Here is a 144,179-nt window from a genome sequence, read left to right as displayed (position 1 = left end):
ATTGATGCCCCTGGGATTGGCCGTAACCAGTCGTCACCCCGAGGGCCACATCTGTCCAGTGTTTACTTTTGCTAGTACAGCACACAGACAAGTACATTTAGAGGTAAATAATATCTGTCTAAAACATTGTTTGTTTCTATGTAGAAAATCGATTTTTTCCTTTTTAAGTGATCTTTTACCTGATTGCTGTTAGTCTTTTAAGCTATATATTTGAAGAATTTTGACTTTTGACTTTTGAATCAGCTGTATGAAAAGTTATATATTGCTTAATTATTCAAAATCCTTACAGTACTCCAAAATATGAATTTGATTTGAGCATTTCATTTGACTCCTACTAGTAATGCCTTTATTTAAACTCTGGTTGCATTAATTTCCGTTATGAACATAAATACATTAATTCCACGTTAAGTTTAGCATAACATTTAAAGCCGTATGAAATTTTAAAAGGACAGTGGCAGATTTTGTTAACATGCACAATGTTTTCTCATTTTCCAGTTAGGCTGAAAGGCGACATCATTGTGAAGAATGACGATGATGATGATGATGATGATGATGATGTCGACGACGATCTATGGCGTGTATTGCCTTCAATCAGTGTACACAGATCTATGATGTTTGCCTTTGTTTGAAGAGAAGAAAATGAAACAACAACAACGTCTGTTTGAATGGTAAACTATGTTTATTTATAAAATCAGATATGATTTAGAAAGCGCAGATTTTCCCGTTTAAGTAACATATTACGTGACTGCTACCAATTCGTCTGCTAAGCTTTACATTCGTTGATGCTGAGAACATTTCCAGTATCCTTACAAGTATCTCACACTTAAAAAAGTACCAATAGAAAAACATGCATAACCCGGTGATTACGATACATTCTGACTTTTACTGAATGTTGACATTTGGGCCTTCTTGATATAAAGTTATATGATGATAGACTTGTAGCAAACTTCTTCAGTCAAATTATGAATTGGCGTTGTGAATTTCATTCTATCAAAATGAAGTGAACGAAATGTGAAGAAGCAGTAACAACAATATAAACGGACAACAGCAGATATTGTAGAACCTGCACAACGTTTTCTCGTTTTCAGTCATACTAGAATGCAAGATCATTGTGAAGAATGATGATGATGATGGTGATGGTGATAATGATGGTGATGATGATGATAGCGATGATGATGCTGATGAATATGATGATGGTGACGGTTGTACTGATAATGGTGATGGTGGTAATGATGATGGTGACGACGACAAATTGCTTGTCTTGGCGCACGTTTGACCGGTGAACACTGATCTACGATGAGTATCTTTGTTTTCAGCGTAGAAAAGGAAACAAGACACGTGATAAGGTAATCATTTTTTTTTATAAAAGAGCAAGAATTGGTTACATCATCAAAAATACATTTATGTTTCGCTTTTTAGCTCGACTATACCAAGTACATGGAGAGCTATCCTACTCGCCCCTGTATCGGCGTCGGCGTCCTTCCGCGTCCACACATTGGGTGAAGTTTTGACACACTTCCCATTTTTATGCCCCCGAAGGGAGGCATATTAGCTTTCAAATGTCCGTCCGTTCGTTCGTTCGTTCGTTCGTTAGTTCGTTAGTCACAACGTTAACTTTTTGCATGAAGGCACTTTACTCGCGAACCACTGCACCCAGGACCTTCAAACTTCACATGCTGATAGTACTTATTGAGTATACCACTTCTACTGACTTTGGGGTCACCAGGTCAAAGGTCAAGGTCACAGAGGCCAGCGTTAACTTTTTGCATGAAGGCACTTCACTCGCGAACCACTGCACCCAGAACCTTCAAACTTCACGTGCTGATAGTACTTATTGAGTATACTATCCCTACTGACTTTGGGGTCACCAAGTCAAAGGTCAAGGTCACAGGGACCAACGTTAACCTTTTTTATGAAGGCACTTTACTCGCGAACCACTTTATCCAGGACATTCAAACTTCACGTGCTGATAGTACTTATTAAGTACACCAACCGTATTGACTTTGGGGTCATCAGGTCAAAGGTCAAGGTCACAGGGGCCAACGTTATTTTTTTGCATGAAGGCACTTTACTCGCGAACCACTTCACCCAGGACCTTCAAACTTTACATGCTGATAGTACTTTATAAGTACACCACCCCTACTGACTTTGGGGTCAACAGGTCAAAGGTCAAGGTGCTGCGGGGGCATTTGTCACCATTAGTGACAGCTCTTGTTTTCTCTTTATCTCTGTAATTACTTGATGTATTTGCTTCAAACTTACAATAGTTATCCCTCATCATCACCCGCATCATATGGCACAGAACCATAACTCGCACCAATATTTTATGAATTATCCTCCTTTTTACTTAGAATTCCAGGTTAAAGGTTAGGTACACTTTAAATCTATTTCAATTATTTCTCGATAGATTTGATGCAAACTTGAAATAGTTGTTCCACATCATCACCCACATCTTATGACATAAAGTCCATAACTCTGGCTCCAATTTTTAATGAATTATGTCCAATTTTTACTAAGAATTTTAGCTTATTTTTGACGCATTTTCACTATATCTCTGTTATTACAGAAAGGGATTTGATTCAAACTTAAACCAGTTGTTCGACATCATCACCCACTTCATATCATTATGACACAAGGGACATAAATCTGCCACCAATTTGTCATGAATTATGCTCCCTTTTTGCATTAAATTTCAGGCACTTTCACTCTGTATCTGTTATTACCAAACAGATTTGATTCAAACTTAAATAGTTGTAGCTCATCATCACCCACATCATATGGCACATAGTGTTCCACACCGTCGTCCTCATCGTATGACAAAAGGCCCATAACTCTAGCACCATTATTTCATAAATGAAGCCCCCTTTTACTTAGAATTCCAGGTCAATGTTTATAAACTTACACTTTATCTTTGTTATTACTTAATGAATTTGATTCAAACTTAAAATAATTCTTCCACATCATCAGCCTCATCATATGACAAAAGGTCCATAACTTTGGCACACATATCTAGTGACTTATTAACCCTTTTACTTAGAATTTCTGTTCTATTTTGATGTTGTTCAACATTATTAGCCACATGATGTGACACAATGTCATGATGCATTACCATTGCAGAAATTTTCCATAAGTTATGTCCCTTTTATGCTTACATAATGTTTTGATACACTTCTATATCTCTATATAACTAAACACAGTGACACGTACACAAGCTATTGTCCGCTATCTTCAGCCATATTGGAGTAATTAAGCTCCAGCTTCCCTAGATGTGCCCAGTTTCACCAACCAATATTGAAGTAATCGAGCGCATTGTCTTCTGTGACAGTTCTTGTTAGCTCAACTTTTCGAAGAAAAAGTAGGGCTATTGCACTCGCCCGAAATATCTCTGTTTCTATCGAAACTTTTGACTTGAAACTTAAAATAGTCATTAACTATTAACGTCTACACATTGAGACACTAACCACATAGTTCTGATGTTAATTTGGACAAAGTTATGGCCTTTTTACTTTAGATTTTTTAGGCTATTTTTTTTTTGGAAATAGTAAAATATCTCTGTTTACTATCAAAGCTTTGACTAGAAACATAGTTATTAACTATTAAAGTCTGCACCAGAAAAAAAATCCCTAATTACTTTGATTTGAATTTTGTCAGAGTTATGCCCCTTAATAACATAGAATTTTTCTGCCGCCCCCATGAGTGGTGGGGGCATATAGATTTGGTCTTATCCATGCATCCGTCCGTGCGTCTGACCGTCTTTCCGTGCGTGCGTCTGCCCGTCCATAACACTTTTGTGTCCGCTCCATATCTCCCAAACCCATTAAAGGATTTTCATGAAACTTAAGTCACATGATCACCTCATCAAGACAATGTGCGGAACTCAAGAGTCAGCCTTGTCGGCTCAAGGTCAAGGTCACAACTCGAGGTCATAACTTAATTATAGCGTTCAAATTATCACCTCATTAAAAGGGTGTGCAGAACTCATGAGTCAGCCTTGCCGGCTCAAGGTCAAGGTCACAGCTTAGGGTTAAAGGTTTGAACCTTCCATACTGTGTCCGCTCTATATCTCCTAAACCCCTTGAAGGATTTTCATGAAACTTGGGTCAAATGCTCACCTCAATACAATGTGCAGAGTAAGCTATGTCGGCTCAAGTTCAAGGTCACAACTCAGGGTCAAAAGTTCGAGCCTTCCACTTTGTGTCTGCTCTGTATCCTCTAAATTAAATCCTGTCGAAGGATTTTCATAAAACTTGGGTCAAATGATCACCTCATAAAGACAATGTGTAGAATTCATGAGTAAGCCATGTCGACTCAAAGTCAAGGTCACAACGCAGGGACAGAGGTTCGAGCCTTTCATTTTGTGTCCACTCTGTATCTCCTAAACCCCTTGAAGGATTTTCATGAACTTGGGTCAAATAATTACCACATCAAAAACTCATGAGTCAGCCATGTCAACTCAAGGTTAAGGTCACAACTCAAGGTCAAAGGTTTAAGCTCTGTATCTCCTAAACCCCTTGAAGAATTTTCATGAAACTTGGGTCAAATGATCACCTCATCAAGACAATGTGCAGAAGTTATGAGTCAGTCATGTCAGTTCAAGGTCAAGGTCACAGCTCAAGGTCAAATGATTACCATTCACTATGCATAAAAGTAGCGGGGGATTTAGCTGTCTTTCAGACTGCCTTGGATATTTGATTTTAACCACACTAACACACAACTTAAGTCACAATAAGATCTCGGTTCCTTTCAAAAACCAGCTAGATTCCGTCTTGGAAAAGTTTTAAATACTTTTGAGGCCACATTTTACCCTATCATGAAACTTGGTTAGAATGTTTATCTTGAGGATTCCTAGGTTAAGTTCAAAACTGGGTTATATGTGGTCAAAAACTTGGTCACCCGGTCAAGTCAATGGAAAAGCTTGATAACACTCTTGTTCATTTGATGTACATGAAACTTGGTCAGAATTAGTGTTCTTGAAATATCGAATGTATTTTTATCTCGGTCATGTAGGGTCAAAAACAAGGTCACCAGGTTAAATAAAAAAGTAAGCTTGTTTACACTCAAAATGCCATATTTTTTTGTCCAATCTTAATGAAAATTGGTCAGAATATTTGTCTCCATGAAATCATTTGGTAAAACATGTTTAATATGTTATTGTGTGTTTCTCAGGTTAGCGATTTAAGGCCATCTTGGCCCTCTCGCCAGCATCTTTGAGTTAGTTAAAAGTGTCATGTGAGAATTGTTCTAGCGTGAATTTGTGCAATTTGTCTCAGAATATTTATAAAAAGGGGGATAACTCGTCCAAATACACTTTTGGAATGATGAATACAATGAACATCTTCATATGGCTTAAAGGTTTTTCGGCGACGCCGTCTAAATTCGTTTTCGTTACCTATGCCACGTGACTTCAGTTTGCAAATCAAACTACTTGATAACGCATTATAGATAATTTATCAAAATGGAAGATTTATGCAACACTCTTCCTGATTGGACGAGAGTGTCAATTTCTTTCACTCTGTTGATTGTGCTACGCTGAGTGAAATGTAGACAAAGCGTTTATCCTAAACGACGCTGTTCCCAGTTTTAAAGCTAACTTTGGCTATGTATATTTAGCAAGAATATTGATATATCTCAAAATGATAAGTAAGTTTAATAAATATGATAAAAACCTGTTCAAATACCAACATATATCAAATTAAAGAAAGAGCTGAATACGGTCTGCGTATCACATGAATAAGGGTGTGATAAGAGTCTTTTATGTAGAGAAGTGTTTTTTATACGCCCGAAGGGACGTATTATGTTATGACGCTGGTGTCCGTCTGTCCGTCTGTCCGTCCGTCTGTCCGTCCGTCTGTCCGTCTGTCCGTTAGCAATTTCGTGTCCGCTCTGTAACTCTTGAACCCCTTGAAGGATTTCAGGGAAACTTGACACAAATGTTCACCACACCCAGACGACGTGCAGAGCGCATGTTCCGGATGTCTCGCTTCAAGGTCAAGGTCACACTTAGGAGTCAAAGGTCATATCAGTTTGTTTCGTGTCCGCTCTGTAACTCTTGAACCCCTTGAAGGATTTCAAAGAAACTTGACACAAATATTCACCACACCAAGACGACGTGCAGAGCGCATGTTCCGGATGACTTGCTTCAAGGTCAAGGTCACACTTAGGGGTCAAAAGTCATATCAGTTTGTTTCGTGTCCGCTCTGTAACTATTGAACTGCTGGAAGGATTTCAAAGAAACTTGGCAGAAATGTTCACCACATTGCAACGATGTGCAGAGCGCATGTTCCGGATGACTCGCTTCAAGGTCAAGGTCACACTTAAGGGTCAAAGGTCATATATGACTTTGCTTTGTGTATATTGCTCTGCATTGCAGTGCTCTTGTTTTTATTTGGCAGATCTCTTTTTTTGTACCTACAGTATTTTTTTTGAATTACTTCCCTTTTATGTTACTATAAATAGCTTATTTTGAAACTTTTTTATTATTGGCCGTAGGGAAAAACCGAGACCACTTTTCTGTGGTACAACATGGATGGTACCTCCAATTTTAAGGTGTATTTTTACATACCTGTACCTGATAAGGATTTTTTTGTAGACTTTGAATTTTTTTTTGTGGACTTAGATTTGTTTTTTGAAGTTTTCCTTTTGTTGTTCCAGTCCTTTGGGGCTTCAACAGTCAAGTTCTTAAAATTTTGCTCCCATCCTATGATGTAAGCCTTCGGGCGTATATTGCCCCGCTTGGCGGCGCTCTTGTTAAAAGATTTTCCTTGTTACAATTGTCGTCTGTATATGAAAAGGTTTCTTGCTTTTGTGACTTATTCAGATTGCATATTAAAATGAGTACTTGTTTGCTTTGATATATTTGTTATAAATTATTTAACTGATTTATTATATATGAATATTTTTCTTTAGTATTCTATGCAAATATTGAACTCAGTTGAAATCTGTTTCATTATATATATGCTATATAATGACTGAATCTCGTTACACTGAAATGAAGATACGCTGTATACAGTTTATTTGTGTGATATGACTACGGTCAAACTTTGTTTATGAAACAGAAATATTGAAATAATTACAATTGTATGTTTTGCTTGACCTTCACTTTTTTATAGGTATGACGTCATTGTCCAAAGATTCATGAATAGCGAATATGCATTTGTTAAAGCGGGATCTGTTGGCCTCTTTTAGAAATAAATAATAATAATAAATAAAAAATCCTTTAATTGATTTTTTCTCATGTATTCTAATCAAACTTGATTTGTAGCATCTTTATTAGGCCCGCAACCAACTTTGTTCAGCTGGGACATTTGACCCCTTTTAGGGGCTGCTAGAGCTAAGACTAGAAATGCCTTTATACAGCGTCTCATGAACAGCTTGGTGGATCTTTGTCATACTTGGTCTGGAGCATCATTATAAGGTCCTCTTCCAAATTTTATATAGGAACTTGGGCCCTATTAGGGACCACTATAGCTAAAAGTAGATATGCTTTCTTCGCATTAATCACTAAAATGTAATGGATTTTTATCAAACTCGATGTGTAACAATATCGTAAGGTCTCCTGCTATTTTGTTACAAATGGGGATAGGGACCAATTTAGCTAAAAATATAAACACGTTTATTGACCTCTTCTCATGAACCGCTTCATGAATCTTCATCAAACTACTGCTGTAATTATTCGTCTAAGGATAAACGAAACAAAATTGCAACCCTACGAAACCTTTGCGAAAAATTAAAAAAGAACCATTTAAATTGTTAAAGTGCGGTGTTTAGTTTTGCAATTTGAAAAGTGTTAGATGAAAGATGAATGTTAAATGAAAAATTCATAAACTTCTTTCCTTATTACAATTCGCCGACCATTATTTTTAAAGATATTTCTTGTTTTTACGGTGTTTCACTTTTTTTTCTCTTTTTTTTCCCACTGTCAGATATATACTAAACTAAAGTTCTAAACTTACCTGTTCAATCATAATTTCCTCAAATATGCATAAAAGAAATTGAAAATTGCAACACACGATCTTAGTTCACCAAGAATAATGCATCTTATTATTCAGTTTAATTTATTAAGTTTAAGTACGGTTATGTAGCTTTGCACACATTATTGTCGGATTCAAAGTTCACAATGAGTCAGCTTTTAAGAAACGCCACTTTTAAAGATTAAAACACGTAATTCAACAATTGGAACGGTTTAAAATTGAAAAGATATTTTTATGTTTAGATAATATCTAAAACCGTTACGTATGAAAATGAATACATTAAAACATCACTAAAGAAATAATATGTCGATTTAAGTTAAGATAATTGCAGTAAAATATCCTTTACTGGTTTTGTGCCTTGTTTTTTAAAAAAATACAAAAAAAAAAACTGGTATATTTTATAAAACGTGTTGTTAACTCTTTGCCAGAATTCTATAATTTATATCTATTAGTTATTCAGAAATCTCAAAGCTTCAATCAAATCCTTAAAAAATATAATATAAAGAAATATACACCTCGTTCCTATCGTTCCTATGAACTACCGAAAACTTGACTGTTTGCGAATTTTCAGTTTGACATTGATAAGAATCAAAGCAGAAAATTCATATTTTAACTCATTTGATTAAAATGAAACTACATGAATGATTCTATATAAATTAAGATTTAACGGAGAGGGGGGCGGGGCGGGATTTTTAGCTCGACTATTCATAGAATAGAAGAGCTATTGGACTCGCCCATGCGTCGGCGTCGGCGTCCGCGACCCGATTGGTTAAGTTTTTGTATGTAAGCGGTATCTCAGAAACCCAAACTTGTGGGAATGGATTAAAACTTAAACACCTTATTCACTGTGATAAACGACTTACACTGCACAGGTTTCATAACTCTATTTTGCTTTTTTACAAAATTATGCCCCTTTTTTGATTTAGAAATTTTTGGTTAAGGTTTTGTATGTAAGCTGGTATCTCAGTACCCACTAATGGGAATGGATTGAAACTTCACACACTTGTTCACCGTCATGATCTGACATGCACAAAGTAGGTCCCATAACTCTATTTTGCTTTTTTACAAAATTATGCCCCTTTTTCAACATAGAAATTTTTGGTTAAACTTTTGTATGTAAGCTGGTATCTCAATATCCACTAATGGGAAAGGATTGAAACTTCACACACTTGTTCACTGTCATGATATGACATGCAGTGCAAAGGGTCAATAACTCAACTTCGCATTTTACAAAATTATGCCCCTTTTTAAACTTAGGATTTTTTGGTTAAATTCTTAATGTAAGCTGGATCTCAGTACTCACTTATGGGAATGGATTGAAACTTCACACACTTGTCCACTGTCATGAGCTGATAAGCACTATGCAGGTTCCATAACCCTATTTTGTTTTTTTATGCCCCCGAAGGGAGGCATATAGTTTTTGAACCGTCTGTCGGTCTGTCAGTCTGTCAGTCTGTCCGCAATTTTCGTGTCCGGTCCATATCTTTGTCACCGATGGATGGATTTTCAAATAACTTGGCATGAATGTGTACCACAGTAAGACGACGTGTCGCGCGCAAGACCCAGGTCCGTAGCTCAAAGGTCAAGGTCACACTTAGACATTAAAGGATAGTGCATTGATGGGCGTGTCCGGTCCATATCTTTGTCATCCATGGATGGATTTTCAAATAACTTGGCATGAATGTGTACCACAGTAAGACGACGTGTCATGCGCAAACCCAGGTCCGTAGCTCAAAAGTCAAGGTCACATTTAGACGTTAAAGGATAGTGCATTGATGGGCATGTCCCCGGGCCATAATTTGTCATCCATGATGGATTTTCAAATAACTTGGCAGAATGTGTACTACAGTAAGACGACGTGTCGCGTGCAAGACCCAGGTCCGTAGCTCAAAAGTCAAGGTCATACTTAGACGTTAAAGGATAGTGCATTGATGGGCGTGTCCGGTCCATATCTTTGTCATCCATGGATGGATTTTCAAATAACTTGGCATGATTGTGTACCACAGTAAGACGACGTGCCACGCGCAAGACCCAGGTCCGTAGCTCAAAGGTCAAGGTCACACTTAGACGTTAAAGGTCATTTTCATGATAGTGCATTGATGGTCGTGTCCGGTCCATATCCGTCATTTCCATGCATGGATTTTAAAATAATAGCAGATGTGTTGACACAGTTAGACGACGTGTCGTGCGCAAGACCCAGCTCCGTAGGTCAAAGGTCCTAAACTCTAACATCGGCCATAACTATTCATTCAAAGTGCCATCGGGGGCATGTGTCATCCTATGGAGACAGCTCTTGTTTTTTTACTAAATTATGCCCCTTTTTCGACTTTCTTATTCATTCAATCGACAAGGCTGTTGAATAGTCGAGCGTTGCTGTCCTCCGACAGCTCTTGTTAATTTATTTGATGGATATCCAGTTGATTGGATTGTCTCCCTTATCATCCCCCGCCAAAGGCGGAGGGATATAGTTTTGGCGTTGTCCGTCCGTCTGTCTGTTCGTCTTTCCGGTGCCACATCTAGGGAGTGGTTTGGAATATATAAAAAAATCATGTACATGTTCACCAATATAGGGAAAAGAGGCTCGTCAAAATTGTCCAAGTAACACCAGAGTTATGGACCTTAGTAGTTTCTTATGTTAACTATAATATGGTAGTGCAGACACAATATCATCAGGATCTCTTTAGTAACTTTAGAGTTATTGCCCTTTAATTGTTTAAAACTCTGCATATTTGTATAACTAATTAACCAATTGGTAGAATTTCATTAACGTCTTTCATTTTTTTCCATGAACATTATAAATCATTATCAACATATGAAGTTGTGAATCCACACCCGGCCACCCCACCGCGCAGGTTAATCCCTCCCTCTCCCCACCCCCAACCCTACATGTTTTCTTCATTTTTAGCTCATCTGATTTTTTGAAAAAAAAATGAGTTATTGTCATCACTTGAGCGGTTGTCGGCGTCGGCGTCGGCGTCTGCGTCGGCGTTGCCTGGTTAAGTTTTATGTTTAGGTCAACTTTTCTCCTAAACTATCAAAGCTATTGCTTTGAAACTTGGAATACATGTTCACCATCATAAGCTGACCCTGTATAGCAAAAACATAACTCAATCTTGCTTTTTGCAAGATTTATGGCCCCTTTTGTACTTAGAAAATATCAGATTTCTTGGTTAAGTTTTTTTTTAGGTCAACTTTTCTACTAAACTAAAAAGCTATTGCTTTGAAACTTAAAATACTTTTTCCCCCTCATAAGCAGACCCTGTCATCAAAAAAAACAAAAACTCCTTCTTGTTTTTTTGCAAGAATTATTGCCCCCTTTGGATTTAAAAAAATCATTTTTTTTTTTGGTTTAAAGGGTTTAAATTTTTTGGTCAGCTTTTATCCTAAATTTTCCCAAAAGCAAATTGCTTTAAAATTGCAAACTTGTTCCCTCATAAGAAAAAACCCTGTAAGCAAGAAACATAACTTACCCTCCCTTTTTTTTCAAGTTTTATGGCCCCTTTTGGACTTAAAAAAATACCCAGATTTCTTGGTTAATTTTTATGTTTAGGTAAACTTTTTTTTTTAAACTTCAAAGCTTTTGCTTTAAAACTTGCAACTCTTGTTCCCTCATCGGGTGCCCCGGTACGCAAGCAACATAACTCCATCTGCTTTTTGCAATAATTTTTTGCCCCTTTTGGCCCTTAGAAAAATCATTTTTTGGGGTTGAAAAAATTATGTTTAAATTTCAACTTTTCTCAAAAACTATCAAAGCTATTGCTTTAAAATTTAAAAAACGGGGGTTTTTCACCTTTCAAAAAGGGGGGCCTTTTGTACTTCAAGAAACATAACTCTACCCTGCTTTTTGAAAGGGAATGTTTGGCCCCTTTTTTGATTTAAAAAAATCATGGGAAAGGACACTTTTTCATTATACAAAAAAAATCGATGAGCGTCAGAAACCCCCCAGGCGGGGTTTTTTTTAAATTAAAGGAATAAAGGGTCATATTTTTTTTTTTGTTTTACCACTTGAAAAAAACCCGAAACCAAAGTAACTTTAAAACGAAAAAAGGGTTTTTTATTTTTTGTTTTTATTTTCATCAGATTTTTTGAGAAAAAAAAAAAGAGTTGTCTTTTATTGATCGACGTTGTCGTTTCCTGGAAAAGGGTTTATGTTTTGGGTTTCCGCTTTTTTCTTTAAAACTATCAAAAGCTATTGTTTGAAATTTGGCAACATTTGTTAACCTTTAAATTTGAAAAAAACTCCCAAATTTAAGTCCTCCTGCATTTCCAAGAATTATGGCCCCTTTTGGACTTAGAAATTTTTCAGATTTTTTGGGTTTAAAGTTTTATGTTTGGTCCGTTTCCCCTAAAGTATAAAAAACTATTGCTAACTATTGTTCACCATAAATACTGATCTGTACAGCAAAAAAAAAATTAAATTTCCTTTCCTGTTTTTGGGAAAAAATTTTATGGCCCCTTTGGGACTTAGAAAATATCAGTTTTTTTAGCTCGACTTTTCAAAAAAAAGGTAGGCTATTGCACTCGCCCCGGGCGTCGGCGTCGGCGTCCCCGCTGGTTAAAGTTTTTGTTTAAAGTCAAATATCTTGTTACTATCAAGGGTATTGACTTGAAACTTAAAATACTTATTTACAAATCAAGTCTACACCAGGAGAAAAAACCCCCCAAAAACTTGTTTCGAATTTTGACAAAAATATGTTTTTTTTAAATTTTGGGAATTTTTGGGTTTTAAAAGTTTTTGAAAAAGTCAAAAAATCTCGGGAAATATCAAACCCTTTGACTTGAAATTTTAAAATACTTTTTTATATCAAAGTTTCACCAGGAAAAACCAATTCCCAAAAACTTAGTTTTGGGTTTTTAAAAAGAATTATGCCCCTTTTTAACTTAAAAATTTTTTGGTTAAAGTTTTTATAAATTTCAGATATTCGTTATTATTAAAGCTTTTGATTTAAGCCCCCAAAATAGTTATTTATATCAAAAATCTACACCCGGAGTTTAAAAAAATTCTCATAACTTTAAATTTTAATTTTAACAGAAATTAGCCCCCTTTTTTAACTTGGATTTTTTAATGGGAAAAAACCAAATTCAGAGTCAAGCATGAGAAAAGTCGAGCGCGCTGTCTTACGGACAGCCCTTGTTTGGTTAAGTTGTGCGTATAGGTCAACTTTTCTCCTTAACGGTCAAAGCTATTGCTTTAAAAAATTTAAGCTGTTATTTGCCATTAAAAATTTACTTGAACGCATTTTCTCTGATTGCTTTTTGCAAAAAATTTTTGGCCCCTTTTGGGGGTTACGGGCAGGACAAAAAAAACAGATGAGCGTCTTTTAAACCCCAAGGCGGTGCTCCTGATGTTTCCACCAGTATGGCCTAGGCGGTTGCCCCCCGGCCCCGGTTGGAAAAAAAGGGGGGGTTTAATCAAAAACCAGGGGGGGATACCCCCCGTCAAACAAGAAACTCTACTTTAAACCTTTACTTTACTTTATCCTGACTAATGGAAGTATTTTCTTCTTAGTAATATCTTTAACTTTTTGTCGGACAATTTCTTTGCAGTTCCTCACCACAAACTCATCCGGCGCGGAATTCCAATTCATCGAATTCGCTTGTTAATTTTTTTCTTCATTTGCGTATGAAAAAAAAAAGAAAAAAAAAATCCCGTGCTTTTCCTCAGTCCCTGTATGCAAGACTTTTTTTCAAACGTTGTATTCCATAGAATTTGTATTGACGTCAAATTAGATCTCACAGTGAAATAAAACTTAACATCACTCCGGCGTATTAGGTACGAGAAATTTACGGCACGTTATGGGGGCAAGGGACAGTAAATTTGAAAATTCCACAAATCTGCGCTGATACCAGCGCGAAAATAAAATCGTAAAAATCCAATTTTGATCAATTCAAGGCAAATGTTAAGCGAATGTATTGCATAGACTTGGCACTTGATTATGTGACATTTTCAGCCTGCCGATTCTGTTGCTTCTGTGATAAAAACGAGTAAATCGAAGGTTTCAGGACACTAAATGTTTGGACAAAATTGGCCCAAAATGCACACCTTGCGCTACCTGTACCGTATTATCTGCAAATGACTGACCTAAAACACATGCATATTTTTAAAGCATGTGGTCAGACGAAAATAATGGTGGGAAGAAAAGTGTCTCATAACTGTTTACTTTTTCCACAATTTTGAGCTGAAGCTGGATGGATGGATGACCGTTTCCATTTCGTCTGACTTCCGTTACCTCCATTGTGTACACTACGGTAGCGCTTTCATACTGTAGACGGAATGTGTGACGTCACGCTCTATGTATAGAATGCCGTTACCTCAGGTAAGGTTTTAGACCCGGCCGTCTGCACGGAGCTAGGAAAATCGATTCAAGCACATATTTATTTTACACAATAATTGCTCGTAGGCAGGAATCCTTATTTCTATAAACATCATAAATAACCGGTTGAACATATATGCCTGTAAAGTACATCTGTCTATTTTATTTAAAAAAACGTACGGGCCAAATGCGAAACTGGCCCCTGCCACTTCACTTTGATCACATGATCAAAATAATCTCTAAACCAAAATGAATTTATGAATAATACGGAAAGATATTGAAGCAACTTTTGCTGTATATCTAAAATATAGCCTGTCATATGACAATATAGATGTATCCTAGAACTACTTAGCTACTTAGATTTCAATCACAGTCACGTTCTGAATATTAGGAACACTCGGAAGAACAGGAAACTAAGACTTCTTACTTTCTTTAGTGTTTGCAATTACAGAATATCTATCATTATTGTCAACTGCATGATAATTTAACAATTTTCATCAGTCATATGTTAGGATATGTTTAAATTCCATGTCTTATCATGGAACGAAATTCTTCAAAATATAACTTTGGTTTAGAGATTATTTTGATCATGTGATTCCCCAAAGCGGTTAATATGCAGACGACAGCACGTTTGCTGTATCAGCAGCTTCCATAAAAAGTTGACGACTTCGTCGTTTAGTGATATGTTTAAAAAAAATTATAAAGCTAAAATGTAAATATGTATATGATATTAATAATTATTTTGGTATGAAATACATGCGTGTGTTTGAAGTGTGTTTTATCAATGCTTTTAAAGAATTATCTGTCGGGCGGAATTATACATTAAACGTTTTAGCATTACATAGAGTAAACGAATTTTTTTTAGATTAATAGGTATTGCTCTTGCTAATTATTATTATATGTATCCGTGTCTTTTTGCCGAATTATGTACTCTCAGTATGGTATTCTAGCACTTGTGTTAAATAAGAAAAAGACACGAATAATAACTGTGTTGTTTTCGTGGTTACAAATCAATCATTCTGTTCAAAAACTTTTTAAAGCCAATTCTAATTGTGTAGGTAACCGTTTTAAAATACACCATACGCTATGTACAGCTCTTGACCAGTATACCAAGTTACATTGGTACCGGAAACGTCAATATTTCTCCATATACTGATGCCTGATTTTGATATCGGGTGCGTGACGTAATTCAATGTGTGTTGTTGCACTATTTTTTCTATTTAGTTCAGTATTGTCAATCCTATTCAGGCTATTGAACAAATTCGTGATATTTACGTTATTTTATACGTATTGATGTGTATGTAATAAAAAGGTTATTATCTGTGTATCGGGAAATATGCACTCGTTCTTCAGCGGAAGAATATTGCGCTCCTAAAGTGACGCAATATTTCCACTGAAGAACTCGTGCATATTTCCCGATACAAAGCTAATAACCTACAAATACACAATACGGAACAAATTAATTAAAAAGGCTGCACGATGAATGTCTTTAGAACCTGAAAGACTGTTCAAAGAAAGGTAAGTGTTTCTTCTCAGGTATCTGCACGTGTCCCGGGAGGGTCTTATTTCATCAGCTGGTAAGTCGTTATCTGAATGAATTTGGTAAGGATTCGTTAAAAATCCAACAAAGAAACAACAACATAAATAACACAATTTTGCGACTCAATGAACCGTCACTTCAGCATTTAAGCATTTCTTCGTGAAAAAAGTAAGCGGTTCACACTTCTGCACATATGAAATTGGGATTTTGCTCACCCTTTGTAAATTAATCAACGTGCCATTCATGCAGATGTTAGCTTGGGGCTGTGGTCGTTCACAATTTTGTTCATTTAGCGTGGGACTTTCTCTGGTCTACATGTATAATGTTAGTGATAGAGAACCAATGAGGACAAGTATAAAAAGGTTTGCACCGTTTTTTATCTTCTTTGTTTATTTTTCATTCAGTCTTCTTTTTATTTAATTTATTGTTTGTGCCGTCAGTTTCTTTCCTTTTATCTCTTTTTCTGTCTACAAATGTTTTATTTTTTTTATTTTGGTACATGATTTTTCCATTCTTCACAAATTTTCAGAAGTTAACAACAATAAAACAGTTTTAGAAATTGGACTAGCCAGCAACGCTGAATAAAACGGTGGATTACAGACTTATTATCCAATCTCTAATTTGCAGGTCAAAGACAAGATCGCTGTATGGTGGATGATACTGGCCAAAATATTGAGGACATCCAGTGAGATTTGTCTCAGCCAGTCGTCACTCCGGGGACCGCAGCTCTGAAATGGTTACTTCTGCTGGTACAGCTGACAGACTGTATAACATCCAAAGGTAAAAAATATTTGTGTAGAACTTGGAGATTTATTCGGGTGTAATTTAGAATATCATTGTTTTGTCCTTTTTAAGTAACATACTGCCAGATTGCTACCCGATAGTCTACTCAGGTCTGCATTTTCCGATGCTGTGAAAATTTCCAGTATCAGCATGATCTCGCACTTGAGAAAACACCAAAAGAAGTGTATCTCGACAATAATGATATTTTCTGGTATTTTTACACTATTGACGTTTGAGCCTTATTTACAAAAAGTTATGATTTTATAATTTACTACCATATTCTTACTCCAACGTATGAATTTCTTCTGAGAATGTCATTTCTATGAAAAATATTTGCACTAAATTTTAAGAAGCAGTACAATATCTTAAACGGAAAGCAGAAGATAGTATTATTTTAAACCTGCTCATTGTTTTTAGTCGAGCTATTCTACTCACCCTGGCGTCGGCGTCACACCTTGGTTAAGTTTTTGCATGCACGTACATACAGCTATCATTTAAAGGCATACTAGTATAGCTTTGAAACTTATTTATTCTTTTTCTAGGTCAATTTCCAACCTCACTGGGTCAAGTTCCATAACTCTAACATGTATTTTGAGCAAATTATGCCCCCTTTTGGACTTAGAAAATTCTGGTTAAAGTTTTACATGACAGTTTTTAGACAGTTTTATTTCATATAAATCCATTAGGCTAAGAAGCCCATGAGGCATACAAGTACAAAATTTTATGGTGAACAGTAACAGCAATACACAAATATTGACTATGAATACATATGACACAAGTAAGTCAATATCATAAATATATAGTTTATCCCAATGGAGAAGGTTCTATTAAGTTAATAGCAATCTCTAGCTTTCAATGTCATTTTCATACATGTACATATAACTATACATTTTACAACACAATCAAATGTCTATAACATTCCAGTTGTGCGTCACCTTAAAAGAAACGAAACAGAAAGGTGACTGGCTGGAATAGAACTACATGTACTTACATCATGCAAGAATATATAGAAATACAATATTAGAAAAATAAACAGTATAAAAGTGCAAATTATCAGAATCATTATTTATATTGATATTCTTATTCACAGCACTATGGTTTTGTTACCAAGGACTTTTCTAGAAAATTCATTTATATTTCAGGGTATTGTAACATTGCATAATATATCATTAATGATTACCATATAACACTTCATTACGTTTCTTAAAAGCATTGTATATGAATGTTCCAAGCTTTCTTACAATCATTTTGTTTTCATTATTTAATAAGTACACAAATTTAAACATGTTTGGTCTTCTCCAATATTTCGATGGTATATATGTGCGTCTAAGTTCATTATATATTACACATTCTATTATAAAATGATACTCGTCTTCTAAGACGTTACAAATATGACATAATCTTTCATTTAATGGTGTAGCTGCTGGTCTTGACCAACGCCCTGCTTCTATTTGTAATCTATGAGAAGAAACTCTTAATCTCACTAATGATTGACAAAATCTATCGTTTGTAAAATATTCTAAGTATGGCTGGAACCTAAAATTTGAAATGTTTCTGTAAAATAATGCTCTACTAGAGTTTTCTAATCTCTCGTGCCAATTTTGTCTGAACTGATCATATAACCTTTGTTTAACTACAGATAGAAACATACCAATATCACCAACACTTTGTTGTAACCATACAACATAAAAACCAAGAGTACATAACAAGTTTTTCACTAAAGAACACCAGTTTACCTTATTTGGTGCAGCGTCTAGGTCACTTTTGAGCATTCTATATACTAACGAGACATATTTATTTTCACTCGTTTGCAATATTTTAACCCAGTACTTTATGATATTGTAATAGTGCACAGTCTTAAAATTAACTCGACCTAATTCACCATAAACGAAATCATTTTGTGTGGTCTTTTTAACTCCAAGTAATTTCTTACAAAAATGTAAATGTACTCTTTCAATGGACAAATCTTTGGCGAAGCCACACACTTCACTTCCATAATTCAAAATAGGGGCTACTAATTTATCAAATAAATCTAATTTATGCTTAGGAGTAATGTATGTAAATTTGTATAAATACTTATTTAACTTAAATATAGCTTTCTGAGCTTGCCCAGATAGTGTACTCTGTGCTGTAGTTAAAGAACCACCACTGGTAAAAACAATCCCTAAATAAGTAAACCTATTTACAATTTCTACTTCCTGATCATCATAATAAAATTTAAGATTTCTAGGTACTGTATCACCTCTTTTAAAAATCATTACTTTTGTTTTCGTTGTATTTACTTTCATCTTCCAGGTTTTGCAATAATCTGCTAATAAATGTATATTTTGTTGCAATTCTTCGGCTGAATTACCAAAAATTATAATATCATCTGCATACAATAATAAATATACTTTGAACATGTAAACGTCTATACCTTGTGTCCCACTCTGAATATTTTATATCTTCAAGATCATTAATACAAAGAGAAAACAAAAAGGGAGATAAACACTCCCCTTGTCTAACGCCAAGCATACAAGAAAATTCTTCACTCAGTTTATTCATATACTTTACTCTTGACTTAACTGATTGATACATAGATTGCATAATCTTTAAAATATTACCTCTCAGACCTAACTTGATCAATTTATACCATAAATTTTCTCTCACTACATAGTCAAAGGCCTTTGAAAAGTCAACAAATAAAGCATATAATTGTTTTCCTTGGTTTAACATATGGTTTATTAAGCCATGTAATACAAATACATTATCTATGGTACTCATATGAGCGCGAAATCCAGCCTGAGCTTCGACATACACGTTGTATTCTTCAGCCCAATTTCTAAGTCTGTTATTAAGTATATGTGTAAAAAGCTTGCCTAAACAACTCAATAATGTAACTCCACGATAATTATCCACATTGTTAACGTTTCCCTTTTTATGTAAAGGTATAATGTAACCCTCAGACCATGACTCGGGAAAGTAGCCTATATCGAACAATCTATTAAAAAGTTTATGTAAAACAGGTATAAATACATTTCCACCAGCAATAAAGAATTCATTTAACAAATAATCTGGGCCCCCAGACTTATTAGTCTTAAGTTGTTTAATTGCCCTATATATTTCATCAAAAGAAATATGTTCATTTAATTCTGCAAACATAACTTTAAATTCATTGTGCTCATAACGCTCTATAAAGTTTAACACATCTTCATCTGGTGTAAAAAAATCTATCTTCTGGATTATTTATTGACTTAAAATACATTTCAAAAGATGACAAAGGTATATTTGTGTTTTTAACGCCAGCAGTTTCTTTCAACATATTCCAATACAATCGTGCATTCTTAAACCTAGCATTAACAAGTTTTGATGTTTTTTCTTTATCAAAATTATACCGGCATTTTCTTAAAGTATTTTTGTATATTGACCGTGCTTGCACCATATTAATTCTGTTGACATCATTTGGATCACTTCTATATCTATTCAATAAATTTGAAAATACATCTTTCTTTTCACAGCATTCGTTATTATACCACATATTATTATTTTGAAATGAGCCATTACTATCATTTTCAGTACGTTTCCGAACTGCCTTTTTAAACAATGGAGATGCAACTTTATCAACAATAGTTTGAAAACTTTGTAAACAATCATCAACATCTTGATTTGTAGAACACAAAAGTATATCATTGGACAATGCATCTAAGCATTGCGAAATATCCGTGCTCGACAACTTCTCGATAAACTGAGTTTTGTAATCATTATTCCACACGTATTTAAAATCTATATATTTCTCACTCTCAACGTATATATCATCATTTTCAACAATTTTATTATGAGTATCTAAACTAAACATACAACTAACTAGACAGTGGTCGGACAAAATATTTGGCATATCAATCTCAAACTCATTTATATTACAAAACATTTCAGGCTTGCATAAGTAATAGTTATAGTATGTGTGAGAGTGTGTTACCAGGATATATCAGAGCTAGGGGTACATCGAGGGTATTTTTCTCTGCACATATCGTCGAGGCCGGTAGGCCGAGACAGATATGTGAAGAGAAAAATAACGAGATGTACCCCTAGCTCTGATATATCCTGGTAACACACGAGCACTACATATTATAACTGTTTTATCGCATAGTTTATCATTAAAATTTATATGTTATTTTCATTTAAATTTGTTTATTATTATTTTTACTATTTTGATTCCCTTTCTGCGCCTCGCTGACTGAAACACTAAAACTTCTGTTTTAGAAAATGTGTTCCCCAGATAAAAGTACCCAACAAATTTCTGCATTGGTTTTAAATCTTTGCATTTCATTGGCCAGACATATTGAAAAACTTGTTGTTTTGTTTGTAAAAAAAATCAAAGAAAAAGAAACATTTGAGAAATCTCAGAATTTCATATATTTCATGTATTTCTGAATTTGGCAATAACTATCAAGTTTTTGAAATATTCTAGTTTATTTATTCTTTTACTTTATAAATGTAGGTGTTTGTGACAATTCTTTCTCTGTGAACTGTAAATTGGAGCTAAAATCATCTTTTCTTTGAAAGGAAAAAATTATACTCCCTTGATAGGACCTCAATAGAGAAAAAGTGTTCCGATATATATCGGAACAGTTTTACTGTGCTGATATATATCGGAACACTTTTTTTCTTATGAAACTTCATAGAGATTTCCGTGTTGATATATATCGCAACAGTTTTGTAAGATATCAGCACAGTTTTGTAGTAATAATGTGTGTTACTATGTATAACATGCTGCAAAGATCAAAGGAAAATTGCCGCACTATGCGATAATACATAATCTATAAGGCTACAACCACGACTGTTTACAAATGTATATTTACCAATATGCATGTCATTACCGATTCTGCCATTTACTATACGTAACCCTGACTGTTTACAAAATTCTAATAATTGAATGCCATTATTATTTACATGACCTGCATCTTGGGAAAATCTTTCCATTACATTATCACAGACATAGTCATCAGGTAGCATATATAACATATTCATGTGCATATCATTATCGTTTGAAACAAAATCCGGTAACAGTGACGTTCGTGCATTATAATCACCAAACAAAGCTAAGTAGCAATTACCGTTACAGCTGTTTTCTACATGTATAAGTGAATCGGTTATTCTATCAAAAATACTATTTTCTACAAAAGCTTGCCTACTACTGTCATCTGGCAAAACATAACATAAACCTAAATAAAAGTCTTTATCAAGTGATAATTTTTCTCCTGAAATTTTAACCCATAAAATATCGTCCTGACTTGTAAAAAATAAGGTTTCTTCCGTAATTAATTCATTTCTTATATAAATGACAATCCCACCCGAATTCCGTTTACTGGTACTTTTAATCAATTTTCTATGCAAAATAAAGTAACCAAAACCGTCAACATTTAAATCTGAATATTCATCACTCCAAGTCTCTGTAAACATTACAATGTCATGATTATTGAACACGCGTTTTAAATAATCGCTATTTAATTTATTTGATCTTTTTGTTGATAATCCCTGTACGTTAAGCGATGCACATCTCAGGTAAACCTTCTCCGCGCCGTCCTAGATTCAATGTGTCAACCTCGTGCTGTTGGCTATTTTTAGAAATTGGGGATTTCCGTTCCCTACTGGCCGATACACTACGATTGTATGGTTTGAATGACTGCGTACGTCTCACACTACGATTTCGCGCACGAGAAACATGCGCTACTCCTTTATTTTGACTGTTGTCTGAAACCGTTGGTGTTTTAACGGGATCGCTTGACCTGAAAATGGATTGTTTAGTGTTTTGTGTATTCATGCCATCGGATGAAACGTTATGAGACTTTGATAAATATTCGTCGGAATTTGCTGCATTTAATTCTATGTAAGTAGCAGTTTGATCGTTTTTATCACATGGTGTATTATCAGCACTATCGTCTACCGACGCATGATTGATTGTACTTATTTCCCTGTGACTTGACTCGTGTATCACAGTATTTGGGGCCACATATGTAGAATTTTCCAATGGGGACATAGTAACGATTGCTAGTTTTTGAGGGGGCAAAGTATCCATCTCTGTCGGCGGGGGCAAACAATTATTTTCAGAAGAAGTTTGAAGGGGTAAAGTGTCCATCAACTGTTGAGGCACGTTATTTTCGCGATAGCGCATACTATCAGTTGTTGGGGGAGCAAGTTGTCCTTGTTGGCACAATACGGTGTTGTCTGTTGAAAAGTTGTTTGTCTCATTCAAACATGAGTTTGGTGCTGGTTGTGACATAGCTACACTGATACCAGGAAGCCCGTATGGTATTTTTCCAGTTTGCATATTTCCAGGCGAATTTGTAAATTGCCCATTTACAGCCGGTGATTGAATGTTTACATTGTTTAAATGCTGTTGAACAGGCACACTAACGGGCATGATATTTTGTTGTGAATTCAAAACCTGCATGTAAGGGGGCAATGCGGGACCAAATACCGGCGGATTAATGAAACAATCAGTCACATTTGATGCAAAATGGTTGTTTTGCATACCTGCGGTCAATGAACTAGTTTGTTCTGTACGTGGGAAAAAAACATGGTTGTTCGCTATTTGTTCAGTGAAGTTCGTACCTGCTTGCTGTCCTGCTACTGGTGCATGGTTCTGTGTTGGCGCTTCAGCTGAATTCTGATGACGCGCGAATTGTGATACGCAAGGCTGAGGTCCGATAACATCCACATTTTGAAGCCTGTTTCCACTGACACAAGCTTTCCATTCTGGAAATTCATCATGCACTAAACGTCCATCGACTATAAGTTTAGCGGGATATACGATTTTAACCTTCGCATTTCGATTGAGCGACCTGTACTGCTTGAATTTCGGCCATAATCGCGATCTCGCGTCCTGAATTTCTTTTGGAAAATCAAAATCGATGGACATACCCGGGACATCTTTAAGTCGACTTGCCCTACTCATTATGTATTCCACATCACCATGGTCCCTAAAATTGGCAATTATTGGGCGCTTGTTAGGGTTTACGCCAGGTACATGCAAGTTAATATCTCCAAAACTTACGCAGATATTGAATTGAAACTTCACATGTGTCTTCGGGGTTATAAAACTAGTTTTATATATACTCAAGGGCAAGTTGTTATACTTGGAAATATTTTCATGTTACTTTTTTTTTGCGAAAACTTCGTTTATAGACATATTTTGTACTTTAAAAGATAATGACTTGAAAATAAATATAATACTTTTTAATCACCATCTGCATTTGTGGTTACAAACCCCATAACTCTAATTGTATTTTTGGCAGAATTATGCCTCTTTTGTTCTTAAAATTTTTATTGCAATCTTCGCTTTCTGAATATGCAATGTAAGATAAAGACTTGAAATTCAAAATGTATCTTTATCATCATCATCTGCATGTGTGGTAACAATCTCCATGACTCTGATTTGTATTTTTGACCAACTTATGCCCCTTTTATACTTATTTTTTTAACAAACTTCGTTTTCTGGACATAACTTTGGTACTCTATAAGATAATGACTTGAAACTCAAAATATATCTTTATCATCATCATCTGCATGTGTTGTAACAATCCCAATGACTTTAATTTGTGTTCTTGAAAGAATTATGTCCCTTGGTGTATCTTCCTTTTAAAGTAGAGGTCTCTTATTGAGACATATATTTATTTACTATCAGATCCCCGAATAGTGGAGCGCGCTGTCTTACGGACAGCTCTTGTTTTTTTCTTTTTTCTTTTCATCGTGAAAAAAAATGTTTCAATTGTTCAAGTCATGACCCCGGATAAAAATTGGTTCCACCTTGCGACAAATTTAGTAATACATAGGGTTGTATAGGAAAAAACTTAAAAATAGGAAAATTTTCGTAGTTTTCCACAAAATTGAGAAAAAGTACAAAATGAATTATTCATTTTGCAAGAGTTTAACTTCTTAAACCGGTCTTTATTTCATTTTAATACCACGTTCTATCACTATGGATATCAGAAATATTTAAAATTAGCTATTCAGATGACTTTTGAGCACGTTTTGCTTTTCAATAATTTTTGTACGGGCATTTCATTGGAATTTTTTTTCTTCAAATAATTGGGAAAATACACATACTTTTTTTGTAATTGGGAACTGGCAAAAAAAATCCATGAATCACAATGCACAGTGCTTAGGTATTTAATGTAACATTGTCTAGTGGACATCTACCAGCTTGTTTAAATCATGACTAGTCTATGCACAACGAACTGTTGATTCTTCAGGTGTTTCGGTTGAAATATTACTCATTAAGCACCTGCTATCATTCCTTTCAGAGCTTTGATTTATCATCGCTATCAAAATCATTATCTTTCGCGCGGAAGGATACATACAACGTCTCAACATTACAAAGAGTAAACGAGTATTTTTAGTTTTATTATGTTGCTAGTTATTATTACATGCATCCGTGTCTTTTCGCCAAATTATGTACATGTATTCTCAGAAAGGTATTCGGGCCCTCAGACGTATCATTCGTTTGTTTGTATTGAGCTATGTTTACGTCCGAAGAATGCCGAATTCTTATCGAGAACACGTGATCACACGGAAGTTGCCGAGTACACTCAGACGTACTATTCGTTTGTTTGTGTTGAGCTATATTTACGTCCGAAGAATGCCGAATTACTTATCGAGAACACGTGATCACACGGAAGTTGCTGAGTGCACTCAAACGTATCATTCGTATGTTTGTATTGAGCTATATTTATGTCCAAAAAATACCGAATTGGTTATCGAGAACACGTGATCACACGGAAGCTGCCGAGTGCACTCAGGCGTACAGTTCGATTACTACGTCATGCGTGTTTACACGGTTTCAGACCAAAATTTCTCTACTTACAGTTCGTTTACTAGGTCATCCGTGTTTATATGTTTTCAAATCAAAATTTCTCTATTTACAGAATGACCTTCCTACTTTTTGAATATGTTTTGTTTTAGCTTGAGCTCACGTCTTTCTTATACAAGACACAATAAAAGATTGAACCCTGAGTTTAGGTTACAAAACGCAATATTTAATGTTTACAAACATCATGTTTAGGAAAACGAACTGTACAAAATGACCTTTCCACTTTTTGTTTATGTTTTGTTTTAGCTTGAGTTCACGTTTTTCTTATACAAGACACGCTAAAATATAGAACCCTGAGTTAAGGTTACAAAATGCAATCCCTAATGTTTACAAACATGATGTTTACAAAAAACGAACTGTATTGACCCTGGCACTCATGAATATTCCGTTTATTTCCGTAAATTAATTCTCGGTATCCAAACATGAATAGCGATATAACTATAACATATATATATAATTGTGACAGGAAAGGCCGTACCGGCGACAGTAACCATCAGAACAAATCAACACCCTTTACAATATTTACAAATTTATTTACATAAGATGATTATTAACAATGAATAGATATGAAAAGAAATAAAAACTGATTAGAAGAAAGAAAAAAAAAAGAAAGTTCAGTATCTCTAGATACAAAAGTTCTTTTAGTCCATTCTAATCTGACGTGACACAGGTCTTTAATGTAATTGTGAACTTTAAGTAGCACAAACAAAACAGCTTCTAAATTCAAAATACAGTCCCTTTAAACCGTGAATACGTTGATTCCGTATTGGCTCCCTATGGTGGTAGGTGATTGCATCCCTGAGCTGACTTCAGAGGATAACAAAAATCATCGTCTTTGCGGTTTACGGCACAACCATGGGACGAAAGCTCTGCGCTGGGAATATCACATCCAGGCGAGTGAAGACAAGTGAACCTCGGGCATTGTACTTCCGGGTTATGACATCACCAGGAAAATCGTCTGGCGGAAGAAGCTAAAATATATAACATATGGTAAGCACCATAGCAAAACAAATAAGTCAGGGCATAAAACTGCTCCTTTGGGTATACCATACCTCCGTAGGCTCCCATAAATAATACGTGCTACTTATACAAAATATATGTGCTACTAAGTTCAAACGTCACATGATTAAAATACGTCACTTATTACTTCCATTATTACAAAGATTACTTAAAAGACTAAAGTTAAAGTATGAAATGATATGAAAAGTATATGAGGAAACATTATAGATACGGACATGATAAACTGCAGCCATTATTTACAACTACAAATTAACAAAATTCAATGTAAATCAAACGTTATATGATAGTTGGCATCCATATAATATCTAATGCCATACACTAAAACGGACATTGTATGTGTATGCAATAGACTGTCACACAATTTCATATTACAATAATATATTACAAACATGGCACTAGACTTGCCATATAGATTTATACATAACCATACAATGCAGTAATGGCGTTCCATAATTAACAAAATGTTTGACATAAGTTTTTGAAACAAAGTACTTTATAAATATCATGTTACAAATTTCAGTACAAATTTTACATCTTATATAAATGAAACATTTTAGATTCCTCTTTCGAAATAATTTACAAAAGTCTGAAAAATTTAATAAATCATCCTGACATACCGAAACTAGCAAAAATCATATGCCGAAAAGTAAATGTTACAGAATTCTGTAGAATGAACAAAAATTTATCCAAAAAAAATCGTAATGCAAAAATCATACAAAAATCTAACAAATAAATTTCTTACCTCGATCGAGCATAAATTTCTAGCAAGAAAATAATTCAGACATAGATTCGTCTATAATGTCGGAAGGTGGTGTGCGCAAGGCATATCTAGTCCAGTCTATTTAAAGGATAATGTCCCGCCAAATACTAAATTTCATGGGATTCACGGCTAAGCCGTGAGCTATGACTATTGTCATTTTCACGGGATTCACGATATAGCCGGGAAATCTAACTACTTTGGCGCGAATTTAAATTGACAATTTGGGGCCCATTATAGTGGTTTTGGGGATAAAAACATAAATTACTGAAGTTTATAAAATATCAACTTTCTTATTACTGAACATAATTTAATGAAATTTACATGGAAATTTATGTTATGAAATACAGAAAAATATAAGAGGTATTTCATGCGTGAAATCTGACATTTACCTCAATAACTCAAAAATTTACAAAAAGATGATGCAATACCTGCATTTATACTGCAGATACAATAAGGCCCGTATGTCAATTTGTGACAATAATATATATAATTTCTTGATAACGTAATGTCACATTTCCAGGCAGCTGTGCGGACAAAGCGTTTAGCTGCTAACCACAGAGTTTTGGGTTCGAGTACTATGTCTGACTTTTTGAAAGTTTTTTATATGCAAACTAACCAATTATTGGAATCAAACGTATCATGATTTTTATTGTCCATTTACTGAAAGTTATCGTATTCAACCGTTGTAGAAAAAGTGGAATAAAAATGGTTTTAGAAGGATCTTATACAAAAACACAAAGTACTTGTCACCAGCGTTTCCAGAAAATGAATACTACAAGGGGTACAATTAAAATTCATAAAAATGTGATGTTTGAAAAATGTAACAATAATTTGAATAAAACAGGCATCGATAACATTATATTACATAAAAAAATGATTTTATGCGATTTCGAACCAGTGGTAACATGCTTGGAAGTCAATACGTTACCAATGCGCCACCGTGTAATCGGTTTACTGTATCGGTTACTTTTTGACAAGTACAGTAGATTGTTCTGTTGTATGTTAAATTTTTATTGGTTAATTTGATTGCTATTACGCAAATGAATCTGAAAATGTTTTATTACAAAAGCTCATCATGATTCATATATAACATATCAATTTTGTGGTATTAGATCTACTTCCAAATTGCTTTACCGAATAATTACATTTTGTTTTCAACATCATTTTTTTTTTTGTGATAGTTGAAATATGGCATTGATAATTGGAGATAGTCAAGCTAAATAATTTTAAGAGTATCTGAAAGATGATCATATTTTATGTATTTCACAATCGGGACCTAAACTTGAAGAAATTTTGTCCATTCCGAATATTCAGACTTCAATCAAGAAGGTGTCTGTAAGTAATTTTTATTGTAATTAACGTTTGTTTAAAGATCATATTTTTTTGTAGCGTAGAAAGCTTTTGTTAAATGACTTGAAACAGTTAAAGTTAAGGTTTGAAATTCAAATTAAGTTAAAAATATGATACGTGGAATCATGAATACTAATATGGTAAATCTTTGTTTAAAATTTCCCATCTTCACTTTAACACAGTTCATCAAAAAAACAAAAGTAAATTTTGCAAAAAAATCTATATTTTCTAGAACATGAAAATTAAAAATTGAAATGTTCAAGTCTAATTGCCAAAAATTTCTCTTTGCATTTGGTAATAAAATTAAATAGCATCTATTTAAAATAAGAAATAATATATAATTTAGCATTCAAACCAAAAGATTATTAAAAAAAAAAAAAAAAAAAAAAAAAAAAAAGTAGAAGATTTTTTATACAGGCTAAAAGTGCAATATGTGAACTGAACATAAGAAATTTTGGTTTTTAGTTTGAATGTTACTCTGTAACTTTACTATAACTGAAAGAAAAGATCAACAATTTCAAGTAGAAAAATTTAATCCCAACCAGGCTGCATATTTAACTGGTATATTTTCAATGTTTAGGTCTAATCTGAATAAAAGTGATTCCTTTGCATTTTGACAGTGCAATTTGAGATGGATTTTAGTCAGTACTAATATCAGAGTTTTTGAAGAGGATAATTAACAAAAAAACTAAGTACTAAACAAATGGCGCTTGAAAAAAGAAAATGGACATCAAAACCTGAAGGGCTTGATGAGAATTTTTCATGTCAATGTTAAAACTTCTTCATGAATATCTTCATTTACATAGACTTCGACAATTTGGGCTGAAAATAACAAAACAAGTAAAACCCAGTTTAATATTTGTTAAACTGCATAGCATGGGAGAGTATTCCACATACACTTTCCGAAACACTTTTGTATTAAACGATGTCAGTTTATATACTGAAGACTTCTTCAGACAGTTTTCATGAGTTTAAGGAACATAACAACAACAAAAAAAAAGGAGAAAAAATTCAATTAAGTTTTGTTACTGATTTTGTGAGCTGCCTTGAAAGACATATAATTACTGTCATCTCCCTGCATTGACTATACAGTAGGGTACATTTTTTTAATTAAAAATTCATACATTTTACATGTTTTATGTAATTAAATGTCCTCTAAACGTTTACAGAATTTATGCCATTTCAAACAGCAAATATTTTCCCGAGATGTCAGAGTTTATTAATTTTTGATTTTACATTTTCTACCTACTTGAACATGTCATATGATGTGCATTTAAAAAAGCTATTCATTTGGTAAAGACATTAAATATTAGTACAATATACCAATATATATGAGCGAAGCTACTGAATGTGTAGGAGAAAGTGTTTAAAGAAACCAGATGTTGATCCACCCTCATGTATATAGAAAGTTAATCTTTGATTGACCATTATTTATATTTGTATATATGATTGTATGTTGTTATAGACCAGAAACTGTAAAGTTTAGAGTCCACACTAGGTAACCCGATATGTTCGGCGCAGGATGCTATGTTCGGCGCAGGATCGGTACATTGATTTGAAAACTTTAGTGGTGTTAGTATTCTCCTTATTTCGGTCTATAAAAACAAATAACCAGTAAAATCACCTTACTAGTCTTATCACTTAATAAATGAAGATTCCAAAGCCGATTTAAAATCCTGAAAAGATGCCATTTTAAGCAAAAACGGCGAAGTTAAATGTTAAACTTTACTCCAATTTCAGCAATTTTAAAGTTTATAGCCACATTTCTTTGAAAATATTACAAAACAAAGTCAAAATCTTTATGGAATATATTTACCAACCTTTTTTCCTGTCATCCTTCCAAATCATAATGTCTAAATCGGTGTTTTAGTGAAGATTTTTAAGTTTGAAATGCACCATATGCACGAAAAAAGGCGATGTTTGGCGCAGGATAAAGATTTTGCGGCGATGTTCGGGAGCAGGTTATTGTAAACTTCATCACAAATATCGCAATGACCGTTTTTGACGCTGTCAAGCAAATTTTTGATATCTTATAGATTGTGTTGTATGTATTTAACGGTTTAGTATACCATGTACTTGTTTTTATTTGGAGACGTGTTCATATACCGGTACATACATGCATACATACATACATAGCGGATAGAGTGCAATGATCAATTTGGACACTATCAAGCAATTGTGTCTATTGTTTATATCCGGTTTATTTAGGATATTATCCTTTCTCATGCATGTGCCTGTGTCCATAATTCAATACAAAAATAGCTGTGTCAGCCAGTTTGTAAGACCGTTTACTAGTATTGTTATACAAACTTCGCCTTGGCCCTGATCGTTTTCAGACTTCCGAAGCATGTAAAGATCTATCCATACATTGTTCAAATTTTTATTTATTTAAAAGAAATGTTAAGTTTTAAAAGATATACGCTGATGCAGGAAAATGTTCAGCATTGGCATATATCATTTATGGCGATAGTCACAATGTGACTGTTACGTCTAAAATAGAAGGAAATGAAATTAATTACTGTATTCAGACAAAACTATCCGATGATATAGGAATAACGTATGTTTTTTCGTGTTATAGGTAACTTTTGCAGAATCCCGAGAGATTGGTTGGTATCCGAGCCCGTTTATGCTTTACCATGGAATATATAAAAAGGTGTTATAACAGCGTGTGAGCGCGAGATTTTTTCTATTAGCACACGTTTTCTCTCCTGTTAAAACACTCCCGGAAAGGAGACAGTAACAGCAGTTTTACGCGAAAATGTGAAATCGTATCACATGCCATACAGGTTTCTAAGGACGACAAGATACGTGTTATAATAATCTAAAACGAGGGGATACGAGTGTTGTAATATTATATATGATGTGCGTTCCGTGGCAAAGCGTAAACGTATTACGGCCCCAAAACGGACAATTTAAAGGGAACTGACGTCAACGTGAAAAACAACGTAGACATTTCCGCGCATTTCATTATTAGATCAAAAGGATTTAAAATTACTATTGAAAGTTAATGACATTGATTGACAATATGTCCATTTATTTTATGCTAACTGATGAAATACTGTGTTTTATCAGTAAACTATAATCTATATCATTCACAGCATATCACTCACTGTAAATTTTTTATATAGATCTAGCTTTAAGCTTTGTCGATCTACTTGTACATTGTCTATAAATTTTTAATTATTTGCATAAAACAGGATGAAAATTGTAATCGCACTTTGTTCTTTATAGTAAATTTCTAGATTCAAATTATTTTACTTAATGAGAATTTCATAATGCTATGCAGCAAGAAATAAAATAAAATAGAATTTTATGTCGTGTACTCTTTTTAAAGTTACATCACTTCTGACTTCATGTTCATTTACGCGCGTCTGTTTCCAGAAAATTTGTTTTTTAGGTGAATATAGCATATCGTGCTACGAGCTGATGAAAATATTTCAATTTGCTCACTTCTCAGTGAGATATATTCCATATTCATTGTCACAAATTGACATACGGGCCTTATTTTATATGTATTGTAAATGCAGGTATTGCATCATCTTTTTGTAAATTTTTGAGTTATTGAGGTAAATGTCAGATTTCACGCATGAAATACCTCTCATGTTTTTCTGTATTTCATTACTTAAATTTCCATGTAAATTTCATTGAATTCTGTTCAGTAATAAGAAAGTTGATATTTTATAAACTTCAGTAATTCATGTTTTTATCCCCAAAACCACTATAATGGGCCTCAAATTGTCAATTTAAATTCGCGCCAAAGTAGTTAGATTCCCCGGCTATATCGTGAATCCCGTGAAAATGACAATAGTCGGAGTCCATGGCTTAGCCGTGAATCCCATGAAATTTAGTATTTGGCGGGACATTATCCTTTAAATAGACTGGACTAGATATGCCTTGCGCACACCACCTTCCGACTTTATAGACGAATCTATGTCTGAATTATTTTCTTGCTAGAAATTATGCTCGATCGAGGTAAGAAATTTATTTGTTAGATTTTTGTATGATTTTTGCATTACAATTTTTATTTGGTAAATTTTTGTTCATTCTACAGAATTCTGTAACATTTACTTTTCGGCATATGATTTTAGCTAGTTTCGGTATGTCAGGATGATTTATTAAATTTTTCAGACTTTTGTAAATTATTTCGAAAGAGGAATCTAAAATGTTTCATTTATATAAGATGTTAAATTTGTACTGAAATTTGTAACATGATAATTGTAAAGCACTGTTTCAAAAACTTATGTCAAACATTTTGTTAATTATGGAACGCCATTACTGCATTGTATTGTTATGTATAAATCTATATGGCAAGTCTAGTACTGTGTTTGTAATATATTATTGTAATTTGTAATTGTGTGCCAGTCTATAGCACATCTAATTAATGTCCGTTGTAGTGTACGGCATTAGATATTATATGGATGCCAACTCTCATATAACGTTTGATTTACATTGAATTTTGTTAATTTGTAGTTGTAAATAATAGCTGCAGTTTATCATGTCCGTATCTATAATGTTTCATCATATACTTTTCATATCATTTCATACTTTAACTTTAGTCTTTTAAGTAAGTAATCTTTGTAATAATGGAAGTAATAAGTGACGTATTTTAATCATGTGACGTCTGAACTTAGTAGCACATATATTTTGTATAAGTAGCACGTATTATTTATGGGAGCCTACGGAGGTATGGTGTACCCAAAGGAGCAGTTTTATGCCCTGACTTATTTGTTTTGCTATGGTGCTTACCATGTGTTATATATTTTAGCTTCTTCCGCCAGACGATTTTACCTGGTGATGTCATAACCCGGAAGTACAATGCCCGAGGTTCACTTGTCTTCACTCGCCTGGATGTGATATTCCCAGCGCAGAGCTTTCGTCCCATGGTTGTGCCGTAAACCGCAAAGACGATGATTTTTGTTATCCTCTGAAGTCAGCTCAGGGATGCAATCACCTACCACCATAGGGAGCCAACACGGAATCAACGTATTCACGGTTTAAAGGGACTGTATTTTGAATTTAGAAGCTATGTTTTGTTTGTGCTACTTAAAGTTCACAATTGAATTAAAGAACTGTGTCACGTCAGATTAGAATGGAATTATAAGAACTTTTGTATCTAGAGATACTGAACTTTCTTATTTTTTTCTTTCTTATAATCAGTTTTTTTTTTATTTCCTTCATATCTATTCATTGTTAATAATCATCTTATGTAAATAAATTTGTAAATATTGTAAAGGGTGTTGATTTGTTCTGATGGTTACTGTCGCCGGTACGGCCTTTCCTGTCACATTCATTCAAAACAAACAAGTATCCTCTATTTACTTGTTTTATACGCGTTTTATACTAGAACAGAGTTAGCGCATGTTTGTTTTTGTTTTTGTTTTTTTCGTGTTATAATATCTTTAGAATCCCTCGGGAATCTTTGGTATCCGCGTCTAAACGGGCTCGGATACCAACCAATCCCTCGGAATGTTAGCCGTACATTATCGAATAGTTTTGTCTGATACCCCAGTTGTCCAGTACAGTAATCTAATTTCATTTCCTTATATTTTAGACAGTCACATTGTGACTCTCGGCATAAATAATATAATCTATGCCAATGCTGAACATTTTCCTGCATCAGCGTATATCTTTTAAAACTCAACATTTCTTTAAAAAAAAATATATGGATAAATCTTTACATGCTTTGGAAGTTTGAAAACGATCAGGGCCAAGGCGAAGTTTGTATAACAATAAATGGTCTTACTAACTGGCTGACACAACTCTTCTTGTATTGAAATATGGACACACGCACATGCACGAGAAAGGATAATATCCTAAAGAAATTGGATATAAACAAAAGACATAATTGCTTGACAGGGTCCAAATTGATCATTGCACTCTATCCGCTATGTATGTATGTATGTATGTATGTATATGAACACGTCTCCAAATAAAAAACAAGTACATGGTATACTGAACCGTTAAATACATACAACAAAATCTATAAAACATCAAAAATTTGCTTGACAGCGTCAAAAACGGTCATTGCGATATTTGTGATGAAGTTTACAATAACCTGCTCCCGAACATCGCCGCAAAATCTTTATCCTGCGCCAAACATCGCCTTTTTTCGTGCATATGGTGTATTTGAAACTTAAAAATCTTCACTAAAACACCGATTTAGACAATATGATTTGGAAGGATGACAGGAAAAAGGTTGGTAAATAAATTCCATAAAGATTTTGACTTTGTTTTGCAATATTTTCAAAGAAATGTTGCTAAAAATTTTAAAATTGCTGAAATTGGAGTAAAGTTTAAACATTTAACTTCGCCGTTTTTGCTTGAAATGGCATCTTTTCAGGATTTTAAATCGGCTTTGGAATCTTCATTTATTAAGTGATAAGACTAGTAAGGTGAGTTTACTGGTTATTTGTTTTTATAGACTGAAATAAGGAGAACAATAACACCACTAAAGTTTTCAAATCGATGTATCGATCCTGCGCCGAACAAAGCATCCTGCGCCGAACATATCGGGTTACCTAGTGGGGAGTCTATTAAAACATTTTTCTTCTACTTCTTCTTTATAAAATCAATGCGATGGTTTTTACACAAAAGAGTTATATTTTGCTAAGAGCAGAAGCTTTTTGAAAAAAAAACGCTAAAATAAATATAATATATTATGTACCAAAGCTTGTATTTGAAAAGGAAGGTCAGTAATGAATGTAAAACATTTTACAATTTTCTGTCTGCATAAACCAAATACCCACATGCTGATTCTTAATACACTATGACTGTAATCAGATTAATCAGCATATTGATATATGGTCTATGCAGAAAATTGCTATCATACGACTTGTCATTAACCTAATTAATTGTAATTATGGCTTATTAGCATAATTAAGGCTGTGAACCAAGCAAATTTTATGATTAGATACAAAAAATTTAAAAGTCATGTATTTTCACTATCCTGTAAAACTAAACATTCTAATTTATCATAATCTCGGTCAAATTTCCTTTGATTTCAATATTATACATAATTTATGATAAAATTGACTCACAAGCAAATGAACATTTTAAGTCTCAGGCTGTACTGCAAATTACTATTCATATTAGACATTAATAAAGATAAATAAAAAGGACTAATATACTGGCACTAAACTGGAAACAAACTTACCAGACACTGACAATGCTATGGCAATACAATGGTAATAAAGACAACACTGACTAGCAAGCGATATATTGGGATTACTTTTCAATCTGCCACACTTATTGTGTAAGTGCTCATAATTTGATATTGCATAAAGGAATTTAGTTAGAACATTAATTAATGAGTCCAATTTACTAAAACATTTCTCTTGTCAATGTAAGAGAGCCTGGCATGTTGTGACTGACTATACACTAACAATACAATGACAACATACTGGCAATATGTCAGTGTGTTGTCAGAAAAATATTTCCAGTGGACTGGCTGTGCAGACTGGAAAGTCCACATAGCGGCTTGTTGTCAGTTTTGTAGCCAGTGTGTTGCCAGATTGACACTGCATACCAGTTTGTTGTCAGCCTTTTAGGTCCAGCTACCTCTTTTTATTTTCGCTCCTTCAAATAATTTTATTTGAAAAATCAACGCAAATTTTATTAAAATTTCATAACAAACATCACTGACAACAAATTGTATATACACTGTTAGCAAACTGGAAGTTAAATTTTACAGATGGTTTTCAGGTCTGGAAATTAGCTGACAAGTACATGAACACATGATGGTTATTCAGTGGCAACAGACTGGATCAGTTTATTGTCAGCTCTGGAAATAGGCTGGCAAGTAACTGGATTTTAGAGTATTATTCACTGGCAACACAATAGGCATAAACTGACCATACACTTACAATAGGGAAGGTTTTTCATAAGGGTGGGAATGGGTTGAAACTTCACATACTTGTTCACTGTCATGATCTAACATGCATGGTGCAGGTCCCATAACTCTACTTTGCATTTTTTCAAAATTATGCCCCTTTTTCGACTTAGCAGTTTTTGGTTAAGTTTTTGTATGTAAGCTGGTATGTCAGTATCCTCTAATGGGAATGGATTGAAACTTCACACTCTTGTTCACTGTCATGATCTGACATGCACTGTGCAGGTCCTATAACTCTAATTTGCAATTTTCAAAATTATGTCCCTTCTTCGACTTGGCAGTTTTTGGTTAAGTTTTTGTATGTAAGCTGGTATGTCAGTATCCACTTATGGGAGAAGATTGAAACTTCACACACTTAACTGTCATGATATGACATGCAGTGCAAAGGTTCAAAAATTCTAGTTTATATTTTTACAAAATTATGCCCCTTTTTTTTGGTAAAAGTTTTGTATGTAAGCTGGTATCTCAGTACCCACCGATGGGAATGGATTGAAACTTTACACACTTGCTCACTGTTATTAGCTGATAAGCATTGTGCAGATTTTATATCCCTGTTTTGCATTTTTACAAAATTATGCCCCTTTTTCGACTTCTGTACTTATTCAACTGACAAGGCTGTTGAATAGTCGAGCGTTGCTGTACTCCGACAGCTCTTGTTTTTTTTTCGTCCCAATGATAACATCTATAAGCGTGCCTACAAGATCCGAGTATTAATTTCAAAATGCCAATTATGTTTAAATTCTCTGTGCAATGTTGATAGGTGTTTCTCTATTTATACTTTATGTAACCTGATTTGTTGAAATAATTACAAATGTAATGGAATATTTTATAGAAAAGAAAAGTTTAAAATCAAAATAGTCTGTATGCCTGAAATTTTGATTTTCAAGAAACAATTTGCAATTGAATAAAAAAATTCTGATTAAGCAAAGAAAAGATGAATTGATATTTCTGGACTTCTAAGATTAATTAAATGTATATAAAAATTTATTTTCTTTTTATCTTCTATATATTCTTTTTCTCTTCTATATATTCCATTTCACACAACTGTTTATTATATACATAAATTAGTGAAAAATTAGAATGTGCATTATCATAATTATTTCTTCAAAATAATTAAATGTAAATAAAATAAACCAAAGGTTATTTTTTAAAAGTAGAATATATTGAATCATATATGTTAAACTATTTAGGAACAGTAAGTGAATTACCATTATTTTGTAAATTATCCTCCTAATTACTGGCTAATATATATAACTTCTAAGCTAATTAGCAAACAATCAGTAACTCATTAATTATGCATGCCATTAATCAGATATCATAAACATTCCACATCTTTCCTGGTCTGCAAACCAGTGGTCTGTAGATTGTACCCCCTGGTCTGTAACTGACTGGTCAGTAGTCTGTTGATTTTAGTGGTCCGGTCAGTGTTTTGTCTTGACCCTCTGTCAGCTGGTAAAACTTGGCTTTAATAATTGTAGACGTTGACAAACATTTAAAACATTTAAAGTTCCATTATCAAAGATATGACATGTAGGCTAAGTAGTACATGCAAGAACTTTGATAATAAAATTTCAACAAATTTTCTTAGATGTAAATTTGGTATTTAATTTTGGGGTCAAGTTATGAAGAAAATTAGCAATTGAAAAAATGTATTGGCACTGAAATGGTATCCTTAGTTTACGGGTATTTTCCCATACGACTACACCTTTTTAGCTCACCTGAGCACAATGTGCTCGGGTTAAGCTATTGTGATCACTCACCGGCCGGCGTCCGTACGTCCGTACGAAAGTCCGTCCGTCCGTACGAAAGTCCGTCCGTCCGTCCACACTTTCCTTTAAACAACATCACCTCCTAAACAATCAGGCTAATTTTGATGAAACCATACAGGGATGATCCTTTGAGGTTTTCTTTAAAAGTGTTCAAAAAATTGAATTTCGTACAGAACTCTGGTTGCCATGGCAACCGAAAGGTAAAACTTTAAAAATCTTCTTGTCCAAAACTGCAAGGCCTAGGGCTTTGATATTTGTTATGTGGCATCATGTAGCGGGTCTCTACCAAGCTTTTTCAAATTATCCCTCTAGGGTCAAATATGGCCCCGCCCCGGGGGTCGCATGGTTTATCTAGCTTACATTAACATCTACGGAGATACTCCCAACAATCAATTTCTGATCATAACTGGGTGGTCTTTGAAAATCTTCTTTTTTATAACCATAATACCTAGGGTTTTGATATTTAGTATGTAGCATCATCTTGTGGACCTCTACAATGGTCAAATATGACCCAGCCCTGGGGTCATATGGTTTATATAGACTGATACAGAGAAAAACTTTGAAAATCTTCTTGTCCAAAACCATAAGGCCTAGGACTTTGATATTTATTATGTAGCATCATATAGTGGGACTGTACCAAGATTGTTCAAATGATCCCCTTGGTATGAAATATGGCCCGCGCCGGGGGTCACATGCTTTATATAGACTTGTATAGGAAAGAAACTTTAAAAATCTTTTTGTCTGAAACCACAAGACCTAGGCTTTTGATATCTTGTATGTAGCATTGCCTTGTGATCCTCTACCAAGATTGTTCAAATTATTCCCCCGGGGTGAAAAGAGGCACTGCCACGGGGTTCCCTAATTTTACATAGACATTATATAGGAAAAATCTTTAAAAAAAAACGCAAGGCCTGTGTTTTTGATATTTGGTATGTTGCATTGCCTAGTGGACTACTACCAAAATTGTTCAAATTATGCCCCTGAGGTGAAAGAGGCCCTGCCCTTGGGTCCCAAATTTTACATAGACTTGTGTAGGAAAAAACTTTGAAAATCTTCTTGTCTGAAAGTTCAAGGCCTATGCCTTTGATATTTTGTATGAATCATTGCCTAGTTGACCTCTAACAAGTTTGTTCGAATTATGTCCCTGGAGTGAAAAGAGGCCCAGCCCCAGGGGTCACTTGATATATGAGTTAATTAGGAAAAAATTATCAGATCATATTTCCTAGACTGTTTAATTATAATTACCTGATGACCCCAAAGTGATAAGGATCACCCGACTGTGACCGTGACCTACTGACCCACTTTCTTGTTTTTTAAGATAAGTCTTGAAATTTGGTTAACATGTATAGTTTTGCACACCGATCTGAAAACTGATTTTCAGTGACCATGAATGTGACCTACTTTCTTGTTTTTTAAGATAAGCCTTGAAATTTGGTTGAGATGTATAGTTGTGCACACCGATCTGAAAACTGATTTTCAGTGACTATGAATGTGACCTACTGACCTACTTTCTTGTTGTTTTTTTTTTTAAGATACAACCTTGAAATTTGAATGACATGTACAGTTTTGCACACTAATCTTAGAACTGACTTTCAGTGACCATGAATATGGCCTACTGACCTACTTCTTGTTTTTGAAGCCTTAGCAAAGAAATTTGATCAAGCAAGCAACTTTACTCAGGTGAGCGATATAGGGCCATCATGGCCCTCTTGTTTATATAAATCTGTCATATTTCTGTGAACTCTATTTTTTTTAGAATACTATTCTTATGTGTTTATAAGTAAAATTATATCCTAAGCTTCGCAATCTTTCTTCGTTCCTGACATTGAACACTGTTAATCGGAACTGACTAGCAAATTTGTAAGAAATAAAAGCAAAAAAGGGACTGAAAACGACGTGCTTAAAAATAGATATATCATTTAAGTAATAGTTAGTTTACTGTAGGCGAAGCATTTTCATTTTCGTTACAGTTCCGTAGATGGCAGCTCGTGGTATACTTTCTACGAATAAAATCTTAATGATTCTAATTGAAAGAAGAAAAAGAGAAGAATATGTAGGCCTAATTTATGTCAATGTACAAGCGAGGTCGCGTTCGGCGATAAAAATGGGTTAACTAGTATATTTTTCCGTTCATGACCATGGATCATATAGTATACATAGGGGTAGGGTATAAAATATACGGTGGCATTTTCTCTCTTGTCTGGTGCCAATGTGCCAGATTTTGTGCAGGATCCAGACTTTTTATTTTTGGCGTTAAAGCTGCACGTTTTTTCCATGCTGATCTCGCGGGTACTAACAGAGATGTACATGCCTTCATTTTTTTTCATTGTTCTAGCTCAGATATGATCGCCCCGTGTTCACTGGTCGTCATCATCAGTTGATTTTCATTCTAGAGCTCACAATTTTGGCACATCCAAATGGGTTTTCTTTAATTAATAAAAACCCAGTAGAATTGATAATGGATGACAATTGCTTACAAATATTTAAGAAATAATATATCTCATCCAGTGATTTGTCGTTGAATAGCCTAAATCATTGTTTGGAGTTCAGATGCGAAGGAATTATATCACGAGGGCGCAGCCCGAGTGAAATAATAATACGCATCTGAACTACTGTTATTTCGATTCTAACACGTTACCAAGGATTTTTAAGTAGCTCTACTAATCAAATATTTGCCCGTTTTCAGTCGGTTTCTTTTCAAGCGCGCCGCTATGCCCTTTGACGCCATTACGTAATAATTGTGACGTCAGAACAGTGATTTGTTGAATAATAATTCACTGTTTTCTGCCTTCTTTGTTTAATAGGAAAATGAATCGGATCGTGTTAGAATGTGTATTTTTATCACAAGTTTACTTGACGTCGCGGCAGTGAAATAAAGACAGTTCATAACTTTGACATCGTCGTCGTTTAAACTTAACAGTATAGGAGGCATTTGTCAAACTGACTTGCTTATAACAGTTAAAGAAAGTAGAATTCTTTATGTTTCTTCAAGAAAAGATAACACGTGATTAAAAGAATATTGTGGCTTTCCACATTAATTTTTATAAAACTCGTTGAAAAAGTTGATTAAAATTCTCGACAGAGCCCCACATTTTATTATTTCATTTAACTCGTTTAATGAATTCAATATGAAAAAAAAAATCATGTAATATCCTTTATGCACAGAACGGGCAAATGGTAATGTGAGAGTTAATTTGGATCTATTCATGTAATGTAAACAAGTAAAATACCACAACACAATCCAGTTTTATTTCACCTTACTTCTGTATTCAATATGATAAATGAATAATAGTTATCCAATAAAGTTACATAAGGAAAATGCCTTATATCAGAACCATTCTAGAAAAAATCATAGGCTATATGTACAACTTCAGTTGAATTTTGCCGGATCATAGTAAAGCATGTTATGGTTCAATCATATAGGACATGAAATAATAGCAGTTTTGTTACAGTCTTGAAACCATTTATATGTCATTTATAGTTGATTTGATCTTTCTTATAAAACGTTTGACAGACACTAGATATAAGGTCTTAAAGATAATCAAAATATGCCACAGAAAAAAATGCCTTATCAGAATATGCAAAATGAAAGAAGAGTAAGTAAGATAAGACTCCCTAAGCACATTGACAAAAACTTTATTTGTACTTTAAACATGTTGAAATATGAAAGAAAAGTTCTCTAGCACAACTAAAATATGCAGTTACGTATAATTTGAATATTTTAAGCAAAATAAGTCTTTTCTAATTTTCAATTTCAGTTTTTTATCAATCAAAACTATCTTATACAAATAAAAGCATCTTAAATATTATTGGTATAGGAAACCTTCATTTGTAACAATTTACAATTAAAAATGTAAAACAATCTAAAAAAAATATCAACAAAAACTAAATAATAATACTAGCATTTAGGAGTGACCTGTCGCTTTTATTAATAGATTTGAAAGGTTACTGGAATAAGCCATTTCAGTAAAGGGGTACCTTTTTATAACTTATTTTTATAAAAAAATGTTTAAATATTTGCCTCTTCCACAATTAGACGCGGTGGTGCAGCGGTAAGCGTGACGGCTCTAGAATCTGACTTTTGTGACTTGGAATTTCAACGGAGATCAATACTTTTTTTTTCAATTTATACTTTTTCCTTCGTTTTATATTTTGGTAACTTACATTTAAAATGATAATAATGTAAAAGATGTATTTGAATTGCATTACTTGTATCATTTTGCTATTTTCGCATATAACATAGGTTTTTGAGATATCTTTTTGATTGTGAATTATTCAGCATGGTTGAAATAGCTCTTAACAATTTGGTCATTCAACTAGCTGATCACACTGATTCGCTGGCCAGTGAGTTTGAGGATGCTCCATTGGGCACGTGTGTTTGAAATGTATTGAATGTATTGAAATTGTATGAATGAAATTGAAATAATGAAATAAAATGAAATAAAAAACATGAAAAATATAGATAAAACAAATTCAATCATTAAACAAATCGTCCTGAGTGGGATTCGAACCCACAGCCTCCTATCACAAAAGTTAAATCACTAGCAAGATTCGAGACTTACAAAGTCTGTTGAGATCAAATAGTCTGTAATAATATTAATTTCTTCACACTGACACTAAATTATTTTCTCAGAAAAACATTTTCTCTCTAGGCTCAGAGACAGAGGCAAGAGATATTGCAATATTTTTTTTAGAAAGTGGTATCAGAGAGGATTGATTTTATGGCCAGGTGCTTTACATTCAATGACTCTAACGACTGATGCCAGCCTTCCAAGATTCCTGAATTCTACCAACTGAGCTAACAATGCAATTTCAATTTGTTTGAAATATATTTATTATAGTTTTAAATAAGACAAATACCTTTCAAACACTTATTCAATAAATGGAACAGTTTAGAAAATCCAAATCTAAAAATAGAAACGACAGGTTACTCCTAATTGCCAATAATAAGATCAGCGAACAATAATCGTAACCTAAATAACAAGACATAAAAGATAGCTGTATCAATACAAGGACTTATTTTGATTGGTTGTTCTTGTAGCGCATGACTAAGTTAAATTGCATTGATATGTAACGCCTTCGTAAGCAAACTGATTCACAGTCGTATTTATATATTATGTTCATTCAATAACCGGATACATATGCGTTTAGTTGTTTATATTTCTGTTCGATTATCGCATACAAAGTTAATGATTATTTTCATGTTATGTTTGTTCGATGATAAAAACAAAAACGAATAAATTGACTCTCGCACAGTAAATGTATGTCCAATAACCGCAGACATATTTCATATGGATACCTTACTGTACCTATGCGTTCACCAATATCTGCTAAGTCGAAAAAGGGGCATAATTCTGAAAAAGTGCAAAGTAGAGTTATGGAATCTGTGCACTGCATGTCAGATCACCACAGTAAACGTGTGTGAAGTTTAGATCCACACCAAATAGTTGGTCTGAGATACCAGCTTACATATAAAACCTAAACTAAACATTTCTAAGTCGAAAATCAAGCTTTTACTGAGATATCGGTTGACATACAAAAACTTAAAGAAATCGGGACGCCGACTCCGACTCAGACGAGGACGCCGACGCTTGGTGAGTCTCATAGCTGTACCTATTCTTTGAATAGTCGAGCCGATAAAATGTCAATGAACACATTGCAGTGTAATCATTTGATATGATAAGAGTTCAACTTAAAATATAGATAAAGTTTCAAGAAAAACACTAGCTGAATGAAGAAGCTCTTGAACGAGTAGGATAGTATACCGTTGATGAAACAATAGACGGCAGCTGTGGCGTTACATACTTAAAGTGTATAAATCAATGCGCATTGTGCAAAAAAAGACATACATAGTATAAGCTGGTGAAGAGAAATATTCGTCGCAAAATGAGTGAAATAGGTGACACGGGACTTAATGAGCGCAAGCTGTCTGGAAATGAAGGTGAGTCTTTATAATATATAATAATTTTTAAATTATGAAATTATGAAATTAATGCTCCCTGGTTAGATATGCATTTTTTGCCTTTAGAGTTGATTATAATTTTTGCGTAAAAGTTGATAGAACTTTTCAAGTGTTTTAATATAATTATATGACTTTGATTAATATTTTCGTTAATCTTTAAACTACAAGTTTTCTTTTTTATCATTCAGATATGCAATGGTATCAATTAGAAACAAAATGTTTCGCTCAAAAGAAAAACGCTTGATTAGCCTAACTTTTCTGCCATCCTAATAAAAGTTTATTTCTTTCTGCAACTTAAAGTCGCATTCAGATATGTTCACTTTTTCGCATAATCCTATTACCTTGCATGTTATTACAAATTACCTTGCATGTTATTACAAAGAGAAACGTTTATAGAAAACCGTGTTTAGTCACTTTATAATGGGTTCGGTAACTGGGAATATTCCTTAAATAGATACAAGCAACTCATGATTGTTGATATGAATACTGTGTTCTAATACTTTTTTATCAATTTCCTTTTAGCTTACCGTCATCAGATGGTGAGCTATTCAAATCACTCTGCGTCCGTTGTCCGTCGTCCTTCCGTCCGATAACAATTTGTCGTTATCGCATCTCCTCAGAAACTACTTAGGGGATTTGGACCAAACTTTGTTAGAATGATGTATTGGTACCCTAGTTAAATCAGACTGGTTTAGCAGTTTTTTTAGTGAGTTATGGTCCTTTGTTTATAGAGGCTAATTTTTCAACTGATCTTCATGAAGTTTAGTGAGAATGATTACCTTGATAAAATCTAGGCCGAGTATGAAAATATGTCATCTGCAATAAAAAACTAGGTCACTAGGTCAAATAAAAGAAAACAACTTGTGTATGCGATGGAGGCTGCATTTTTCAACTGTTCTTCATGAAATTTAGTCAGAATGATACAATTGATAAAATCTAGGCCTAGTTTGAAAATCGGTCGTCTGGGGTTAAAAACTAGGTCACTAAGTCAAATCAAAGAAAAAACCTTGTGTATGCGATAGAGGGTGTATTTTTCAATTGATCTTCATGATTGCCTTGATAAAATCTAGGCAGAGTTTGAAAACGGGTTATCTGAGGTAAAAAACTAGGTCACTAGATCAAATAAAAGAAAACATTGTGTATGCAGTAGAGGCTATGTTTTTAGCTCACCCTCAATAAAATCTTGGACGAGTTCGATATTGGACCATCTGGGGTCAAAAACTAGGTCACAAGGTCAAATCAAAGGTAAAGCTTGTTAACACTCTAGAGGTCACACTTTTGGCCTAATCTTAATGAAATTTGTTCAGAATGTTTTCCTTAATAAAATCGTGGAAGAGTTTGATATTTGGTCATCTGGGGGTGAAAAACTAGGTCACCATGTCAGATAAAAGGAAAGGCTTGTTAACACTCTAGAGGTCACATTTTCGCCCAACGTTAATGAAACTTGGTCAGAATGTTACTCTTAATACAATTTTGGATAAGTTTGATATCGGGTCGTCTGGGGTCAAAAACTAGGTCACTAGGTCAAATCAAAGGTAAAGTTTGTTAACACTAGGGGTCACATTTTTGGCCCAATCTTAATGAAACTTAGTCAGAATTTCACTCACAATTAAATCATGAACGCATTGGATTTTAGGACATCTGGGGTCAAAAACTAGGTCACCAGGTCAAATCAAAGGAAAAGCTTGTTAACATTCTAGAGGTCACAATTTTGACCCAATCTTAATGAAACTTGGTCAGAATGTTACCCTCAATAAAATCTTGGGCAAGTTTGATATTAGGTTATCCGGGGTGAACAACTAGATCACCAGGTCAAATCAAAGGAAAACATTCTCAACACCTTAGAGGCCACATTTATGACTGTATCTTCATGAATCTTGGTCGGAATGTTTATCTTGATTGTTTTAAGGTCTAGTTTGAATCTGGGCCATGTAGAATAAAAAATAGGTCACCATGTCAAGTCAAAGGAAAAACTAGTTAAAACTGTAGAGGCCACATTTATGACCATATCTTAATGGAACTTGGTCAGAATGTTAATCTTGATAATTTAAAGGTCAAGTTTTAATCTGGGTCAGCTGAGGTCAAAGGCTAGGTTACTAGGTTAAATCCAAGGAAAAGCTTGTTAACACTCTAGAGGTCACATTTATAATTTTATCTTTATGAAACTTAGTCAGAATGTTAATCTTGATGATCTTTAGGTCAAGTTCGAATCTGGGTCATGTGGGATCAATATCTAGGTCACCGGGTCAAATCAGAGGAAAAGCTTTTTAACACTTTAGAGACAACACAAATTTTATGACCATATCTTAATGAAACTTGGTCAGAATGTTTATCTTGATGATTTTAGGTCAATAGGTCAGGTGAGCGATACAGGGCCTTCACGGCCCTCTTGTTCAATTAATTTTCATGAATTTTGGTAAGAATGATAACATTGATAAAATCTAGGCCGAGCTCGAAAATAGGTCATCTTGGGTCCAAAACAAGGTCAAATCAAAGGAAAACCTTGTGTATGCAATAGAGGCTGCATTTTTCAATTGACCTTCCTGTAATTAAGTCAGAATGACAACTTAAATGAAATTTAGGCCGAGATTGAAAATGGGTCATCCGGGGTCAAAAAGTTGGTCACTAGGTCAAATCAAAGAAAAACCTTGTGTATGCGATAGAGGCTGTATTTTTCAATTGATCTTCATGAAATTTGGTCAGAATGATTGCATTGATGAAATCTAGGTCAGATTAGAATGTGGGTCATCTTGGGTCAAAAATTAGGTCACTAGGCCAAATCAAAGAAAAACTTTGTGTATGCGATAGAGGCTATACTTCCTGAAATTTGGTCAGAATGATTGCATTGATAAAATATGGTTTACATAATTTTATATGGGAGAAACCTTTTGAAAATTGAAAATCTTCTTGTCCAAAACCAAGAAGTTCAGGGCTTTGATATTGGTAATGTAGTATCATCTAGTGGTTCTCTACTGAGTTATCCCCCTAGGATCAAATATGGCCCCGCCCCTGGGGTCACATGGTTTATATAAACTTAGATAGGGAAAAAGCTTTAAAAATATTTCTGTCCATAACCTACAACATTCAAATTTGGACTACTTGTACAGTTTTGAGCGGCTAGATAAACTTTGACATGAGTTGACCTTTCTCTTGACCTAATGACCTACTTTCACATTCCTGTATCTACAACCTTCAAAATTGGACCACATGCATAGGTTTGTATATCGAAATAAACTTTGACCTTGACATTGACCTAGTGACCTACTTTCACATTTTTGAAGGTACAGGCTTCAAATTTGGACCAAATGGATAGTTTTGTGTTCCCAAATGAAATTTGACCTTGATTTAGACAAAGTGACCTACTTTCACATTTTTCAAGCTACAACCTTCAAATTTTGACTACATGGATAGTTTTATGTACCGAAATAAACTTTGACCTTGATCGTGACCGAATGACCTACTTTCATATTTCTGTATCTACAACCTTCAAATTTGGACCATATGTATGGGTTTGTGTACCTAAATAAACTTTGACCTTGACATTTACCTAATGACCTACTTTTACATTTTTGAAGGCACAGGCTTTAAATTTGAACCAAATACATAGTTTTGTTTTCAAAAATGAAGTTTGACCTTGATTTTGACTAGTGACCTACTTTTACATTTTTCAAGCTACAGCCTTCAAATTTAGACCACATGCATAGTTTTTGTGTACCGAAATGAACTTTGACCTGAGATTGATCTAATGACCTACTTCACATTTCTCAAGCTACAGCTTTCGAATTTGGACCACATGCTTGGACCACATGCACAGCTTTGTGTACCGAAATGAACTTTGACCTTGATTTTGAACTTGAGCTACTTTTGAAATTTGGGACATTCAAAAATGACTCAACCGCGGGCGCATAGACCACTGTATAATCTCTTGAATAATTCATATTTTTTTACATGTTTCATTGTTTTTAAGACATGAAGAGGAAGAGAGGATCAAAAGTGAAAACAAAGCTCTCAAGCAGAAAATCATGTGCATCATTTGTAAAGCGGAACCTAGATCGGTTCTCTTCCTGGGCTGCAAACATCTCGCCGTATGTGAAGCATGTCACAGGGATTGTACCAATTGTCCACTATGCGACCAGCGCATCAAGGCTTTCATTGATGTTGTGTGGGCATAACCACCAAAAGGGCACATGTACTGTAATTATAAACTACAAACAACACGTGTGATGTTTTATACTGACAATTTCGGAGAAAATATTCATCAGATCTTCAGATCTGTACATTCTTCAAGACTGTGATAATTAGCGCTTTCTGTGATATACGTTTTGTGATTCTACAAACCAACATACAATTAAGAAACAAAAAGTACATTTGTAATTTACTATCATAACTATGTTCTTTTTATCCTTTTTATATTTTAAGTAAGTTTTGTTTAACCTGTTTACCATCACTAAATCAGAATCGAATAATAAAAAGATCACCATAGAATAATTATTTGAAATGTTCAGAAATCACAATACACTTTTTTGAAATAATCAAACAACATGGTTCTTTTCCTTTTACCTTGGTATGTTTTACTCTTGTATGAACGTATATAACACGGAGTGTGTCTATAAATGAACCCCGAAATGACGTTGTTGAACGTGTGTACCTCGGTGTGCAGACACACGTCCGTACAGACGCACGGACACACAGATACCTCAGTACCTTGGAGGGTAAGGTACCGTATAACGGGTATTTTTACCTGCTGCCAGTTTTTATTATTTTTTACGACCAAATCAGATTCGTAATTGTTGACCTCGTAAAAATTCGCCACATGAAGTCAATTAAACAGGTAGACCTTGTGATTTTGTAAATTTTGAAATTGCATAAAATAAAATCATGTGTTTTCCCCATATCCGTTATCTTTAACAGCCGTAAAAATAACCCGTTGTATGGTATATCATTGCGTGCGTGCGTATATTTGTGCAACCTTTGAGAGGTAAAAAAAAACGAAAAAAAAAAAAAAAACACCAACACACCGGTGTGTCTCAGCGTACCGAGGTAAAGAATTCCTTTACCTCGGCAAGTTGACCTCATAGATATAGGATACAGTTCGTCACTGAGTGACTGGTGACTTTTGGTTTATACCCCGATTTTACTCTTTGTTACTTGGCAACACAATGATGTGCATGTTTATTCTACCCTTGTCTGACTGGTGTCGCTGAGCTCGACATCCGTTTCCGGTTAGAACCCGATGTCCGCAGAACAAGGTTAGCTGATGAATCCACAAGTGTACAGGCTTGACTTTTATGCTAAGTGTGTCGATGATTCGACTTTCAGAACGTATGTTTTCAGTATCGAAATGTGTCTAGCCGTTCGGATCTGTACATAAAGAATCTGATTTTGGAGGTACGGATCCATACTTTTAGATAAGTCTGAAAAGTATCGTCAGGAATACAGGCCTCCTTTTATCAGAGATTTTAAGTTGATTACACCTTTTATGTTTCGCAAATGAAATCTTGAATAAGATTAATCAATAATCACCTAAAGTTTGAACCTAAATGGTCACAAGATGCCAGCGTGCACTCAACTGTGTACTTATCATTTCAAAACATGAATTATCAAATAATCACGCAGAATTAAACGGGTACAAATTAACAAGACAAATCTATAAAGAACCTTTTTGGTGTCAAGGACACAAATGTTGAAACCCACTCATGAGAAAAGATGTGTTTCCCAAACGTTGCTAATATACCAGCCCGCTTGGAACAACGGTCACTAGGTGGTACCCGGTATCTCCAACGCTTACGGTCACGGATTCTGTTGCCTGGGGTCAAACAGACCAGCCCTACCTTGCTAGGAAAGATGGGCGTGGTGGACGACAACCTCTACAACGGCCACTCTGTACGTCCCCGGGTTCTACGGTTACTGCAGAAAACTCACGAATACACGTTTAAGGCCAAATTTGATGTCCGCTGGTGTTAAAACAAACTTTTCCGCGGATAGCTAATATGCCGGGTCCACATGCACGATTTTCTTCTACAACAGTTAATTGGTAGGATCTCGGGATCTTCTACGGTTACTGCTACGGGATCTACTACTGATGGCCTAAGAAACCATTACATCCTTTCTTCGAAACAACAACTTTCAGGAATGGTCGCCATCTTGTTACCGTAGCAGGTCACCCTCCTACAACGGCCACCGGGTCCGACTCCGGGTTCTTTTACAATTACAGCACATGACATTGCACCGAAAGCAAAGCTCGCATGTACCCGTTAAGGACAAACTTTGATGCCGTCTCACAAGAACAAAATCATAGAATGCCCATTATATCTGGTCCGCATGCACTTACCCCTCTAGTGCCCCCCCCCCCCCCCCCCCCCCCCCCTATGAATCTCTAAGTTTTCCAATTGCTACGACCACGCAATCTACTGCTTTGTGCCTAATATTGAAACATATCTGATGCCAAATACATTAATAATTTTTCAAAAACACAAGAATATGGAAAGTTTCAAGATAAATTGTTCATTCATAAATTTAAAAGTTAAAATGACTATTGATTAATAACAAGTAAGACCTATTATTTCAAAATATTAATACGTATGTCCTTCAGATTTCCCCCAATTTGTTCAGTGCTCTTGCGTCACAACATCTTCCATATAAAATTGAAATACATATACAAGTAGTTTGTCCATTCCCATTTATTAACTGGCCATATTGATTTAAATTATATAAGAAATTACGTGTATGTGTAACACATTTTCTAATAATGTATGGTTCAAAAACATGTTATTGCTAATATTGTGCGTTTCATTTGACCTGGCGGGGCGGAGTTGATCTTTGACTTTTGCAAGTAATGGTAATGGTAATCTAAAAAACCGAGCAAAATCGGTAGAAGAATAATAATTATTAAATTCCGTAATCATTCGGTAACCAACGACTAAAACTCAACGCTTCATTGGTTAAAATGTGAGTTAGATGGCCACTGAACAAGAAATCGGATTGTCGAATATACTACGTACATATTTTGCACAATAATGCAGTGGACCGTCCCGTAATCCCGCCCCACCAAAGAATATAACTATTTTTTAAATGTATAAAAAATACATTGTAATAATGAATAAGTGCTTTCACAACGAGTAGGCCATAGATACGTTCAAGTTGTGATGACTGCATTTGGTGACGTCAATACGATAGTTGTAATAAATTTCACGTTATACATTTATACAGCATTTTTTTTCGATACTGTTCACTGTTCGCAGTGGAGAAAAACTTCATTAAATTCCGGAAGTAAATAACCGTTTCATGAATGAAATAGCCGTGAGAACATTCTTTAAATAGACTTAAAACGTCAGCGTACACAGTTACAATCGCTTTAAAGATTGTATTGCGGTTTTTCAGACATCCGATCAGCGTTAAGATTACAATTTCAACAAACGGATCACAATAAGTGATACGCTCTGTTCTTTTGTTGTATGGTATCGGTTTCCTTTTTTTAAAAAGTAAGATACTGGCCTGAAAATGTTATTTAATGTTTATAGTTGTAACATGTTGACTGTCAATCAAAATGCCCGGGAGTGAAATCTTGCATTCGGCAACTGGACTTTCTACAGATACTCTTGAGACTAGGAGGCCAGTTCAGAAATGGTTTCGCGCTTATCTTTGCTACACACCGAGTACGTTAAAAATCTTACTGTTTGCAAGAACCAGGCTAAGTTAGCAATACATGTTTGTATCTAAAAAGATTTCTTTCTCTGTTCTATGGGCTTTCTCCAGCTCTGTTCCCTAGTCAGATATCTCTTTGTCTGAACTGTTGGATGGAGTTTGCGCCCGCACTGCCATTAACTGCCATTATATTTAAATCTCTTTTCAATATGTTTGCTTCAAAAAGAGCGTTATAAAAATTTAAATTTGAACCAAATACATAGTTTTGTTTTCAAAAATGAAGTTTGACCTTGATTTTGACTAGTGACCTACTTTTACATTTTTCAAGCTACAGCCTTCAAATTTAGACCACATGCATAGTTTTGTGTACCGAAATGAACTTTGACCTTGAGATTGATCTAATGACCTACTTCACATTTCTCAAGCTACAGCTTTCGAATTTGGACCACATGCTTGGACCACATGCACAGCTTTGTGTACCGAAATGAACTTTGACCTTGATTTTGAACTTGAGCTACTTTTGAAATTTGGGACATTCAAAAATGACTCAACCGCGGGCGCATAGACCACTGTATAATCTCTTGAATAATTCATATTTTTTTACATGTTTCATTGTTTTTAAGAACATGAAGAGGAAGAGAGGATCAAAAGTGAAAACAAAGCTCTCAAGCAGAAAATCATGTGCATCATTTGTAAAGCGGAACCTAGATCGGTTCTCTTCCTGGGCTGCAAACATCTCGCCGTATGTGAAGCATGTCACAGGGATTGTACCAATTGTCCACTATGCGACCAGCGCATCAAGGCTTTCATTGATGTTGTGTGGGCATAACCACCAAAAGGGCACATGTACTGTAATTATAAACTACAAACAACACGTGTGATGTTTTATACTGACAATTTCGGAGAAAATATTCATCAGATCTTCAGATCTGTACATTCTTCAAGACTGTGATAATTAGCGCTTTCTGTGATATACGTTTTGTGATTCTACAAACCAACATACAATTAAGAAACAAAAAGTACATTTGTAATTTACTATCATAACTATGTTCTTTTTATCCTTTTTATATTTTAAGTAAGTTTTGTTTAACCTGTTTACCATCACTAAATCAGAATCGAATAATAAAAAGATCACCATAGAATAATTATTTGAAATGTTCAGAAATCACAATACACTTTTTTGAAATAATCAAACAACATGGTTCTTTTCCTTTTACCTTGGTATGTTTTACTCTTGTATGAACGTATATAACACGGAGTGTGTCTATAAATGAACCCCGAAATGACGTTGTTGAACGTGTGTACCTCGGTGTGCAGACACACGTCCGTACAGACGCACGGACACACAGATACCTCAGTACCTTGGAGGGTAAGGTACCGTATAACGGGTATTTTTACCTGCTGCCAGTTTTTATTATTTTTTACGACCAAATCAGATTCGTAATTGTTGACCTCGTAAAAATTCGCCACATGAAGTCAATTAAACAGGTAGACCTTGTGATTTTGTAAATTTTGAAATTGCATAAAATAAAATCATGTGTTTTCCCCATATCCGTTATCTTTAACAGCCGTAAAAATAACCCGTTGTATGGTATATCATTGCGTGCGTGCGTATATTTGTGCAACCTTTGAGAGGTAAAAAAAAACGAAAAAAAAAAAAAACACCAACACACCGGTGTGTCTCAGCGTACCGAGGTAAAGAATTCCTTTACCTCGGCAAGTTGACCTCATAGATATAGGATACAGTTCGTCACTGAGTGACTGGTGACTTTTGGTTTATACCTCGATTTTACTCTTTGTTACTTGGCAACACAATGATGTGCATGTTTATTCTACCCTTGTCTGACTGGTGTCGCTGAGCTCGACATCCGTTTCCGGTTAGAACCCGATGTCCGCAGAACAAGGTTAGCTGATGAATCCACAAGTGTACAGGCTTGACTTTTATGCTAAGTGTGTCGATGATTCGACTTTCAGAACGTATGTTTTCAGTATCGAAATGTGTCTAGCCGTTCGGATCTGTACATAAAGAATCTGATTTTGGAGGTACGGATCCATACTTTTAGATAAGTCTGAAAAGTATCGTCAGGAATACAGGCCTCCTTTTATCAGAGATTTTAAGTTGATTACACCTTTTATGTTTCGCAAATGAAATCTTGAATAAGATTAATCAATAATCACCTAAAGTTTGAACCTAAATGGTCACAAGATGCCAGCGTGCACTCAACTGTGTACTTATCATTTCAAAACATGAATTATCAAATAATCACGCAGAATTAAACGGGTACAAATTAACAAGACAAAATCTATAAAGAACCTTTTTGGTGTCAAGGACACAAATGTTGAAACCCACTCATGAGAAAAGATGTGTTTCCCAAACGTTGCTAATATACCAGCCCGCTTGGAACAACGGTCACTAGGTGGTACCCGGTATCTCCAACGCTTACGGTCACGGATTCTGTTGCCTGGGGTCAAACAGACCAGCCCTACCTTGCTAGGAAAGATGGGCGTGGTGGACGACAACCTCTACAACGGCCACTCTGTACGTCCCCGGGTTCTACGGTTACTGCAGAAAACTCACGAATACACGTTTAAGGCCAAATTTGATGTCCGCTGGTGTTAAAACAAACTTTTCCGCGGATAGCTAATATGCCGGGTCCACATGCACGATTTTCTTCTACAACAGTTAATTGGTAGGATCTCGGGATCTTCTACGGTTACTGCTACGGGATCTACTACTGATGGCCTAAGAAACCATTACATCCTTTCTTCGAAACAACAACTTTCAGGAATGGTCGCCATCTTGTTACCGTAGCAGGTCACCCTCCTACAACGGCCACCGGGTCCGACTCCGGGTTCTTTTACAATTACAGCACATGACATTGCACCGAAAGCAAAGCTCGCATGTACCCGTTAAGGACAAACTTTGATGCCGTCTCACAAGAACAAAATCATAGAATGCCCATTATATCTGGTCCGCATGCACTTACCCCTCTAGTGCCCCCCCCCCCCCCTATGAATCTCTAAGTTTTCCAATTGCTACGACCACGCAATCTACTGCTTTGTGCCTAATATTGAAACATATCTGATGCCAAATACATTAATAATTTTTCAAAAACACAAGAATATGGAAAGTTTCAAGATAAATTGTTCATTCATAAATTTAAAAGTTAAAATGACTATTGATTAATAACAAGTAAGACCTATTATTTCAAAATATTAATACGTATGTCCTTCAGATTTCCCCCAATTTGTTCAGTGCTCTTGCGTCACAACATCTTCCATATAAAATTGAAATACATATACAAGTAGTTTGTCCATTCCCATTTATTAACTGGCCATATTGATTTAAATTATATAAGAAATTACGTGTATGTGTAACACATTTTCTAATAATGTATGGTTCAAAAACATGTTATTGCTAATATTGTGCGTTTCATTTGACCTGGCGGGGCGGAGTTGATCTTTGACTTTTGCAAGTAATGGTAATGGTAATCTAAAAAACCGAGCAAAATCGGTAGAAGAATAATAATTATTAAATTCCGTAATCATTCGGTAACCAACGACTAAAACTCAACGCTTCATTGGTTAAAATGTGAGTTAGATGGCCACTGAACAAGAAATCGGATTGTCGAATATACTACGTACATATTTTGCACAATAATGCAGTGGACCGTCCCGTAATCCCGCCCCACCAAAGAATATAACTATTTTTTAAATGTATAAAAAATACATTGTAATAATGAATAAGTGCTTTCACAACGAGTAGGCCATAGATACGTTCAAGTTGTGATGACTGCATTTGGTGACGTCAATACGATAGTTGTAATAAATTTCACGTTATACATTTATACAGCATTTTTTTTCGATACTGTTCACTGTTCGCAGTGGAGAAAAACTTCATTAAATTCCGGAAGTAAATAACCGTTTCATGAATGAAATAGCCGTGAGAACATTCTTTAAATAGACTTAAAACGTCAGCGTACACAGTTACAATCGCTTTAAAGATTGTATTGCGGTTTTTCAGACATCCGATCAGCGTTAAGATTACAATTTCAACAAACGGATCACAATAAGTGATACGCTCTGTTCTTTTGTTGTATGGTATCGGTTTCCTTTTTTTAAAAAGTAAGATACTGGCCTGAAAATGTTATTTAATGTTTATAGTTGTAACATGTTGACTGTCAATCAAAATGCCCGGGAGTGAAATCTTGCATTCGGCAACTGGACTTTCTACAGATACTCTTGAGACTAGGAGGCCAGTTCAGAAATGGTTTCGCGCTTATCTTTGCTACACACCGAGTACGTTAAAAATCTTACTGTTTGCAAGAACCAGGCTAAGTTAGCAATACATGTTTGTATCTAAAAAGATTTCTTTCTCTGTTCTATGGGCTTTCTCCAGCTCTGTTCCCTAGTCAGATATCTCTTTGTCTGAACTGTTGGATGGAGTTTGCGCCCGCACTGCCATTAACTGCCATTATATTTAAATCTCTTTTCAATATGTTTGCTTCAAAAAGAGCGTTATAAAAACCTTTTTTTACACACAGTACTCCCATAGGATTTCTTTCTTTTTTCTTCAGAATGAATACAATGAGTAACATTAACTAATATTTGTGCATTTAATATCTTCTTGAACAGTTGTGCCAAATTTACGCCAAACTTGACGCATCAGAAAAATAAACAGACCATGAAAACTCGAACGTGTTATACTAAGTCTTAGTACGTGCGCAGTATCTGTGCACATGGTCATTCGGATAGCTATTTGGTACTGTCGCCCTATTAGAGAGAGATATTTCAAAACTAGGTCAAACAAATTATCATTTAGTTGAAGACAAGCCGAATTAATTTAGATCGTGTATGACAAATTTCAAATTTTCAGTGGATTTAGAAAGAACCGATTACCTTCTGATAGCGAGCTTATTTTACGCATGAAGTGTAGTTTAGAACCCGTATATGTGAGATTCAAAATAATAGACCATAATCGATTGGCCACGGAAGCCTAGGATTTAGTCCTAGTGATAGTTTTCATGATCTGTCAAGTACTGACTTTTACAGTGTATTTTAGATAATCAACTGACCAAAATGTTTCCACAAAAATAAACCCAGAGTATCTGGTGTGAAAATTACAAATTTATACACGGTATTTTTCGTAAGATGTTCCTTTAGATATGTTTGTAGAAGGTGGTTACGGAGTGAAGTATAGTACCAGCAAAAAAAATACCTAAGACATAAAACAGGAAAATCAGGAACATTAAACAACACGCATTGTAATATGACAAAAATCGTGAAAATGCGCAGGTTTTTAAGCAAGTAAAATAGGTTAAAAATCGTACACATTTCCAAAGGAATCGTTGGTCAGTCAGAATGTATTCTCCCCAACAAGATGAGTTTATATGCATGACTGGACACGATAAAAACAATCACGAAGTACAACGCAATATATAGCCTGGCTCCCTGGATTCCGTAGCATGGTTATTTTTTTTTATATAAATACTGCAAGCAAAATAAGAAAATCTTTAGCCTCTAAAAAAGCACATTTTATCTGATGACTGAACCTATGTTCGGAGCCAGGGGCAATAAAAAAAGTCAATGTAGAAACAACCTGCTGGAGTTTCTTCCCTCTTAATGAATATACATATATAATATGTAAATAAGAACAAACATAGGGACCGGAGCCAGTCTAGATCGCAGAGTATACAGACAGGAATCAACGGACTACGGATAACTGATTCGATGACTGTAGAGGTTAGAAGGTAGTAAATGCCTCCGCTACTAATTATGCCTCCGCTACTTATTATGTCTCCGCTACTAATTATGCCTCCCATCACATTATGTCTCCCACCACACTGTGATATGGGAGATATATTGATTTAATCCTCTCTGTGTGTGTGTGTGTGTTTCTGTGCGTGCGTGCGCGTGTGCGTGTCTCACCAAGATTGTCCGCACATTGCTCATCCTATCTTCACTAAACTTGAACGGAACGTGTTTGCCAAACAGTCCTCGGCCAAGAACGATAACTAGCCAAATCGGCCTTGGTACTTTTGAATTATGGCCCTTTAATTACTGAGCGGAAGTCCACCCAAACCACCAAAAAATTACTGATCGGAACCATATTCACCGAAACCACTTTGAATCACTATAGACACTCATTCAAACCACTTTGAATCACTAAAAGATTAGGCAGTTGTGGGAGACATGCACTTTTCTCAAAAGCAGCTCTAGTTTCTTTGTAAAACAGCAGTTTATAACATGTTTATATCAACATTTTTAGCTTTTCACTTCTTGCGAAACTACTCCTGTTTTGAAGAGCTGTCTTTACGCTATCAAAGACTGTTGATCCATATGCCATGAAAACATGGTCACCCGACTGAGACACGTGATGAAAAACACTATTATTGTGTAGGTAGACATCAAGAAATACCTTTCTTCACTTTCATTTAAACAAACAGCATCTACACAACTTTGGAAGCATATTACATAGCTTAAATCATCTTAGATGTTCCTCGTTTCATTCAAGCATAAAAGAGCTTATATTCAAGACACCGTGATTTCAAAACTCTTGAAAAACGCGTACATTTGGCACCGTGAATATATCCCGCTATTCAGCATCTGGCACGAAAATGGCCATTGGTACGAACTACATTCGAGCGGACCACGGAGGCACATCCGGCGAATAACAACCTTCGTACCTAAAGAGATGTATAGTACCTACACCCATTTTGTAAAAATGAAATCTTGACATTTCTACAAACTCCCTAATATTGTTAGGGTGCCTCCATTATTCCAAACATGAAGGTTATCATCAGTAGATCAAGCAGACTGCCCAATACAAAAATCTCGTCCAAAGAAATTGAGAAGTAAACTTCTGAAAATGGAATATTGATAAAAGGTATGTAATTCAGTAAGTATAGTGAGCAACATGCCAACATGAATGGTCTCTCTTGAATGGGGTACAACAACAGCAAACAACAAGAAAACCCAAGAGCAGTTTATAACATTGATGTCACCCTAATGTTTATGTAAGATATATCTTCACAACATTCCAAAGATCCTGATGCACTACTGATCTGTTAGCTTCGAGGTTTATTTGTACAGCTGGGCCTTGGCTGATTTAGTCACACGTTTATCTTATAAAATACAGTTAAGTATGATCTATATCAAATTTAACAACGAACGAAAATTGTAACAAAAACCGTAATACATCTAAACAATATTCTATTTATAAACAACCCTCGGATAATGGATTTGTACACGGTTGAAGTTCAAGTACGATACGGAAATGACACAATAATTGCACAACCTTAATCCGTATGTGCGGAATGCTGAATAAAGTACTGAATAAACTGCTGAATAAAGTAGCGAATTAAGTACTGAATAAACTGTTGAATGATGTAGCGAATTAAGTACTGAATAAACTGTTGAATGATAGCGAATTAAGTACTGAATAAACTGTTGAATGATGTAGCGAATAAAAAACTGATGAATAAATTTGTGAATAAAGAACCATCTCTAGCCTCGTCTGAGAAACCCTTTCTCAAAAGACAGTAACCTGTTATTATGTAATAAACATAGCTCTTCTTTTTCTAAGACGAAATTGCAAACAAAAGTATATTCAGCTACGACTAACAAAACGCAGTATTTTACTGCTAGAAAATACATACAATATTTGTCAGAATTTCTAAAAATCAAATAATTGCGTGCAAATTATTTCAGAATGGCACACAAGGTAAAAAGGTAATTTTGCAACGATTTAACCCTTAAAAAAGAAGTTTCATTAGGGTATCATAAAAATCTTCTTTTTTTTTTTAATTTGTTGCACTGAAAAATGAAAACTGTATTTTTTTCTGAATGTGAAACTTTTTTCTGTAATAGATTTTACAATGTAAAATCATAAGATACATGTATGATCTAGCTACATTTTAAAAAATATTAGTAACAAAGATTTTTTTTATTAATACTTGAAATTGCATATTTGGCTGCCTTATAGGTTATAAAACACTAAAGTTAAAAAGTATAAAACATTAATATATAAACAACCTTTAAAATGAAAACAAATATTAAACATGTATTTTGTTTTGTCATAAACTGTTTACACATTCTCCATGGCGCCTGCTGTGCCTAGGTCTTGCTGGAGGAGAATATAGTTGTAGGGTTACGGCTGGTATAGATGGTGTTAGTAATGACTGACTCGGTAAAACTGAAAGAGTCTGATCCTGTGTAGGATTGCACTCTCGTGAAAACTGGGTTGATCTGGAACAATATGAGACAGAGAATGAGTTTGAAATGTAGAGGGTAAAGTTTGGTTGACGCTAGAAGATGAACTAGGTATAAGATCAATACGCAGATTTCTACGCATAGGTTTGGGGTAAATATCCGTGCTGGAGCAGGGACAAGAATCCCCATTGTACTTGACATCATGTGGTCAGAGATTGTTATTACAAGCCGGCTTTGGATTGGTTGAAAACCCCGTAAGATTCATTTAGACGTAAGCTGATTGGATAAAAAGGTTATGTTTACAATTATAAAATTTATGTCAAAATCAAGCAATATATAATGTTTACAATTCTGTATTTAGAAAAGTAGGTGTCAGTGGACATTTTGCCTCTAAATGCCATTCAAGAAAGGGGTTAGGTTTGTTTGAAGAAAAATTGTAAGAAATTTGATCGGATAAGCCTATATAGAATTGCTATTTTTATGTGTCTGAAATGCTGCCTTACTGAAAGAATCACATTTTAATAGTCATTTCTCAATTTTGGGGCATGTGACAGGGTCATTTCTTATAATGGAAGTCTATGGGAAAAGCAGTAGGAGTGTCTGACCACGTGGCAGTGTATTACGGACCAATGTAGGTGCAAGTGTATTCCGGATGAGAAATGAAAGTGAGTAAAACATTCCAGTTTAATGTTCTGAGTCTCTGACAGGTTCCTTGCAGGTTTCTGAATCTTACAGACTGTTTGATCTTCATAGGAGATGTCCGCTACAACATAGGGCTCCTTCTCCTAGTTGTCAGTCACTTTGTTCTTGCCTTGGAGATGTGAGCTTCTGACCAACCCAATGTCACCTAAGAATGAATGCCATACATAAAATGTCATTTCTAGGAGTTGTGCCAAGATATGTAGAAACAAAAAGACAGGAATGCTATCCAAACGTAAGAAAGAGTGAGGAATAGTCTGTATGACGGGATTTGGTAGCATTATATGCCTAAACAAGGGCTTGGACATACTCTGTCCAGCTTCCTTTCTTGTCATGAATTAAAGTTCCTTATATCCGAAAAAGTGTACGTTTAAACCTTTCTGTAAAAAACATTGTTCTTGCGATGTTTTTTTTTTGGTGGGGGTGTGGCTGGAGGGATAGTACAGGGTCTGCGGACGTTACCTGATTTGCAGAGTTCATTTATAACCGTGCACAAAATCTTGCGACCTTGGTTGGTGTAGAGCTGCTCTGGGAAGGAATAATGAGCAAGAAGCGCTTCAGCAGTAGAAGTAGCCTTTTGATTTCTACAATAATTACCATTGGCATATCGGTTGAAATTGTTCGTTATAACTTTGGATTTTTCAAACTTAAGAAAATCCATGCAGACGAAGTGCTTAGTCCTAAGCTAGATGGGTTTAAGCACAGCAGCTTCCTACAAATACAAGGCTTACTTAAAAAATGCATTGGTGATTTGAATTTTACTTTTGAAGGTGTCGTTGGAAAAAGCATCGGGTAAACTAAACAGAGATATCTTTGATTGTTTATAGCGAAGAACCAGGGCATAAAACCCTAACTATTTAACGGATATGGCAGCAGTTCCCATCAAAATTTAGTTCAGAGACTTAATACAGAAGCTTTATTTTCACTGCAACAGAGCAACAAACACTTCCGTTGCAGTGTAAGGTTTGTAATATCCTGTGCTGTTCTCACTTGCGTTGGGGCGTGTTTATATAAAATATCACTTGTTTCGCCAAAATATGTTACACCTGTACATCTTTAAGGAGATAAATAAACGAATTCAATTATATATTATGTTACACAGTAATTTGTTATTTGTGGAAATTCCTAGTTCTATAAACATAATAAATAACAAATTGAATAAAAACACATATCATCATATGTATACTCCAACCCCCTTCTATTCAGAAAACGTTCACGGCGATAATTTGCTATTCTTAGCATGATGTGGCCCACAAACGCACATGTGCATTTAATTTAGAATATTTCTTTTTCCTTCGAGGAGAGATCGGATAAAGGATATGTTTAACTTTTCAAGATGCTTTCTATTTAGTATAAATTTTAAAGATCTTGATATTCCTAAACCTTACCATGCTTTAGCTGTGGTTGCTGCGATATGTGACTGTCATTTCCCATTGTTGTCAAAAGTAATGCCAAGGTGTTTATGATGTTCGGCAGCTTTGTTTGGAATGTTGTTCAGTATTAAGACTGGGTGATTTACTTTGTTCTTTTTTTTTCTTGCGATTAGGAGCGTTTCAGTTTTGGAAGATTTGAAGTCCACGAGCCATTTGTTCGCCTAGTTGTGAATCTTATCTAAGTCTGTATTTAGAGTATCAGCTACAGTTAATGGATGGTCTACGACAAAAAGAAGACGTAATTGAAAAAATATTACAAACGGGTTGCTTTAAAAATCTAACAAGTGCATATAGATTTATAAATAACAAATATAGTTAGAGGGGCAGGAAGTAGTAAGGGGTATAAAAAGATGGGAATCGGGAGAGGAAGTTTAAAGGGAAAGTAGAACAAGGATGAATAAACGTTCCCAGTTACACTACAACGTAAACCACAATAGCGCAGACATTCATGTACCAAAGATAAACAAACAACCACACCCAACTAACTACCACAGAAAATGAGACAAGTAAGATGCGAGAACACAGTAGGGCACCGCTTTAGACTCGAAATCACACAAGCAGAAAAAAAAAACAATCGTGTACCGCCTTAGGATCCCGCCTTCCAAAATAAAGGGGAGCTAAGAAAACTAACTCAAACTAAAGGGGAAGGGCGTGGGGGGAGTGCAAAGGAGCGCAGATGCCAGGGGGTGGGGAAAGATGGGAAGGCGTTAGGGACAGTGAGGAGGAGAAAAAAAACACTTACAACAAACAAGACAACATACGTAACAGACAATAAAAGACAGACAGAAAAAAAGAACAGTTAAAAAAAGGGCATCGCCTTGGAACGGTCAGTAACCTATGTAAAAGAAACTGGGAAAGTTGCGTTTGGTAAAAAATAATACTTATGAATCCCCACTAAACTTATTGAAAAGATCTACGTTAACAAAGCAAAGATTCGGAGCTTTTTCTGCAAGCTTTACTTTTGACAGATTTATTTTAGCTAAATTGCTAAATATAATCACTTAACTCCCACGAATTATGAGTACAATAATGATGAATTTTCTAATGAAGTATTGCTAATGAATTTTCTAATGAAGTATTGCTCCAAAACTTGCCATAGCTATTAAGGCATTAGGCCCCTAATAGTAATGTTTAAGAAATGGCATTTGCTTGGTGTATTCATACAGTTGACCGTGCTTTACATTGTGTTGCAATTTTTTAAAAACTTTTACCGTGCCGTTTTTTTTATAAATTTTGTATAATTAGTGGTATTTCCTCAAGCTCAAGTGGGGACAAATTTCAAAGTGACGGCCTTTATCTAAAACGTTTACAGAGAATTCATTTTACCGTTATTTTTTATGAAAGAAACATCAAACTATTGGTAAACATATATAAAACTTAAGTTGCAGTAAGAATAAAAAGTATAATTAAGCCGTGCCATGAGAAAACCAACATAGTGGGTTTGCGACCAGCATGGATCCAGACAGGCTGGTCAGGATCCATGCTGTTCGCTTGCAAAGCCTGTTGCAATTAGAGAAACTGTTAGCGAACAGCATGGATCCTGACCAGACTGCGCGGATGCTGTCGCAAACCCACTATGTTGGTTTTCTCATAGCACGGCTCAATGATACTTTTTATTCTTACTGCAACTTGATAGGATAGTTATGAAACATTTAAACAGTCTTTGTCGTAACTGATCATTGATTGAACTGGGACAAAACTTAAAATCAATTTTATATTCCGGAAGTAAATAAACCGTTTTATGAATGAGATAGCCGTGGGAATGTCTATAAATAGAAATTGAACGTGAAACTTAAGCGACTTTTTTATAGTACAAATTTCACAAATAACATTTGCAGACGTCCACTCCAGGACCATGAATACAATATGAAATACGCATGATTCTTCCGTATTGTCTCTTTGTTTTGTTACCAAACCTTGAAAAACTCAAATGAACTTTTTACTTTAAATGATAGTTAGATTTAAATAGATTTAAGATTTAGAAATTGTCAAGTTAAAAAGTTGACAGATAAGTCAAGTTGATAGATAACACACACTTAACACTATTGCTCTTCGGTGTTAATACTGGCTCCAAGATCAAGTTTACACTTGGAAGTCAAGTCAAAGGTTAATAGGGTATGTTTCATGTCCGGTTCGTAACTCTGTCATTCATGAAGGAATTTCGAAATTACTTGGCAAAAATATTCCCCATAACGAGAAAACGTGTCATGCATAACCAGACCACTAGCTCTATGGTCAAGGTAACATTTAGAGGTTAACGGTTTACATGGTCTGTTTCTTGTCCGTTCCATAACTCTTGGGGAGGTTCCATCGATGAAGAGATTTTAAAATTACATGGTATAAACGTTCCTATATTGAGATGACGTGTCAGACACAAGACCCTAGCTTAAAGGGTCAATGTCACACCTAGACGTTAACATTGTATGTTTCTTGTTCGGTCAATAACTCTGCCATTCAGTGGTAAACGCGCAATCCAATTTCCACTGGGGAATACGCTTACAATGGGTTGCGCGACTTCCGGTGCTGGTGTTGCGCATTAATATATATAGAATCGATGTAGATGGGATTTTGTTTTTGTAAATAATGACACATTTACGAATGTTTTCGAAAAAAAGCCAAATGCTATTCGACACAAAAATGAATAAAGATGATATGTTTGAAATACCAAAATATTGATACCTGATATCACGAAAACTCTGCTGGCTTGATCTATCAAAAATGTATGGAATCATGAAAATGCAAGTTTTCTTATGCCTTCTTTCTAGAAATGTGACACTTCTATTGATCAGACACGTGTAAAACAGTCATGAATATTACATACACTCGAATAAACTGTTGCTCTTGGGGGAAAGATTGGCAAAAAAAAAAAATCGAGAATGGGGTTGCGCCCTGGGTTGCGAATGTACATCATATACATTATGATGTATACGAGCAACTCCATTCCCGGTACGCAACCACATTCCCGATGACTTTTTGTCAGTTATGTCCCCGTAAGCAGGATTTGAAGCAAATAATTTTGATATCCGTTACTTCGTAACAGCATCAGATGTCCTTAGATTAGGCATATGAGGTCAGAAACTGCCATTTTTGTTGATTTCATACTTTTTTCACGCTTCGTGCCGCCAAAGTTGTTGTGATAATAGAACCGAGTCATGAATTACAAACCAGATATTTTACATATATAATGTATCATCATATTTGAGTCGAATAGCATTTTACTTTTTTCGAGAAAAAATATACTTGTCTCATACAAAGCAAAATCATAACTTCACATACTTCAACTTCGACTTTTTTTTTTTACGTGCAACACCAGCACCGGACGTCACGCAACCCATTTTAAGCGCATTCCCAGCTGGAACTGGATTGCGCGTTTCCCACCCGTGATTCATTAAAAATTACTTGTCACAATTCTTTCCTTTTGATGAGTTGGTGTGTCATGCTCAAGACCAGACCCTAGCTCCAAGGTCAAGGTTACCTTCGGAAAACTTTTTTTTATCTGGTCGCAAAATGATTCATACCTAAACTTTTCTGGCATATTTTGCGCAGACAACTGTAGCATTGTTGTGCACACTTCGGGGGCTTTTATCGCTAATAGTGCCAGCCGTTGTTTGAGCTTCAATTCTAAATACTTAGTACATTTTGAAAGCTATATATACTGTATTTTCCCTTTAAAATGTCAAGGTCAGTAGTGGCTATTGTCAAGTTACCTTAAAGACACACCACAAAATAACTGTAACCTTTTGTATTTCCATGATGGTAATTATACATTTTTGTATGGAGAAATGTGAAATAACAATTTGACAGTACCAGATATAAGGATAAGGCAATGTATTTAATGTCTAAATATATTATTCAGTTATTGTAGTAGTATGCACGGTACTTCTTGTATTAAGGTGAGTTCAGACCACACTTTGTTTCTACATTTGTAAGCTAGTTATTATTCTATGTTTATAAAACTATATGAGATGAGAATGACTGAATCAGTTTGCAGGCTGAAGTTGTGAAACCAGGGCATATTACCTATACCAAGCTCTATTGCCAGAATTATTTGCCCCAATTTCAAGTTGGAGACAAAGTATACAACTAGGTCCTGGTTGGTCTTTAACACTTCTAATAACGATGGATAAAAATAAATACTATAGCTTATGATTAACGGTTAAATGAATAATACGATGATGTTACACACTGATAGCCACACGAGAACTACATGCAGATAAAGACTTGCCACAGTTCGCTACTGCAAAAGTATAAAGTGGTAATATTGGACTGGGAATTCATGGCATGCAGATAAATATGGGGTACAAGAGACTACTTGAAAGTAAACAAAACAAGTATTTACAATTACACAATTACGACATGACAATATGAAGCCACTGTGTTTGCTTCTACTTTTTTTCTTGTTAAATTAAATCCGTGCTTACATCATTATGATGCACGCACGCGGTTCCCCTGGGCCTTGTTATCGGCAGAAACATAATATAAAGACATCATACTGTAGCTTGACACATGCACTTTGAACCGATACTAAGACTTTTGAAATGGACACTTTGGGAATTGAGGAGCAGCAGTAAATATAGTGCATAAATAATTATATGCATATATGCTAGAAAATAACGTATTTTTTACATTGGGGATTAGTATCAGCAACATGTTGTGTCTAGGGTACTAGTATATGCTTTGCTTTTATCCTTGTGCAAATTATCGTTTAAAAAACTGTTCAAGCTCTAGTATATGAAAGAATTCGGTCGCTTCGATCCAGTATACAAGGAAACGCGAAAAAATCCGAGGATAGTACTATAGGCCTATGTCCTTAACATGCATTGCCTGTGAATTGATGGAAATATTTCAGCTTTTAACATCACGTTCTACTTTTACAAAAATGATCTGTTTAGTCTCATAACCAATATTGTTTCAGTTCAGGGCTTATCTGTAAAACAAATCTAATCACTTTTACACAAGAGGTCTTCAAGAATCTAGTGAATGGGCAGCTGACAATTATGGTAATGCACTTTGATAACGCTTTCGAAAAGGTTCACCATAAAATACTACTGGGATCCACTGGGAGTCCATCCATTAGCACAAGTCATTACTCTAACACAGATCTCAAAGTGTCGTTGTTTTACGGCTGTCCCACATCCACTCTACCTCTTCTCGCTGCCGTATCTCAGAGTTAAGCAATAGGCCCATGTCTTTTCCCTGATTTATCTTAACAATTTACCGACTCCATAACAAGTAACAGTATATTATTTGCATGTAACCCATTGTGTGTCTTATGCGGAAATTTTAACTTGATATACAAAGTCTTCAGAATGATCTCCATTCCCTACAGGCATAGGAAAAGGACGGGTCAGTGAAGTTCACCCCAGATAAATATGGTGAACTAGAGACTATTTGAAAGAAATCAAAACAAGTATTTACATTTACACAGTTATTTCATAGCCTAATTATCAAATTAATACATGTAGAATGAACTTCATACACCGGCGTCCCTTTAAGGTATTGGACCCCTAATTGTAATGTTTAAAAAAATGTCATTTGCTCGGTATATTCTTAAAGTTGACCATGTTTTTGCACTGTGTTGTAAATTTTAAACAAGTAAAACTTAGTAGAAAAAAGGAAAATATGGAAAAAATGTTTGGTCCCAGTGGGGCTTGAACCTACGCCCCCCTGAAAATTTCAGTCAAAGTGGGCTTATGGTAGGAACTGAATACTCTTCAAAAAGGAGGTACTCTATTACGGGTCCAATACCTTAACAGAGGAGTATAATTTCATGATAATTCGATGCAAATTAAAAGTTTATGGTAAACGTTCTTTTTAAAATATACAAAAGTCCAGAAAACTAAGAAAATAATCCTATAACTGTAACAAAAATATCATTCGTGTCATACCCTGCATGACCGAATGTGAAATTATTAAGGTTGTTATGCACAACTGAAACAAATTTGTTCTAAAATGTACAATAATATCAAAATCAATAATATCAAAATATATTTTAAAGCATCATTGTTTCTCAAATTCTGCCAGTTAAAAAGATTGAATTGTGGGCATTATTTTATTGTATGACCGATTTAAAAATATTGTTCCTCTTGTCAATTTCACAATAGGCTTTTGCTTTTAATGATATTCGCATAGTCTATAGAAAAAGTAAGTGTCAGTGAAATTTTCCTTATTTGCAGGTTATTCTTTTTTAACAACCATTTGGAAAACAAATGTAAACGTTTTATGCTTTATTTGTAACAGTTTGCCAAAATAATTTTCCGCTTACGCTATGTTATTGTTTTAAATTATCATACATGAAAACCTATAGGTTTTCAAAATCAAGAAAGACAGCGGAGCTGACTGTTTAACATATAAAAGATATACAGCAACATGTTACATGCTATCCGAATAAGGCTCTCCGACTACCCGGCACTATTCTATGTTCAGTTTCAGTTTATTTTTAATACAAAGCCCATAAGGGCATCTGCATGGCATAATCCCATAACAATTTCCACAAAACAGTCCCAAGACAGTTCAAACATATTCAAAATGATAATTCTACCTAATCGTGATTAGACATGTGTAAATATGATTGAATGTAAAGTTACATTTAATGGAAGATGGTTATATTACCTTACCTTTTTGCATAACATTTTTGACAAATATTGCACTTTTTTAATGTTTTGCGGATCAAAAAAAAATTGCACTTTTGGAATGCAAGAAGGGAACACGCCTTCGTGAAAATGAAAATGAATTGGCGTGTGAAGCTCAATCAATAAAACATATGAGCAGGTTAGATCTCGTAGTATATTGAATGGGAGGGATATGCATATATGATATGTATTGATGGAACTTCAAGTGCATGAGCTCTAACGAATGATTGAATGCAGTAGCTGTACTTATTATTCGAACTGTCGAGGTAATAGAAAAGACAAACAAGTTTTTTTCTCAGAAACTCGCGCTACTATTGCCCGGTTCACGAATCTTCGTATAGGTCAATAAACATCATGCATGGTGGATTATATCAAGAGCCGGTCAATAGTTGTGCTTTTTGAGCAGTCTATTGTCATCATATGTTTACTGGGCTAATATGTCAAAAATTAGAAGAAAAAAAAAAACAAGTACGAAAATTAAACTTTTACGTCAGGTAATAAAACACTTAACGAAGCTTGATTATCAGAAGTCAAAACTATTGATCTTCGGTCTTTCCGACCTCGTGCAATATTTTTTGACTATGGACCCGACAGGCATTTCAATAAGTGAATAATGAGATCACAGGGTTCAGTAGAAGTTTTTTGTTTTACCTATTTCATACTCTTTTATTTATGATATAGGGGGAGAAAGCTTCGTCTGCTGCCTGTGTATAAGATTTGGTAAAGCTTGATAAAAGGTTTGTCGGCTAAGATCTTTGAATTCCAAAACAGTCGGTTTATGGAAGGTCGGGTGATTATGCAATGGGAGTAGCAAGGATTCTAACCCCCGTAGGAAAGCGTCTTAGTCCTTAGTCCTCTCGACCACTGCGTCCAACAACAATATAAATTTAAGCCAGAACTTTGCGACTCAGTGAACCGTCACTCGAGCATTTTAGCAAGTCCACGTCTCAGGAAAGCGAGATTTTGCTCACCTTTGTGAATTAATCAACGTGTCATTCAGGCAGATGTAGCTTGGGGCCATGTTCATTCACAATTTGGTTCAGTTAGATCGGGGCTTTCTCTGGACTACATGTATAATGTCAGTGATAGCGTGCCAATCCTGTACAAGTAGAAAAAAGGTTTGCACAGTTTTTTTTATCCTCTTTGTTTATTTGTTTATTCATTCTTTTTGTCAATTAATTGATTTTTTATTATCTGCCTCTCTTTTTGTCTATAATGTATGTTTTTCATATAATTTTGGCGCTCATTTTTTTCCTCAAATTACTTAGAACGCTAAATAAAAAGGTAGGCAAGCAGGCTCATTCTCAACTCATTTTCAGGTCCGAGTGATACACAAGATAGCAGTATGGCGGATGTATTGGCCAAGATATTGATGCCCCTGGGATTGGCCGTAACCAGTCGTCACCCCGAGGGCCACATCTGTCCAGTGTTTACTTTTGCTAGTACAGCACACAGACAAGTACATTTAGAGGTAAATAATATCTGTCTAAAACATTGTTTGTTTCTATGTAGAAAATCGATTTTTTTCCTTTTTCAAGTAATCTATTACCTGACTGCTGTTAGTCTTATTAGCTACATATTTGAAGAATTTTGACTTTTGACTTTTGAATCAGCTGTATGAAAAGTTATATATTGCTTAATTATTCAAAATCCTTACAGTACTCCAAAATATGAATTTGATTTGAGCATTTCATTTGACTCCTACTAGTAATGCCTTTATTTAAACTCTGGTTGCATTAATTTCCGTTATGAACATAAATACATTAATTTCACGTTGAGTTTAGCATAACATTTAAACAGTTAAAGCCTTATGAAAATTTAAAAGGACAGTGGCAGATTTTGTTAACATGCACACTGTTTTCTCATTTTCCAGTTAGGCTGAAAGGCGATATCATTGTGAAGAATGACGATGATGATGATGATGATGATGATGATGATGTCGACGACGATCTATGGCGTGTATTGCCTTCAATCAGTGTACACAGATCTATGATGTTTGCCTTTGTTTGAAGAGAAGAAAATGAAACAACAACAACGTCTGTTTGAATGGTAAACTATGTTTATTTATAAAATCAGAAAATGATTTAGAAAGCGCAGATTTTCCGTTTAAGTAACATATTACGTGACTGCTACCAATTCGTCTGCTAAGCTTTACATTCGTTGATGCTGAGAAACATTTCCAGTATCCTTACAAGTATCTCACACTTAAAAAAGTACCAATAGAAAAACATGCATAACCCGGTTGATTACGAACATTCTGACTTTTACTGAATGTTGACATTTGGGCCTTCTTGATATAAAGTTATATGATGATAGACTTGTAGCAAACTTCTTCAGTCAAATTATGAATTGGCGTTGTGAATTTCATTCTATCAAAATGAAGTGAACGAAATGTGAAGAAGCAGTAACAACAATATAAACGGACAACAGCAGATATTGTAGAACCTGCACAACGTTTTCTCGTTTTCAGTCATACTAGAATGCAAGATCATTGTGAAGAATGATGATGATGATGGTGATGGTGATAATGATGGTGATGATGATGATAGCGATGATGATGCTGATGAATATGATGATGGTGACGGTTGTACTGATAATGGTGATGGTGGTAATGATGATGGTGACGACGACAAATTGCTTGTCTTGGCGCTACGGGTTTGACCGGTGAACACTGATCTACGATGAGTATCTTTGTTTTCAGCGTAGAAAAGGAAACAAGACACGTGATAGGTAATCATTTTTTTTTATAAAAGAGCAAGAATTGGTTACATCATCAAAAATACATTTATGTTTCGCTTTTTAGCTCGACTATACCAAGTACATGGAGAGCTATCCTACTCGCCCCTGTATCGGCGTCGGCGTCCTTCCGCGTCCACACATTGGGTGAAGTTTTGACACACTTCCCATTTTTATGCCCCCGAAGGGAGGCATATTAGCTTTCAAATGTCCGTCCGTTCGTTCGTTCGTTCGTTCGTTCGTTAGTTAGTTCGTTAGTCACAACGTTAACTTTTTGCATGAAGGCACTTTACTCGCGAACCACTGCACCCAGGACCTTCAAACTTCACATGCTGATAGTACTTATTGAGTATACCACTTCTACTGACTTTGGGGTCACCAGGTCAAAGGTCAAGGTCACAGAGGCCAGCATTAACTTTTTGCATGAAGGCACTTCACTCGCGAACCACTGCACCCAGAATCTTCAAACTTCACGTGCTGATAATACTTATTGAGTATACTATCTCTACTGACTTTGGGGTCACCAAGTCAAAGGTCAAGGTCACAGGGACCAACGTTAACCTTTTTTATGAAGGCACTTTACTCGCGAACCACTTTATCCAGGACATTCAAACTTCACGTGCTGATAGTACTTATTAAGTACACCAACCGTATTGACTTTGGGGTCATCAGGTCAAAGGTCAAGGTCACAGGGGCCAACGTTATTTTTTTGCATGAAGACACTTTACTCGCGAACCACTTCACCCAGGACCTTCAAACTTTACATGCTGATAGTACTTTATAAGTACACCACCCCTACTGACTTTGGGGTCAACAGATCAAAGGTCAAGGTGCTGCGGGGGCATTTGTCACCATTAGTGACAGCTCTTGTTTTCTCTTTATCTCTGTAATTACTTGATGTATTTGCTTCAAACTTACAATAGTTATCCCTCATCATCACCCGCATCATATGGCACAGAACCATAACTCGCACCAATATTTTATGAATTATCCTCCTTTTACTTAGAATTCCAGGTTAAAGGTTTTGGTTTCACTTTAACTCTATTTCAATTATTTCTCGATAGATTTGATGCAAACTTGAAATAGTTGTTCCACATCATCACCCACATCTTATGACATAAAGTCCATAACCCTGGCTCCAATTTTTAATGAATTATGTCCAATTTTTACTAAGAATTTTTAGCTTATTTTTGACGCATTTTCACTATATCTCTGTTATTACAGAAAGGGATTTGATTCAAACTTAAACCAGTTGTTCGGCATCATCACCCACTTCATATCATTATGACACAAGGGACATAAACCTGCCACCAATTTGTCATGAATTATGCTCCCTTTTTGCATTAAATTTCAGGCACTTTCACTCTGTATCTGTTATTACCAAACAGATTTGATTCAAACTTAAATAGTTGTAGCTCATCATCACCCACATCATATGGCACATAGTGTTCCACACCGTCGTCCTCATCGTATGACAAAAGGCCCATAACTCTAGCACCATTATTTCATAAATGAAGCCCCCTTTTACTTAGAATTCCAGGTCAATGTTTATAAACTTACACTTTATCTTTGTTATTACTTAATGAATTTGATTCAAACTTAAAATAGTTCTTCCACATCATCAGCCTCATTATATGACAAAAAGTCCATAACTTTGGCACACATATCTAGTGGCTTATTAACCCTTTTACTTAGAATTTCTGTTCTATTTTGATGCTTTTACTAAATTTCTGTTGTTACCAAATGGATTTTATTCAAACTGAAAAAAAAGTGTTCCACGTGGTCACGCACATCTTATGACACAACGTTCATAAATCTGGTCCAAAAAATGCTCTGAGTTATGCCCCTCTTTTTTACTTAATTTTCAGGTTCATGCTCTATCTCACTTATTTGATTAAAACTTCAAACAGTTGTTTCACATTATTAGCCACATGATGTGACACAATGTCATGATGCATTACCATTGCAGAAATTTTCCATAAATTATGTCCCTTTTATACTTAGATAATGTTTTGATACACTTCTTTATCTCTATATAACTAAACACAGTGACACGTACACAAGCTATTGTCCGCTATCTTCAGCCGTATTGGAGTAATTAAGCTCCAGCTTCCTCAGATGCGCCCAGTTTCACCAACCAATATTGAAGTAATCGAGCGCATTGTCTCCTGTGACAGTTCTTGTTAGCTCAACTTTTCGAAGAAAAAGTAGGGCTATTGCACTCGCCCGAAATATCTCTGTTTCTATCGAAACTTTTGACTTGAAACTTAAAATAGTCATTAACCATTAAAGTCTACCCATTGAGACACTATCCATATAGTTCTGATTTGAATTTGGACAAAGTTATGCTCTTCTTACCTTAGATTTTTTAGACTATTTTTTGAAATAGTTAAATATTTCTGTTTACTATCAAAGTTTTGACTAGAAACATAAAATAGTTATTAACTATTAAAGTCTGCACCAGAAAAAAAAATCCCTAATTACTTTGATTTGAATTTTGTCAGAGTTATGCCCCTTAACAACATAGAATTTTTATGCCACCCCCCCATGAGTGGTGGGGGCATATAGATTTGGTCTTGTCCATGCATCCGTCCGTGCGTCCGACCATCCTTCCGTGCGTGCGTGCGTGCGTGCGTCTGTCCGTCCATAACACTTTTGTGTCCGCTCCATTTCTCCCAAACCCATTAAAGGATTTTCATGAAACTTAAGTCACATGATCACCTCATCAAGACAATGTGCGGAACTCAAGAGTCAGTCATGTCGGCTCAAGGTCAAGGTCACAACTCAAGGTCAAAGCTTAAATATAGCCTTCAAATTATCACCTCATTAAGAGGATGTGCAGAACTCATGAGTCAGCCGTGCCGGCTCAAGGTCAATGTCACAGCTTAGGGTTAAAGGTTTGAACCTTCCATACTGTGTCCACTCTGTATTTCCTAAACCCCTTGAAGGATTTTCATGAAACTTGGGTCAAATGCTCACCTCAAGACAATGTGCAGAGTCAGCCATGTCGGCTTAAGGTCAAGGTCACAACTCAGGGTCAAAGGTTCGTGCCTTCCATTTTGTGTCTGCTCTGTATCTTCTAATCCCCTCGAAGGATTTTCATAAAACTTGGGTCAAATAATCGCCTCATAAAGGCAATGTGTAGAATTTATGAGTAAGCCATGTCGACTCAAGGTCAAGGTCAGAACTCAGGGTCAAAGGTTCGAGCCTTCCGTTTTGTGTCCACTCTGTATCTCCTAAACCCCTTGAAGGATTTTCATGAACTTGGGTCAAATGATTACCACATCAAAAACTCATGAGTCAGCCATGTCAACTCAAGGTTAAGGTCACAACTCAAGGTCAAAGGTTTAAGCTCCGTATCTCCTAAACCCCTTGAAGGATTTTCATGAAACTTAGGTCAAATGATCACCAAGATGATAAACAGAAGTCATGAGTCAGTTCAAGGTCAAGGTCACAGCTCAAGGTCAAATGATTACCATTCACTATGCATAAAAGTAGCGGGGGATTTAGCTGTCTTTCAGACTGCCTTGGATATTTGATTTTAACCACACTAACACACAACTTAAGTCACAATAAGATCTCGGTTCCTTTTAAAAACCAGCTAGATTCCGTCTTGGAAAAGTTTTAAATATTTTTGAGGCCACATTTTACCCTATCATGAAACTTGGTTAGAATGTTTATCTTGAGGATTCCTAGGTTAAGTTCAAAACTGGGTTATATGTGGTCAAAAACTTGGTCACCCGGTCAAGTCAATGGAAAAGCTTGATAACACTCTTGTTCATTTGATGTACATGAAACTTGGTCAAAATTAGTGTTCTTGAAATATCGAATGTATTTTTATCTCGGTCATGTAGGGTCAAAAACAAGGTCACCAGGTTAAATCAAAGAGTAAGCTTGTTTACACTAAAAATGCCATATTTTTTGGTCCAATCTTAATGAAAATTGGTCAGAATATTTGTCTCCATGAAATCATTTGGTAAAACATGTTTAATATGTTATTGTGTGTTTCTCAGGTTAGCGATTTAAGGCCATCTTGGCCCTCTCGCCAGCATCTTTGAGTTAGTTAAAAGTGTCATGTGAGAATTGTTCTAGCGTGAATTTGTGCAATTTGTCTCAGAATATTTGTAAAAAGGGGGATAACTCGTCCAAATACACTTTTGGAATGATGAATACAATGAACATCTTCATATGGCTTAAAGTTTTTTTTACGGTGTTTCACTTTTTTTTCTCTTTTTTTTCCCACTGTCAGATATATACTAAACTAAAGTTCTAAACTTACCTGTTCAATCATAATTTCCTCAAATATGCATAAAAGAAATTGAAAATTGCAACACACGATCTTAGTTCACCAAGAATAATGCATCTTATTATTCAGTTTAATTTATTAAGTTTAAGTACGGTAATTTAGCTTCGCACACATTATTGTCGGATTTAAAGTTCACAATGAGTCAGCTTTTAACTACCGCCACTTTTAAAGATTAAAACCGGTAATTCAAAAAATTGCAACGGTTTAAAATTGAAAAGATTTTTTATGTTTAGATAATATCTAAAACCGATGCGTATGAAAATGCATACATTAAAACTTTACTAAAGAAATAATATGTCGATTTAAGTTAAGATACGCAATGTCAAGCAGGTAATTGCAGTAAAATGTCCTTTACTGGTTCTGCGCTTTGTTTTAAAAAAACCTGGTATATTTTATAAAACGTGTTGAAAACTCTTTGCCATAATTCTATAGTTTATATCAATTGATTATTCGGAAATCACAAAGCTTCAATCAAATCGTTAAAAAATATAATATAGAAAAATTATACACCTCGTTCCTATGAACTACCGAAAACTTCACTGTTTGCGAATTTTCAGTTTGACATTGATAAGAATCAAAGCAGAAAATTCATATTTTAACTCATTTGATTGAAATGAAACTTTACATGAATGATTCCATATTAATTAAGATTTAACGGGGCGATTTTAAATCTATTATATGGATATCTTCAAAAATAGTCATGAAAACTTCAGAGGTCTTATTAGAACTTTAGTATGCACTAAAAATTACCTTTCTGCCTAGTAAAACATGGCTATGTTATGAATTGCACAGGTATGAAAATATCCAATGTCAGCTTAATAACCAGAAATAACGAATATTCTCTCCATTGATTATGGGTTAAGGCAGTTCCAGCTGATTGGATTGTCTCCCTTATCATCCCCCGCCAAAGGCGGAGAGATATAGTTTTGGCGTTGTCCGTCCGTCTGTCTGTTCGTCTTTCCGGTGCCACATCTAGGAGGTGGGTTGGAATATATATAAAAAAAATCATGTACATGTTCACCAATATAGGAAATGCGGCTCGTCAAAATTGTCCAAGTAACACCAGAGTTATGGACCTTAGTAGTTTCTAGTGTTAACTATATATGTTATAATTATAGCAATTTATGATTCGTAAGCTTTGATATATTTGACCTAAAACTATGAAGCTTGAATCAAATCTATATCACCATAATGTGGTAGTGCAGACACAATTTCGTCAGGATCTCTTTAGTAACTTTAGAGTTATTGCCCTTTAATTGTTTAAAACTCTAAATATTTGTATAACAAATTGGTAGAATTTCATTAACTTCTTTCATTTTTTTTCCATGAACATAATAAATCATTATCAACATTTGAAGTTGTGAATCCACACCCGCTCACCCCACCGCGCAGGTTAACCCCTCCCTATCCCCACCACCAACCCTACAATTTTAGCTCACCAGAGCCAAAGGCTCAGGGTGAGCTATTAGGATCACTCACCGTCCGTCGTCCGTAAGCTTTTACTTTAAACGACATCTTCTCATAAACCGCTAGGCCAATTTCATCCAAACTTCACAGGAATACTCCTTTCGTCAAGCTCTAAAAAAATTATTCAGAGAATTGAATGCCATGCAGAACTGTGGTTGCCATGGCAACCGACAGGAAAAACTTTAAAAATCTTTTTCTCAAAAACCAGACGCCCTAGAGCTTAGATATTTGGTGTGAAGCATTGCCTAGTAGACCTCTACCAAATTGTTCAAATCATGACCCCGGGGTCAAAATTGATTCCGCCCCAGGGGTCACTTGATTTTACATAGGAAAATCTTAAAAAATCTTCTTCTCAAAAACCAGAAGCCCTAGAGCTTAGATATTTGACAGGTAGCATTGCCTAGTGGACCTACTAAAGTTGTTCAAATCATGACCCCGGGGTCAAAATTGACCCCGCCCCAGGGGTCACTTGATTTTGCATAGATTTCTATAGGAAAATCTTCAATTTAAAAAAAAAATAAACCAGAAGGCATAGAGCTTAGATATTTGACATGTAGCATTGCCTTGTGGACCTCTACAAAATTTGTTCAAATCATGACCCCCGGGAACAAATTGACCCCGCCCCAGGGATCACTTGATTTTACATAGGAAAATCTTCAAAAGTTTTCTTAAAATAAACTAGAATGCATAGAGCTTAGATATTTGACATGTAGCATTGTCTAGTGGACTTCTACAAAATTTGTTCAAAACATGACCCTGGGGTCAAACTGACCCCGCCCCAGGGGTCATTTGATTTTACATAGGAAAATCTTCAAAACTTTTCTAAAAATAAACCAGAAGGCATAGAGCTTAGATATTTGACTTGTAGCATAACCTAGTAGACCTCTACAAACTTTGTTCAAATCATGACCCCCGGGGTCAAATTGATCCCGCCCCATGGGGTTACTTGATTGTACATAGAAAAATCTTCAAAAAATTCTAAAAATAAACCAGAAGGCCTAGAGCTAAGATATTTGCCATGTAGCATTGCCTAGTAGACCTCTACAAAATTTGTTTAAATCATGACCCCCGGATCAAAATTGACTCCACCCCAGGGGTCACTTGATTTTAAATAGGAAAATCTTCAAACATTTTCTAAAAATAAACCGGAAGGCCTAGATCTTAGATATTTGACATGTAGCATTGCCTAGTAGACTTCTACAAAATTTGTTCAAATCATGACCCCTGGGATCAAATTGACCCCGCCCCATGGGGTTACTTGATTGTACATAGAAAACTCTTCAACATTTTCTAAAAATAAACCAGAAGGCCTAGAGCTTAGATATTTGACATGTAGATTGCCTAGTGGACTTCTACAAACTTTGTTCAATCTTGACCCCCCCAGGGTCAAATTGATCCAGCCCCAGGGGTTACTTGATTGTACATAGGGAAAACTTCATAAATTTGCTAAAATAAACCAGAAGGCCTATATCTTAGGTATTTGATACGTAGCATTTCCCAGTAGACTTCTACAAACATTGTTCAAATCATGAACCCCGGGGTAAAGTTGGCCCCGCCCCAGGGGTTACTTGATTATACATCGGAAAATCTTCCAAAAAATTTCTAAAAATCATCAGTTTGACATTTGAAACATGTAGCTCATATTTCTCTGATGAGCGATCCAGGGTCATCATGACCCTCTTGTTTTCTTCATTTTTTCAAATAAAGGAATGAATGTCATATCTTTTTGTTTTACACACTTGTAAAACCCGGAACCGAAGTACAGATAACCGATAACGACCGGCCGTTATCGTTGATATAGTATACGACGTTTCGGGTTTTACAAGTGTGTAAAACAAAAAAAATATGACATTTATTACTTTTGTTTTTTTATAGTATTAATATCTGTTTTATTCTTACAAATTATTTCAAATCTCTGTACTGGCAGTATGAATAAAAAGTGAAAAAAGTAGTCCAACATCGGGAACAGCACAAAAGTTATCTGAATAAATTTGTTTTACTCGCTTGTAAAAAAATTCTGTTAGCCAATCAAATTGAAGGAAACGGTCCAAAAAAGAAACAAAACCTTAAATCTTCCATGAATATTCGTCAACATGCAAGGTTGTACCCTCCACTATCTCCCTCCTCCACCCAGTCATCCCACCACCCCGTTCATGCATACCCACCAAACGTTTTATTTTTAGTTCATCCGATTTTTTTTTGAGAAAACAAAGGAGTTATTATCATCACTTGATCGACGTCGTCGTTTCATGTTTTATGTTTAGGTCAGCTTTTCTCGTAAACTATCAAAGCTATTGCTTTGCAACTTGCAACACATGTTAACCATCAATAGCTACTCTGTACAGCAAAAAAATATAACTCCATCCTGCATTTTGCAAGAATTATGAACCCTTTTGGACTTATAAAATATCAGATTTCTTGGTTAAGTTTTCTGTTTAGGTCAGCTTTTCTCCTAAAGTATCAAAGCTATTGCTGCAACTATTGTTCATCATCAATAGCTGACTCTGTACAGCAAGAAACATAACTCTATCCTGCTTTTTGCAAGAATTATGGCCCCTTTTTGACTTAGAAAATATCAGATTTTTTGGTTAAGTTGTGCGTATAGGTCAACTTTTCTCCTTAACGGTCAAAGCTATTGCTTTAAAACTTGAAGCAGTTATTTGCCATTAAAAGTTGACTCTGAACAGCAAGTACTCTAGATTGCTTTTTGCAAGAATTATGGCCCCTTTTGGACTTACGGGCAGGACAACAAATCAGATGAGCGTCTTCACCCGCAAGGCGGTGCTCCTGATAGTTTCCAGCAGTATCGGCCTAGACTGCCTGCCCTCGGCTCGGCTGGAAATAGGTTGTTCAATCGATTCCAGGGGGGGGGGGGGGGGGGGGGGGGGTGCTTTCGTTGACTACCCACGTAATACAAGAAACTCTGCTTTAAACATTTACTTTACTTTATCCTGACTAATAAAAGTATTTTCTTCTTAGTAACATCTTTAACTTTTTGTCAGACAATTTCGTTGCAGTTCCTCACCACAAACTCATTCGGCGCGGGATTCCACTTCATCGAATTCGCTTGTTAATTTTTTCTTCATATGCATATGAAAAAAAGAAGAAAATTCCGCGTTTTTCCTCAGTCACTGTATGCCAGACATTTTAGCTCGACTATACGAAGTATAAGGAGTGCTATCCTACTCGACCCGGCGTCGGCGTCGGCGTCTTTCCGCGTCCCAACCTTGGTTAAAGTTTTTTTACACTTTTTTTTTCCAACTTATCTCTGTAATTACTTGATGGATTTGATTCAAACTTGAAATACTTATTCCACATCATCAACCACATCATCTGACATAAGGGCCATAACTCTGGCACCAATATTTCATGAATTATTCCCCCTTTTCACTTAGATTTTCTGGTTAAAGTTTTGATGCACTTTCACTCTATCTCTGTTATTACTGAATGGATTTGATTCAAACTTAAAATAGTTGTTCAACATCATCACCCACATCATATGACACAAAGTGCATAACTCTGGCACCATTTTTTCATGAATTATACCCCATTTTTACTTAGAATTTTAGGTTAAAGTTTTGGTGCACTTTCACTCTACCTCTGCTATTACTGAATGGATTTGATTCAAACTTAAAATAGTTGTTCAGCATCATCACCCACATCATATGACACAAGATGCATAACTCTGGCAAAATTTTTCATGAATTATTCCTCTTTTGACTTAGAATTTCAGGTTAAAGTTTTATGCACTTTCACTCTATCTTTGTTAATACTCAATGGATCTTATTCAAACTCAAACAATTGTTCAACATCATTACCCTTATCATATGACACAAGGTGCATAACTCTTGGGCCAATTTTTCATGAATTATTTCCCCTTTTTACTTAGAATTTTAGGTTAAAGTTTTAATTCACTTTCACTCTGTCTCTGTTATTACTGAATGGATTTGATTCAAACATAAAATAGTTGTTCAACATCATCACCCAAACCATATGACGCAAGGTGCATAACTCTGGCACCAATTTTTCATTAATTATTTCCCCTTTTTACTTAGAATTTTAGGTTAAAGTTTTAATTCACTTTCACTCTGTCTCTGTTATTACTGAATGGATTTGATTCAAACTTAAAATAGTTGTTCTACATTATCACCCACACCATATGACACAAGGTGCATAACTCTAGCACCAATATTTAATGAATAATGTCCTTTTTGCTTAGGATATACTTATATAGTGTTTTGATACATTTTATCGTTACCTCTCTTATTACTTTAAGTTGATATTTTTGACATAAACTCAGGCTATTGTGCAATATCTTCATCCACAATTGGAGTCATTAAACACTCCAGTGACAGCTCTAGTTTCCTCAGATGTGCCCAGTTTCACTAATTGTCGAGCGCGCTGTCTCCTGTGACAGCTCTTGTTTCAAACGTTGTATTCAATAGAATTTGTATTGAGGTCAAATTAGATCTCACAGTGAAATAAAACTTAACATCACTCCGGTGTATTAGGTACGAGAAAGGCACGTTATGGGGCCGTTTACATTTTCCACAATTTTGAGCTGAAGCTGGATGGATGGATGACCGTTTCCATTTCGTCTGACTTCCGTTACCTCAGGTAAGGTTTTAGACCCGGCCGTCTTAACGGAGCTAGGAAAATCGATTCAAGCAGATATTTATTTTACACAACAATTGCCCGTACGCAGGAATCCTTATTTATATAAACATCATAAATAACCAGTTGAATATATGTGCCTGTAAAGTACATCTGTCTATATTATTTAAAAAACGTATCCGGGCCAAATGCGAAACTGGCCCCTGCCACTTTACCGGGCCAAATGCGAAACTGGCCCCTGCCACTTTTCCGCTGTGGGGAATCACATGATCAAAATAATCTCTAAACCAAAATGAATTTATGAATAATACGGAAAGATATTGAAGCAACTTTTGCTGTATATCTAAAATATAGCCTGTCATATGAAAACATAGATGTATCCTAAAACTACTTAGCTACTTAGATTTCACTGAATATTAGGAACACTTTGAAGAACAAGAACTTGAACTAAGGCTTCTTACTTTCATTATTGTCCACTACATAATAATTTAACAACTTACATTAGTCATATGTTAAGACATGAAATCTAAACATATCCTATCATGGAATGAAATTTATTCATGTTCTTCAAAATATAACTTTGGTTTGGAGATTATTTTGATCATGTGATCCCCCAAAGTGGTTAATATGCAGACGACAGCACGTTTGCTGTACCAACAGCTGCTATAAAAAGTTGACGACTTCGTCGTTTAGTGATATGTTTTAAAAATATAAAGTTAAAATGTAAATATGTATATGATATAATAATCTGTCGAATTCAACTGCAGTGAAATACTGACAAATGAACACACACTATATCATAAAAATGGAATAAAAAATAACAGTAGTTATAATAAGACAAACATTCATTCGACTATTATAGTTTAAGAAACGTCACCCTAAAATAAAATGGCAAAATGAGTGTATCTTGCGGGGCAAGGGACAGTAAATTTGAAAACTCCATAACTCTGCGCTGGTACCAGTGCGAAAAAAATCATAAAAAATCCAATTTCGACAAATTCAAGGCAATTGTTGAGCGAATGTCTTGCATAGACATAGCACTTCAGTGTGTGACATTTTCAGTCTGCCGATTCTGTTGCTTCTGTGATAAAAACGAGTAAAACGCAGGTTTCAGGACACTAAATTTTTACACAAAAATGGCCCAAAATGCACATCTTGCGCGACCTGTACCGTATTATCTGCAAATGACTGACCTAAAACACATGCATATCTTTAAAGCATGTGGCCAGACGAAAATAATGGTGGGAAGAAAAGTGTCTCATGACCCTTTACTTTTTCCGCAAGTTTTAGCTGAAGCTGGATGGATGGTTGACCGTTTCCAATTCGTCTGACTTCCGTTACCTCAGGTAAAGTTTTAGACCCGGCCGTTTACATGGAGCTAGGAAAATCGATACATGCACATATTTATTCTACACAATAATCACTCGTACGCAGGAATCCTTAGTTCTATAAACATCTTAAATAACCAGTTGAATATATATGCCTGTAAAGTACGTATGTCTATTTTATTTAAAAAACGTACCCCCGGGCCCCTGCCACTTCTTGTTGCAGAGTACCTCTCTAGCAAGTAGTAGTTATTAAGGTAATAGACACGTGATGACATTCGGCAATTGTCGTTCGATTCCGTATTCTCTGAACCCTATTTCAGCATCATTCGGCTGCTTAGGTGGCAGGGGAGCGGTTTCGTAGTTTGGCCCCGGTCGATTTTCTGTATAAACAGGACAGGGTAGATATAAAGGCATATCTATCTTACTGGTTATTTATCATTATTAATTCTTTAATATATCTGGGGAATGTGGAACGGTTAATGATTCTACATGGCGGGTGTTTTAAAATTCCTAGCTCCGTACTTCCGGTTGAGGCTAAAACATAAACATCAGAACAAAATGTCGACCAGACGCTCGGCTGTTATCCATCCACTTTTTTTCAAGTGAAAATTAGGGAAATAAAGTGGTGGTTGGGTGACACATTCCACGCCACCTGGGTATGCATCTATATTCGCACTATACATATATGCTACGAAATTGGATTTAAAAATACAAAATAGATGAATGGCAGAGTTCAAAGTGAGGCCAGGTTAGGCTAATTTTGGTCTATAAAATTTGGGTGATTTGGCCAATTTTCACTACATCTGGCATGGAAAGCGACAGGTGCATAGGACTGGAGAGACGTCTTTATGTAGTCTATAGTATCTGCAATAGTCCATAGTAGTTTCAAAGAAAAATAAGCAAAAACGAGATTTCTATGGATATTTCAACACTGGTACCCACACGTCAATGTGGAATTCGCAAATTTGCACTCCCCTGCCACCTTACGTAGTTTATACGAGTCCATAGTTAAAAATTTGTTTGTTTGCAGTGCTCCGACCGACCCATCAAAATCGTCCCGACCCAGAACATTTTTAGGCAGTTCTGGGGAGCATTATATATATATTAGCCTTTCTCACATGACTGTATACGGTGACCTATGTATATTTGATAAACAATTTTCCAATAAACGAATGTTTCGGCGGTATATGACGTGTTTGTGTCGGTTCGCCGTAAATCCCAACTAATTCTGTTAATAAACAATGTTGTCTGACACAATGCCACGGACCTGACCAATGAGTCAGTCAACCTGACCACGGTCTAAAAATTATTCTGATTTTCTGTTGATTAATTTCAACATTTAAAAGTTTATAAATTAAACAGACATCTGAAGTTTTGATCATGCACCAGAATAATCCGCAACTTGAATTATAACTATTCACAATTTTATGTATTAATTGAGACCTTGTTCGAGCACGAAATAAAGCCACATACCTCGATTTTTTTTGTAAATCCTAATTTTCCTTTCCTTGCAAACATTATTTAACTTTTAAATTCCAGTTTTATCCGACACATTTGGTGACAAAATTGCATAAACATCTTGAAAAATACACTGGCACTTGTCGGCTAAGTTCAAAGGAAAGATGGGAATCGGCATTTGGCCTTTGATGTAAGATGAAAGGAAGCAGTTTGACAGCTAAATGTTGTGTGGGTGTGATGTAATTTGACCTAATTCTACAAGTACAATTTGTGTATTTACCTAACGACTGAGATGATTTATGGATTTGCAATTTAAGTGCTATGAACTTCGTTTCTTGTTCCTACTTAAAGAAACTAATCATAATTGATATACTTCAGCTTGTGTTTAAAAGTGAAGCCTTTCAATTCTAAAGCCTTAATTTTCCACTAAAATGGAGACTAAATATTAGCATGAGAGCTCCACAGCAGGTCACAATCACCCTCTTCTACACAGACCTGTATTCAAAGGGTTGGGGGTGGAGTGGTTGGGGGGCCTATATGCTGCCCCCTGCCCAAGTTGCCGAGAAGTTACCTTTATTTAACAAAGTTGAACATGTATCAGAACCCACCATTAAAAACAATTCTGGAATTCGATCTTCTATACTTACTGCCAATTTTGGACTGGAATGTGGATTTTATATGGAACAACATTTCCTGTATCCAGATAAATATGATATCAGTGCACGCAAAATTTAGACAAAAATGTAACAGTTGCCATCATTTCATTCCTAACAAAGATGAAACACAGGCCATCATTTCATTCCTATCAAAAGATGGTAACAGATGCCACTTTCCTACCAAAAGATGTAAACAGAGGTCACCATTTCATTTCTATAATCAAAAAAGGTAATAGAGGCCACTATTTCATTCCTGTCAAAAACTGTAACTAAGGCCGCTATTTCATTCCTGTCAAAAACTGTAACTGAGGCCGCTATTTCTTTCCTGTAAAAAACTGTAACTGAGGCCGCTGTTTCATTCCTGTAAAAAACTGTAACTGAGGCCGCTATTTCATTCCTGTCAAAAACTGTAACTGAGGCCGCTATTTCTTTCCTGTAAAAAGCTGTAACTGAGGCCGCTATTTCATTCCTGTCAAAAACTGTAACTGAGGCCGCTATTTCTTTCCTGTAAAAAACTGTAACTGAGGCCGCTATTTCATTCCTGTCAAAAACTGTAACTGAGGCCGCTATTTCTTTCCTGTAAAAAACTGTAACTGAGGCCGCTATTTCATTCCTGTAAAAAACTGTAACTGAGGCCGCTATTTCATTCCTGTAAAAAACTGTAACTGAGGCCGCTATTTCTTTCCTATAAAAAACTGTAACTGAGGCCGCTATTTCATTCCTGTCAAGAGATGTAACAGAGGCCACAATTCCATTTATATATTTTTAACATTTCCAGGGGGATGGCAGCAAACGTTCTTCTTTGTCTACCTTCCGCACCCCCATCTTGCCAAAAACTTGCATGAAGTCAGAACAACTGGCCTGTAAAAGGTTTTAAGAAATGAGGGTTCAAAGTGTTCTGATCATCCGTTGCATTCTTGATCTATATCCAAATTATCAATTTCAATTTTGATCAATTATAAAATGAAAGATCTGGTTTAATAAATGTCTAAATGTTTGTGCTCTGTGAAATTCCTTGTAGAATTTGTCTGCGATGTATGCTCTAACTCACTGAAATTCATGAATATATTTCAATGTCTGCTGAGAAAATTTGTGTACACTGACTTTACAAAAAAAATCTCTACCTTTCTACCTACCTACCTACTCCTAAAAATCTGGATCGGAGCACTGCAAACAAACATTTTTTAATTATGGCCCAAGTAACCATCAGCAGAATGCTGAAATCTCTTTCGGAAAATGCGTTACTGTACGGAAATTACCGAGTGTTAGTACGGATCTAATACCGAAATTGAATTTACCAGCAACTTTACATTTGTCACGCACAAGAAGGCCCTACTCTTGACATTGGATACTGTTCAGCAAGTTTGTATTGTCAACTTGGATTTCCGGAACAATTGAACACGATGCGGATAATTACATGACCTTGAGAGTTCCTTCAAAGAACACATTTTATAATTCAGTCTTAAACTGTTCAGTTCATTCTAGTTCATTTATATATAGAAAAGAAATCAGTACTCAAACATAATATGCCTTTCCTTGTGCTTCTTTTTGTCATGAATCCCTCTCGTTTTTTCGTTTTTCCCCGAATGTCAAAAGTGTGTTTTTTTTTGTTTTTTTTTTGTTGTACAGCAAGAGGATTCCTTGAAACAATTCGCTGTATATATCAGCTCTTTCGCAGGAAAGCTGTGTAACAGACTTAAAACTGTTTAAGCAAACTTTTCTCCGTAGAATTAAAACACGTCCGCATGTTTATATCTGATGAAAGATATTTGCAAAAAAAATGAACTGATGTAGACAATTCTTTGATGCATACAACGAACGTTTTAACAAACATTTTGATCACACCCTTCTAAAGCTACACGTTTTTAAATTCACATTTTTAATTTCTGCAAGCAATCGGTAAATATATTATTTCGTTGTTGTTGTCTTTTTTCAAAGCATTTTTGGGCTGCAGTGTTAAAATTGATGGAAATCTACTACAATGTACTACCTTTTTGTTATTACACAGGCATCCTTGTAACTTAGATTAATTTAGAATATAATCCTCTCGTTAGCTTCCAATGGGGACGTTGAGGTATATTACCTCTTTTATTGTGAAGTGATACGTAAGGGGAAGCTATAAACTACCATTCAATAACTCTGAACCAAACAGACTTATTTCCCTTACATTGGATTTGTAGTTTAGATGCTCAGACGGTATTGTCTTATAATTTAAAGGTGTCAATGCATTAAGTTTTAAATAGATCACTGTTTTATATTGCTTTTTCTGTTATTACAAATAAGCCTATTTAATTTATTTTCATGCAGGTACTGTTTTCTATTTTCTTGTTCTATTATTACAAATAGGTCTATTTAATCAATAATGTATAGCATACAAAATAATGTGTAGCATGTTAAAGTAATGTGTAGCGTGTATAGGAAAATTAATCATGGTCTACTTAAATCAAAACATTCAAAATTGGTTTTGCGTGACCAGAATAATTCACTAATAAAATATTTATTTCATGTACATGCTATACCTATATCAGAACTAGACATGTTAAGAAGTAGATGTACCCGGCATTGAATAAAGGCCGATATTTCTGTAAATTTATAGATATTAAAGGAACCTGTTTATTGGCGGTAGTGGAAGTGCAAGCTACCGTCCTCGCCCTCTAACTCCGGGCTTAGCAGAACACAACATATACACATTTTATAAGTACCAGAATGTAATTTAGAGACATCCTCAAATGTGTTTATGTGCTGGCGTACGTGGAACCTTCAACGATACACAGAATGCAATTCCACGAAAAGCGTCGTATGGTCCCCAGATAAAATAATGACTGCTCTAATCAAGAAAACAATGGGCATAACTAAACAAACAGGAATTTAGATAGGGTATCCATGGTTATTGAGCCTGCATATCACAGAAACTGCCAAAAGACAAAATTAAAAAGCAGGCGCCATATCAAAGAGGTGATGAAACAATACCCAAAGCTTTTAAATCCGGGGTATTAGCACCACAAACGATCGAGCTAAAAACTAAACAGTACACTAACCATTCTTACACAACATAAATGTCGTGTTGAACGATCTGAAGAGATCTGGATACAAAAGCTCTGGTACGAGGAGACATTTTACGGCCACCACGTGACACAAACAACGCTACTGTCATAAGAACTAAAAGTGTATATACACTTTATCAATATATATATAAACTTCTATTGTCTTGAGCCAGTAATTGATTAGGCTAAGTAAGATTGAACCGGCTTACTGAAATATCAGATTATGTATATAATGGTATATCACATGCTTCATGTTTAAGTACTGGAGGTTATAAAGAAATTACACTTACCCTTTTTTAATTTGTTGTATGTATCTTCTTTGCTTTCTGCTTTTGATTTCTCAATATGTTTTAATGCTTCTTCAGCACAATCTTTTATTTGTTCCGTTCGAGTAACAGCTTCAGTCCCTATTTCTTTCACACCTTTATCTTTGGCTTTCTCTATTTCTTTTACAGCTTTACCAGCTTCTGATGAGATCGTTATTACCTTAGCACTGGTTTCCGCAGTCGCCTCTGTTTTCAACCTTTTAACCTCTTCCTCAAACTCTTCTGTCATTTTTCTCTTAACGTTGACAGCTTCTGTTTGAACTTCTGCGGTTACAGTTTTCGAAACAGTACGTCCTTTCGCCATTATAATCTTCTTTTGTTTTCTTCCTTCAGCTTGTACTTCTTTAACCGATTTTTGTTTTTGTTTTTCTATTTCATCCATTGCAGATTTATATGCTTTATCTAGTTGAGACATTGACGCTTTTCCATGACTGTCGATAGCACTGACATATCTTTTGGTCATTTGAATAAGTTTTAGCTTTTGCCTTTCAGCATCCTTCTTGTAATCATCTTTTGCAGTCCTTATCTCATCTTGAACTGCTTTACCAACATCATCCAGCACTTTCCGGACATCGTCTTTACCAATGACTAAGGTATCATTTTGAAGCTAAAATATTTTAAAAACGATTATAGCCAGATATTGAAAGATGGTGATTTTTATCTAACTTTATTACAATTTTTGATAGATACATTTGCAGATAGATATTTATAACAATACCCCCCTGGAAAATCATATACTGAATGATAAAATGTTTGAAAATTTATTTTAAGTATTTGAAACTACATGTAAATATAAATAATGCAATACACTAGGTTGGAGATTTTCTTTAGAAAAACGTATGATTCCCAATACTACTTCATCCATATAGGATGATGAATAGATAAACAATTTCTGTCAATAGCAGAAATACAATTTGCTAGTGACAGACGCAAGTCCTGTCAAATTCAAATAAAGCAAACTCGACGGGACATAAGAAGTTTGACTCTAACAAAAGGACTATATGGCTCGTAATCGCATACTTGAGTTTCAGAGCTGAAATAGTTTTAAGGGTGTGCATTCCTGAAAGACGACTATAATATGCTTCATGTTGCAACGAAATATATCGGGAAAAAGAATAAAAAATAAATGTTTGGTGGAGAGAGTGCATGATCGGGAAGGTCGACTGGCTAGAGGAGAGAGGATGGTGTAGAGTAAAACTTAGCATGTTGATAAATATTTATTAAAGGTTTGAAAAAAAAAAAAAAAAACAGAAAAACTGGTGGTGGGGAGCTATACAGCGTGATCAAGATGGTTGGGTAAATAACTTCACATCTTGATTTTTTTGTTGTTGTTTTTGGATTTAACGTCGCTCCGACACATAATAGGTCATATAGCGACCTACCAGCTTTAATGGTGGATGAAGACCCCAGGTGCCCCTCCGTGCATTATTTCATCACGAGCGGGCACCTGGGTAAAACCACCGACCTTCCGTTAGCCAGCTGGGTTGCTTCCTCACACGAAGAATTCAACGCCCCGAGTGAGGCTCGAACCCATATCGATAAGGGACAAGTGATTTGAAGTCAGCGACCTTAACATGTTGATAATAAATTGTACCTGTATAAGTAAATGTAAAGCAAGAGGCCCCTTGACAAATATTATCTAAGCTCTGGGCCATATGGCTTGAAAGAATATATATTTTTAAAGTTTTTTTTAAAGACTACCCACACAATTCTACTTTACATAGGTCATGTGGTTTTGTACAAGATTTTCAAGGTTAACGTCATATACAAAGAGCGCATTCTTTCCGACACCATATGATCACAGGGCGGGACCATATTTGACACTAGGTGAACAATTTGAACATTCTGGGTAGAGAACATTTAGATGATGTCACATACCAAAAATCAATGTCCTAGTCTCTGTGGTTTTGGACAAGAAGATTTTCGAAGTTTTTCTTATAAATTAATATGAATTAAGGCACCGCCTAGCATTGGGGATTTATATTTTTATATATCCGCTTAGAAAGTAATTTTCAACGCTCAAGAAAGTGAAACTTCGCTCTAAACTGTAGTTTACATTTAGTGTCATCATACCTCTTACAGCGAATATCATACTATATGCAGAATTTACGGGAGCCGTGACGGTGACGTCATTCAGCGTTCTCTCACTAGCTTTAGGATTTTTTAGTTTGTTTGCACTCCACGCAGAAACTTGACGGCTTTTACACTTCCTTACTGTTTTAAAAGTGTTTTTCCAGTTGCATGTACAGTTTTCATTACGAAAAGAAGTAAAATAATCATGTTAGCGCGGTTTACGAATTTCTGTGACTGATTCGGGGCGCTCGGATGTTCATGCAGACAACCAGTCTGCGGTGTGTATATAAACCGGAACCGGAAAACATCGAAAAAAAATGCCTCAGTATATGCAGACAACAAAGACGAATAACTATATACGGACGTTACCGTCTCGGGGATATGAAATAAGGCAAAGCCTCAAAGCGAGCTCAAAGAAATCGGATTTAGCTAAAAATATTATGCATCATTTATTTGTCACAAAGAAACTATTCACTACTCAAAAGAATTCGCGAGAACCTATTCACTTGAAAAAAAGTCTACATTTAGTGTCACCATACCTGTAACAGTGAATATCATATGTTGCAAAATTTATGGGAAGCCGGTGTCGCGTTGACTTCAGTACCGCGTTCTCGTGGCTTTCTGCTTATTAATGACAATTTTTTTCCATTTCCTGGCCGATGCTTGATCATTTAAATGAAAATAATATTTTTTTTCGAACAACTGGAAATCTTTCTTGCATTATTGTTGAGTGATGAATAATTTTTAGCAATTGAATGAAGTTCTGTATTCACTGCGGAAAGAAGTATTTCCTGTGAGCACCTGTCCGCTAGGGTGCGCTTTTTAAGAACTTCCGACGAAACTTTTCAAATCCATCACCAAGTGTGAAAGTATACTTGCGTTACCGTAAAGCTCGACTGAGCTCGCTATAACACTGAATATCATACGTTGCAAAATTTATGGGAAGCCGGTGTCACGGTGACGTCATTACCGCGTTCCCGTTTCTTTCTGCTTATTAATGACATTTCTTTCTATTTTCTGGCCGATGCTTGATCTTTTAAATGCAAATAATATTTTTTTCAAACAACTGGAAATCATTCTTTCATTATTGTTGAGTGATGAATAATTTTTAGCAATTGAATGAAGTTCTGTATTCACTCCGGAAAGAGGTACTTCCTGTGAGCACCAGTCCGCTAAGGTGCGCTTTTTTAAAACTTCCGACGAAACTTTTCAAATCCTTCACCAAGTGTGAAAGTATACTTGCGTTACCGTAAAGCTCGATTCTCGGGCTCGCTATTAGTCTATATAAAGCATGTGACCTCCTGAGCGGAACCATATTTGACACTAGAGAGATAATCTGAACAGCTTGGTAGAGAACCACTAATGACACAAAGTTGCAAATACATGTATCAGCCATTTGATCCGTGATTTTGGAGGAAAAGATTTAACGACATTCCTTCCGATTGCCATGGCAACCACAGTTCTGCATCGAATTTGACACAGTTATGAAGAAGACCATCCAAGGATCATCCCAGACCTGCGAAGTTTCGCGTTATTTTTTACAGGAAACTGTGGACGGACGTACGGACCCTGAGCACTTTGTGAGCTAACATCCAAGGTTCTCTGTTGCTCTATAATAATGTTTGACAACAGTACGTACGAAACACGCTATATGATGTGTGGTGTATGAAATTGTAAATGTTTCACGATTATTCCACACCAAACTATCTTCAGTCGCTAAACATTTCTTTTTAAAAAATACATAAATAAATAAAAACAAAAGAAAACTAGAATTGTCACAGGAGTGACGAATTGTACCCCAATATTATGGCATTGTCACAGGACTAAGCTAATGTCAAGCCAAACTTGCTTGAGCTTTGACCTCCTGACCTAAATATCAATACAAGTCATTTGTTAGTCATTATCAACATTCCTATGAAGTTTCGTGATCCTTGGCCTAAACGTTCTCAAGTTAGTTTCCGGAAAAGGTTTTCATGTTCCAGGTCACTCTGACCTTTGACCTTTGAAACTCGTAATCAATAGGAGTCATCTGTTGGTCATGACCTACCTCCCTAATAAGATTGGTTATCCTATTCCGAAGTTGTCTTTAATTAGTGTCCGAAATTCGTTTTAAATATTCCGGTCACTGTGACCTTGATCTGTGACCCTTTGACGCAAAATCAAAAGAAGTCATCAGCTGGTCATAGCAAACCTCCCTATCAATTCTCATGATCGTAGGCTAAAGCATTCTCAAGTTATCAATTGGAAACTGTTTAACTATTTTGTGTCATTGTGACCTTGACCTTTGTCTACTAACCTTAAAGTCAACTTCACTGTATTTTATCATATTACACCCTAGTATAAAAATATGATCCTAGACCAAAGCGTTCTCAAGTTATCGTCCGAAAACGTTTACTGTTTCAAGTCAATGTGACCTTGACCTTCGACCTACTGATCTCAAGTCGAACTTGACCTACACTTCATGATGATATACCTGTGTACAAAAATCATGATCCTAGACCCACACGTTCTAATGTTATCACCCTGAAACCATTTAACTGTTCTGAGTCACTGTGACCTTGACCTTTGACCCAAATGTCAAACTAGACCTGCATTTTATGATGATACACCTGTGTAGCAAAATGTATGATCCTAGGTATAAGCGTTCTCAAGTTATCATCCGGAAACCGTTTAACTGTTCAGGGTCACTGTGACCTTGACCTTTGACCTACTGATCGCAAAGTCAAAGTTGACCTGCATTTCATGATGATACACCTGCGTACCAAAATGCATGGTCCTAGACCCAAAAGTTCTCAAGTTATCATCCGGAAATCATTTAACTGTTCAGTGTTACTGTGACCTTGACCTTTGATCTACTAACTTCAAAGTATGACCTGATGTTATGATAATACAACTTTGTGCAAAAAATCATGATCCTAGACCCAAACGCTTCTAAAGTTATCACTGGAAACCATTTAACTGTTCCGATTACTGTGACCTTGACCTTTGACCTACTGACCCCCAAATCGATCTTGACCTGCATTTTATGATGATACACCTGTGTACCAAAATGTATGATCCTAGGACTACGCGTTCTCAAGTTATCATCCGGAAACCGTTTAACTGTTAAGGGTCACTATGACCTTTACCCTTAACCTACTGACCCAATAGTCAAACTTGACCTGCATTTTCTGATGTTACACATGTGTACAAAAGTTATTTAATTCGGTCAAGTCTTTCAAGAGTTATCATCCGGAAACCATAAAACCATCGGACCGACCGACAGACAAGCTCACTCCTATATACCCCCGCCCCCTACCACCACCACCACCCTCCGCCCCCAAATTTCGTTTTGTTGGGGTATAAAAACATTTTGTCCTGAAATTACGCCCAAAGGCGGATTCTACATGTTTCCTATGCATATAGCCCCTCTGAAGCTAATCAACCACACAAAGCAACTCACAAAACGTTACATTTTAGTTATTCTATTAAATAATACCTGATGCACATTTTTGACATTTGCTTTACAGTTAGACAAATGTAATATGCATTTTATTGTCATATAATATACATATATTAACCCGTATAACTCGCTTAAAATTAAATGTTTAGAGAGAAACAAAGTTTCCTCTTTTAACTGGTTAAATCCATTTTATAACAAATGACAAATAAGGAGAGTACAATAGTGCTTATATTTCTTCAAAGTCAGGAAAAAAAGTAAATATTGTAGGCATATTTTTGAGAAAAGTATCATCATCTTTGCTTCCGTTCGCTAATATTTCGATAAATCAAAGCTATACTTTGGTGGAAATGTTCATATGCTCATAGTTTGATGTAGAAAATGTATCTAATATCGGAAAGATACATAAGCAAAAAGTCATTTTATTACTCTTGCCAAAACTGTTTCGTGACGAATTAACCCACTGCCTTTAAGAAATCAAATTGAAGAAAAACCTGTCAGTTTAATAAACTCACAAATCGCACTAAAAAAACAACAACAAAAAAACGCAGTTTAAAAAAAGCTTGAGGTATAAGAATAAATAAATACAAGAGCTGTCCGTAAGACAGCGCGCTCGACTTTTCTCAGTGCTTGACTCTGAATTAGAACTTTGCCAGTAAAAAAAAAATTCTAAATTAAAAAGGGACGTAACTCTGTCAAAATTCAAATCAGAGTTATGGGAATTGTGTCTCCTTGTGCAGACTTTGATAGTTAATAACTATATTGAGTTTCAAGTCAAAAGTTTTAACAGTAACAGAAATATTTGACTTTTAACAAAATTTCTAAGTTAAAACGGGGCATAATTTCTTGAGTTTCTTAATGAGTTGCTTTGTGTGGTTGATTAGCATCTTTTGGACTGGTTCAACATGTCAATGCTCCTACTCATTCTGGTGGTCATATTCTTGACCTGATTATCACAAAGCTGGAAGACAAACGTGTGAATGTCACAGAACCTTTGCCAGACTATTACATCTCTGACCACTGCTTTGTTAGTTGTAACATTGAACAGTGTCGCCCTCCCTTGATCAGGAAAGAAATCAAATCTCGCAATTGGAAATCTGTATCCAGTGACATAATACAAGCAGAATTCGGTCAATTAAATAACTTTGTAGTGAACTCGTCCAATGTCAATGATCTTGTGTCTGAGTTCACTAGAATCACGTCAGACATTGTTCAGAAACATGCCCCTCTAAAGGAAAGAACTATTCTCTGTAGACCGACAGTTCCTTGGTACTCAGGATACCTAAAACAGCTGAAACAATACAAACGATCAATAGAAAAAATCTTTATGAATGACAAATCTGACCTGTCAAAGAAAGTATATAGTGGTGTAAGAAATGTATATAGTGCTGAACTTTCTAGGGCCAAGGATGAGTACTACCAGAACAAGATTGGAGAAGCAGAAGGAAACATCAAAAAGCTATATGCTGTAACATCCGATTTACTGGGAAGGTCGAAGGACAATCCGCTCCCATTACACACAAGTGCAGTATCTTTGGCAAATGACTTTCTACGATACTTTGCTGATAAAATAATCAAGTTGAGAAATGATCTTGACAACATATCAACTGAAACACCCAATGGTAATTCTTCCTACTCAAATCCACCTGTGATTATGAATACATTTACTGCGTTCAAACCACTTTCCGAAAACGATATTTTGAAACTTGTATATGCATCAAAATCTACAACTTGTGAACTTGATGTGATACCAACTAAGAAATTAAAGGAGCATTTTTCACAACTTGCTCCCGTTGTGACAGAAATTGTAAATCGATCACTGCTATCTGGTGTGTTCCCTGAGGAATGGAAAAGTGCTGTGATAAAACCTTTGTTGAAGAAGAAAGGTCTCCCACTTGAACTGCAAAACTATCGCCCAGTGTCAAATTTAACATTCCTCTCCAAAATTCTTGAAAAAGCTGCTCTAAACCAAATCAATAAGCATATTGAAGCTAACAGCCTCCTCCCAGCTTACCAAAGTGCCTATAGAAAATATTATGGGGTTGAAACAGCGATGGTCAAAATGTATAATGATCTTTTGGAAACCATAGATGAAAATCAAATAACAATCGTGGTCATGGTCGACTTGAGTGCAGCGTTCGATACCATCGATATCCCGATACTGATTCAAATCCTTCAAGATGACTTTGGTATACATAGCACTCCCTTGAAATGGATAGAATCTTATCTCACGAACAGAACAATGAAGGTTTTAGTCGAACAGTCAGCATCTGACACGGAGCCACTGAGGTTTGGTGTCCCGCAGGGTTCTTGTGCCGGGCCGGTGATCTTTACCCTGTATATATCGGCTCTCAACCGAGTGGTGCAGAAATATCCAGCTGATCTCTATGGATACGCGGACGACCACAAGATTGCGTTAAAAATTCAAGCGGGAAATTCTCAAAATGAGACAACTGTTCTTCAACAACTCGACAGTTGTCTCAATGAAATCATAAAATGGATGACAACCTTCAAACTGAAAATGAATCAGTCTAAAACTGAAATTATTATGTACGGAACCAGACAACAGTTAGCGAAATTGAACATCACAAGTGTAAACGTTGGTGGGTGTGACGTAAAATGCGTCGATCATGTCAGAGACCTAGGTGTAACTATGACCAATACACTCAACTTTGACCATCACATTCAGAAAAAGTGTCAGATAGCTCATGTGCAGTTACGAAACCTTAGGGCTATACGGAAACATCTCACACAAAAGTCAACTGAATCATTAGTGCATGGATTGGTTCATTCTCACATTGACTTCTGCAACAGTTTATTTACAGAAATTCCAGCCTACCAAATCAATAAACTACAGCGAGTCCAAAATCATGCCGCTAGAGTAGTCAAGAATGCTTCCTATGAAAAACCAAGTGCCGAAATTCTGTAAGAATTACACTGGCTTCCAGTTAAGGCTAGAGTCATGTTCAAAGTTTTAGTAATAGTCTTCCGTGTCATCAATGGTACAGCTCCAGTATATCTGAGGGAAATGTTTGTACCTACTCGACAACGATACAGACTTCGCTCACAAAGTGACACTAACTTTAACATCCCTAGACGGCGAACAAAATTAGCAGACAGATCTATGGCAGTCGTTGGTCCCAAATGGTGGAACGATCTGCCTAGCTATCTGAAAAGCATTCAGTCTGAAGCCAGCTTTAGATCAAAACTGAAAACACATTTATTTAGGCAGTTTCATGAACAATGAGTGTAGTCTTGTTAAAATACAAAATATCAGAAGTGGTGTAAAATAGTATTTATACATGTCCAAATCTCTAAATCTAAGTTCTAGAATCATGTTCATATTTTGTATGTATATATGTTAAATGTGTGTTATGTAATTGTAAAGCGCAATAGAATATTTTATAATTTTTGCGCTATATAAATGCCATGTATTTGTATTTGTATAATTCTGTAGAAATTCAAATCAGAGTTATGGATATTGTTTCTCCTTGTGTAGACTTTGATGGTAAATAAGTATGTTAAGTTTCATGTCAAAAGCTTTGATAGTAACAGAGATATTTGACTTCATCAAAAACCTTTACCAAATAAACTCACAAGTCGCACTAAAAAAAACAACCAAAAAAACGCAGTTTAAAAAAAGCTTGAGGTATAAGAATAAATAAATACAAGAGCTGTCCGTAAGACAGCGCGCTCGACTTTTCTCAGTGCTTGACTCTGAATTAGAACTTTGCCAGTAAAACAATCTAAGTTAAAAAGGGGCATAATTCTGTCAAAATTCAAACCAGAGTTATGGGAATTGTGTCTCTCGGTGCAGACTTTGATAGTTAATAACTATTTTGAGTTTCAAGTCAAAAGCTTTAACAGTAACAGAGATATTTGACTTTTAACAAAAAATTCTAAGTTAAAAAGGGGCATAATTCTGTCAAAATTCAAACAGAGTTATGAATATTGTTTCACCTGGTGTAGACTTTGATAGTAAATATCTGTTTTAAGTTTCAAGTCAATAGCTTTGATAGTAATAGAGATATTTGACTTTATCAAAAACTTTAACCAACGGCGACGCCGACGCCGACACCGACGCCGGGGCGAGTGCAATAACTCTACTTTTACTTCGAAAAGTCGAACTAAAATTATATGATTGCACGATTCGACTTAATTGTTACTTTATTCTTTTTTACAATCAGGGTTCCCACTCTTTTCCGTGGAAATAATTCAAGGACTTTTCAAGGACTTTTCCAGGACATTTTCACAAAATTCAGGACTAATAGAGCGCCTCGTGGTTCATTCTAGCATAAAACTGCTGTTCTTGTCACTTTTCGGGGGTGTTTTAACAGGAGAGAAAACGTGTGTTAACAGAGAGATTCTCGCGCTCGCGTGCTGTTATAACACCTTTTTATATATGCGCGTTCCGTGGCAAAGCATAAACGTCATTCGGCCCCAAAACGGATAATTCAAAACGAAATGACGTCAACGTAAAAAAACAACTCAGACATTCCCGTGCATTTCGTGGAAAATTAATGACGTTGAGAGACATTGTATCCATTTATCAGTTTCTACGCGTTTTATGCTAGAATAGCGTTAGCGCATGTTCATTTCGTGTTATAACATTTGCAGAATCACTCGGGATTCTGCAGATGTTATAACACGAAAAAACATGCGTTATCCCTACAAAGGTAGAGCGCCCAAACCTGATCCAGACATTGTAGGTTCAAGTCCCGTCAGAAGTGAAATTCTTTCACTGCCTCTAAGATTTTTAATAGGTGCTAGAACTTAAAGAAAATAAGCTAGAGCTATCCCTAAAGGGGATGAATACTTCTGCCTCGCTCACTGTCACTTGGTTAAAGTCGTACTGTTTAAGAAACATAATGGAAAATATCTAGGTCCTAGTTATCTCCCCTTTGCTAGATTATCTTGTAATATGAACATCCTCATGTCATATACTACCAGTCTGTAAAGTTTCAACAAAACCTTTCAAACAGTTTAGAGTTAGGTTCACAAGAATCATGGACAGACATAAATGGACAGACTCCAATATACCCCCTTTGAACTTCATCGGTGGGGGTATAATACATGTAAATTTAATTAAACTAAAAAAACAGGACTCAATTTTCACCAAGCGTTTAAGACTTTTCAAAGTTGTCAGTAGGTTGCTTTTTAGATTGACTTCTTGTGCTGATAAGCATCTCTTCACCTTGTGATTCAATTTTAAGGGTGTTCTGCAATTTGTCAGATGTATTTCAGTCAGATTATAAGCATGGACAATGCAGTCATATGGCAATACCGATTTATTGTCAATTTTCAGACTTTTGAGGTCGTATTTTACACTAGCTTTGCCAATTTCTCTTCTTTGTAGGAAAGAAATCATTTTTTAAAGTGTGCCACGTTTTTCTTTCATCTTAATCACCAGACGCTTTACAAAGAAAGACAACTCCGTATACTATAGGTTATAACACACTAAATAGTTGTAACAGTTGTTCTTTATTCTATATAAAATTGACCTATTTCCAATGACCGCAGCACACATCAGGACCCATTTTAAATTTCTGTAACTTACATTTTCTTGAAGAATATTGTCAGTGCTAACTAAAAATCAAAAGAAAAGTGGGGGTCATGTTTGATACAAGAAAAATAATTTCAGTCAAACACACAAACTGCAAAATCAGCTAAAAAATGAGACCCCAAATTATACTGGTGGTGTATGATCTAAGTTTCCATGAAAAATTTTGTCATGGTGTTATTTCATGATCAAAATGCTATCTTCATGTCAAGCATAGATCTGTCATATGATTTTACCAAAAAAATTGCGAAGAAAATAAGGAAAATAGCTCTACACAGCGAAAAAACTGAGGACTATTTGTATCCGCCATTATGCGACTTCCATTTTTTTCGCGCCATTTTTCTATTTAGTGTCTGTATGCCTATATATAGACTAAGTAGGTGTAACACCACTAAAATCTCAACTGATGTGAAGAGCTGAAGACGCCAATTTTTCAAGAACAGGGATAGCAATGCCGGTGTTTCTCTATTTAAATATGTTTGCTTTTTATGTACACTGGCAATATTGTGAGTATACAGAAAGAACAAAATTCCCGACTTTTTCCAGGTTTTTTGCTCTTTCTTTAAAATTCAAGTACTTTCAAGGCCTTGAAAATGAAATGAAAAATTCAAGGACTTTTCCAGTTTTCCAGGAAGAGTGGGAACCCTGTACAATGCATATGTATACACATGTGTATGATAAGTTGTGTTTAAGGTATCCGGTCCACAGTGATTCGTGCATATTACTATGTCATCTTATTTACTTATTCTTGTTTAGTAGACAAAACTCTTTCATACGGTATGTTACGAAAAACCATAGGGTCGTCAGGCGTCGGAATGTTACCTATTTGCGGATCGGGTACCTAAACATTTCCAAAGTATTAATAACTGTACGTAATTTCTAAAGTATGGCAGGATGTGTTGCGTTAGAAGAGTTATCATATAACATGCATGCATATAACAATCATGTTGCATATAAGATGTATACATACATACTCTCAACACAATTACTGATCTAGCATCGTCTTTAATAATCAATGCACCAGAAAAAAATCTAAAGATAAGCAAAAGTACTCTCAGCTGGCATAATGTTTACGCTGCTGTCATCATGTCTATACGGCTTCCTGAAGATCAAACAATTAACTCTTGAAGAGTAATTAGAACAATTTTTGTTTGTTTGTTTTGGGTTTAACTCCGTTGTTCAACAGTATTTCAGCCATGTAACGGCGGGAAGTTAACCAAACCAGTGTTTCTGGATTCTGTACCAGTACAAACCTGTTCTCCGCAAGTAACTGCCAACTTATCCACTTGAATAAGAGGCGGAGGACAAATGATTTCGGACACAATGTCGTTTATAAAATAGTCACGGAGAACATTCGCCCCGCCCGAAGATTGAACTCACGATCCAACTATCCGTAGACAAAAGCTCTATACCTGCTGAGCTAAGCGGGCCCGCCCCTTTTTTGTGACGGATAGAAAAACAGGCATGTGTACCAGCTACATTACATCTCATCACATACAGAGATGCAATAATGATTGTGTCCTATTGTTCCTGTACAACTACTAGTGAAACTTATCACATACAGAGATGCAATAATGATTGTGTCCTATTGTTCCTGTACAACTACTAGTGAAACTTATCACATACAGAGATGCAATAATGATTGTGTCCTATTGTTCCTGTACAACTACTAGTGAAACTAATCACATACAGAGATGCAACATTGATTGTGTCCTATTGTTCCTGTACAACTACTAGTGAAACTTATCACATACAGAGATGCAATAATGATTGTGTCCTATTGTTCCTGTACAACTACTAGTGAAACTTATAGTTTTGAAAGATTCTTCAGAATCCAAACAACTACAATAACACCAACCTGTAATAATTTCGTTTTAGCATTCTGTGCATCGGTATTAGCAGACAGATATGCAGGATCTGACAGCAAATTCTGTAAGACACTAAAACAGCGTTGCAGATCTGTATCTTCCATCTCTAACTGTGGGCAATGCCGAACTTCTTTGCCTACCTCTCTACCCTGTAAAAAATTGAAACAAAATAATTGCTTCAGAAACAAAATAAAACGTGTATATAAATAATTCAACTCACAAATATTTATTTAAAGGGTGCACTTTTATATGTTTCTGTCGTGTTTTTGTGTTTTTATGAAGACTGCAGCAAAATGTTTTTTTTCTTAAAAATTTGATAATACGATAAGTGACAAGCCTATTGTAAATAATCGTTAACGCTCGCTTTTCCATTCCATATTTCAAGGGAATTAATATAAATCCTTAGAATATCTTTATAGTTTCTTTTGGGAATTAAGACAGAGTGCGAAATGGTAGTGGTTATGTTGCGTATTTGAAAATCAAAAGATCTTGATCGTTTTACCTTAAGTGTGACCTTGAGCTATGAGTTTCTGACCTTGGTCGTAATAAAGAACATACATTTATAGTCCTTTTATGGCGTTTTATGTAGCACGTAATTTAATTATCGATCTATGCATGGACAAATAATTGACTGGATTAAAAAAGACGACGAAATATTTGATCTTGACCTTCGCGCCAAGGACGTGTATTTAGGGACACATCATTTTGTTATGAGGAGCATTTATGCTTCATTGATGGCAGTATTACCGACCCGGTTAATACCAGAATGACCGTAGGAATTACTGACTAACGGATGGATAATGCGCGCACAAATGACTTCTGAATACAGGAACAAAAATAGTTCTGAAATTTAGTCTTATCAAACTCATAAAGTGTTACCTGTTCAAAGATGTTGTACGGTTTGGAAAGGTCGTCGTAAATTTTCGACTGAAATGCTCCATAGTTCAGGATAACACTGATGATCCCATTGAAATCTGTGTCTGCAGATTTCGCCGCATCCTTGTATCCGTCTGGTGGCATAAAACATTTTGCAACCTCCCATGGGTTGCTACACCACTGGGTTGCATCAGTGTTTTTATAGGATGGACCATAGTATCGATGTGCACGTTGGATCTCGTTTTTAAAAATATGACATATCTTGTTAGGGCAGCCAGACGGGAGATATTGCGTGGCAGAATTTCTATGGAAGTTACAATTTCCACGTCTTGCATTACAAATCCTATTCGTGGGGCAAACAACAACATTTTCTGTGCAACAACTAGAACAGGTGGTACCAGCAGGTAGTCCATTGTTGTTGCAAATGTCACTCAAACATTTCTGCTGGAACTGTTCTATTTCATCATAAACAAAAGGCTCAATACCTTCTTTAGTTAATAATACACCTAATCCAGCCTTAATCCAATTCTGGAATTTGGTTCCTGATAGTTTAGGATCATTCAACGGAGTGGCCATGATTTTTACAGAAAATTATACAACCATCGTATCCAAAACGTTAAGTCCACGTGCGGTTGCACATGTCGCATCAGTTTACTTCATTTATTCCTGTTTTACAAATCTTTAAACTTGGCAATTTTAATTCAGTTTAAGTTTAAATTGCGCGAGGGGTCATCTTACTCTGTCATTATCTTTAGGTACGACAGCCAGAAATACATTTCTCTTTTTAAATGCAATGCTTCTTTGTGTTCAGCAGTCTGAAAAAGATCAACAAAAATGTTATACCAGAAATATTGTGTCGTAAATTCAGTATGTTAGATTGTTCCGATATGAAATCAAGCAATCTAAAATAACTTATGAGACGCGAAGGGTTATAGTAGGTCATTAGATTTCTATCGAGAAATATGACATTCTGCAGCCGAAATATTGCTCGACTTAATCTTTTGATTACAATCATACGCATACATGATAAAATGATAATTATGTGTAAATAATATATAGATTCTATTCTTAATAATATTTAAATTAAATAATTATATTCTTTTACTGGAGTAAAATTGAAAATTCCGACTTTAAGGAACTTCTTAACAGTTGAAACTGACGTCATAAATGACGTTACAGATACGAAAGTTGAACCTAAATATGGAAATATAGACGCTTCAGGTTCCATTGATGGTGTGTCTATAACGCAGTTTGTAATAATTAAGCGTGGGGTAGGTGGCGGGGTAACGAACAAAAAACAAATGGCATACTGAAAACTAAATATTTTATAATGTGGAGCAGAGAGGATCAATTTGTTGGACGAAATTATTTTAGGATTAAATGCTTGTAAAACACTGAATAAATACTAGATAATAGTAGAAAAAGTCAGGATTTACATTGAAATTAACTCGTCTTTAAATCATATTTTGTTTAAGACAGATACGTACGATACTTATTTCCTGTTTAACTTCAGCTGTACCTGTTTGATATCTTGAACATTTATAAGTCTTACTTAGCATGTAATATTTAATTTTATAATGACAACTGCTATGTTAGCTGGTAATATATACAAATATATGCTGTAATATTCAACGATACAACTGACGTGTCAGGGCTAGATGCTTACATGATTCAGCCTGAATTAAAATGCTTTATGTCTTGAAACTACTATTTGTAATCAAAGATCATAGCATAGTAACGTAATATCTATTCAAACAATAATGCTGATTTAGAAAATTAAGAAATATGAAAATCTCGAACATTGGACATTTTTGAACAAAAATTAACTCGCTTAAAGAGAATTCCGATAATTTTTTTCCTTTCACAGAATTTTTTTAAATTCATGTATATGATAGGAAAATGTGTGCTGAAAACAATGAACAAATAAAAATAATAGGTCACCAGGCTTGTTTTTGTGAAAAATTGCTTTGAACACACCCACTGTTGCTGAAACTGCCAGCGATTTTTGAACATTTTCATAATTTTCTGCTTTTTTATAAATACAAACCAAAATATACATCCAGGCAGCACAATACGGTTTTTTTCTTATTACAGATTTTATCATATACTTACTTGATATCATAGTCATATCTGTATTACTCTATCCTTACAATGATGGGTACAAATGAAAAAAAAATTTACTTTTGTGAACTTTTTTCAATGAAAAATACCCATAGTGAAGAATATGTTTTTAAATTTTGAAAAAACTCTTTCATAGAATTTTTTCTTTTTTTTCTTGTGTATAGATAATTGTATTGTCAGCATAAAAATGGCTAAAAATGTATGGGTCACCAGGCTAAATTTTATGTTAAGACCGCTAGAATACAAACACCTGTTCGGACGGAAATGGCACGAACCTGCCCAAATTGATTACATGTATGTCTGCTAAAAGTTTAAAAAAAGTTTTAAAAATTCTTAATTCTTTCTATAATTGCATACTAAATAATCTGAAAGGTGATATTGTCTTATCAGTACTAAGTCAATTATCTTACATTATATGAACAACACTGTCTTTATACTAAAATGCGATGTGAAAACACAACCACAAAATTAGCAAGATACCTGTCAGGCATGATACTTGTCAGTACAACATAAACCAGTATCAACATTTGATTACTGATATAACTTATCAAAAATGTTATTTCATTCAAGATTCCTCATATTTAAGATTGTCTGTAACATGTTTCAACAAATGTTGACTTCAGTTCAGTTTTCCATAGAAAGTGTCGGCTGCGCAGAAAGATGCGCATTAAAAACTATAGGAATTCCCTTTAAACTGTAAATATATTCCAAGCAAGTCTTTAAAAGTTGTTTCAGATTTAAAGAGAAACAATCATATTTTTAGTGTTTCAAGGGGCAGTAACGTATCTATTATTTATTTTTGCATAAATGTAAACTTAAATTCAGTTAATTCAAGTGCATGTTCCTTGTTGATTTGCCAATAGGTAGTGGAGGTGCTATATTACAAATTATATTTCTGAATGTAACCCACAAGTCATCAGACGTGTTTGACTACTTCTACATCTCACCTTTTTTATAGTGACTACATCAACCAAAAGTTGAGGAAACTTTTACAAACTTTAACATCTATTTATGACTTCTGGTATAAACCATTTGTTGTTGTAGATTTCTGGCGTTTTATTGTTTCTATCTGTCATTGCCATGGTATTTCGGTTCTTTATTTCGCCATATAACTTACGACTTTTATTCTGTATTTTGTATGAAAATAATAATATGACGCAAAGAATGGTTATGATAAGATAAGTTCATTCATTCATTTTTATCGGCATATAGAGACATAAACAGACATAATATATGATGAACAGTGAAATTAGCACAACACAAATATTTGTGTCTATATTTTACATTTTACATTTGGAGACGGTTACACACTAAAAAAAGATTAGCTTAACATATTTATACATGGTTTCTACTAATTTTGAACGGAAAAAATAATACAGTCTTATGGATTAAGATATATTCCGGTCTTGAATTGATCCTTAACGATACACAACAAAACAAAAGGATCAAGAAACTGGATAATCGAATTTTTATTTTTTAAACAAATGACTTCTATGAAATATAAGTACGTTTTCAAATAACAACAGTATTTCTTCTGGTTGGAATATTTTTATGGGAATTTTTACTTTTTGGTAAATGTTGAAAAATAAATTCCAAGGTCGTAAAAACATTTTAGGTCGGGCCAAAAATTTAGGGTAGGTCGAGATACCGGAAGCAAACATTTGTACACCTTTTGAAACCAGCTAAATATAATACATTCTGAAAATGGAAGATATGTTCTTATTGATATAGAAGCAAATAATAATCTTTATTCTTTATTAAACATTTACGCACCAAACGATAAAAAGACAAGAAACCTATTTTTTGAGACTATCTTAACAGTTTTAAAAGATCATTCTTTTGGTATAAAGGTAATTGGCGGAGACTTTAATGAAGTTCTTGAGCTTCAAGATAGAATTACAAAGTCTGCGAATACAAATAATCAGATCATAGTTTCTAGTAGTAACCTTAACAAACTAATTAAGAGTAATAACCTTTCTGATATTTGGAGGGAGTTTAATAAAGATAAAAAGCAATATACTTGGCGGAGAAAAAACAGTATTGAAAAGAGTCGTATTGATTTTTGGCTAATTGATAAAAATATAATCCCTTTGGTTTACTCTACAGACATTAGACCTGCAATAATTCAAAGTACTGACCATTTAGCAATATCCATCAAATTAAAATCTCCTTTAAAACGAGGCCCAGGCTATTGGAAACTTAACAATACTTATCTTGAAGATGAAGAATATTGTAAACTTGTTCATGACATTATTGACAGATGTAATAACTTAACACTAGATAACAAAGTTAAATGGGAAATTTGTAAGTATGAAATAAAGGAATGCTCCATTAAATATTCAAAAAAGAAATCAAGAGAAAGGCATAATAGACTGTATCATTTAGAAAAGGAATTAAATTTATTGTATACAGAACAAGGGGATAATAAGCGAATTGTTGAGGTTGAAAGCGAAATAAAAAAAGTCTATGATTATAAATTATTTGGAGCCCAAATTAGATCTAGAGTACAAATTTTAAATGAAGGAGAAAAAAATACAAAATATTTCCTAAACCTTGAAAAATCTAGACAAAATAGAAAAACTATTACTTCATTGATAACAAATAATAAACGTGTTTCAAGTATTAAAGACATTCTGTCCGAAGAAGTTAATTTTTACGAAAACGTATATAAGTCGTCTATACGTGCTAGTGACCATGACGTATATCTCAATCAATTAAATCTAGAAAATAAACTAACCCTTGCTGAAGCTGATATTTGTGAAGGCGCAATATCCCTGGAGGAATGCACCCAGGCTATTAACAGTATGAAACAAAATAAAAGCCCAGGACTTGATGGCCTAACAGTGGAATTTTATCAAAAGTTTTGGACTAAATTGTCACCTCTGATACTAAAATCTTATGAAAACTTCTTTCAAGGAAAAAGAGCTTTCAAGAAGTCAGAAACAATGTATATTCTCTTTATTGTATAAAAAGGGTGACCCTGAAAACTTAGAAAATTGGAGACCGATTTCTCTTCTTAATATAGATTATAAAATTATTGCCAGAGTATTAGCGCAGAGGTTACAAAAGATACTACCAAAAATTATAAGTCTAGACCAACAAGGTTTTATTAAAAATAGATTCATTGGTTACAACATAAGACAAATACAAGACATCATCGATTACGCAGAACTGTTCGATATAGATGGGGTAATATTATTTCTTGATTTTAAAAAAGCTTTTGATACAATCGAATGGAACTTCATGATAGATACTTTGGTAAAATTTGGATTCAAACAAGACTTTATAAATTGGGTAAAAGTGCTTTACAATAATATATGTTCTTCGGTCATAAATAATGGTTGGAAATCACGTTTTTTCCCAGTACATCGTGGCATTAGACAGGGATGTCCGCTTTCTGCTCTTTTATTTATCACTGTTGCTGAAATTTTATCTACCAAAATAAGACAATCTGACAATATTAATGGAATATCTATAAAAGTAGACCCAGAAACGTAAAAAATATCAAAATAACACAGTTAGCTGACGACACTACTCTGTTCTTGAAAAATACAGATGAAATATTAGGAGCGTTAAAAATAATTGAAGAATTTGGATGTCATTCAGGACTAAAATTAAATAAATTTAAAACAGAAGGCCTTTTAATTGGAAATCAAAAAACGCTCACCAATTGCCATTGCACAGCATTAAGTTCAATAAAAATGTTAAAGCTCTTGGAACGTACTTTGGAACAAATACTATTGAATGTGAACAGTTAAACTGGAACAATAAAATTGAAACTTGTCGAAGTTTGTTTAATAGATGGAGTAATCGATATCTAACTTTCTTTGGAAAACTGACGGTTATAAAGTCTTTAATCCTACCAAAACTTGCCTACTTAATTCAATCAATACCAACACCCAAGTTTGTTATAGATAAAATTAATTGTATGATATTTAAATTTTTGTGGAGTAATAAAAAAGAAAAAATTAAAAGATCAATTTTGATTGGAAATAAAAGTGATGGTGGAATAGAAGTACCTGACTTAATCTCATATATAAAAACGTTAAAGATGAAATGGGTTAGATCTTTATGTATAGAAGACGGTGCAAATTGGAAAATTATCCCGACTTTGTTTTTAAACCAGTATGGCAGAGATCTTTTAATTTTTAAGATGAATATTGATTCCTTTAAATCCCTCCCTGCAAAAAGAACTATACCACGGTTTTATCGAGAGGTAGTTATGGATTATATAGAACTATGCAATGTAAATAAAAGTTGTAATCCAAAATCATTTTATGACATAAGAACGCAGGTAATATGGGGCAATCAGTTTATAAAATATAAAGGAAAATGTTTAATATATAATAATTGGATAGAATCCAATATACTCTTTATTAATCAAATAATTAAAGATGGTGAAATTAAAGAAGAAGTTATCTTAAATCAACTAAAAAACAAATCTAACTGGATTTCAGAATATTCTAGGATTGTTAAAGCTATTCCTTCAATTTGGAAAAATACTTTGAAACAGTCAGCGTCGAAGCAAACTAAAGTTAAAACTTGTTTAAAGACACGTATTGATTTACACAATTTAACTAATAAACAAGTAAAAAGCATGTTTTTATCAAAAGAGTAAAAAACCATATATTCATAGATATTGGGAACAGGCATTTAAAAGGTCTATACACTGGAATTCCGTATATTATATGTTGAATAGGATTATCATAGACAATAGGGTGAAACAATTTAAATTAAAACTTTTACATAGAATAATTGCAACAAAAGAAAATCTTTTTACTTGGAAAATATCTGACTCCCCTTGTTGTAATCACTGTCAGAACGTTGAAACAATTGAACACTTTCTTTTTAGATGTCCATATGTCACCCCACTTTGGGATGTAATTCATTCCATTTTCCAAAAACTTAAAATATGTAAACGTTTTGATGATCTAAAATACTTTGTCGTGGGATATAAAACAGAGCTCACAGCTTATCAAGATGTTAATATTATTCTAAGTCATATTGGTTTTAGTATCTATAAATCTTATATGATAAGTGATAGCAGGGCAAGAATTATTAATATGATGAAAGTACTGTATAATGAATTTTTAGTATTGGAAAATTATTATCAGAATAAGAAGTACAATCATCCTATTCTGAATAAATTTTTCAAGTATTTGAAAGAAGCACATACTGATTAGAAATAAAGTATATTTTAAGTACTGACACACAGTAATTGTGTACATCTTGTTACTCTATTATTTCGATTTCGACAATAGATAACTTAATCTGATGTCCTTACTGTCTGTAAGAAGGAACATAACTTTGCGTCGTGAATGTCTTTAAAGTAAAGACTTTCTGTAACAGTCGCATTAATGTTTTTTTTTTCAGTACCTCCACTTGTATTTTAAATTCTAATAGAATCTATAATAATGTTTTAGTCTAACGTCTGATTATTTTGTACTTGAAGTTCCTGTATATTCTAATCACTATATTTCATTTAAAACAAAATATTAATATCGTACACACATTTGAAAATTGTTAGATTAATTGTACCTTCGAAGATGAATATTAATTGATTATTACTTTTAAAGACTTTAATTTTCTACATTCTGTTCTGTCTGGAAATGTTATAACACTCTACAAGACATCAAATTTTCTTATTCAGAATGAAATGTCTCGGTAATCCAAGTATTGTACATTATATATAAAAACGAGTTAGAATTGAAAATTGAAAATAGAACTATATATTTTAGTTGGATTTTTTTCAGTTAATAAGTGAGATCATGTAGTACAAACTTTATGCTTTGGTTTTTTTTGTATGTATATATGTATGTGTGTGTTTTACAAAATAAACGGGCCATATCTTATGGTTCCAAAGAGAAAAAAAAATAAATATAATACATTCTTCCTACGTAACAGAAATTAAGGAGGATAGAATTTTATCATGAAAAATTCCATGTGGATTCAAACCCCAGCCGCTCGGGTGGAAGATCAATGTTCTAATCACTTAGCGAAAGAGTCGACCCCCTGACGCAGTTGTCAGAGACTGGTTTTAATCTTCTAAAATACATCATGTATGACGACGTGAATGCCATATTGACAAAGAAAGTGCCGTTTTAGGCACAAGATAAAGTCCGTACGAGTAGCGACTTAAGTGCCTGAGGCGGAATTTGAACCAAGCTTGCACGAAAGGAAGTCCAATGCTCTAACCACTGAGCCAATGAGTCGACTCTCTGACGTAGCTGTCAGACGTACTGGCTAGGCGTTAGCGACGGTAACACTGCCCCTCTTCAAAGGAATCATCATATGTGATGTGAATGCTACTTTGGCGTAGAAAGTGCAATCTAAGGCACTAGATAAAGTCTGTTTCCCAGATGAACCCCATCTTACGACTTCAAGTCATAACAGAAATTCGAGAGAACAGAATTTTATTATATAAATGTCCATGTGCCAGACTCGGGATTTGAGCCCGGATCGCACTTACCACTGAGCCAAAAGGTCGACTGAGTCAATTCCAAGAACCCATTAAAAACCTGATTTCCACGATCTTGCATGTAGGGTCAGTGATCCAGGTTCTAAATATTGCAATATAGACTTTTGAAAATAAGAAAGAGAGAGATCAAGATGAGAAAACTAAATATGAATATAGTATTTTGAAATATTTCATATTCTATGTGAACTCGACTTTTAAGATAAATAGGTGAATTTAAGGAGCCTTAAATTATCCACAAAACTGAGTCTAGTATTTGTACCAATTTTGGATAGTAAAATTTAAAAGCAAAACAAGACCACCTTCGTACAAGACAACAAGGTGTTCATATTGTTCAAGGCATCATTTTCCGTAGAAATGGAGATTATCATGTTAATGGCATTGCAAAAATAAATGTACTCTCCAGTGATTTGATTAAAATTTAGTTTCGATTTTCGTGTATTTTGTAACTTTCTCAGCCAGTGTACTTCAAACAATTTGTAAGAGTCTTATTTGTTTAACCTGACGAAGTAGTATATAATATCATCTTGATATTCATTGTATTGTTCTATTTTATAAATTCAATGTTTGAGAAAATTACGAAATCTCTCCCTATTACTGATTTATATGACGATAACTACACACGCAAAATTACATATACCGTGCGTAAAAGTAAGATACTATTTGCAAGCTCTCTCCTTAAACATCTTTAAAAGAGCAATTATTGAAGACAATATACAAAACTGTGTATAAAGAGTATTTATGATAGACTACGTCGCTTATAACAAAATTTATACCTTCCCAGGAGATAAAATCAGGTATTATTACGCCAGGGTCACTAATTTCTTACAAGTTTTATTTGGAGGTTATTCATTACTGATATAATGATCCACATAACCGACATTTGAGACAACGCGGCGCGGCGTATGTGTTTTTCTATAGTACTATACTGATAATCATTTTTGATAACTCGTAAGGAATGGTCTTCTCTGGCAATTAAATAGTTTCAAGCGGTGATATAGTATATATGATTGTCAATTTATCTCTGTTATGTTGTTTAATGCTTTTGTTCATAATTACTATAATATCTACATTTTAACAATGGATCTATTACCACGTGTCGGTTTTAACGGTACAAAGAACAATAAGCGACTAATATAATGTTTGCTATGATCAAAACATGATTCGTTATTGACAAAATTTAATGTAATATATTAAAACAGATATTTTGTGAATATCTTTAATCTTGCACACATTTTAATGACACCCCCACCCCTTCCACTTCGAAAATTAACTTTACATGTTCCAATTTTAATTGCATTTAAGACAGGGAATTATGTAAAAAAAATGATAATATTGTTTCACCTTTAGGGGTATAAAAATCTGTCGTTAACATAAGGAAATATTTTTTTCTAAGATACTTATTAAACAGGGAATATTGTTTGAAAAAATCGTTTTTTTAGAATTTGGTTTATGGTTTGCCTGAAATGAATAGACTGCTATAAATATAAGACATAAATCTAAGCGTTACAACTACAACATGAAATGAATCATTTCTACAATTGACATCTGTGAATGCTGTCTGCAAGTATCATGCTAATTATAAATAGTGCATACATGTAGACTTGATCACACAAACCCGTTTTAACATGTTTAAAATCATTTTAAACAAATACTTTTTAAAAGGTATGACAAAAATTCAAAAGACAATAAAAAACCGTTATTTGCACCTTAAAAAATCAGCTTTTAATAACAGAGTTAATATTATTCAAGAGATGTATTAATATTTCAGTCTGGAGCACCGACGAACGAACTTGGACATACATGTACACTGAAAAACATCTTTGTTTTGATGGTTAAACACCGTAAAATTGTCCTTCCGTTGCTTCCATGTCCTGATTTCATGAAAAACACTTATTAGTTATTACTTAGTTAAGCCTTTTGGTTTAAAATCATGCTGTTGCTTAAGTGCTTGTTATTTAATGTTGATTTTTTCTATAACAGTTTTTTAATAGCTAAATTATACTAAACTAAATAGTATTTCTCTGCAATATTTTTAAGGTATGGTGACTGATTTCTGCCATTTCGTGTTGGCGTGTTGGCCAGGCGAAAACACGCCAACAGGAAAACTTGACAAATATCTTATTTGTCGAGTTTTCGTATCGCCGGGGAGAAAACACGGCATATTATTTTGGGGAAAACTCGACGCTTAGAGGGCGCCGACACAACAATTTTATCTGTCAAGTTTTTGTGATGGCGGTTATAAATATGTCGTGTCGGCGCTCTTTATGTTTTCGCCCCGCTGACACGAAATAACGGCAAATACCTTACTTGTCGATCGAGTTTTTGTGTTTTCGAGTTGTCGACTCGCCGACATGAGAATATTTTTAGACATTTCTTATAAGCGTAGAGTTTATAAGCCGGTTGAAAAGAATGTTAGAGGCAATTTTCTTTCTATTCGAATGCCCCGTCCATTAAGAATTCATTCATTCCAGTAAAGCAGCGGTAGGAGATTTGAGATTATAAGACAGTACAATCATATTATATAATTATGTCAAATGTCAGTTATCGTTTAAACAATATGAAGTGTATATATAACAGACCCGGTTCCAGAAATATTTCATTTGGATGGAGTGGGTGGGACTGGGAATGCAGCATCAGTTAAGAACGAAGGCGGCATGGTGAGCCGAGTGGGGTAAAGTACGGAAGGGTGTAACCCCTCCTGATAGTTGGGTCCGCCTAAAAATGTTTGAAATATATTTATAAAATGGCAATCCCTGCTATAACTACGTATACGCGTGGGCCTCAATGGAGATTTACATCCCTCGTTAAGAAGAGCTTTGATAAATTATTATTATTATGATATTGTTCTTATTAGATCATTAAATGTATGGCAGAGCAAAACCTTACTATAGAGTACTACACATACAAATAAATTGATTGTTATTCTGTATTGTCGTCAAGGGATTAATATCAGGTATATGGAATATTTATCCCGCAATTTTATAATAATGGTGATATCTCCATACGAGTATATATTAACTAACAGCTTTTTTCGTTCAGGTACTTCTAATTACTCAGACATTCGGCCTCCATGATAAGGTTACATGCATCTGAACTCAAGACCGTGCTTTATTTGCCAACAAAGTACGCAAAACTAGACTTTCTTTCCCAAATGAGTAGGTTTGGTCAATACGCTTTGTATACACTATCATGGTTTGTTCTTCTCAGTCCCACTGCTCTTATATTATAATTCAGTGCTTTACATATTTTGCAACACGCAATAAACGTATTTGACCTGTGACAAAAATAGATTTTGCTGTGATAAAATAGATACAATTTCGCTGAATAAAACTATGATTGATTACGTTATCAAAACAATACTCCTGTCTATGGAGACTTAAAATGACACTGGTAGGAGCATTGCTATAACATCAACAGAGCAGCTCTATTGGTCAGAAATCAAACAAATGAATTCCCATGTAATTAAAGCATTTTGGTTTCTTAATAAAATAAAACATTTAATAAATCATTTAGATACCTATATGATGGTATAAAGATGATGACATGCAAAAAAAAAAAAAAAAAAAAAAAAAAAAAAAACGGCTTTCTGTAATGATGCAAGTTTCATTTATCTAGTAACAGTAGTATGTATCCATTGAAAATTCAAAGTTTCAGCTTGATAAAATCTATTTCGCGAAGGTTTCATGGCATTTTAATAAAGCAAGTCAGTGCGGAAATTTTTACTCAAAAATACAGTACAACCTCTCCAAAGCGGTTCTCTCTTAAGCGAAAATCCTCTGTCAAAGTTTCCCCTCAGGAACAATAACAATCAATATTTGTATTACAAAAAGGGTATTGCTCTACAGAGGTTGCACTGTACCTGTCACGAACAACCTTTAACCATTTCTCCTATTTGCCATTTCTTTGGTTTTGTACTTAAATTTGCAAGAAAATAACAAACACTTGTAAACTTTGTTAATATACATTATATCTACTCTGATATAAATGGAAAATATTTAAGCTCTGAACAGCATTTTCTAAAGGAAACATACACCAAATTAAATTCTTGTTTAGTTTACACAGTATTTGCAGCAAAGTGCAGACTGGCATCAGTCGTTAGAGCCGTTAAATGTAAAGCACCTTGCCATAAAATCAATCCTCTCTGATACCACTTTCTGAAAATATTTACAATATTTTTGAGATGAGCCTAGAGAGAAAATGTTTTTCTGAGAAAATATCAGTGTCAGTATGAAGAAATTAATATTATTACAGATTATTTGATCTCAACAGACTTTGTTAGTCTAAGCAAAGTGCAATGGTATTTCATTTTCTACCAAAATCTGACCAAAAAAAAACAGCCCGTTTATACCTTATGTCTGGAAAACCTCAATTTTGCTAAAATAAAAGTTGATTGTTACACATTTTAGAGATATGCGAAAAATAATCAAACAGTTGCTATGTTCATTAGCTATTTTTTCTTTTTTTTCTTTTTTTTTAGATGGAGATATATATTGAGGGCTAAGCGCGAAACTATTGTATCTTGTTCTTTATTTATAAACAGTTACAATAGTTTCGCGCTCAGCCCATGATATACCAAAACAATAGGTCCACATTCTATTTGTCAGGTAAGGTTTATCACATCATCTCATAGATACATTGTAAATACATAGTTGCTACTTAAGCTAACTACTTGTAGTTAAGCAATGTTTATCTTCGATAATTAGTCTAAATTTTATTATGAAGATTTTTAAACATTCTTTGAACAATTGGCGTTGCTTTCAAATAAAGCATAACATAAAATAAAAAAGAGTGTAACGAACCAAACCCTAGTTTTCGGCAACCGGTGTATACAGTCCCCAATAAATGAGGGAGATTGTTACATTTTAAGAGACATGAACTCTAGTCAATATTAAATATGTTTTATTATGTTTTAAATTGTTTCGATCAATCAGATGAAACTAGTTACTATATAATAGATAAATTCAATCTGCGAGCATTGTCTTTCTCATCTCTATTGTTTGGTTGTGAATACCATGAGACAAACGATCTTCAACGTCAATGGTATTTACGCTTTGTAAAGATCAATTTGTTAGATAAATCTGCAAATCATTTGTCTTATAAATTATTGGTTAGTCCTAGCATATATTTAATCATTGATCAACTTTGTATTGTTTAGTCTTTTTAAGATCTGTTTTGTTGCTTCGTACTAATTCTGCAGTTGCTAATTCGGCAGATATGTAACTGATATTTGCAGACCCTTAGGGCTATATTCATAGCCGTCACTCAAACTCACACTTGACTCAAACTTGGGTAAGTATCACTCAAGTGGACCTCGAGTAGACCTTGCGGGAGTGTGAGTGGAGTTCGAAAGTCATATTCATAAATTCCACTCAATCTTAACTTTCGGAAGGACAGCTCGAGTAATGGTTTCGTTGTGCACAATGGATTTAGAGGATTATAACGGTTTATATGACAATAACATCAAAGATATGCAAAAGTGCTGGTCATTACTTTTGTAGTTGGAACTTGTCATCTTATTGCTCGTCTGTATGTTTATCCGTCCGTTCGTTCGTCTATTTCTTTTATAATACGCCCTTCCGTCCGTTTGTCCGTCCATCAGCCAATCTACTAATCTGCATTAGTAGAATTTAATTAATATATAGCGTTTAACTTTCTCTGAAATTGACATTTATTCAAACAACTGAATTATTAACTCTGACATTAATTGTTGGTGTTTCCCGAATGCCAGTCCGCGTATTTTTTAAAGTGCAATTATTAAAAACATAATTGAGCCGCACCATGAGAAAACCAAAATAGTGCGTTTGCGACCAGCATGAATCCAGATCAACCTGAGCAGAGTGCGCGCACTCTGCTCATGATCCATACTGTTCGCTAATAGTTTCTCTAATTGCAATTGGCGTTGAAAGCGAACAGCATGGATCCTGACCAGACTACACTGACGCACTATGTTGATTTTCTCATGTCGCGGTTCATAACTTTTTGTATAAGAAAATGTTTCCGTTGTCATTTAAACAATGAGATTTAATAAGGATAGGTTCTTCATGACATTTAATTTGACGGATTGTATATATTTCAGTATAAATTAACGGATATCTAGGCTTGTGAAATGTAAATATTTATTACTACGTCGTGTGTTTCTGGGAGTGACTGATGAGCCCCGTTAGGCTAGGTTTCGTAGGTGTATATTTGAATTAAACAGTCTTTTGATTTGTTGGGCCTTTTTGCGTTTTCATCGTTCTCAACAACATGTATTAAAAAAAGAACATAGTATATTTTTCCAAAATACCTTGCACAAATATGAACTTCCGCTTTAACATGACACTGTTATCTTACGTTCAAATTAATTAGATATTGTAAATTTATCATCTAAACTAACATTATGAGACCCTGAGAAACACTCAAGGGTCCCCAGGACCTCCCTCAACAGTCACTCACTCTTGGGAGTTGACTCGACTGTCACTCACCTTTATGAATACAAATGGAATATTTCCTGAGTAAGGACGTGACCGTTAGGCAATTTATTTGAGTGTACTCAATGAGTGGTGCTGGAGTATTGTCTATGAATATAGCCCTTAGCTTCAAACAAGGTTGTGTACAAGAATGATACTGCATTTTTTAGAATGTAACTATGTCTTTTGGATTTATGTTCTTACGATTTAGTCTGTAGAAACTGAAAGGAGGAGCTTCTGTGTTACAATATTTGTCTTGCATTTAATACCGATTAATCTCAAGCATTAGGGAAAACTATGTATACCGTCTAACTTTAAATTTGTGATTAGAAGTATTGCTTTACAAAAGGCTTAAATACTTTATATATATATATATATATATATATATATATTAAGAAATTTACGCACATGTAAAATAAATAAACATTTGAAAACTTTGAGTTGAAATTTATAGAAAACAGTCTGCTGGACACAACATGCAAAACTGTTTTGTTGAGTATTCGAATAATAATCGCAAAAGCAAAAATAAGCCGATTCTGACGAAATGAATACCTTACGAGGTAATCAAGACGTGTGCTAATACGCCATTATAAGGGCAAAGTGTTTATCTGCTTAATATAAGAGGTCATCACTATTCATTATCAAATAAATCGACATTTGAAACAACGTGACGAGGAGCAAAGAACGTAATATCTATAGTTTTAAATCTCGGATCATCTACTTTATTATTTCAACATTCGAAAACAATGGCTACCGAAGACTAATTCTTCCATGTGGTAATTATACACTGGCAGGCGATTATAATGGATTCATCATTGCCAACATATCTCTGTTATATTGTTTTGTGCTTTTGTTCATAATAACAAAAATGTCAATAATTCAGCAATTCAGCAATTCATATATGACAATGTGTCGGCTTTGATTATACAAGGATCAAACGATATTAAATCTAAAGTATTCTTTGATCCACTGAATCGACATCGGCTAATATAATATATTTTAACAGTATTTTTTTTTATTTTTGCATAGCAGACGGGGATTTCCCCGTTTATCCCGGTGGTTTACGAGGCTGTTAATGACGTATCACGTACTTCTAATAAGTTGAAAGTTGTAGTAATTCTACTATTTGTATTTTCATATGTAACTACAGCAACTGGAAGAAAATCTTTAACAGTACCGAAAGTATGCCCTGAATTAACGCCACTAATTCTGGTATGCAATGTATGTGGCCTATGGTCTGCGTATTGGCGGTGAGAGCCATTATACAAGACTAGACGACTGATCGACTTGCTTAGCTATTGTGCAGTACATATATATATTGGACACCACCAATTGTTAGGCAGTGGGGATCAGTATTTAGACAATAATTTAGAGTTATGAATATGGATGACTATAGAGTTAATAAATCTATATATATATGTGGTCTAAAACATGTCATGTTAAAAATGGATTTTTTAGAATTAAGAAACTTTTATCAGATATCAATCATGTACATTTATTAGATGATACTAATATTAGAAACGCAAAACCTACTATTTCAAAGCTAGAATCTATTCTGATGGGTATTGAAATAAATAAATGGACTTTGCTGTTGGATAGAGAAAAGTTATAAGAGGACATGGTCGTAATAAACTGAGAACGTGCAGGAAGTTTAAGTCTCAATTTTGTACCGAGAAGTACCTGATAGCTAAACTGCCGTTTCATTACAAATCGGCCTTCACAAAATTCAGGTGTGGTGTAGCACCACTAAGATTAGAAACGGGTAGATATGAAAATATTGATGTTGTAAACAGAACATGTTTTAATTGTCATGGTATTGTAGAAGATGAAAAACACGTTCTTTTTTATTGCCCAGTATATAATGATATAAGGAAAGATTTAGTCACTGCAATTAATAATTTGTCAGAAAGTAATCGGAATATGTATATGTCTGATGATGAGAAAATGACTATAATTTTCAGTGATGAAAACTTTGTATATATATCTGCCAAAACCTGCTTTCATATTTTACTTGAAAGGAAACAGAAATTGTACGGTAGAACATGAATTTTAATATTGTTTTAAGCATGAATGTAAATAAGGGTCAGTAGTACCTTTTAGCTAACATATTGTTTTTCTGTGATCTAGGGAGTAATAGTAAATCAGTTCATTTACAGTAGGATTTTCTGCTTTTTACAGACAGGGAATTTCCAATTTCAAAATAAAAGAAATAGCATTCTTATTAATACACAAGTGATATTTTTTTTAAGAGTTCCTTTTTTTTTTTCTTTTTTTTGTTTTAGATGCGTCCTTTTAATCTCATTTTATGAGTGATTAGCTACTGCACCTTAGTCGTACTAGCCTTACTATGCGAATAGATAGTAGTAAAAGTAGTAAATGTGAGATTACCCATACTTCATAGTTATCAATATTCTAATTTTACCATTTGTCAAGTAAGCATTAAAACAGAACCATAATGCTTAATTCAGTTACACACGCATACAACAAATTGTCATTCACTAATGATAACTATCATATATTCCTGTGGTTAAAAAAATTGTCTTGAAGACTTTTTAGCTCAACTATTCATAGAATAGTAGAGCTATTGGACTCGCCCGTGCCCCTTTTTCAACTTAGAATGTTTGGTTAATGTTTTGTATGTAAGCTGGGATCTCAGTAACCATTTCTTGAAATGGAATGGATTGATACTTCACACACATGTTCACTCTCATAATTTGACATGCAGTGTGCAGACCTACTTTGCATATTTTCAAAATTATGCCTCTTTTTCGACTTAGCAGTTTTTGGTTAAGCTTTTGTATGTAAGCTGGTATCTCAATATCCACTAATAGGAATGGATTGAAACTTCACACACTTGATCACTGTCATGATATGACATGCAATGCAAAGGTTCAATAACTCTGTTTTGCATTTTTACAAAATATGCCCCTCTTTTAACTTAGCAGTTTTTGGTTAAATTCTTATATGTAAGTTGGTATCTCAATACCTACTAATGGGAATGGATTGAAACTTCACACACTTGTCTACTGTCATGAGCTGATAAGCACTGTGCAGGTTATATAACACTGTTTTGCATTGTACAAATTATGCCCCTTTCCGACTTTTGTATTCATTCAATTGACAAGGCTGTTGAATAATCGAGCGTTGCTGTCCTTCGGCAGCTCTTGTTTATATATATATATTTAAAAAAAAAAATTTTATCTAAGTGTTGTATCCGTATAGCATTTGTGATGTTCATGATTAGTCTCTTATAACTCATTAATGAGTGGCATCTGTGTACTATGTTATATAATGTGTATGTAAATATATACAAGTATGTTTTTGGTTTATGTAATGATGTACATGATGATGAGACTGAAATAAAATAAAATAATAATGATAAATAATAATAATAAAATAGTGTCAGAATGAAACAGTCATGACCTCCTTGTGATTTATCGTCTAATTACCCACTGGTCGTCATTCATATGCTTCGGTATTTAACCACTCAGGCTAACGCCCTCATGGTTCAATTCCTACACATCTGAACTCTGAGCCGTGATAAATTAGACGATAAATCACTCGAAGGCCTCGATTATTTGTTTATTAAAGCATGAATAAATGAAATATTTTGAATTTCAGTACACTTTAATTATTGAAACTGAAACTGAAACTATTTTAATTAATCTATCTCTAAAATGATCTATCTAGACTGCATGTTATTATTTTCACCTTTATAGCAAACAAGTCCATACCTTTATAACGAATTTAGAAAACCTGATTAAATTAGGGCTAAACAAACAAAGTGATAAGATACAACGGTATTTTTATTATTAATAAAGTATGTTTTATTACTATTATATCTCATTATTGCTGGATTTTTATAGAAAATAAAAGAAAATGCATTTAGGCACCTTTATAAAAATAATCATTTATTTATAAACCATTCATGCGTATTATGAAAAACAACGTCTGTTTATTGCTGGGTTTTATTGTAAATATACATATTTCTTTTTTGATTATCTATTAAAAATGTTACTTAGATAAAAAAAGATAATACTAATTGAAAAAGAAAAACTTACTTTTCAATTCTCTTATTGAGTTTTAAATAATTATTCTATTTTTCATTAAGTGAGAGTTTTTTCACGGGCGAGAATTGCCTTGATGCAAGAGTTATATCTCAATTCGTCAAGACATAATTACAATAAGTATATATTTTCAAGTAAGGAAGGAGAATGTTTGTAAAAGACTTGATATCGAAGCAAGTAGAACATGAGAATGTTTATAAAAGTCTAGACATCGCAACCAGTAGAACATGGAAATGTTTGTAAAAGTCTAGACATTGCTCTAAGCGGAACAGGAGAATATTTGTAAAAGACTTGATATTGCAGTAAGTAGAACAGGAGAATATTTGTAAAAGTCTAGATACCGCAACCAGTAGAACATGGAAATGTTTGTAAAAGTCTAGATATTGCTCTAAGCAGAACAGTAGAATATTTGTAAAAGACTTGATATTGCAGTAAGTGGAACAGGAGAATATTTATAAAAGTCTAGATATCGCAACCAGTAGAACATGAAAATGTTTGTAAAAGTCTAGACATCGCTCTAAGCGGAACAGGAGAATATTTGTAAAAGACTTGATATCGAAGCAAGTAGAACATGAGAATGTTTGTAAAAGTCTAGACATCGTAACCAGTAGAACATGGAAATGTTTGTAAAAGTCTCGACATCGCTGTAAGCGGAACAGCAGAAAGTTTGTAAAAGTATCGACATTGCTGTAAGCGGAACAGGAGAAAGTGTGTAAAATTCTAGGAATCGCAATCAGTAGAACGTACGGGAGAGTGTAAAAGTTCCAATATCGCTATCAGTACAAGAGAGGAATGCTTGGAAAAATTTAACTATCGCCATTTGTAGAATATGGTAGTGTTCGTAACACTTTCAATATCGCCACCAGTAGAACAGAGACATGTTGGGGGGGGGGGGGGGGGGGTTATAAGAGTTTAGGTATCAAATTCAGAAAAACATTAGACTGTTTGCAAATTTCAACATATCGCAATTAGTAGAACAGAGGAGTTTGTAGAAGTCTAGCTTTAACAATCAGTAGAAAAGGAGAGTGTTTGTTAATGTTAAATATCCCAGTCAGTAGGGCAGAAAATATTTGTAAAAGTCTACATATCGCAATCAGCAGAACAGGAAAGTGTTTGAATCATCTAAATATCGTATTCGGTAGAAAAGAGATTGTTTGTAAATGTTCAAATATCACAGTCAGTAGAACAGGGAAATGTTTGTTGAAGCCAAGATATCACAATCAGTAGAATAGAAGAGTGTTTGTTGAAGCCCAGATATCGCAATCAGCAGAACAGGAAAGTGTTTGAATCATCTAAATATCGTATTCGGTAGGAAAGAGATTGTTTGTAAATGTTCAAATATCACAGTCAGTAGAACAGGGAAATGTTTGTTGAAGCCCAGATATCGCAATCAGCAGAACAGGAAAGTGTTTGAATCATCTAAATATCGCATTCGGTAGAAAAAGAGATTGTTTGTAAATGTTCAAATATCGCAGTCAGTAGAACAGGGAAATGTTTGTTGAAGCCCAGATATCACAATCAGTAGAATAGAAGAGTGTTTGTTGAAGCCCAGATATCGCAATCAGTAGAATAGAAGAGTGTTTGTTGAAGCCCAGATATCGCAATCAGTAGAATAGAAGAGTGTTTACAAGTATGAGTGTACCTTTTACAATCATGAGAACGTTTGTGAAATTCTGGATTTCGCAGTTAGTAGAACAAGAAAATGTTTGTAAAATTCTATATATCGCCATCAGAAGGAATGAATAGTGTTTGCAAAAGTTACATTATTGTTCATAATTAAAATATGGAATGTTTGTCAATGTCCAGATATCACAATCTGTAGAATATGACAGTGTTCGTAAAAGTCTACATAACGCAAAAAGTAGAACACGAAAATGTGTGTAAGAAGTCTAGATACCGCTACCAGTAGAACAGGAGAGTGTTTGCAAATGTCAAAAAATCATAGTCAGTGAAAAGTCTGGCTATCGCAGTCGGTAGAACGGGAGACTGTTTGTCAATGTCTAGACATCGCAGTCACTAGAACAGTAAAATAGGAGAATGATGTAAAAACTCAGAGTTTGCAATCAGTATACATAACCTATGCCAGTCAACTGAAAGGAAGAGTCATTGTACATCGCAGCAAGAAAACCATTAGTATGTTTGTAAAACTCTAGGTATCGTTTAAATGTTATTTTTAGTATATTTTAGTACAAACTACTACGAAATGCATAAAAAGGTAAGAAAACGTCATTTACACAAAGGGCAGTGTTTGATGCCAGTAAAAATATTTCAACCTGAAGGACAACAATACTTTTTGCACGAATACTTGATAGACTAACGGTATCAAATATACGTTACTAATACTTCTTTGTTAACGTACTAACTCGGAAGTTGCGACGGAGCGATTTACCGTATATCTCTGATAGAGACAGCTCTGTTGTTTGCCGGGCATGGCAAAGCAGTTTTGATATTATCAAATATTGTTCAATTAACCAAAGGTACAAATGTATGTACTTATCATGCCATTACTATAACAATTGCGTGCTCAAGCCAGTCTGATAAAAAGCAGTCTTTCTGAGAATACATTACAATATAAATGATAAAAATCAAGGACATCAGATTGTAAGAGCCCTGCCTACCTTTCTGTGATATTAAACGAATAGGTTACCGTATATTCAGTAACCCGCACTGCTACTTAACAATAACTAGTAGTTGTTAATTATAGCAGGAATAAATAGAATGACAGGTTACTGTCTTTTGAAAAAAGGGTTTCTCAGACTCGTCAAGATATGGTCATTCTAGGACCTCGTCTGAGAAACCCTTTCTTAAAAGACAGTAAACTGTTATTCTGTCGACTTTGCTAAATAAATGGTGCTGATGTTGTTTGTTGGTTTTAAATGAGCAGTTTCTTTCATTTTCCATAACAAGCTGCATACCTTAGTCCTTACATATATAAGCAGACAATGCAATTAGACAGACAGAACAGAGAGAGAGGGACACGGGCACCATGTCATCCTTGCAGCTTTGAAGGCGGCCAGTGAGGCAGGCGCGGCTACAGAATGGATTGACTTGTATTCTTCTATGGAAAACAACATTTTTTGTTATTACAGAAAGCCTCCATTTCTGTATTATTTGATTATTTTTTTATATCAAAGTTCGTCTCAGCAGGATCAGGCACCTGCATTTAACACATTGATTAATATCATTTTAAAATGGAGCATTTTAATTTGAAGGATTATGAATTTTGCAAAGGATTCAATAATTGTAAGGAATATTTTAAGAGGTACAATTATTACCAACAACAAAAGAAATGTATACATACACCATAATTTTTACATGCAAGTAACATTCGATTTACAATGCTTATGTATAAAAGGCGAACATATCTGCATAAAGGCAATGATTACAATAGTTTATCTCGATCTCACTTCATCATAGTGAAACAGACAGTACATGTACAAACCTACTGAAACTAATTCATTTGATTGAATTAAACGTCTAATTTACACATTGTATATTCACTGGCGTTTTTTCTTCATATATAATTTAACAAAACTACTAATTATACGTAGGCAATTAAAACAAATTGATGTAAGTGAAACGAAAGTTACCTATACGTATGCAGTTGTTGCCAGTTCTCGTTGATTTAGCCTCCAAAAGTCCCAAGCCATTGGCGATTATTCCGTAGGTCTTTATGTATTCACATCAGTTAAAACTTTCCTCGTATAAACACAAATTGTACAAATGTATTTTAATTTAACCACTGGTATCTAAATCTTATGTGTAAAATGATTCCGATTTTTTTATGTTTTCTAAAAATATATACAAATTAATTAGTTTAAGATTTATATCCAGCAGAGATAAAAACGTTATTTTTCCTTCGATACAAGCATGCCAATGGTTGTGGCCACACACTTCAGCTATTTTTATACTAATCTATTCAAAATATACTTTGCGTAAATATGGCTTATTGATTTTATATAAAAATAAAACCACCGTGGCTTGAGTAAATTGCCTTTATCTCATTCAAAACCTGAAGTACCACGTGTTCGTGACGGTAAGCGTCGACCATGACTGGATGTCAAATCATATAATATAAAAAATAGTGCTTACCAAATGAAGTAACCGATTAAGGTTTGTAACCCATGTTCACTCACTAGTGCTGAAATTTAGAACACACATTTTAAGGCATGTCCCGTATAGGTTTTGTACATGTATTTGAGAAACAGTGAGTCAAAATTAATGATTTACGACACCATTATACTTTAAATATGCAGCATTTTACTGCTTTAAATATCGAACATTCGGAATAATGAGTTATCGGACATTAGGAATAATGAGTTATCGAACATTAGGAATAATGAGTTTATGAAAATAAAATACACAATCAGGAATCTTAACTGTTTATATTTCAAAGGCTTCCAACGGAGAAGGCAAAATAAATGAGCGCACATACAGTGTAGAAATACAGGAGTCGTAAGATAAACACAGTCAATAAAAAGAAATTTGGTAGCTTCAAAAATAAATATACACAGAATGACAACGTTGGAGTTAAAAGTTAATGTAAACTGTGAAAAATATAATAAATTGATATTATCATGGTGAAGGAATCAAAATGAAAAACTTAAACCAAAGCTTACAGGATGTCAACGGGGAAGTAAAAATAAAACTATTAAAACAAAAAGACAAAGAGTTTCAACTTAGGAGTCAGAATGTAAATACAGAAACCTTACATCAACGGATAGCAACGGATGAGCCAGAATGTGAATATTAAAATGAAAATAAACAGAATGGGAATAGAGAGGTCAAAAAGAAAATATTGAAAATAAATTTAAGAAAATGTCAACGCAAGAGTGAAACTAAAAATAGCAAAATATAAAAATAACACGGTACGACACTGTAGGATTCAGGATGTTCATTTCAAAACTTAAAGAAACCGCATAGTAAAGGAGTGGTCACAATGTAAATATTGAGAATAAAGATATAATGGATGGCAACAAAGGTGTCAGAATGTAAATTTTGATTATTGGAAAAAAAAACAACGGATGGTAACGGACGAGTCAAAATGTCAATATTAATAACGTACATAAACACGGTGGAAACGAAGGAGTAAAAATGAAATTATTGAAATTCAAGATACACAGGATGACAATGTATATAGTGAATACTAAATAAAACAGGACAGTAATCGAGCAGTCAACATAAAATAACATTAGCAAACAGTGAGGTTGTAACAGATGAGTCAAATCATTTAATTATAATGCACAACTGATAACATGTAACGTAGCCAGTTAAGTCTATTTCTGTTGTTTTAGTCATTTGATTTCTCTATTTATCAGTAGCAATATCTTCTTTGTCACCCAAATTAAATGCTAGTCATATCTAAACTGGCTTGTTTTGTTCGCTACTAACATGACTAAACCACAATTCATAACTCTCTCTCTCACAAGGTAAATGATAACAACAGGTATCCAAATTCATAGGACCCTACATTTCATACTACTGCACTACTGCTGCTATTGTCACCACTGCCTATAACGTACAGATTGGAACCTGATTTTGATAAAAAAGATGTAGACTGCTCTGTATTATCAAGTAGCTATGAAATATTTTTCAATACCGATGAGTATAATTGACGTAAGCAAAGTACTTCATATTGGCATTGGCTTATTCCTACATACGTCAGTGAGAATAAAATAGCAACATGCTAGTTCATGATAAGTTGCGATTGCTTAATCTTGTAAACATGGCAACATGCTAGCTTATGATGTGTTGCGATTGCTAGATCTTGTAAACATGGCAACATGCTAGTTTATGATAAGTTGCGATTGCTAGATCTTGTAAACATTGCAACATGCTAGTTTATGATGTGTTGCGATTGCTAGATCTTGTAAACATGGCAACATGCTAGTTTATGATGTGTTGCGATTGCTAGATCTTGAAAACATGGCAACATGCTAGTTTATGATGTGTTGCGATTGCTACATCTTGTAAACATGGCAACATGCTAGTTTATGATGTGTTGCCATTGCTACATCTTGTAAACATGGCAACATGCTAGCTTATGATGTGTTGCCATTGCTAGATCTTGTAAACATGGCAACATGCTAGCTTATGAGGTGTTGCGATTGCTTAATCTTGTAAACATGGCAACATGCTAGCTTATGAGGTGTTGCGATTGCTAAATCTTGTAAACATGGCAACATGCTAGCTTATGAGGTGTTGCGATTGCTAAATCTTGTAAACATGGCAACATGCTAGCTTATGATGTGTTGCGATTGCTAAATCTTGTAAACATGGCAACATGCTAGTTTATGAGGTGTTGCGATTGCTTTATCTTGTAAACATGGCAACATGCTAGTTTATGAGGTGTTGCGATTGCTTAATCTTGTAAACATGGCAACATGCTAGTTTATGATGTGTTGCCATTGCTAGATCTTGTAAACATGGCAACATGCTAGCTTATGATGTGCTGCGATTGCTTAATCTTGAAAACATGGCAACATGCTAGTTTATGATGTGTTGCGATGGCTTACTCTTAAAAACATGGCAACATGCTAGTTTATGATGACTTGTGTTGCATTGCTCAATCTTGTAAACATGGCAACATGCTACTTTATGATGTGTTCCGATTGCTAGATCTTGTAAACATGGCAACATGCTAGTTTATGATGTGTTGCGATTGCTTCATCTTGTAAACATGGCAACATGCTAGTTTATGATGTGTTGCGACGGCTTCATCTTGTAAATATGGCAACATGCTACTTTATGATGTGTTGTGATTGCTAGATCTTGTAAATGCATAAATCATGACGTAAATGTATCTATAATTAGTACGGTTACCACAGTGAATACTATTACTATTACACCATAACTCCGTATTTGCAGGGACCTTTAGCAACGCATAACACAGACACAGATTCAAGTTGGTACAAATACAACCATTAGCTTGACTATATGGTCAATGTGTGTATAGAAAATGTGGCTCTCAAATGAATGTGTTACTTGGTCTTCTTTTTAAATGTATTTTCTCTTTATCACGTTTATCTGAATAAATGTTGACAAGTTGTTCAGGTAACGACATTAACACTGCTATTTCGTTCGAGTGAAGATTTATAGTAATTGCCAGTATTGTGTTTTGACACTGTATTAAGTGACCATCTCTAATTCAAACGGAGTAAAAGTTATGTGTATATTTCTTTATGCTTCTATATATAGTATGTATAGGTGTGGATTATTAGAAATTGCGGCTTTGATCTACCAATCACTATACAGTATCTTCATTACTGGAGGTACAAGTATGATCATAAAGTATATGTATCTACTTGACGTGTACTTCGCGCACATGCCAATAAGACGTTGAATATACTTTATTTGCATGAGCTGAAGTACATTGGATACATTGTATTGGCATTAAATCATTTCAAAACCAAATTATTTTGGATAAATTGTTCCTTCCTTATAGGCAATACCTAAATATTAGACAAATGTAACTAATCGCAAAAAGATATTATAGATTCATTTTTAAAAGAAAATTTGTCAATATGTAAAATAATGACTTACATGTACATCAAACAGTGCATACAATTATGCGGCTTAGCGATATTTCTTTTCTTTTTTTTTTTTTTTTTTTTGATTTATTAAGTTAACAAAAATGTGTTTGTATATTAATAATGCTAATGATTCCCTAAAAGGTAACATTCAATTTAAACAATTGGCATAATTTAATAGTTATTATACATTTTGGCATGTTAAACAACCATATATTGTAAGAGTTCCTTTGTAATGAAAGATTTAAATGATAAAATCAGTAGTAGGTACATAGGTTAAATAGATCTTCTATGTCTTTATGACAATGTGTTTAATAAAATTTATCGAAGATCTGTTTGGACGAATAAAACACAATGAAGTAAATCATTAGTATGACTCGAGTTTGATGAAGCCTGTTAATGAAAATATGAAGAATAATGAAATCTGCAACAACCATCTTGCCCCTAACACCGACTTCAACATAATGTTACTGTTCAATGGCACAAAAAATGAATAATCGAATAAATTATCATAACGTGAAAAAGGTAGAAAAGCATACTAAATTAACAGAAAATAAAAGATTTTATAACAAAGTCCTACTATTTACGATATATAAATCATGGCATCAAAATTTCCACATGAATATAAAATGCATGATTGTGCTTCAATGAGAAGTGTTCTGTGCTTCCGTAACATCTATCCAAACCGTTCATTTCCTTCCGTAACATCTATCCAAACCTTTCATTTCCGTCCGTAACATCTATGCAAATCTTTCATTTCCTACAAGAAATAGTAAGGTCTCAAGCTTTTACATACTTTAAAACGACCATATATTTCATAAAATGAAAATTTCTTATTAAATGAAACATCTGTGGACATATGGTTAGTGCCGTTGACTTCGAATAACTTGCCTCCCTAAGTAGAAAAGCCCCATGTTAAATTGTACTTTGAGTACTAATAACAATGGGACTCTTGATTCTACGACTGAAATGCATTGAATGTTCTTCTAGTCATTTTTTTGTTTGTTTCTTTTTTTTGTTTCTTTTCTTTTCTTTGAAAAAAAAAATCAACAACAACAACAACAAAAATAATCATCGCGAACGTGGATGTTGTGTTTTGGAATGCACATGGATCTATATCTGTGTATTTATATGTGACTGTAAAGGCCTCTTTCTTTCAAAGTACTGTCAAGCGTACTGCAAGCTGTGGAAAAGTTACTATACGAGTAGATGTTTCGCCAGGCTGACCCATATTGATTACATACACATTTAGATTTATTATGCGGATACACAGTATATAAGTAAAGCACAATATTGCAGATTTTTTTTCAATGTTAAGCAGTATATAAAGAAACAGTAGCATTCTTGTTTAAAACAAAATATATTCCAAGTTCGAACAATAATCGACTTGTTGGCTGTTGGATGTATTAAAGGGAATGTGATTATTTTCTTATGGTACTTTTGACGGTTTGAGTTCTGCATCGGCCTTTTATACTTTGCTTTACATACTTTGTGTAAGTAAATTATTTTATTGTTTCTTAATTATTTTTTTGTTTTTACAAATCGAGAGTATCTTGAGATAATCAGTACAGAAATAATGGCCGGGCTAAGCTTCTCAAACAAAAAAATAAAATCATCATTATTATTATTAAATAAAAAATAACCCGTTGTGTCTTTTGAATATCCCATGAGAACACAAAATAAAAAGCTTATTAAATACCAGTCATTATGATTTTCGATTGAAAGATTAAACCTATTCCATTGATCTAGTGATTACTTTATTTATTAAGAAAATAAATTTGTCGTTGCATGCAATGTAAATGTTGTATGATTAATTAAGTATTAACTTTACATCTTATCTGAATATATCTCAATAAGCGGACAGAATAAAAGCTATGATTGTAAAAATGCTGTCGTCTGCAGTTATAAAGGGTTAAATGGATTAAAGGTTATTTAAGACAGGCATTTTTTCAAACATCAAAATACTAAATTTTCAAAAGTTAAACTTGAAATATGTTGGGGTTTATTTTAGTTCTTAGAGATAGAAGAAGTTGTGATATGCTGAAGAGTGGTACCATTTATTACGTCTTTGGTATGACGCGGCCGGGGTTCGAACCCACGACCTCACGCTCTCGAAGCGGACGCTCTACCACTAGGCTATCTAGGAGGTTATTGTTCTTTTATAGCATTTTACTATGTTTTAATTTTTTATTATTATTATTATTATTATTATTATTATTATATAATTGTTATTTTAAATGCAGTTTCGGTGGCCACTGTATTTTACGAAGATAATTATTAACAACAATGCGTCCTAAAACAAATGTGATTATGCTTGGTTTTGGGCCTGTAATTCAGTGCGGAATTACTAACGCAATAGCTCAGGCATTAGTTTGCTATGATAATAGATCTGTTTTCAAATATTCTATATTATTATCAATAATTCTTGTCAATAATTCTCTTCGTAAAATACATATTTTTACGTCTTGGACGGTACGCTGTCAAAATACACAATACACTCGACTTACTAAATCATACTAACTTTTAGAAGTTTTTTTTTTCTTGAAACGATTACGAAGGGGCGAAAGTGAAACATACTCCATTGATATATGTTGTATTATTAATATCTATTCTAACCTAATTCTAATACGTGCTTAACATACATGTATTTACACTAAATTGTTTTGTGCGATCTTGAAGTTGTTCCCATATTATATTTCTACCGCGTCATCATAATTAACATTTTTTTTTAATTAGCGTTAAAGCAGATCACTTGATAATAACAATTATTATCTGCACGCAACTTGACGAAAAATATCTGTTTGAAGACTTCAGTTCTACATTTATCATGAATATAAATCAATGAATTCCAAACAAAAGATATTGTTCTCTTTGTTTGATTATCATACAAACGTTTGACTTTATCTTGTCACGAGTGGGTATATTAAGTCAGCAAAAGGCATGGTCCCCTGGAGTCGAAGATGTCTATGAAGGTTAAGAAGTATTTAGCTCTTTGGATTAACTAACAATGATTTGAAAATAAACACATAAAGTTCATGCCAAAGAACAATCTGGTTTGAATGCAAAATGTCGTGTATGTAAGTAATACATTATAGAGTTGCCCTGTATCATGTTTTATCGTTTACATCAAACACGATTTGGGATTGTTTATTTATAATATTTCTGAATGAAATAAATCAAAGGTCTTTCTTTAGACAAGAGGGATATATTCATTCCATTACAATCCTTTTTCATTATTGTTTCTTGCATTTCTGAATACCTTTTATGTTTTCTTATCAGCTTAATTCATTACTGAATATCTTTCGTGCCCATAGTCAATTTATCTGACCGATGTAGTTCAAATTTAGTAAATAAATGTTAAAGATGGGCTCATTAAATCAGAACAAAAACGACACAATGTTTCAGAACCTATTTTTGTCAGTGATCTTGATAGTGAAATGTTTTTGATATACATATTCGCTGATAGAAATGAGATTTGTAGCTATGTCATTTATAAGGACTTTTTTTCAGGATTTTGGAGATTCAGAGAAGTTGTTTCTTTGAGAAGAATTAATATTAGTATTATAGACAAATACTTCAATGTATCTTTAAACAAATCGGGGACAAATCAGTTCCAATGGATCGGTAGTCGTACATAGTCGCACTCGTCCTAACTTTAGAAATATACTTACACGCTGCTGAGATTTCTGGAAAATCGACACCCTTCATCTTTAGAGAGATGTGTTTTTTAACGACGTCTAAACGTTTCAAATTGAGAGAGGGCCTTCACTTACCGTACACCCAATCCAGAGAAATCTTTCTACATAACCTGTCTTTGTTAGGAATAGGTCTAGACAAGTCCTGAGTGTTTCCAAGACTGATCTTTACGTTGAAAGTGTCGGATATTGAAATGAAAGACCATATAAAATGTCATATTGAATGATTTTATCCATTTGTGACTGAAAAAAAAAGAAGCTTTTCTGAAACATATCACGAATTGGCAACTGGCTCTCAAGGTACTTTTTGAGACTGCTGAATGCATTTTAAGAAATGAAGATTAATATTAAAGAACAAAACATGGATAAGAATGATTTTTCATCATTATGTTTTAAAAGGTAATCAGACTTGCTTATACATTTTGAATAACCAACTGGCAACTAGTACGTAGTTGGTTATTCGAATGTTCAACTACCAACTACCAACTGCCTACCAACTTTACTGTCATTTTGTAGCGTAACGTTATGTTCTTACGGTAAACCAACGTATTTTGAATCGAGAAATATAGTATAAGGAACGGAGAGAAACAATCAAGGTACCTGCTTTTTTCGTACTTTTACATAAACAGTACATTATCAACAGCACGAGAGTCATCTGGCATGGGGGTGCCAGATGGGTTTTACCGGCATGTGTAAATTGGCAACTGGATTGTCTCGTTTTAAACATTGATCGCAAAAAATCAAAAAGTGTTTAGGTCGAAAATGATAAATAATTCATTCTTATCCTTGTTTTGTTCTTTAATGTTAATTTTTTTCCTTTAAATGCATTCAAAAGTCTCAAAATGCACCAGGAGAGCCAGTTGCCAATTCGCGTTATGTTTCAGAAAAGCCCTTTTTTCAGACACATATGAATAAAATAATTCAATTTTACATATATTTTGTTCTTTCGTATCCATATCCGACACTTTCAACGTATAGGTCAGGCTTGAAAAAACTCAGGAGAGCCAGTTGCCAATTCGCGTGCGAATAACCAACTGCATACTGGTAGGCAGTTGGTTATTCGACATTTTACTGACAGTCATTGTTTTGGTAGAACATGATAAAAAATCATTCTAACCCTTGTTTTTTCTTTTATGTTAGTATTTATTCTTTTAAATGCATTCAACAGTCTGAAAATTCACCAGGAGAGCCAGTTGCCAATTCGCGATATCTTTTAGAAAAGCCGATTTTTCAGACACATGTGCATAAAATAATTCATATAATTACATATTTTTTGTTCTTTCAGTATCAAATATTTTCAACAAGTAGATAGATCTAGGGAACACCATGGTATGTCAGTTGCCAATTCGCTTGTGAATTACCAAATGCCTACTGGTAGAAAGTTAGTAAGTCGACATTTTCAAGAAAGTCCATTTTTAGTCTAAAATGATAAAAATGTCGTCTTTGAAGTATTTTTTTATTTATTAAAATCTATGCATTCAGTAGTCTTTGAAGGCATGGAGGGAGCCAGTTGCCAATTCGCAACATTTTTCAGAAAATCTTTTTTTACACACATAAAACATACAATAATGTTTTAATTATTGTTATTATCTTTTTTTATCAATATCAAACATTTTCACCAAGTAGACCAGTCTTGGGAACATTAAGGAGAGCCAGTTGCCAATTCGCGTGCGCAGTTGGTTATTCGACATCTCGTTAATGAAATTAACATTAGCTTCAAATTCAACGATTTGAAATTTGAATTTTGAACTGACAAACTACTAGAAACTAATTAGGGGTCATGCCTACTTTTAAAACAATTAACTTATCACCATAGCAGTAAAATTCCAGACCCCTGTAGAGTTACGGGGTCACAGGACGTCACAATTATGATATTGTGATGTTTTTGTATCTGGATGATTTTGATCTGAACACGTATTGTTACAGCTAGAATGTGTTTCGGGGATAATGTCGCAAATGAAAGGTAAGTGTTTATATATATATCTTATGCGTTTTGTATTTTCTAATTAAGCACTGATATTTGATACTATTTATTATCTGAAATATATATAGTACTATTTGAATGTACTTTCAGATTCTATTTTGTCATAATAAACTGCAAAACCAAGATTAAATACATGGTGAGAAATGCATTTTTCCTGTTTGCAGCCTTTTGAAAAACTTGCTTTCTTTTAATTTTATTTTCTTATTGGCTCATGAAAATATGATACTAATGCACAGACAATAGAATTAATATATTTTGATAATATTGAGGTAAGATTCAAGAGCATTAACATTGTTATAATGTGGCAATACTTTATGTTGATAGATAAATATATTGCATGTGGATTTTATTTTTGTTGGAGGGACAGGGAGGGGTCTGAATCTTGTTTATTTATGTGTTATATACAAGAAAATGTTTCTCTTGACTGTTTTGCTCGGTACCCTCCTTATGTTATAACTATGCAATACTAAATGTAGACATGCCTAGCGAAGGGAGCTGAAAATTTCACACTTTAAGCTTAAATCTCCCAAACCACCAATAACGATTATGTTACGTGTGCTGAAATCTTTGTTTTTCGCCAAGAGTATGGCCTAAGACGGTTAATTTTAAATGGATTTGCGCGCGGAACGAACAAAAAATCCAAACTTGTTGGCTTTTTATCTGCTTTCATTTTCATATGGTTATTGCCCTTGTAGTACTATATAGTAATAACGAACGATGTATGGAAGAAAGTATGTATTAGGCTATGAAAGTTCGCCTTAATAAAGAAGTTCAAGCCTGGCCAGCGGAAAACAAAACATAAATGCATAGGAATATTACATGATTGATTATGCGCGAGGTAAGGAACTGGAAAATATTTAATATCTTTCCTTTTTAATTGAATAGGAAAATAATTTGAAAAACGTTAATTGGCAGATTTTAAGAGAAAGCTACATATATAGAGCATTCAAATTGAAACATATATATATAGTTGAAAAATGTATTACCTAGCCACATTAAAGATTTGTCATTTTACCTATTAGTAAGCGGAATGACGAGCTTTAATATAGCTAAATAAACATATTATGTGCTAGAAAACTGTGATTCAATTTAAACGCCCCATATTATTTAAATAATACATGGCAGTGAGTGTTTTATTGATATTTACGGCTCGGTTTTAAATACAGTTTTCGGGTTGACAATATCAATAACAACCTCATTGCATCGGCTCAGGGTGAAAATACAGTTTTCGGGTTGACAATATCAATAACACCCTCACTGCATCGGCTCAGGGTGAAAATACAGTTTTTGGGTTGACAATATCAATAACACCTTCACTGCATCGGCTGAGGGTGAAATACAATTTTCGGGTTGACAATATCAATAACACCCTCACTGCATCAGCTGAGGAAGAAAATACAGTTTTCGGGTTGACAATAAATAACACCCTCACTGCATCGGCTGAGGGTGAAAATACAGTTTTCGGGTTGACAATATCAATAACACCCTCACTGCATCGGCTGAGGGTGAAAATACAGTTTTCGGGTTGACAATATCAATAACACCCTCATTGCATCGGCTCGGATGAAAATTCAGTTTTTGGGTTGACAATATCAATAACACGTTATTCACTTTATTATATAGAAGCAACAAAACAAGAAAAATATAAATAGCAACTGAAATTTTATTATGCAACAAAGAAATGCTTGCATATTTGGCATTATTTGAAGTGCAAACTTTTTTATATTAAGTGGTTTCATCCTTATATATAATACATATTTCTTTACATGGAGTTCGTTCAAATACCATTACATAAAGTAAGTACTTCTTTATATAAAGCGGATACTTTTTAAAAAGAAGAAAACGGTCCCTAAATCCTCATACGAAGCTTGCGATGCCGTATAATAGAGTCGTTATTAAATTATATGAAGAGGATATTTGATAATATAATCATTATGTCATTATGCGTAGTGGATTGTTCATTATATAGAGTAGTTATGTATTTGTGTAAATAGGTCAAATGCGGAAGTGCATTTACCACATCATATATCAGGTCCTAGATTGCTAAGACGATGCATGTCATTAATATTACTCCCAAGTCAATAAAATGGACATTAACACTCAGCAGCGGGACTATAGTTTACGGCAGTGGTCAACTTTGGTAATTACACTGGACAGTGTGTGAAATAATTAGAAGGAATGTGTAAAACAAAAACATTGTTATATGAGCTGTACCATGAGAAAACCAACATAGTGTGTTTGCGACCAGCATGGATCCAGACCAGCCTGCGCATCTGCACAGTCTGGTCAGGATCCAAGCTAGCTGTTCACTTTCAAAGTCTATTGCAATTAGAGAAACCGTTAGCGAACAGCATGGATCCTGACCAGACTGCGCGGATGCGCAAGGCTGGTCTGGATCCATGCTGGTCGCATACCCACAATGTTGGTTTCCTCATGGCGCGGCTCATTATAATATAGTAGACTATATATAAATCATGAATTTGAAACACCTCAACTCGACTATTTAGTTATTGAAAATATCAAAGCAATAATCAAAAACTTGTGAATTAAATTACATTTAAATTATGGTTAAAAATGAAACAGACGTACAAATGAGTGTTGCATATCAGATTTGTTTACAATATACTATATATACAACAAAAAACTGATTCTTTTAATAATCAATGAAAAATATACAACCCTTTTTCTCTTTTGTAGTCTACATATTGCTGGATATTAGCAATATGAGACTACAAATTCTACTAACAGTTTGTTTTTCGGCATTTATCAGGAAGACCAGTTTTTTGTTTATTTATCCTTTTTTTTTTCTTTGTCTTTTTCCGTTTTCAACATTTTTTTCCAATTTGGAAGGTTAATTTTCTCGTGGGTTGAGCAACTGGTTTGGTCGGCCTTTAACTGAAAATTTTTCAATTTTACAATGCCTTTGAACACCTGTCCTGAAATGAACTTAGGCATTTTAACCCCAGTCAGATGTTCAGCTCTGATGAACTCTGCACATTGTTTAAATTCCGATGCGTAATATCCCCATTAGCACAACCGATTTATGACCTAAGATCTTTCGTCCAGCTTGATTTATGACTTGAAACTTCTTGAAACTCGATCTCATGAACGGTGTTATTGAACTTGACCTGCAGCTTTGTTTTCCCCGAGGATTTTCATTGGTGACTTGCTGCCATGTGAATATATTTAATGGTATGCAGTTGGTTATTTTATATTTGTCAAAAATTCACTATTTCGGTCGAAAGTCATAGAAGTATTCAATATTATTAGATATATCCATTTAAACATTTAGTTTGTACTTACACATCAATATCTGACACTTTCATTTGGAAACATTCAGGAGAGCCTGTGGCGTGCAAAAAACAACTTCCTACTTGTAGTCGGCATTAAATCTCACGCATTGAGTTTACGCATACATTGAATGTACACTAGTAAAACCTATGTTAAACCTAACCCTAACCTTTAGTCAGTATATAGAACACACAATAGTGCGTATATTAAATAGGGGCGATTTAATGTTGACGCGTACATGTAGCAGTAAGATTGTTGATGCCATTTTTAAGGCCTAAAATGAATTGATTTTTCTTTTTGCTTTTTTTTTTGAATGCATTTAAAGGAATAAAAAATAACATTAAAGAACAAAACAAGAAAACAAGAATAGGAATGAATTATTTATCATTTTCGACCTAAACAATGACTGTCAGTAAATGTCGAATAACCAACTGCCTACTGGTAGGCAGTTGGTTATTCGCACGCGGATTGGCAACTGGCTCTCCTGATTGTTTACAAGACTGACCTATACGTTGAAAGTGTCGGATAGTGATACGAAAGAACAAAATATATGTAAATTTGAATTATTTTATTCATATGTGTCTGAAAAATCGGCTTTTCTGAAACATATCGCGAATTGGCAACTGGCTCTCCTGGTGCATTTTGAGACTGTTGAATGCATTTAAAGGAATACATATTAACATTAAAAACAAAACAAGGACTAGATTGATTTTTTTATCACTTTCGACCAAAACTATGACTGTCTGTAAAATGTTGAATAACCAACTGCCTACCAGTAGGCAGTTGGTTATTCGCACGCGAATTTGCAACTGGCTCTCCTGATTGTTTCCAAGACGGATCTATACGTTGAAAGTGTCGGATATTGATACGAAAGAACAAAATATATGTAAATTTGAATTATTTTATTCATATGTGTCTGAAAAATCGGCTTTTCTGAAACATATCGCGAATTGGCAACTGGCTCTCCTGGTGCATTTTGAGACTGTTGAATGCATTTAAAGGAATACATATTAACATTAAAAAACGAAACAAGGACTAGATTGATTTTTTTTATCATTTTCGACCAAAACAATGACTGTCAGTAAAATGCCGAATAACCAACTGCCTACCAGTAGGCAGTTGGTTATTCGCACGCGAATTGGCAACTGGCTCTCTTGAATGTTTCCAAGACGGACCTATACGTTGAAAGTGTCGGAAATCGATACGAAAGAACAAAATATATGTAAAATTGAATTATTTTATGCGTATGTGTCTGAAAAATCGGCTTTTCTGAAACATATCGCGAATTGGCAACTGGCTCTCCTGGTGCATTTCTAGACTGTTGAATGCATTTAAAAGAATAAATATTAACATTAAAGATCGAAACAAGGACTAGACTGATTTTTTTATCATTTACGACCAAAACTATGACTCTCTGTAAAATGTTGAATAACCAACTGCCTACCAGTAGGCAGTTGGTTATTCGCACGCGAATTGGCAACTGGCTCTCCTGATTGTTTCCAAGACTGACCTATACGTTTGTAATGTAACAGGTTGGAAAGGTTCGGAATATTGTATATTCTATAAATCATTGTTTAATATGCTACGTAGAAAGATGATAAACTATAATACTTGATCTAAATTGAAAAGCTGAATTGTCAAACCTGTCACAAAACATGTAGCCCAAGGGTTAAACAGGTATACTTAGTTGTTTATATCATTTACTTCCGGGATCAAAGTTAGATATGTTAAGGAAAAAGGCACGAGGAATTGTGTAATTTTACATAGCGGCTAGACTGCTTAATTAAATATATATGCTGAAATATAATTATCTAGAGAGAGAGAGTTAGATTGGGAGTTAGAGAGAGAAAGATGGGTTAGAAATGCTAGATTGATAAGGTCACCTTCACTTAATAATATCTAGCTAAAAATGTTATGTTTAAATATTAAAGACTGTTGCTATGATAAATAAAACTGGTTAAAAGGCTATGTTTGTTGTATTAAATGGCCACGCTACGTTACAACGCGCGTTTATGGAGCCGCAGACCAGGATGAACCTTTGGAATGTTGTCAGGGCACTACGATGAAGTACGCAATACCACTAGATGATCACGCCGAGAAACAAGGTTAGAAAACTGTCTATTCTATTTGCTTGTTAAATAATTTATTTTAAAATGGCAGACAACGCTTCAATTCAGCAAATTTTTCAAGATTTGGCTATTCAATTAAAAAATGTTTCCACCGCAATAGGAACTCAGAGCGTACAACATATGATTTCAAAATTTGATGGTAAATCTGAAGATTTTAAGTCGTGGGTAAAATCAATAGAAAAATATTCTATTTTAAATGATTTAAATGATGAAAGAAAGAAATTAATTTGCTATCAGACTGCAACAGGGCCAGTGTCAGATTTTATACATAGATTTATAAACGAAAATCAAGATTGTACTTGGGCTGCTTTAAAACATGCTTTATTTACTAGATTTTCTGAGATACACGACTCACAGCATGCTTTATTTCTTTTGCAAAGTATAAAACAAAAACCTGGTGAAAATGTAAATGTCTATGCTGAAAGATTATTAACTCTGGCAGAAGATGCCTATGAAAATCAAGATCAAGGTCAAAATCATACTGTTAATTTAGCAATTATTCAGAAACAGTTAATAGGTTATTTTATTGACGGATTAACAGAAAATTATCTGAAAATGAAAGTTATGCGTGATTCCCCGGAAACTTTACAGGCTGCAGTTACGTCAGCTGTGAATGAACAAAATTTAAGCGATCAGTTTAATTTACGATTCGGAAATGTCACTTGCCAGCAAAATATTTCAGAAACTTGTCAAAAAGCTAAAGACTTAGATCACACTCAGCCACAACTTCGTTGTCAATATTGCCGAAGGCTAGGTCATAATGTCAAGCAATGTAGGACACGTCAGAAATATGTTCATGCAATATTATTACGAAAGAAAGCCACTAGACATATGCAGAAATTAAGCCAAAGTAAATTTCAAAACAATTACGATTGGAAAAAATATATTGATTGCTGGAATTGTGGGAAATTAGGACATTTTATGAGAGAATGTAAGAGTGTATTGAGACCTAAAAAGAACATATTTAGGCCTTTAAACTAAGATCTTCCTGTCATAAGAAGTCGATGGTAGGAAAATGATTTATCAACGTATTTTATAGCGCTAGCAGGAAATCCAAACTCTTGTACAATTAGAATAGGGAAACAGGAAGATTAGGGCATTAGTAGACTCTGGAGCAGAAGTCTCATTAATTAATAGGAGGACATATGAATCATTAAATAGAAAGCCAAAACTATTTAAAAATCATAAAGTTTCATTACAGTCTGTAAATGGTAACTCACTGCATGTAGATGGATACACCAATCTAATTTTTCGAATAGGTGGTGAAAAAATAGAACATAAATTTTATGTGGTCTCAAATATGAATAGAAAAGCAATACTTGGAAGGGACTTTCTCATTCAGAACAAATGCAGAATTTATTTTGATCTTTTATCAATGAGAGTTAAAACAGCTATGTCACATTACAAGAAGATGTACATATTGCTTCAGTAGTTAGGTTGCAAAAAGTACTGTAATTAAACCTCAGACAGTTGCATATTTGTTCAGGACAATTAAGAAAAGACTCTAAACTAAAGAATTTTTAAACATATGAATTAAAAGTGTTGAAGATGGTTATCTTAGTACAGAACCTGGTTTAATGGTAGCTAATTCAGTCATAAAAATTACGAAAACATCGTAGGTTTCCTGTTATGTTAGTAAATTCTACAAATAGAACAATTAAATTAAGAAAAGGATGTGCTGTTGCAACTGTTGAACAAATTGATGAAAAATGTATAGCTTCTGTTTCTGATGTCAATAAATTAACATAATAAGGGTAAAAAAATCAAGTATCATACAAAAGAAATAGTAGCACCTAAAGAACACTTTCAGTATGTAGAAAAGTTAGTTCAACAAATAGGGACGTTTTTGCGAATAATGACTCAGAATTGTCACAGACAGATACAATTACAATGAAAATTCCTACTGTAGAACATGAACCGATATAAAACAGCGACCTTATAGAGTGCATTAAATGACAGAAAAATTATGAGTGATGCTATAGATGAAATGCTTAAGGCTAACGTAATAAGACCTTCTCAAAGCCCTTATTGCAAGTCTGTTGTGCTGGTTAAAAAGAAAAACGACACAAGTACCAGATTTTGTATAGACTTTAGGAGGATCAACGCCCTGGTGAGACCCACAGCATATCCTCTACCTCATATCGATGATATATTGGCTCTTTTAGGTGATTCAAATACTTTACTACCCTAGACTGTCGCTCAGGATTTTGGCAAATACCGATTGATGAAAAAGATAAAGAAAAAACTGCATTTACCACATTCAGAGGTCTATTCGAATTTAACGTTATGTGCTTCGGATTAGTTAATGCCCCGGGGGTGTTCCAGGAATTAATGTCTAAAGTCTTAGAGGGATTAGATTTTGCTGTGGCATATTTAGATGACTGTCTTATATTCAGTAAAACATTAGAAGAACATAAACGCCACTTAGACATTATTTTTCAAAGGTTAAGAGAGCATAAACTTAAACTTAAGTTGAAAAAGTGTCAATTCATGCAGCCTAAACCGAATACTTAGGTTTTGTCATAGATGAAGATGCATCAGACCAAATCCTGATAAAGTTAAAGCTATTAGGTCACTTCCGGTTCCAAAAAATGTGCGTGAAATTCGAAAAATAATTGGGCATCCTCGTTTTATCGTCGATTCATCCCCTCATTTTCAGAAATAGCAGAACCTTTATAAACCTTACAAGGAAAAAGTCTCCATTTATTTGGACAGAAGAATGTCAGAAAAGTTTTGAGAAAATTAAAGAACAATTAACAGCTATTCCTTTCTTATCTTACCCAGATCCAAACAAGCCGTATACACTGTATACCGATGCCAGCGATAGTCATGTGGCAGCGTGCTTAACTCAAGCGTGTAATTCACCAGAATCAGATGAAAATAAGAAAGGCCTATATATTTTCTGTCTCATAAACTAAGTGAAACACAAAAGAAATACAGCACTATTGAGAAAGAGGCATATGCCATTTTTTATTCTTTGCAACGTCTAGATTTCTTTTTACACAATGCTGAATTTACAATCAAATGCGACCATTCTCCGCTTCAGTATTTATTAAAAAGCCCAATGCAAAACAAGAAAATTCAGTTATGGGCATTGTCTATTAGTGGTTACAACTGTAAGATAGAGTATCTTCCAGGAAAGGCAAATGTTATTGCTGATTTCTTTTCACGACCACCAGAATCTGAAAATAAACAAACAGAAAGTGAGCAAGAAATAGAACCAGATATAAATGACAATACCTACAAAGTTTCTGACAAATATGAAGTTAAAAGTATAAATGTTATAAACTCTAACAACTTAAACCCGAAAGAAGTAGCTAACAAAGAATATCAAAAACAAGATTCTTTAGTTGAAACTGTTCCAACATTTGCAGATTTAGATATGAGATTAGAACAAGATAAAGATCCTGCAATTGTTCAGATGAAAATGCAACTTAAGCATGGTGACCCAAGTAAGGCTGAATTGAAGAAGTATTTAGAAGTAGACAATGTTCTATACTATATTTCGAACCCAGATGAAGAACCAGTTATGAGACTATATGTTCCTAGTCATTTGAAATCATTAGTTATAACAGAATATCACAACAATGGTCACCCTGGTACACAACGTATGTTTGCAACTATAAAAACAAAGTACTACTGGCCAAATATGTTTAAAGAACTTCATAGATATGTAACAACTTGTGTTGATTGCCAGTCTAGAAATTTGACAAAGGTTAAAGCTCCTTTAAGAGAAACAAATATTGCACCATTTCCATTTGCTATTGTCTCAATAGACATATGTGGTCCTTATGAGAAGACACTTAGTGGCAATCGTTACATCATTTGTTTTGTTGACATGTTCAGTGGTTTTCCAGAAGCT

The 144,179-nt window shown here is 34.6% G+C and overlaps 2 protein-coding genes across 2 annotated transcripts; one reads left to right on the top strand and one right to left on the bottom strand.

The window, feature by feature from the left end:
* The first annotated feature begins 44,079 nt into the window (after positions 1-44,079).
* On the top strand, positions 44,080-53,018 carry LOC123539693 (death-associated inhibitor of apoptosis 2-like). Its single transcript, XM_045324418.2, has 2 exons — positions 44,080-44,183; positions 52,472-53,018. The coding sequence occupies exons 1-2, from the start codon at positions 44,129-44,131 to the stop codon at positions 52,675-52,677; spliced, it is 261 nt and encodes an 86-aa protein (XP_045180353.2). The 5' UTR covers positions 44,080-44,128; the 3' UTR covers positions 52,678-53,018.
* Positions 53,019-88,340: 35,322 nt separating this feature from the next.
* LOC128549446 (lamin-1-like) lies at positions 88,341-101,850 on the bottom strand. The gene is made up of 2 exons (XM_053526092.1): positions 101,689-101,850; positions 88,341-89,365 (listed from the first exon to the last, which is right to left on the bottom strand). Exons 1-2 carry the CDS (start codon positions 101,800-101,802, stop codon positions 88,688-88,690), a joined length of 792 nt encoding a protein of 263 aa, XP_053382067.1. The 5' UTR covers positions 101,803-101,850; the 3' UTR covers positions 88,341-88,687.
* Between the last annotated feature and the right edge of the window lie 42,329 nt (positions 101,851-144,179).

This window comes from Mercenaria mercenaria, chromosome 16, assembly GCF_021730395.1.
Source record: "Mercenaria mercenaria strain notata chromosome 16, MADL_Memer_1, whole genome shotgun sequence".
In the NCBI taxonomy this organism is placed as follows: Eukaryota; Metazoa; Mollusca; class Bivalvia; order Venerida; family Veneridae; genus Mercenaria; species Mercenaria mercenaria.
Note: the sequence above shows the minus strand (reverse complement) of the source record. Positions and strands in the feature narration are given on the sequence as shown.

Coding starts and splice junctions, on each gene's coding strand:
- LOC123539693 (XM_045324418.2), top strand. CDS start 44,129: ATGAGTGAAATAGGTGACACGGGACTTAATGAGCGCAAGCTGTCTGGA. Junction 44,184..52,471: donor CAAGCTGTCTGGAAATGAAG/GTGAGTCTTTAT, acceptor ATTGTTTTTAAG/AACATGAAGAGGAAGAGAGG.
- LOC128549446 (XM_053526092.1), bottom strand. CDS start 101,802: ATGGAAGATACAGATCTGCAACGCTGTTTTAGTGTCTTACAGAATTTG. Junction 89,366..101,688: donor CTAAAACGAAATTATTACAG/GTTGGTGTTATT, acceptor AAAATATTTTAG/CTTCAAAATGATACCTTAGT.